A 110109-nucleotide genomic window follows, 5' to 3' on the forward strand; every position below is an offset into this window, starting at 1 on the left:
TGCAGTGGAGAGTGGGCAAAAGGAAACAGAAAAGGGGAAAGGACATCTGGAATTTTACCCTTCTCTCCAGACCAAGGGACCACTCATCTGAACTTGCCAGCTGTTCTCCCACCAGCGATACCCATGTGTGGGACAGGCTTTTACTCCTATCCCAAAGGCAGGACACAGGAGGCAGAGGAATCCTCAGTCTTCCGCAAAGAGAGGAGACCAGGCAAAAGAAAGAGCTGTATTTACAGTGAAATACATAGGCTCCTCCCCGCTCCCAGGAAGAAACAATTTAGGAAGAAAAGTCTGAGGAAAGCATCTTGCCAACCCCACTCTCTGCTCCTGCTCAGCCTGAGGGAGTCAAGCCAGGACTTCCTGGGAGGAAAAAAGAAATTGAAGCCTGCCCCTGCTGGTAGGCCCCCAAGGAGCAGGCAAGGCAAGATGCAGGCAGAATCAGGCCCAGAAGAGTCAGTGACAATCTCAGGGGACTGGAGGCAGTTCCAGTCAGATGAATGCAAGAGAGGCAGCTTGTGAAGGAATGGCTCCTCGGCAACCCCAGGAGAGGAAGAAGCAGCGAGACACTCCCTTGGGATTCAGGGGGAAGTTTAGATTGCAGGGCGGGCTTTGTTTTTCTGTGCAACTGGGTCCTGAGACTAGATGTTTTCAGATAGGAACTGGGGTTGGCGGAGAGGAGAATCAAAGAAAAGCATGTTTCCCCTTCAAAGTGGGTGCTCAGGGTTTGTTGAGTGGAGGAAAGAAAGGAAGGGAGGGAGAGAGAAAGGAGGAAGGGAGGGAAAAAGGAGGAAGAGAGGGAGGCAGGGACCCACCTCAAACCCATAGCCAGGAGCCCGGCTCCCTTGCTCATTGCCAACTTCAGCTCCACACACAGTGGTGCTCTCAACCCCTGGCCCATGACCAAGGCCTTCTCCCACCAGTCTGGCACCCCATCGATCAGACATTTTCCCTGGCTTGGCAGTGTCAAAAGAAGCAATTAAGGTACTAGAGGCTAGGATTCAGGATCCCTGACTTCTAATTCTGATTCTGCTACTAGTCGGATCAACAAATGTTTGCTGGGGCTTCCTATGTACTGGGCTCTGCGCCAAAAGTGGTAGGGGAACAGGAGGAATAAATCAGGATCCCTCCTCCAGGGAATCACAGGGCAGACGAAAACCGTGCAATCTGCAGTGAGTGCTGTGCGATTACAATTCCAGCTGGAGGAATCTGTACTGTACGGGCCTTATGAGGGAAGGGGGAAGTGGTTTCAGAGTAGGGCTCTGAAGGCAGAGATGGAGCAAGGCAGAATCACTGCAGGTAGAGAGAGGGGACAACATGAGCAAAGGCATAGAGACTGGAGGAGGGAGGTCATGTCAGGGAGAAACTGTTAGTGCAGTGGCAGTACAGCATCAGGCCAAGGCCATATGCAGATGACTGAGAAGTATGAACCCTATTCTGTATGCAAAGGGACCACACTGAAGGAATTATGGGGGCAGCTGAAATGTACTCTCCAGCATGCAGAAGTCCTGTCTTTGTACAGATCCTAGCATAAAGTAGTTATCCAATAAAGATTTGTTGAGTTAATGAAATGTGTACAATAGTTTGAAGAAACTGAGGCAGACATGAGATGTTTCAGTTATCTATTGCTGCACAACAACCATTCCAAAAACCCAATGACTTAAATCAACAATAGCATTTATTTTTCTCACAGATCTGCAGTTTGGTCATGGTTCATGGGGTCCATTGTCTCTGCTCCACTCAGGACTAGGAACTGGAAGGCTGGTTCACTCATGTTTAGTGGTTGGGCTGGTTGTCAGCTGGGACCTCAGATAGGTCTGTGTCCAGAAACACCTATATGAGTCCTTTCCAAGTGGCTGCTTGGCTTCTTCAGAGCATGGTGGCTGGGTTCCAAGGGCCAGTGTCCCAAGAGAGGACCAAGCAGAAGCTGTATCACCTTTTATAACTTAGCCTCAAAAGTCACATCAAATAACTTCTGCCATGATGATGCCCATCCAGTTTCAAGGAGAGGGAACATAGACCCCCACTCCTCAGTGGAGGAGTGTCACCGACTATTGTAAGAAAACATGTACGATGACATGCATTGGCATGACCATCTTTGAAAAATACAACTTGCCACAAGAAGCTATTCAATAGTCCAGGCGAGAGATGTTAAAGACTTGAACCACTTGAACCAGGTTAGAGGTGATGGAAAGGGGCCCATTTGTTGTGGGACTTTAAGAGTATCACCTAATCTCATTTTCGTTACCTGTAAAATGAGATCAAACAAGCTAAACTCTAAGCTCCCTTCCAGCTCCAGCAATGAGTGATTCCGGAATTCCAAGCTACCGCTCTCCCCGTCCATCAATGGTTCCTCCATTTTCCCTCAGTATCCATCTCCACCTTCACATCCACCTCCTGCCTCTGCTCTCTCAGCTTGGGTGCCCTTGGGGCTAATGGTTACTCCAACCCACATATTTATTTCGGACTAAAAATAAACGGAATAGATCTTTAAGGGTAGGTGCTAAGGCCCTCAGAATAAGAATGATCAAAGATCGTTTATTAAGCACCTGCTGTGTGCTCATCACTGTAAGGTCTAGAAGAAACAAACTATGATACAGCCTCCACCCACAGGGAGTTCATTATCTAATTGAGGAGAGGGATTAATGGGTACAAAATATCGTGAAAGCAATCTGGTATGACAATGTACCACTGACAATATGTGCAGGGGAGTTTGGAAAAGAGAGGGCTCCATGTGGACTGAAGTGGCCAGGAGGGCTTCCTGGGGAAGCTGGGCCCTCCTAGATGGTATGGGCTTTCTCAGGCACAGAGGAAAGATGTGAACATCTTCATGAAGCAAGATTTCAATAGGGGTCAAGTGTGGGGGTCCTCCCGCCAACCTATACTTACTCCCAAAAGAGAGAGAGGAGGGGCCGGTTTAAGCTTCCTCAGCCCTAGCACTTCACAGCCATCTGTCCCTTTGATTTATGGTCTGGCCTCAGCCTTCCAGACACAAGAGGGGCTCCAAGTGAGGCTCCAGAACCTAGCAAGTAGTAGAAGCTCCAGGATTTCCACATAGAAGAGGATGGTAGTGAGGGGGAATCTGATTATAGGAAGGGCTAGGACACTTGAATTTGCATGTAGTCCTTTTAAAGGGGTACTTACTAAACACTTCCTATGAAGCTGACGCTGTTCTAGGAGATAGTTAAAAACAACAATAATAAAATCCTCACAGAGTCTGCAGAATCAGAACACTGTTTTGATATAGATTGAGGGTTTATTTTAGAATGGATTTGACAGGTAGAAAAATATTAAGGAGCAGTCCACGCGTTGGTTTCATCCTCCCCACTCCCCACCCCTTAGGGAAGCTGGGCTGGCGTAGAAATCCTCTTGGCTGCTAAATGTCTCCAGCCCCGTGCAGCTCTGTATCTGTCCAAGGTGCTGAAAGTCCTTCGTGCCAGGCCGGGCAGGAAACCAGGGAGGGCAAACCAGGTGACCAAGACTGGGGCCCTCCTTGGGGCACAATGAATTAGACAGTTACTCCAAACCATGAAAATGTTTCTGGAGCTGACCAGTAGTTTGGGAGGCAGTATATGGTGAAGCAACAGTTGGCTCTGCTAAATGGTGCTGAGAAGACCCCAGTCTTACATGTGTCCATAATATGCCTTCCTCCTTCACCTCCATCCACTATCAAGGAAAATCATACGAATCCTCCTTTGAATTTTATACTTGTAACCCTTGGGCTTTCCTTTGGGAGCTTCTGCTGCCTTACGGAATATTAGAGCTGGTAGGGAACACTCTCATACTTTAGATGATAAAATGGAGTTTCCTCAAGGTTGGGCTGCAAGTAAGAAACAGAGCTGGACAAGAAGCCAGGTCTTTTGGTTCTCAGTCAAGTAGTTTTCCCAGCATACCAGATCAGGTTAGGGAATATATATCACATATAACAAGAACTAAAGGAAACAGGGAATTCAAGCCCTGTGTGTGTGGTTTTTTTTTTTATGTGGTGGGGGGTGTGCGTGTGCGTGCATGGGGGTATGTGTGTGTGCTCACACACGCACACGAGAGAGAGAGAGAGAGAGAGAAGAGGCCCAGAGAGCTCTTGATACAGAGGTAGCTTTGTCTCTCCAGAACCATGCCCTGTTCATTCTGCTAAAACTATCAGGCAAAATTCAGAAACTACCCGGATTGAACAAGGGGTAGCTATTCTACCCCACGGACCACCAGATTCTGAGCTAATCAATGCCAAGGAGCAGAGAAGGACTCAGGTCCAACTAGGTCTCCCACTCTGTCACTTCCCCCATCAACCCATAAACAAGTATCCATCACCTTCTATGTGTCCCACACCGTGTGAGGCCCCTAGGGACATATAAAGTACAGGCATTCCCCGGATTTTTATGAACAAGCTCCTTTCCTAAATCTGTCAAGTCAAATCGGTACATAAGTTGGAACAAGTAGGTATGTTTGTATCTAACGTCAATTAGTCAAATGTTTGTCATAGTATATAGTATACCTTTCTATGCATAAAAAACATTAAACATTTTCAGATACACTAAAACATCTTTAATATAATAATACAGTAATAATCATAATGTTTTGATGTGCATCACAGAGTAGCACCCGTTTGTTGTTACGAACCATTGTTTGTACCTCGAATTTTTAATAGAATAGGTTTTACTCAGGTTGGTTCGTAATTACAGGCTGTTCATAAGTTGGACATTCATAACCGGCCGACTGACTGTATACAGTTCAGCCCCTAACCTTGAAAAGTTTGCAATTAGTTGGGAAGACAAGATGCTCACACATGAATAGACATTACAGGAGCCAAATACAAGTAATGGCAGACAGCAAGAGAAGTCACAGGTCCTGAATCCCAAGTGTCAAGAAGTGGTACAGACCATGAGTGCTTTGACTTCACAGTAGAGGGCTGGAAGGGAAGGGAAGGCTTTACAAAGGAGAAGGGGCTAGGGAGAACTTGGCTGAGCCTAGAATAGTGGTCAGGGCGCACCTCTGGAGACCATCAGTGCAGCGTGGGACCTTCTTGTGGGAGGACAGAGCTGACGAGGTGTGAATGATGACAGCAGAGGACAATCAAGCTGTGGGGACCCAGAATCTCCCAGAAGGGAGGATTGGGTCTTTCCCCCCTAAATAACAAAGGGCCTAGACAGCTTTCCCTTCTGGGTGCACAAGCCGAACGCCATCTAAATCTAAGCTCCTCTAGGAACTGGGAGTCACCCAGCTCTAGATAAGCCTAGGCAGGAGTTTAGAAAACCAGAACACAGAATGGGGACCTCAGGAAAGCCTCGGATCAGGTGCAGCTGCAAATATATCAGGAGTGTCTCACCTGCTGGCCACTGGGATTTAAGAGCTTGTGATCCAGCTGGGAGGGTGGGCAAAAAGACAAATAACATGATGACTGACGGTATACCAAGGTTTGGGATCCTGCCTTCTATATCTCACAAATCAGTAGGGGAAGTGGGATCTAAAGGCTATTCTTCCCCTTCCTGGCTTGGAGAGGAGGCCTGGTCCTCCTCTTGGGGCACCTGAGAGGCTGGGGGAAGGGGGTTCTGCTCAGCCTGTCCCCAGTGATGGTTGCTAAGGAACTTCCATGGCTAGGCACACTTGATGCTCTGAGCCCCAGTTCCCAAGAAACCTAGCACCACAGCAACCACACCAGAAAACTGGGCCAGTCTGAGAGAATGAAGAAGAGGAGGAAAGGAGAGAAAAGGGAAGGGGGGTGGCCAGCATTTGGGAGACCTCAGGCTGACCCTAAAATGTCTTCATTTTCAATCTGGATCCCAGAAACAAAGAGCAATGTCAAGTCCCCACAGATGTTAAAAACATTTATATCCACCACTGATGTTCTTAGCCAAATTAGCTTTGGAGGGGCAGCGATCAGATGAGGAGGTGAGTGAATGAGTGAGTCCCCACTGTCCTCCACCATAGGCTCATTGCAGTGTGTGTATGTGTGGGTGTACGTGTGTGTGTGCACGCACACACACCCCCCACAGGCACAGAATCCATTCAGTGAGGTGGTTTGGAAGGAAAAGTCTAACTCTTAAGGGGAATCAAACCTGCACACACCCAAATTTCCCTCGGGATGTTAATCCAAACCTCCCAGGATTCCCCAAAGGCAGACAGCCACCCTCGATTCCCAGGGCAAGGTCTTGGGACTTTCAAAGGCCTCTAGCCCACTTGCCTTTCATTTCCATTAGAGAGCCAGGAGGCAGAGGAGTCTCCAGCACAGAGCCAAACAAGTCGGGCTGCTCACCAGGCTCTGCCTAGGGACTCACCAGTGGGATGGGGTTCCTTCACTCCTTCCCCATGACAGCCCCAGCTACTTTAACTGCCTCCTCTCAAAGCAGCCACAGAGCCTGATGTTCATGGCCCAGGTTGTGTGGAATGGGGTCTCCTGCACCTTCAATTTGCCACACTGCTCTGGTCCATGCAGGAAACAGGGAATGGCAGAAGGTTTGACCTCAGGAATGTCCCCCTTACTCCTCTGGGGGTGGGCTTATGCAAATGAGCATGGGCTGGTGTGGATCTGTCACCCAAGCTGAGCTCAGACGCACATGCCATTGGGTCCTTACTCATTGCCCAGGCCTCATCCGTTGTCTTTGGGTGTCTGGTCCCAGAACTTTGCTCCAATCGCTTTTCAGCTCTCTGCTGCCTCCCTGTGGCTATCTCCAGAAGGCCAGGTCTGGTGATGGCTCCCCAATGCCAACACAGGAGTTCCTTTCAGACAGGCAACACCTTCCACTGCCAGAAGCCTTAATTACCCAGACTCCAGTCCAAAGCCTCTCCCCAAACTTCCAGCCACAGCCTTGCCATCTGGAAGCTGAGCAAAGTGCTGCCCTCCCAACTTCACAACACAGCATTAGTTATATCCTGAGAAGGAGGGAGTCTCCCTGGGCAGAGGAAGGGCCTCCCTTCCCGCACCTCCTGCCTCCCTAGCCTCCCTTCCCTCCTTTCCTCTCTGCTCCCCACCCAGTCCTTGCCAGCAGGCAGGAAGGAAGTGGCTCATAGTCGGGAGGGTGGGGCACTTCCAGCTCTCACTGAACTACCCCGGGTTGGGCTATAAAGAGTCGGGGCCTTCCGCTCCCGTCACCCGCCACCTTCCGCCGCCCCCACAGACCTACTCAAGGGAGCCTAGGGCCTTCCCTTCCCAAAAGAGGAGCCCCAAAGTCAGGGCGTGCCCATGGAAAACCTGCACAGTGGCTGGGTCTGAGTGGGGAGGCAAAAGGCAGCCGGAGCAGCCAGCGAGGGTCTCACCTCCCTGACCGGGGTCAATCAGGGTGGTGATGGGGTATGGGCTGCCCTCCCAGGGGCAGAAAACGCAGTCCTTCATCAGGACTGAGAGGCTAGGCTCCCAATAAAATCTCTAATTTTAAAGTGAAATTATTTTCAGTCAGTAGAACTTCAGCCTTGTAGGTCTTGGAAAATTTTGTTTTTTTTCAGAAATTGAAGGAGCCCTAGCGGTGCAGTGGTTAAAGTGCTCGGCTGCTAACCAAAAGGCTGATGGTTGCTCTTCAAAATGCAAAAGCCACTAAGAGCAGTCAGCAACTAAGACAAATAAGCATTAAGACCTTAGCAGGCCCAGAAGAACTAGATGGTGCCTGAATACCACTAATGACCACCCCGACAGAACACAACAGAGAATCCCAGACAAAGCAGGAAAAAATGTAGAAAGGAACTCAAATTCATGTAAAAAGACTAGACTTAATGGTCTGACAGACTGGAGGAACCCCCAAAACTATGGCCCGTGGACTCACTGTTAACCCAGAACTGAAACCATTCCTGAAACCCACTCTTCAGACAAAGATAAAACAGGAAACAAAAAAAAATAATACACGTGAAAAGTGTGCTTCTTAGTTTAATCATAGATATACAAGACCAAATGGGCAGCTCCAGTCCAAAAGCAGGATGAGACGGCAGGAACTGCAAGGAACTGGTGGAGTGGACACAGGGAATTTGGGGTAGAAAGGCGGAGTGTGCTGTCACATTGTGGGGATTGCAACCAATGTCACAAAACAATGTGTGTATAAATTTTTGAATGAAAAATTAACTTGAGCTGTAAACTTTCGCCTAAAGCATGATAAAAAAAAAAAAAAAGAAGAATCAAGAAAGGGACCCATTTCAGAAGTGAGTGGTAGATACTGGGTTTTCTAGGATAGTTATAATCTCAAAGATTCTCTGCCCATTGTCAGATCATGTGTCCCAATTTGGGGTATGGAAAATTGAGTAACCATACATATTGATCAGGTTAATGTTTTAGAGCTGTCTTCTGTAACAAATTTTTTTTGCTATTTAAAAACTTTTATTGTAAATTTATTCTGAATTGTACACTTAAAAATGTATAAAATGGCAAATATTATGTTGTATCTATTTTATAATTAAAAAAAACTTAAAAAAAAAAAAGGAACTTATCAGGGTGGCCACCAAGACCAAGACAGACAGACAGCAAGGAGAGAACAAGAACCGGGCAGAGGGCAGAGCCAGAACCACGCAAAGGGCAGGGCCAGAACCACACAGAGGCAGGGCCAGAACCAGGCAGGGCCAGAGCCAGAATGGTCAGAGGGCAGGACCAGAACCAGGCAGAGGACCGATCCAGAACTGGGTAAAACAAGGGCCAGAATAAGAACCAGGCAGAGGGCAGGGCCAGAACCAGAACCAGGCAGAGAGCAGCACCAGCACCAGAACTGAGCAGAGGCAGGGCCAGAATGAGAACCGGGCAGAGGGTAGTACCAGAGCAAGACCAGGAAGAGGGGCTTAAAGGCGTGGAAACACCCCCGCACTGTAGATGGAAAAGTCAAAGACATTCAGAAATGTCACTGTTTTGATACAGATGATTTTGACGGACTTTAGGACACGTGGGGCAATGCTGGCCACAGCCCCAGCAACATTGGGAGGAGGAAAATTTCCCTGTTGTGAAAGCTTCCGTCCCCTACACTTCCTGTGTCTGCTTTGACTTTTTCCCTGCTCCTCCTAGAACCCGTGCCATGGCTCCCTCAGCCCCAGATCAAACACCAGTTCAGGCCTGCTGTTTTCACTGGGTGTCCCACAGCCCTCCGTGCTGCCGTACAGGCCGCACTCCCACTTCCCTTCCAACCAGAGAATGCTTTCTCCTGAGCCCAGTGGCCCACAGAGACCCACCTGGCATCAGATGGCTTCTTCTCAGGGGCCCCTCCCCATTGCCTCCCGTACCTAGCTTCAGGCCCCCAGGGGTGCCCACATATGCAGCTAAATGCACCAATGTTTGTGAAGCACCTATTCAGTGCAGGGTACTGTCAGGCCCCACAGAGCATCCCTAAGGGTGCAGAGCGTGATCGGGGCTTCCAGGCAGCACGCTTCGTTTGGGAGAGGAGCCACAGAGCAAGGAACCAGAGGAAAGGATACTCCAGACCTGGGGACAGGGTGACAAAGGGCTGCCTGGGGAAGGTAGGCAGGGCCATTTAGAAAGGTCTCAGAAAGGAACACGCTGTGCAGCTGGGTCCTCCAGAAAGCATACGAGGTTTGTTGGGGTTGTTGTTAGGTGCTGCTGAGGCGGTTCCAACTCATAGTGACCCCATGTACAACAGAACAGAACACTGCCCAGCCCTGCACCATCCTCACAGTTGTTGTTATGTTTGAGGCCATTGTTGCAGCCACTGTGTCAATCCATCTCATCAAGGGTCTTCCTCTTTTTCACTGACCTTCTCCTTTGCCAGGCATGATGTCCTTGTCCAAGGACTATGTTCCTCATAATAACGTCCAAAGTACTCTAGACGATGTCTCACCATCCTCGCTTCCAAGGAACACTCTGGCTGTACTTCTTCCAAGACAGACTTTTTCATTCTTCTGGCAGCCCATGGTATACTCAGTGCTCTTCACCAACACCATAATTCAAAGGCATCAATCTTTGTCTCCCTTATTCATTGTCCAGCTTTCACATGCATATGAGGAGACTGAAAATACCATGGCTTGGGTCTGGTGCACCTTAGTCCTCAAAGTGACATCTTTACTTTTTAACACTTTAAAGAGGTCTTTTGCAGCTGATTGGCTCAATGCAATACACCATTTGGTTCCTTGACTGCTGCTTCCATGGTCAGTGATTGTGGATCCAAGTAAAATGAAATCTTTGACAACTTCAATCTTCTCCCCATTTATCATGATGTTGCTTATTGGTCCACTTGCAAGGATTTTTGTTTTCTTTATGTTGAGGTATAATCCATACCAAAGGTGTAGTCTTTGACCTTCATCAGTAAGTGCTTCAAGTCCTCTTCACTTTCAGCAAGCAAGGTTGTGTTATTTGCATATCGTAGGTTGTCAGTGAGTCTCCCTTCAATCTGATGCCATGTTCTTCTTCATATAGTCCAGCTTCTTTGATTATTTTCTCAGCATATGAATAAGTATGGTGAAAGGATACAACCTGATGCATACCTTTCCTGATTTTAAACCACGCAGTATCCCCTTGTTCTGTTTGAATGGGTGCCTCTTCGTCTATGTAAAAGTTCCACATGAGCACAATTAAGTGTTCTGGAATTCCCATTCTTTGCAATGTTATCCATAATTTGTTATGATCCGCACAGTTGAATGCCTTTGCATAGTCAATAAAAAAGCAGGTAAACATCTTTCTAGTATTCCCTACTTTCAGCCAAGATCCATCTGACATCAGCAGTGATATCCCTCGATTCCCGTCCTCTTCCGAAACTGGCTTGAATTTCTGGCAGTTCCCTGTCAATGTACAGGTGCTTTTGAATTATCTTCCGCAAAATTTTACTTGCAAGTGATATTAATGATATTGTTTGACAATTTCCACATTCTGTTAGATCACCTTTCTTTGGAATGAGCACAAATAAGGATCTCTTCTTTGTTGGGGTATTGCCCGTGAAAGATAAGCAGGTGGGGAGAGCCCTCAGAGAAGGCTTCCTCTCTGACCCCTGTGGATGGAGAGAGGGAAGGAAGAAGAGCCTCAGCGTGTGGTATGGGGAGCGCCATGTAGGCACAGATGGGGAGACCCACACCTGGAGGTGTTAGTTCACTGCACTTCTGCAGCAGATCTTTCCTGGAGGGGGAGTACCAGAGAAAGAGGTGCTCCTAGTACTAGGCCTTCCTGGGAAACCATGAAGAAGCCCAGTTGTCTAGAACCAAGGGCATGGGCAGCGTACTTGGGAATCGAGAGCCAGGCAAGTGTGTTGGAGTGGCCTTAGCCTTAGGCTGAAGGTGTTAGGGTAGAGCCAAAGCATGAGGCAACTCCCCAGACAGAGGGGTACACAGGCAGAGATCACCTTGTCTGAACTGAACTGTGGAAAAAGGAGCCGTTCTTGGTCATGTGCATTTTAGGTGGTGGTGAAAGAGGGTCTTGTCTGCTTCCTGCCTCCTGCTGGCCTGGAGAAGCGAGGCAGTGGGTGGGGGCTCTGGGCTCAGGCCTGCTGTCTGCACGCTTACCCAGCCCCGCCCCATGCCAAGCACCCCCAAGGGTGCAGCAAGCACCTCGTTGTCCAGGAGCTCAGGCCCACATTTACAAGGCCCCCGTCCCTCCACCCTCCCAGAGCTGGCAGGCTTGCCTTCTTGGTGTGACCCCGGAGCTCACAGCACAGCCTGTTCCCTCAGGTTGGCCTGACTGCCCCCAGCCCCCGCCTTTATCCTCCAATGCTGTTCAGAGAAGTCCCGCCAAGACAAATCCACGTTTGTTTGTCTGCCTGTCTGCCTCTCCCATTTTCTGCCTATCCTAGTCTCTTGATTTCCGTTTCATTCTTGCAGTCTCTCTTAGTCTCTGAGGTCTCAAATCCACGAGGCTTAACACATGAGCACAATTAAGTGTTCTGGAATTCCCGCTCTCCAAATGGGCCCCAGGGCATGGCCTTTCTCCAAAACTACAAACCCCAGCATGCACTACTGCTGGAGGTGCCTAAAGAGTACTGGTGTGCAGCATCTGCATTCTGGGAATTGTAGTCCACTATCCCCCACACTCTTTCCAGGGTGCCAAGGCCTCCCTCAGTGGGCAGTTCCTGCCCAGCCCTTATTGCTGGGTCTCTCTGCTGACCTACCGCCCCCTGGGAAGCATGCGTCACTGCATGACGGGTGGGGGTGGAGGCCCTGGATGGCAGCTTCCTGCTCTTTTGTGTCCCCCATTTGAGTCAGGGAGGAAGAGGGAAGGGGGGGATGGGGTTCCAGGAAACTGGGGCTGGGAGGGGATGGGATACCCCAATGCCAGACTCAAGGACAAAGGGTCACTGCATCTAGCTGGGCTAGAATCCTCAAAAATCCAAGAGGACCCAGAGGTGGGGATCCAGGAGCACTTAGATGTAGGAAGGAGCGGTGAAAGACAGAGCCAAGGGTGGCCCTAGAGGACCCTGTGGTCACTAGGAGTCTGGATCCCTGGTTCCCTGCGCCTGACATGTGCCCAGCTTCTGTCTGGCCTTCAGGCAAAGGCTGGCGAGGGGTGAATATGAGGCCTCCCCTCCTGGCCTGCCACCACAGAAGGGCCTCTTTGACCTGGGGTAGCCCCACCTTGCTATTCCTCCCACAGGGGCTCCTCCAGACACCTGGGCACTCACTTATCAGCTGTAGTCCTCACAGCAGAACCCAGGCATCCAGTCCCCCACCCTGTGTGAGGGCGGGCATGGGGCCATGGCTGTACAGCCTCCCAACCAGGCTGGTTCCTGTCCCATTGTGTATGAGACAGGGGCGGGGCGAGGGCCAGCACCGGACAACCCACTCCCACTGCCCCCAGCCCCCTCCCTGCTTCCTAAGGAAAAGGCCAGGGCTCTGCTGAAAGCAGCAGAGCTGAAGAGCAGCTGACATGGGCAACTTGAAGAGTGTGGGCCAGGAGCCTAGGCCTCCCTGCGGGCTGGGGCTGGGGCTGGGCCTTGGGCTGTGCGGCAAGCAGGGCCCAGCCTCCCCAGCCTCTGAGCCCAGCTGGGCACCAGCACCAGTGCCCCTACCTGCGCCTGACCACAGGTGAGGGCCACAGCTGCTTGGAGCAGGTGGGGCAGAGGGCGGGAGATCAAAGCCTGGGACTGGGAAGGCTGAAGGTTGCAGCCCAGGCGGGAGGGGCAGGTCGGCAACCCAAAAGGGTATGGACACAAGGTCGGCAACCCAAAAGGGTATGGACACAACCGAACAGGACAGCCAAGGAGACAGAGGAAGGATCCAACAGAGAACAGAGTCGGAGCTGTGAGGGACAGACAAAAGTGGGTGAAATATGCCAGCTACAGCATCAGGCCAGGGTTGGAAGCTTACTCTGCCACCAAGAGCTATTTGACTTTGAGCAAGTTACTTAACCTCTCTGAGCCACAGTTTATATAAAACAGGGATATGGCAGTGCTTACTCCACAAGGTCATCGTCAGTCTTCAGCTCACAGAAAGCCTTCAACAAACAGCAGCAACTGTTACTTAAGAGGAGGAGAAAGTAGCTGGGGTGGGGTCTCACTAAGGGGGAGCGAATTGGGCCAGGAGCCTCATGCCCGAAAGGAAAAGAGAGGAGAGCCCTGAGGGCCATAGGTGGGGGCTGAGGGGAGAGCCGGGAGGCTCCTTCCTCTTCTCCAGACCCCTCCTCCAGGTGACATCTGCTCACCTGACCCTCCAGCCCCAGCCCCTGGAAGGGTCCTCCCTAGGACAGAGGTCGTGAAGAGAGAATGGGCAAGGTGGGAGACCAGGCAGGGGCTGCAGGCGGCCCCACAGCCGAGGGCCCACATAGGGAAGAGCCTAAGGGCCTCGCAAACATGCTTACCCATGCCTGAGTCCCTCCCTTCCTCCCCCGCTCTCCTGCTCCCCGCAGCTGGTAGCTCTGAGAGGAAGTGATAAGGCCTCAAGGCTTCCCTTCACACGATCCACTGCTGTCAGGAGGGCTGTGAGAGGGGAGCAGAGATCTGGGCTGAGGAATCTCTGCTGCTGCCTCCCTTGGGTTTGGCCCCCTTGAGGAAGTCCTCACCAAGACTTTGGGGGCCCTTGCACAGCGGTAGCTGGCCAGGACCCAGCCAGAGGCCAGGATCCCAGGGCCTGACTGGGCACCTGGAGACCAGGCGCAGGAGTCGGAGAGGCCCGCGTAGGAGAATGTGCTCTACCCTTCCGTGATCTCTGGCAAGACCCCTGAAATCACCTGTAAAAGCCTCCCTCACAAGGCGAGGTCGTTGTGAGGGCTGGCTGGAGGATATGGGAGGAGGCACAGGGCAGGCAGCAGTCTTGGGATTATTACTGCTGAGGGAGGGGGTCACCAGGGCACAGCTGGGGAGGCCAAAGGGAACAAGCTCCTCCCCCATGACCCCATCCCTGGCTCCCAACAGCCCCCCACTAGCCCGGCCTCCAGAGGGACCCAAGTTCCCTCGTGTGAAGAACTGGGAAGTGGGGAGCATCACCTATGATACCCTGAGTGCCCAGGCACAGCAGGTAAGGTCCGGGCCCCCTGGGTAAAGCTCCACCCCCCGCCTCCCTCCCCATCCCCCATTGCCGGACTGAGGACTACTGAGGCCCGTCTCAGCCCTGAGCCTGAGCAGGATGTTCCCTGAATCAGCCCCTGCCTCTAAAGAGAAGAGACAAAGTAAGAACCACAAGGGCTGAGGGACAGGCAGCATGATAAGCCCCCAATTACAGGCGGATTTTGTGACTCCTTGGAAACCCTATGGGGCAGTTCTATGTCCTGTTGGGTTGATATGAGTCGGAATTGACTCGACAGCAACAGGCAATGGGTTTGTGGCTCAAACCTCCAGCCCTTGCCCAAGTCCTGCCTGACCCAGCCCAGCTGCACCCCTGTTTCCAATCTCACCCCAACCCTGAGCCCACACCTCCCTGAACCCAAACCTCTGCCTCCAGGCCCCATCCCAGACCCCAGCACCCTGACCTGTGCTCCCTGCACCCCCGCCACTCCCACCCCACTCCAACTCAGGATGGACCCTGCACCCCAAGACACTGCCTGGGCTCCCTTGTATATCCGCGGAAACTGCAGAGCCGGCCCTCCCCGCACCCTGCACCCCCTGAGAGGCTTCTGAGTCAGGCCCGGGACTTCATCCACCAGTACTACAGCTCCATCAAGAGGTGAGAACCTCCTAAGAGCCTGCTGAGGCCCCAGAAACCTCGGGATCCCCTTCCCTATGCCCAGTCCTACTGTCCCCCAATCCTGACTACCCCCCACCACCCCCACACGACTTCCTTCTCCCGCAGGAGCGGCTCCCAGGCCCACGAGCAGCGTCTTCAGGAGGTAGAAGACGAGGTGGCAGCCACAGGCACCTACCAGCTTCGGGAGAGCGAGCTGGTGTTCGGGGCCAAGCAGGCCTGGCGCAATGCCCCCCGATGCGTGGGCCGCATCCAGTGGGGGAAGCTGCAGGTGTGGCTGGCTGGAGCAGACCCAGGACAGGGCCAGGGCCCAAAAGGCGAGGAAGGGTGGGGGCAGCTCCTGAGACTTCTCTGATAGGTCCAAGCAGTGGGGGAGATTCCTGCCCATTCCCTCAGAGACTGGAAGGGTCAGGGGGCCAGCCTCAGGCCCCATCTTCGATATCCCCTGGTGAGCCCTCAGTCACTAGCTAACACCTGGTTATTAAGCAGGGTGGCCACTGGGCTGGTGGGTCTGTGGCAGTGAGTAGTCTGAACTCATTCACAGGAACAGGGACCCTGTCCTGAAAAAGGGTCCAGCTTCCTCTTCCATTTGGGCCTCACCTGTGTAGCCATCCCCTCACACCCAGCACACTGCTCCACGACACAGCGCTAGCCTGGGCCACTGGAACAGCCTCTGGCCACAGCCAGCTAACCCACAGGAGAATCAATTTCATGACTTTGGCCTGCTTGTCACTGGCCACCAAAGAATCTGGAATAAAGCCATGTGCTCAGAGAATCCCAAAGGAGTCTAAATAAAATGACAATCCCATCTGACACTTGAGGAAACTTTTAAATGGTTCAAAGCTTCCTGTCACCTTTGACTCCTCAAGCCTGTGTCCCTCCCTCAGCCCCCAGCCAGCCACTGCCTCCCCACACGTTACTAGTGTAAATCTCCTCCTCCCTCAGGCAGAGTGGGGTGTCCCAGCCCCCTCTTGGGGCCTCCACTCAGATGCTTCTCGCAGCATCAGGATGTCAGGACTGGTAGAAGCCGTCGAGGCCACCTTACGCTGTCCCATCCCCTTCAGCAGCAGCTGGGTGGGGTCAGCTGCCTATGCTGAGCACCTCGGGCAATGGACACCTCCCCATTAGGGGCCAAGTCAGCAGTAACCAGGTGCCTCCTCACACCAGGTGCCAATCCAGTCCCTGCAGGGCCAGGGAAACACGTGCCTTGGGAAAGAGACAAGGAGCAGGCCAGGCTGGGGCAGGGCGGGAAGGGGCCAGTGGTCAGGGAGGCTTCCCAGAGAAGAGCCATGCTCTCTGTAAGTGAATCCCACAGCCTGTGAGGGCAACCAGGAGGCCCTCCCCCAGAACTCCACGTCTGCCTTTTCCCCTGGTTCTGGTGCTCATGACCACATGTTCCTCCCCTCCTCGGACTGGCTCAGGTATTTGATGCGCGGGACTGTAGCTCTGCGCAGGAGATGTTCACCTACATCTGCAACCACATCAAGTATGGCACCAACCGGGGTAACCTTCGGTGAGCAGCCGCCCTCCCCCCGGCCCAGCCTCCCACCCCCAGGGCGGTGGAGGAGGCCTCTGACCCACTCTCCTCTCCACAGCTCTGCCATCACCGTGTTCCCCCAACGTGCCCCTGGCCGCAGTGATTTCCGAATCTGGAACAGCCAGCTGGTGCGCTATGCAGGCTACAGACAGCAGGATGGCTCTGTGCTGGGGGACCCTGCCAACGTGGAGATCACCGAGGTGGGTGCAGAGAGCAGCTGACGAGGGAGTCCCCAGGGCGGAGAACGAGGGTCCTGGGCTGAGGCATGGAAGAGGCATGAGCAAACTAGATGGGGTGCCCTCACTGAGGCAAGGGTGAGGAGACACAGTGAGGGGATCCTCTCTGCCCTGCCCCACTCCCCACCGCAGCTCTGCATCCAGCATGGCTGGACCCCAGGAAACGGCCGATTTGACGTGCTGCCCCTGCTGCTCCAGGCCCCAGATGAGCCCCCAGAGGTCTTCCCTTTGCCCCCTGAACTGGTCCTTGAGGTGCCCCTGGAGCACCCCACGTGAGCACTGAGGGACTGGGTCTGGAGAAGGAGAGGGCTGGCAGGGGGTGGCCCAGCAGGTGGGCTCCCCCTAGGACTGACCCAAGTTCCCAATGGCCCCAGGTTGGAGTGGTTCGCAGCACTGGGCCTGCGGTGGTATGCCCTCCCAGCAGTGTCCAACATGCTGCTGGAAATCGGGGGTCTGGAGTTCACTGCAGCTCCTTTCAGCGGCTGGTACATGAGCACTGAGATTGGCACTCGGAACCTGTGTGATCCCCACCGCTACAACATTCTAGAGGTGAGGGCCAGTGGGTGTGAGGAGAGGGCAGGACCAGCATCTCTCCCCATCCCGGGGCAGGATCTGAGAGAGGGTCAGGTAACAGCTGCCTCCCGAACCAGAACTGAGGATGAGAGCCATGGAACTGGGCAAAAGTGTGTGTGTGTCTGCACATACATGCATGTGTTAGCATGTGTTGCACATTTGTGTGCGTGCATGTATTTATTTTTCTGGGAGTAGGATCTATAGCTTCCATCAGATTCTCAAAGGGGAGCTTGGCCCCAAAAAATGTTAAGACCCATTTTAAAGGTGAGAAATTAAAGCCCTGGGCTGAGAAGTGACTCGCCCAAGGCCCCTCCCTGCTCTGAACCAACAACCCCAAACTAGACAGGTCTCCCAATGGCCACCCATCCTCACCCCTTCCACCCCACAAGTCTGAGACAGGAATGCTTTCTGCCACTCCCCATTGCCTCTCTCCCTACCAATCCCATGCGCACCCCCTATCCCAGGATGTGGCTGTCTGCATGGACCTGGACACACGGACCACCTCGTCCCTGTGGAAAGATAAGGCAGCTGTGGAAATTAACTTGGCTGTGCTGCACAGTTTCCAGGTGCACAGGCTGGACAAGCCAGGAGGGCAAGCGGGCTGGGGGTGGAAGAGAGGTGGGCACTTAAAAACTGGGGAGGGCTAGAGGCTTGTAGAAGGCTCTCATTGCACCTAGGGAGCCATGGGCACACTGGCCCCGGTGGTACTGCAACATGGGGGCCTCACTCTGCCTGCCACAGCAGGCTGGGCCATGATGCTTCGCAGGGATGCTCTACCGCAGAGCACACTGGGTACTGTGTTTATGGGACCCGCTGGGTTCTGGGAGCCCCAAAACCAGGATCTAGTGCATGCTGGGCGCTGTGACTTGAGGAAACTAGTGCCTGCTGAACGCTTCCACGGAGTCTCAAGAGTTTAGGGTATTTTGGTTTGGGGACAGGGAATACAGACACTGGAGGTTGGAGGTGCTGTTGCAAACTGAACTTTGCACATGGCTGTGTATGTGGGGGTGATACTGTGTGGTTTGGCGTGACAGCCATGGTGGCGGTAGGAAGGGTGGGGTATGCGGGCTGTGTCTAAGCCTGTCTTCTCCCTCCCTCCCCACTCCAGCTAGCCAAAGTGACCATTGTGGACCACCACGCCGCCACAGCCTCCTTCATGAAGCACCTGGAAAATGAGCAGAAGGCGAGGGGAGGGTGCCCTGCTGACTGGGCATGGATCGTACCCCCCATCTCGGGCAGCCTCACACCTGTCTTCCATCAGGAGATGGTCAACTATTTCCTGTCCCCTGCCTTCCACTATCAGGTACCCACCCCAACTGGCTCCTGCCCACTGGGACCAGCTCCAACTAAGCGGTGCTCGCTCGGGGCCTCTAACTTTCTATTTATTTACCTCTGGCCCACCCGTCACTTCCTTGCAGCCAGATCCCTGGAAGGGAAGTGCAGCCAAGGGTACAGGCATCACCAGGAAGAAGACCTTTAAGGAAGTGGCTAAGTAAGTACCCTAGTAGCATTGCCCCCTACCCCAGGGCCCAGCCCCAAAGCAGGGTCTGGGGAGGCATACCCCTCCATACTCCCAAGACCTTACTGAGACCGGGTCCAGACCCCAGCCTCAGTGGCCTTGATGGTCCCCTGCCCAGGGGTGGCCCTGTCTCCATGGCCCTGGGGATTCCCTCACCCCACCCTTGCCCTCAGTGCAGTGAAGATCTCTGCCTCGCTCATGGGCACTGTGATGGCTAAGCGAGTGAAGGCGACAATCCTGTATGGCTCTGAGACTGGCCGGGCCCAGAGCTACGCACAGCAGCTTGGGAGGCTCTTCCGGAAGGCTTTCGATCCCCGGGTAGGCTGAGCCCAGAAGGGCAGGGGTCTGGGGAGACCAGGGACAGGGACCTGTCCACACCTTCTGAGAAGCCCTGGGGATAGGTTTTGGAGGAGGGGGTCGCAACTCAGGGCCCTCAAGGAGGCCTAGGGATCCAGGAGGCCTGACTCTGCCCTGCCAGGGAGGGGCGAGTAAGAAGGACCAGGGCAGCATCCCTCTCCTCACCCCCACCCCCAACCCAGGTCCTGTGCATGGATGAGTATGACGTGGTGTCCCTCGAGCACGAGACACTGGTGGTGGTGGTGACCAGCACATTTGGGAACGGTGATCCACCTGAGAATGGCGAGGTGAGGCCGGGCAGGAAAGGGGACACTGGGCAACTCAAAACTGGTGTGGCTAGGCAGGAGTACCCCACAGCGAAAAGTGAAGATGCCATGAGAGCCCCCCAGAGTGGGAACATGGAAGTTCCACTGGGACTTGGTGGCCTTCATAAGTCACAACCAGAAAGACAGAAATACTCTGTTTAATTCAGCATTTCAGCTTTTTCTTTAACAAAAGAGAAGAGCACTATTTAGATGCCAACATAGATTATAGATTAGATGACTTCAATTTCACCAGAACAAATCTTAAAAGACAAAAAAAAAAAAAACAAAACACTAGACCAGGGCCATTGCATGCCCTAGCATTATCTTCCAAGCATCTATGTCTCTGGGCTGCCCCAAGCTATACACCCTCTGGTTCTTCTTACCTGTTCCAGCTCCAGTTGTTAAATCCCTAAGTAGCTCCTCGAGCACACTAAAATTGCCTCAATTCTGATTTAAGCCTTCTCCTACTTGCTTACTATCCCCTTCAGCTCTCATTCTGATCTGCCTTTTAAAGGAAAATAAAATCATTATTAGCTTTTTTTAGTATAAAAGTAGTATCCAAGTAACCCACACCCCTATCTGAATATAGAGCATTTCCATCACCTAAAAAGTTTTCTTCTCAATTCTCCAAGTCAAACCCCTTCCCAGTCAATCCCCTCCTACCAAAAGCAACCACGGTTCAGATATCGGCCGCCATAGATCATTAGTTCACCATTCAAATGGAAGCAGACAGTAAGTCTGGCTCCTTTCACTCTGCATAATGTTGTTGAGAGTCATCCATATTGTCACAGTAGTTCGTGCCAGTCTATTGCTGAGTAGAATTCACCCTAGGAATATATCCAGGTGTTTATTCACACTCCTATGACACGTGGGCTGTTTCTAGTTTCTGGCTAGTATGAGTAAAGTTGTTATGAACATTCTTGTGCGCGGCTTTTGTGAACTTATGTTTTCATTTCTCTGGGATAAATACCTAGCAGTGGAATTTCTGGATCATTAGGGTAGATGTGCACGTTTAACTTTTTTTATAAAGCTGCTGAACAGCCAAGCTGAGCGAGCTGCGCCCTTAAGATCTGTGCATTTCAATGTATGTAAATTTTGCCTCAATTTTTTTTTAATGGACCAAAACCATATATCCCACAGAAAATGGGTATATTCACTAAAGACACAAACAAAAATATTTACAGCAGCATTGTTCATAATACCCCTAAACTGGAACAGCTCAAACAACCATCAACAGTAGACTGGATAAATGAATTGTGGTATATTTGAATACTATACAGCAATGAGGATGAACAAATCACAACCAGACACAACAACACAGATGAATCTCAAACAATGTAAAGTGAGAGCCACCAAACACAAAAGACTATGTGCTATACGACTGCTTTCGTATGAAGTTCAGAAACAGGCAGAACTAACACATGGTGTTAGAAAGCAGGAGACAGGCTGGGTACCCCTGAAGGGGGGTGTGGGGTTGTATGCTAATGACTAGTGAGGGCCCAGGGGGTCTTCCAGGGAACTGGTAATGTTTCTTGATGCTGATTACACAGGTATGTTCAGTTTTTGAAAATTCATAAAGGTGTACATTTAAGATTTTTTTTTTGTATGTATGGTACATTTCAACAAAACATTCAAAAACTAAAAGTAGTATGTAGAAGTTACGGTGAGCCTACAGAACCACCCCAAATACAACTACCATGAATATTCAGGAGCTAGTTTTTTTTTTTTTTTTTTTTTTAGTTCCTTCTAGAGTTTGTTTTCACTTTCTATGTGAAGGTCTGTTTGATATGGTTCTAAGTTGTGTCCCCGGCAGCACGTAAGACAACTGTATCTGCTTCACCAATCCCTGGATCACTCCGCATCCTCCAGCCAGAGCACAGGCGCGGCACAGCCCCTGTAAAAGCAGTCACCGCCACCAGTGACGGGGCAGCACACGAAGTGGAGAATTATTTTCCGCCTGTCAAACTGGCCGGGATGCTGAAGACGGGTAGCACCCTGTGCTGACACAGCAGGGGGAAAGCATCCCCTACCCTGTGGTGGGCACATCACCTGAAGCAGTCCTTTCACAGGACAACCTATTTCAGCAACTTTTTAAATCCTCTGACCAGCAATTCCACTTCTAAGTGCTACCCTACTGAAATATGCAAAACGGGAACCAAGGCTATATACCCCCCCACCCCCCCACCCCCCCCACCCCCAACCCGTGCTGTCTGTCAAGTCGATTCTGACTCATAGCGACCCTATAGGACGGAGTAGAACTGCCCCACAGAGTTTCCAAGGAGCGCCTGGTGGATTCAAACTGCCGACCCACTTAACCACTATGCCACCCAGGGTTTTACAGGAGTGTGTAATTCAGCTTTATTCGGAGGCTACCAGATGTCCTTCCGTCAGAGTGAAGTTTTATAAGTCATGGTACATTCAAATGATGGATACCATGAAGCCACGAAGGAGTCTGGGTGGCACCAGTAGTTTGTCCTCAGCTGCTAACTGAAAAGTTGGCAGTTCAAACCTACCCAGCAGCTCCACAGAAGAAAAGTCCTGGCAACCCGCTTCCCTAAGGTTACAGCCGAGATACCTAGAAGACCCTATGGAGCAGTTACTCTGTAACACGTGCGGTCACCATGAGTGAGGGACTAACCTGACAGCACCTAACAACAACCAAACCAAAAACCCACTGCCGTAGAGGCAATTTCGAATCATAGCTACGCTATAAGACAGGGTAGAACTGCCCCATAGAGTTTCCAAGGAGCACCTGGTAGATTTGAACTGCTGATCTTTTGGTTAGCAGCTGTAGAACTTAACCACTACACCACCAGGGTTTCCATAACAACAACAAGAAGCCATTAAAGAAAATGAGGTAAACCTTAGTGTATTGAACAGGAAGGAAGTCCACAACAGGTTATTTATAACTAGCAGGTTAAGTGTAGTGTGGTCCCATTTTTACTTTAAACAGAACAGCCCGTAAATACAAACATGTATGTAAGGACAATGAAAAAGGTCTAGAAACTTAAGTACCTGTCAATAGCATGTACGCTGACATACACTTCCTTCACACAGAGCTTTGCAGCCGCCCTGATGGAAATGACCAGCCCCTACAACAGCTCCCCTCGGCCAGAACAGCACAAGTGAGAGGGGATGGGAGTTTTGGGGGGCTAAGGAACAGTGAAATGTGTTGAGACACAAGAGGAAAGTGGGTCTGAGGTGCTCTTCCTGTGCCTCAGGCCATCTTCCCAACAGGCTGGAGGAGAGCTATGAGGACGCCTGCCAAGTCAAGGCTCAGGAGGTGCTCCTCCCTCCTCCCCTCCTTGTGAGCTGCCCATCCAGTCCCCAGGACTCTAAGAAGCAGGTGGTCCTGAGGTCTCTTTCAGAGACAAAGGGAACCAGAACAGGCCCAGAGGCTCAGAGCCCCCCTGGGATGCTGGCCCTCAACCCCAGTCCCAACCCAGCTCTGGAGAGAGCAGAGCCAGGCCAAAGGCAGTGCCTTTCCCACTCAGACACAGAGCCTGACAACCATGTCCCCAGCCCAGGCTCTTCTTTAGTTCCCTGGGACACCCATCTTTGTCCTCTCTTGCCAGGAGCTACAAAATGCGCTTCAACAGTGTCTCCTGCTCAGACCCCCTGGTCGCCTCCTGGCGGCGGAAGAGGAAGGAGTCCAGTAACACGGACAGTGCGGGGGCGCTGGGCACCCTCAGGTTTACCTCTCAGGGGAAGTGCTGGGAGGGCAGGCTCCTGGGAAAATGTGGGTTGGGGTCTGGTTGGGCCCTCGTGACAGCTCCGTGCCCTCCAGGTTCTGTGTGTTCGGGCTGGGCTCCCGGGCATATCCCCACTTCTGCGCTTTCGCGCGCGCAGTGGACACGCGGTTGGAAGAGCTGGGTGGAGAGCGGCTGCTGCAGCTGGGCCAGGGGGATGAGTTGTGCGGCCAGGAGGAAGCCTTCCGTAGCTGGGCCCAGGCCGCCTTTCAGGTGAGCCCTGGGACCTGTCTTTGACATCTGACCCCAGTTCACCCCTCCAGACCCAACTGTGACTCCAACCTGGGACACCCTCACTGCTACCTGGATCCCTGTGCCTTACTGATGGGACCTGCAATATTGAGTCTGGAGACCTTACTGCTGCCCTGATTCTGTTTGGCTATCTGGTCCCTTCCTGCTCCTTCCAAAATCCACCCTCGTTTTGCCACTGTAGTCAGCCCAGTCCAAGTGGTGGACAGCAGGGTTCTAACAATGGGAGTGCAGAGAGGGTGCAGGCAGATGGGAGCCCAGGTCAGGCAAGGCTGGGTCCCTCAGTGGGCACACAAAGGAAGGAGTGCAGGACAGGGACAGGACGAAGGGAGAGGGACACAATCAAGTGGGTCAGACAGAGGCGGGGTCTGAAACCAAGGCCAGCACAAAAGCTACAGAAAGTCATACAGGTTGCCAAGCACAGCCTGTCAACAAGCCTGCCATGCTTGGGTAGGGCCTGGACTGGAGGGGTGGTCCTGGGTCTGGGGAGGAGGGAGACAGAGTGGCTGTGACTTTTCAATCCTGGGGTTCCTCAGGGGGCAGCTATGCCTGGTCTGAGGATTGTTCTTGGAGCCCACGCTCCCCGTCCTGACACTGTCCTGGGCTGGATCAGTGCCAGCCCTCCAGGTCAGGACTGATGTCGAGGAGGAGGGCCCTTGAGGACTTGGGGATGCAGGGGCCTGCCCAGTGGAGGCAGAGGGTCTGCTGTGGAGAAGGTCAAGCTGGAGAAACAGATAGGACCAGACTGGGGGGGAAGGGGAAATTGAAATAGAGACTAAAGCATTTGGAGAAAGACGAACCACTGGAAGTTGTAGAGAGGGACAAGGAATGAGCACAACACGACGTGTTAGGAACACTGCTTTAAAGGCAGGAAGACTGCGCTAACAAGGGTGGTAGCAGTGGGAGTAGGAAGGAAGGGAGGGGGCCAAGGAAGGAAGAGATATAAGACTTCACCAAAAAAAAGGAAAATGAACCAGTTTGGTGATACGGGTAGAGAGCAGAGGGAGTGGCCCATCCTGGGGAGCTTGTGCTTGACCAGAAAAAAATGGGATATGGACCTTCCCAGGGACCCTGCTCCACGGGCCCCACACCAGTCCCTGGGCTCAGTGCAGGGGAGGACAGACCTGCCAGAGCCTCCGCCACCACCCGGAACTCTGTGTCCCATTCCAGGAGCACTTACTATTTGTGCTAAGGGCTTTATATAAAGCACCTTATTTCATCTTCACAACCAGCCAAGGAGGCTTGAGGATGGGGACACTGGGCATGCAAAATGCAAGTACAGGAATTAGAATTTGAACAGCAGATGGGAAGACACAGACCCATTCGCCAAGTGTTGTTACGGGACAAGCCCTGCGTTCCAGGGCCTGGGGCAGGGGGAGGGGGGACACAATCAACACCAACCAGATAAGTAACTTATGGGTGTGACGAGAACAGATATGCATGAAAGAATAGCTGTGGCTCTTGGGCCCTGTGGCCCGTGAAAGAGCTGAAGTGCAAGGGCCCATCCTCAGTGTGGCCTTGGCCTCAGGTTTATCTCAGCTTCCCTCCTGCCCCTGGGGCTGCTGATCCCATGGTCCTATGCACCCTTCCGGGTACCTCCACCCCTGCAGCCCCACCAGGATGGAAGGGGGACACTAGAAAGCCAACTTGAGTCCTCCTTGCTCGGGCTGCTGCCTGATGGCAGGAAGTCCTGAGCCCTCACCAACAACTCCCTGACTTCAACAACCTCAGGCCTCCTGTGAGACTTTCTGTGTGGGGGAAGATGCCAAGGCTGCTGCCCGGGACATATTCAGTCCCAAATGGAGCTGGAAGCGCCAGAGATACCGGCTGAGTGCCCAGGCCAAGGACCTCCAGCTGCTGCCAGGTGAGGCCTGACTTACCTTGACCTCTAGAGTCCCTAGAATTCTGGACCATCTCACTCAAGGTGCCAGGCTCCCTGACTCAGTCTGTCTCCTCTGCCCTCTGCCCCACCCCAGGCCTGATCCACGTACACAGGCGGAAAATGTTCCAAGCTACAGTCCTCTCAGTGGAAAATCTGCAAAGCAGCAAGTCTACGTGAGGAAGACTGCTTACCCCACCCTCCCCATCTGCCCCAGCCCCATCATCCTTCCCCCACATGCCCACCTGCCCCCTATAACGTGCCCCGCTCCTACCCCCAGCCGGGCCACCATCCTGGTGCGCCTAGACACTGCAGAGCAGCAGGGGCTGCAGTACCAGCCTGGGGACCATGTCGGTGTCTGCCCACCCAACCGGCCTGGCCTGGTGGAGGCGCTGCTGAGCCGTGTGGAGGACCCACCGCCGCCCTCTGAGCCCATTGCAGTGGAGCAGCTAGAGAAGGGCAGTCCTGGTGAGGGGCAGCCCTAGTGAGGGGCACCATACAGCCACAGCAGTGTGCATCTGGCCTATCCCAGCTGCCTCCCTCTGGTCCCAGGGCCCCCCAGGCTCCAGAGCTGGCAGAGGGCTGCACCACTTTGGTACAGAGCTGGCACTGTCTACCTCCAACCAGGCCGGCCCACTTTCCTTCTTAGAACCCCCACTTTTAGCCCACCTGTACACACACACACATCCAAAAGCCTATGTCTCACCTCTGGACTCCTCTCCAAGGTGCCCCTGGTAGCGTAGCCTGCTCTGTAGCTGGCATTTGGTCCACCCCTGCTTCACCAGGGCCTGGGGTTAAGATAAGATGAGTGGGCTAGGAGCAGAAGAGCACAGCCAACCCAATGCCCCCAAGTAAACACACCAAGGCTGCCCAGACAGGCCCACCATCTGCCACTGTTCAGAACAAGTTCTCCGACAAACGCCACACAGCCATAGTCAGTTCCATTTACTCCCCAAGACACGGTCCTCTGCCAGACAATCCAGTTCTGGCTTGGCCCCTCCCTCAGAGCTCCCCTGTGCACCCCCCAGGTGGCCCACCCCCCAGCTGGGTACGGGACCCCAGACTGCCCCCGTGCACACTGCGCCAGGCTCTGACCTACTTCCTGGACATCACATCCCCACCCAGCCCTCGACTCCTTCGACTGCTCAGCACTCTCGCTGAAGAGCCCAGCGAACAGCAGGAGCTGGAGACCCTCAGCCAGGTTTGGGGGGGGGGTCACCCCAGTGGGGGTGGGGCCAGAGAGGCAGACTAGCTGGAGGGGAGGGGGACACAGTGGGAGGAAGCAACCAGGCAAACCTCGCCCTTGACTATCTCTACCTGGCTAACTTGGGCTGACACTTCAAGACCCAGCTTGAGTATTATTAATTCCTCTTTCTCAAGGTCTTAAAGAGCCTGGCATAGAGAATGTGCTCAACAAGCATTTGTTGGCCTGAACTGAGAAGAAGCCCTATTGAGAATTAGCTGGGAGGGGTCAGGCAGGGAGGTCAATAGGAAGGGCTACAGGGTTCTAAGCCCACTTCACCCTGCCCCCGCAGGACCCCAGGCGCTATGAGGAGTGGAAGTGGTTCCGCTGCCCCACGCTACTGGAAGTGCTGGAGCAGTTTCCGTCAGTGGCATTGCCTGCTCCCCTGCTCCTCACCCAGCTGCCTCTGCTCCAGCCACGGTACTACTCAGTCAGCTCAGCACCCAGTGCCCACCCAGGAGAGATCCACCTCACAGTAGCTGTCCTGGCATACCGGACCCAGGGTGAGGCGGGGGAAGAGGGGCAGGGCCAGAGCCATGGCAGTGACTTGGGAGTGGCCCCTCACTGGCCCTCTCACCTTCCCAACCCCATAGATGGCCTGGGCCCACTGCACTATGGAGTCTGTTCCACGTGGCTGAGCCAACTCAAGGCTGGAGACTCCGTGCCCTGCTTCATCAGAGGGTAACGGGGCACTGCTGGGGCAGAGTGGGGAAGGAGAGGAGGGAAGGAGCAGCAAGAAGACAGAGTATGTCTGTCTGTCCAAGTAGGAGCTGGAGAAGAGCCCCAGGTGGCTGGGGACAAATAGAGACGTCAGTGGTGGGGCTGCACAGGGTGGGTGGTAACTTTGCTGGGAGTATTACTGGCAGCAGGGAGGACCTGCTTAACATGGCAAGGATAGGGTATCTGGCTAGTTCATTTCAGAACTCTGCCTGGGCCGCCAGGTGATCTGGGCCCTCTCACTAATTTGGACTCACTAATTTGCGTTTTTTTTTTTTTTTTTGCTCTGAAACTACACCTCCCACAGAGACAGAGCTGGGATTAACCAGCAGACCCTGCTGATTTTTGAAAACATCATTTCTGTGTCCTCAGAGTCAGCCTGATGGGAGGCACGGCACTTGGGGACTGTGGTTCCCAAGTCCCCACTTTATCCAGGGAGAAGGGATTAGGGTAGAGGCCATCTTTGGCCACTGTATCATTGAAGACTCAAAGAAAGTGAGGGATTTCAGGATGCCCTTGCCTTGTACTACTTCAGAAGTCTTGCTCCAACCAGTACCTAGGAAACTGAAATCCTGGGGGGACAAAGAAGAGTTCCCAGGATGGTGCCAACTAGACCTGGTGGTCCAAACCTCCATGAGTCTAAATTACACCTACAGTGTACCAACCTACTGAATACAAACCAAATGCCAATATAAAGCCTATTAGTTAAAATAAGCACCCTCAGTGGACCCATTATGAACGAGAACTCTGTTCTCCCCTTCTTCGTAGTTTCTAAATCTCCTAACCTAAGACATCAAAATATCCTTCCATCCAAATTTGAACTACATTTCCTTTGGCCCAATCTCTGGAAACCACAGATCCAAGGCGTTCCTGCCTGCAAGTACAGTTATTTTGACAAACACCTGCACAGTGCTTAGTATGAGCCAAGTGCTGTTCTAAGCACTTTTACAACATTAACTCATTTACCATTGGAAGCTGAGCTCTCCCTTCTTGGGTTAACCCCACGGCTACTGAGAACAGGGAAGGAGGATAACCCAAGGGGGCCTGATAGAAGGTCTCTCCAACCAGGGCTCCCTCCTTCCGACTGCCGCCTGATCCCAGCTTGCCCTGCATCCTTGTGGGACCTGGCACAGGCATTGCCCCCTTCCGGGGATTCTGGCAGGAGAGACTGAACGACATTGAAAGCAAAGGTGAGGCTGGGGGCCAAGGGAATATCACAATCTAGGGGCAAGGCAGTGGGGTTAGAATGCAGGAACCAGCTATGAAAAGGGGGGCAGCAACCCGGGGCCACAAACGTGAAGCTTATTACACCAAAGCGAGGGTGCATGCCTAGAAACATGGGCCCTGACACACAGTGGCTATTGAAATGATTAAGAACAAAGGGGAATCGAAGTCTGGAAGGTACAGGGCTGGGACTAGAAGACAAAAGAAATGGCCAGGTGGATTCTAGACTCTGCTAGAGCTTACCTAGGTGTGCCCAAGACCTAAGGAAGGTGTTAAGTTGGACTTGAGATGCCCGAGGTAGGGTGTACATCAAGAGACAGGGGTTGTCACTGAGAAAAAGGTTTAGAGCGTGGGAGCTAAAGGTGAGAGAATGCAGGGTCGAAGGTGGGAATGGGCTGGAGAGAGTTCCAGGACTCTAATGTTAAAAAAAAAAAAAAAAGGAGGGGGGAGAGGGCGTGGAATTACGAGCCAGAAGCCCCGAGTTCTAGCACAGCTCTGCCACTGGCCATTCCACCTGAGGCATGTCACCAATCTTCTTTGGGCCACGGTTTACCTTTCTGTAAATCAGGGATAAGGCAGGGTCTTTGTGAAGACATCCTGCATTCTTCTAGAGGCCAAGCAGCCTCAATGATTGTTCTGGCCTGAAAGAGGTGGGTTGGCAGCCCTGGGCGCAAGTAGCTGGTGCGGCAGGTGTAGCTGGGGCTGCACCCCCAGAAGGGAGCGCTCGCGAGCCGCAGTGCTGTTTACAGGGTTGCAGCCCGCCCCCATGACCTTGGTGTTTGGCTGCCGATGCTCCCAGCTTGACCACCTCTACCGTGAGGAGGTGCAAGACGCCCAGCAGCGCGGGGTGTTTGGCCGTGTTCTCACCGCCTTCTCCCGGGAACCCGACAGCCCCAAGGTGCGGACTCGGAGGACTCAGGGGTAACCTGAATGAAGACAGGGCGAGAGGGACAAACCAAGGACCGACATGAGCTCAGACAAGGAACCCAGCCCCTTCGCCCAGCCCCTCAGCTCCCACCCGTGAGAGCACAGACCCCGACCTCACACGGACCGCACCCTCAAGCCTAGAGCCCCCTTTGGCTCACCCACCCCGCACCCAAGACCCGCCCCGAGTTTGGCTCCACCTCTCCCGGTACTTTTCACCCCCAGCACCGTCCTGGGCTCCACCGCCCCTAACCCCGCCTCTCTCAGACTTACGTGCAGGACCTCCTCCGGACTGAGCTGGCTGCCGAGGTGCACCGCGTGCTGTGCCTCGAGCGGGGCCACATGTTCGTCTGCGGCGATGTCACCATGGCGACCAGCGTCCTGCAGACCGTGCAGCGCATCCTGGCGACTGAGGGCAACATGGAGCTGGACGAGGCCGGCGATGTCATCGGCGTGCTGCGGGTGCGAGGGGGCGGGGCCCGAGCGGGGGCAGAATCCAGGGGGACCACGCGCGGAGGCGGGGCCTGAGCAGGGGGCGGGGCCCGAGGGGCGGGGCCCGAGCGGGGGCGGGATCCAGGTGGACCACTCGCGCGGGGGCGGGGCCTGAGCAGGGGCCCCAGGCCGGCCGGAGTCCCGCTGGGATTTATGACTGGTTCCGAGCCTGGGCCCTCCTTCCCGCAGGATCAGCAACGCTATCACGAAGACATTTTCGGACTCACCCTGCGCACCCAGGAGGTGACAAGCCGCATACGCACCCAGAGCTTTTCCTTGCAAGAGCGGCAGCTCCGGGGTGCAGTGCCCTGGGCATTCGACCCTCCTGGCCCAGACACCCCCGGCCCCTGAGCGCCCTTTTGCTTTCTACTCCAGTTCCCGGGCCGTCCAGCTGTCGGTCCACCCTGTTTCCCTCCCTTCTCGGGGTGCTTGCCCACGTCTGCGAAGAAGCAGCCTTATTCCTGGGAGTGAGCGAAATGTCTCTTCATCTCTCTAGGCCCGTTTCCTTACCTGAGGTTGGACTAAATCTGGAAGGCTCCTTCCAGCAGTAATATTCTGGGATCTACCATTACCTCTTTCGTATTTTGTAGATGAATTTTAGATACCCTTTACCTTTCTCAGGAGTATCTAACCTTTAAAGCCTCATCTCTAAATCATTGAAGTATTTATTATTACAGATTTACCATAAGAGATTATGCCAGGTGTTAATGAATGATGCTAGGATGTCTAACACTGCCCCTGCCATTAAAGACTTGACAGTCAAATAAAATTATAGAATGGAAAGCTTTGTCTTTTAACTTGGAGCACCCTTGTGCAGATGTGGGCTGGCAGTTCTTTGACAGGATTCCACCCCCACTTACTGGGGTGAGAGCCTACACACCTCACATTGACCCAGTTCTCTAGTAAACACTGCTGCCAGGCAACGCTGCTCCCTTGCTCCTCCACTGAGGATTGAGAAAGCAGGAACAGCCCTCAGCGCCAGAAGACTAGTCACAAAGGTCACAAAGATGTGCACACAACCTCAACGAATCTTTACTTCCAATTTCATACAGGGTGTTGAACTTTACCCACTTCCTAAGACATCACACCCATGCTGAACTGTCATTCCACTCAGTCTCCACCACGCCTCCTCCAACTCCCCCACAAGTCCACGGGGACCTGAAGGAAAGGCAAGGCCTTGCAGGTCTCAGGCCTCATTGTTTCCCAAAATTAGTTTGGCCTCCACCTTGGCCCCTGCCTTTCCTCCCCCTTGAGGGTACTTTCACTAGTTGGGGGGCCTCCCCTCACCCCCCACCCCCGTGTGGGGACCATCTCTAACACTTGTTTCCAGATGCCTCTGGCATCTCCTCTCCTACTCTTCACTGCTCTCTGGGGTGAGTTCCTCATTGACCCCCAGAGGTCCTGCCCAACTAAGGCATCCCTGGGTGTGTAGTCTGTAGGGGAGGGGAGCCTGAAAAGGGCTCAGTGTGTCCTTCCACTCCACTCATTCCAATTTCCTGTGGCTGGAGAAGCTGGGAGCCTATGGGAGAAGAAAGCTCTTGGCAAGCTGTCCAGGGGTCTAGATTCCAGAGATTGTCATCCCCATCACCCCAAATTCCCACTACTATTCCTACCCCTTCAAGCCTGGCTCCACCCAATTACCCACTCATTCATTTCTCCCTCCTCAATATTCAATTTTCCCCCTTTCCATTCCAAATCAGCCCATACTGACCCTGAGACAGTTTCTCAATCAGTACTAGGGGCCTGACCAGGCTCCTGCTGGGTCTCCATGGTCTCCTGAATCCCTCCAGGAAACAGGTTCTGGGCCGTCTGTGTTCTCCACTGCTGTCTCGGGCTGGAGGCAGGACTGGAGCCTACTAATAAAGCCATCAGCTAGGCAGTGCCCTTGACGCCCAGTGTCCATCCAGCAACGGTTCCCTGCGTACCCCAGCTCCTCACCATCACTTGACCAGGATGGCTTCTCCTCATCAGGTGATGGAGGATGTGAGGGGCTGGACCAGGGCCTCGACAGTGAAGAGGCTGAAACCTCCCCCCACAATTCCTGCTGCTGTTGCTGATGAAGCTAGAGGGAAGGGAAGAAGAATGAGGGACTTCTCCTCCCCTTGAGTACAGTGCTAAGCCCCCAGGCTAGGTACAGATGGTCTTTAAACCTCCTCTGCCAGCCCCTGTTAGGTATTTCCTTAGACTCTAGCCCCCTCCCCGTGTTGTTCACCTGCTTTCTCCCCCACATTTTTCTGCACCCCTCTACTCACCTGGTGCAAGTAGATGGCATGGAGACTCATCTCAGCAGAAGCAAGGTCTGGGAGCTGGGTCAGCTTCTGGCCCCCAGTGCCTCCTGGGGACACACAGCTGGAGCAGAGGGAGCAGAAGGTGAAAAAGACATATCCCTCTCACCACTAAACCCCACGGGGGAGGGCCAGACTTAACCTCCCCTTCCCACAGTGGCCCAGCTCCCTCCTCCTGGAGGATCAGCCCCAGCACCAGCACTGCCTGGCATCTGAGGACACCACCCCTCACCTTGGGTCCTGGGGAATCCGAGATATGGAGGCCAGGAGGCTGGCTGTGGCTGCAGCTGGGCAGGGGGCTGTGGGACTCAGATCCCTCGGGGGCAGGAGAGGGTGCACCAAGAGGTTGGCCAGGAAGGCCTCTGGCTGAGAGCAAGAGTAGAGGGAAAGCAGTAGAGGGAGTCACAAGATAGGGCAGAAGGGGAGGGAGGAGGTCTAAAGAAGGCAGGAGAGTAGGCTGGGTTGGGCCAATGCTGCAGGTTAGTACTTCAGGTGAGGCAAGAGGGGAAGGGGGAAGCGAGGGGTTAGGAGGTGATGAGGGGAGGCCTGGGACTCACCAGAGATGAAGCAGAGTCACTAAGCAGCCCAGGGGTGGTGGGGCTGCGGACGGAGGTGGCGCCCCAAGTGGCTGCATCTTGTTGAACTCGGCCCCAAAGATGCCCAAGAAACTTAGAGCTGTGCCCTGGGGGGCGCCATTGTGGATGCGCCAGGGAGAACCTCATTAAGGAGAGCTCTGTCTTTCCATCCTCTGCACGTTGAGCCAGTGAGGCCTCTGTCTGTCCTGCTGAGAGCCACTGAGAGCAAGAACAGTCCTTCAGGGCTGTGGAAGCTGCTTTATAGCTACAGTGGGAGCTTCAAGGGGCAGGCTGGTCAGGAAACACTATACTAGAAACTGGGTCTGGATGCAGCACAGGGAGACAGCACAGGCTCCAGGAGTCGCAGGCCTGTGCACACCCAGTCCCCCAGGCTGTCTTGCTAGGGAAGCTGTCTTTACTCCAGCCCACACACTGACCAGCCATTTCTCCGCCACTCTGGTGGTTTTAGCTATGTGCCAGGAACCCTGAGGAGTGTTCCACATACATGTCTCATTTAATCCTCCCAACAGCCTGGGGTGTTGGCTACTATCAATGTCTTCGTTCTACAGATGAGGAAACGAAGGCTCGGGGAAGGGGAGCAACTTACTCATGGCCGCAGGTGGCAAGTGAGAAGCTGGGCTGAGAATTCAGGTCTGCTTTGAGTGTGGCCAGCAAACTCCTAGCTGACCATAACACTGTAAGCCAGAGAAGGGCTCTAACCTGAGGGTGGCCGTGGCGCTTCACATCCATAAGGGCAAAGGAACAGATGTCCCCAACCCCGGCCACATCCACCGTGAAGTGATGAAAAAAGTCAATAATCTCCAGGGCACGAGGGCGAAACCAGAAGTACAGAAACAGCGGGGCGAGGAGAGGGGAAAGGAGCTCCTCCAGGAGGGAGACCTGGGGAAGACACGAGAAAAGGCTGAGAAGGGGCTGCTGAGGAGGACCTACACCAATGATCAAGACCAGGAGGCCCCCACGGGCACTCGCCAGGGCAGGAAGCCTCCAACCCAGTCACCCCCAGGCCCTAGGTGGCCCTCCGCCGCCCCGCCCCACCCTCACCGCCCGATACTGCAGTAGTTGCGCCATCTGCCGGTAGGCGCCGGCCTGGCTGGCGAGGCCGGGCTCCTCGGGGAGGTAATGCATGTGGGCCAGAGCCGCCTGGAGGAGGAGCGGCGCGGAGCGACCCTGGAGCTGTTCCTCCGGAAGGAAAGACCTGGAGGCGAGGCGGGGTCAAGAAGGTGCCCGCGGTTAGGAAGGCATGCGAATGGCATACAGGGGCTGGGAGGAATGGGGCCCCTGGGCATCCCGGCCGCACCTGGCCACGGTGGCCGTGACACCGAGCACGGTCGTGGCGGCGAGCACGTGCTGCACGGAGAGCACATCCTCGTCGTAGACGGTGAGCAAGAGCAGCGCGGCGAAAAGCGCGCCGGCATAGAAGACGACCTGGCGCGCCAGCAGCTCCAGCAGGGGCGCAGGCTGCGCAGCGGCGCGCAGGAAGGCGGCGGCCGGGCGGTAGGCGCGGGCCAGGCGCGCGCGCAGCTCGTGCGGCAGCTCGTTGAAGTGGCGCAGCTGCAGGCGCGCCAGGCGCGACCAGCGGCGGGCTCCGAGCGCACCCGGCTCGCGGCGCAGCAGCTCCGCATGGCTGTAGAATGCGTGCAGCACCTGCCAGGCCAGCACCAGCGGACTCAGAGCCAGGTTGGCGACAGCCAGCAGCAGCGCGGTGCGGCCCAGGCGCGCGGCCAGGGCGCCCCTCTGCTCGCTGCGCTTGTAGGCGTCAGGCAGCTCCCAGCCTCCGCGGAAGAGCGAGAAGGGGCCTCGGAAGAGAAGCAGGTCGACGTTGAGCGCCAGGCCGCGGCTGAGGAAGGCCACGCTCCCTCCGCAGGGCAGCGGGCAGCGAGCCGGGAGTAGGCCCTTGTTGGCCAGAGCCACCTGGTAGTTGGTGTAGCGAAGGATGCGGTGGTGGACGTCCAGCTCTGTCAGCGGCCGCGGCTGCACGCACAGCCCGCCACTCCTCTGCAGTGCTAGGAGGCGAGACTGCACCTCTGCCCATGGCATGGAGCTGAGCTCCTCCTGGGGAGGGGGAAGTGGTGAGGACCAGCCACCCTCAGAATCCTCTCCCCAATGATACTCAAATTCGACACCCCCAAAAGTGCCACAAACTCACCATGACCAAAGCTACACTCCCCTTCTCCCCTCCCCACCTTTCACAGTCGCAGCCCCACTCAGATGTGAAACCTGTCACCTTTCTTCCCTCTCTTGACTCCCCCCCAACCCTGTATCCAGTCGTCACTAACATGGCACTTCCTACTTCCTTTCATCCTTTTCTGTGTTGCTGTGTTCCTCACAGTCCCTGCCACTCATGTGGCCATTAGTCATGTGCTTCCTGGTGACACCTCAATAGTTACCTCTTGGAGTGTATGACCCGGCTTCTCAATTGCATTGTAAGAGCCTTAAGAACAAGTTTTTCTGACACCCCCCCCCCCACCACCACCACCACCTCAGTCAACATACGGGAAGCACAGAATGGCTGTCAGCTAATGGGGACATCTCTCTGTCCCATTTCTCATATGCCTGCCAACTCTTGTCCAGAATCCTCACCACTTTTTGTCTCAGCCTGCTTTGAGACCCCAGTCCTGTCCTATTTCAGGTCCTCTTCCACTCCATTGCCAGATTAACCTTCCTAAGACACTGGCTGCAAACCTCCTTTTAACCCAGCTTCCCCAATCCAGGTTAGTCAGGGCCCTCCAGGCCAGCCTCTCCCGTTCATCTCAGTGTGTCCCCTTCCTCTAGAAGGAATAGTGGAGGAGGGAAAAGAAGGGAGAAGGGTAAAGAGGAGAGTCAGCAGCCTCCTAGAGGAGCAGTGGTCAAACCCCTGCTCTCCCATGCCCCTGCCTCCCTGGCCTTCCCCACTTTTCCCTCCTCTATGCCTTGGGCTCCCTGACTCAAGAAGGCCTTCTAGAACCTCTTCCCTTTGCTGCACAGAAGAGCTGTGCAGAAGACTCTGGACTTCTGAGGGGAGACAAAGGAAGTTTGCTGCAGAAGGTAACCTTTGAGCTGTACCTTTGTCATGGATGGAATTGTCCCCCCCCCAAAAAAAAAATGTGTGTATCAATTGAGCTGGCCCATGATTCCCAGTATTGTACGATTTTCCTGTGTGTTGTAAATCCTGCCTGTATGATGTTAATGAGGGAAGATGGGCAGGAGTTGCGTTAGTGAGGCTGGACTCAACCTACAAGACTGGATTGTGTCTTGAAGCAATCTCTTGAGATATAAAAGAGAAAGGCAAGTGGAGAGACTGGGGGACCTCACATCACCAAGAAAGAAGCACCAGGAGCAGAGTGTTTCCTTTAGACCCGAGGTTCCTGCGCTGAGAAGCTCCTAGGCTAGGGGAAGATTGATGAGAAAGACCTTTCTCCAAAGCCAACAGAGAGAGAAAGCCTCCTCCTGGATCTGATGCCCTGAATTTGAACTTTTAGCCAACTTTTCCGAGAAAATAAACTTCTCTTTGTTAAAGCCATCCACTCCTGTTATAGCAGCACTAGATGACTAAGACAGAACTTGGTACCAAGAGAGTGGGGTGCTACTCTAACAGATACCTAAAATGTGGACGCAGTTTTGAAACTGTGAATGGATAGAGGAGCAGCAGCAACAGAGGGCCAGCAGTAGCAGAGAAACTGCATGGGCAGAGAGGCAGCAGCAGCATCGAACCGGCAGCAGCAGAACCAGGAGACCAGCCCCAGGCAGTGCTGGAGCTGACCCACGGAGTGCCTGTGTGCAGGAGGCTTCCTGGTGGAGTGGGGTGCCTCCGAGCACTTATCGGTGGAGCTACAGAGCTTTGGAGCACTTGCCCCAGCAGGGCAGATGCGGGCCTGGGGCCTGAAGAGCCAAGAGGCCAAGAAATCATAAAGCAGAAGCTGAAGAGACAACACAAGAAGCCAAGCTGCCTCAGTTTCAAAAGGTATGCCCATGACCTCTGGGGTTTCAAAGGGTAGAGCCATGGCCTCTGGTGTTTCTAAGGGTGGAGTTGCCACTCAGACAGACTAGGAAAATGGTGTGTCTAAAGCCAAGAGAGCACTGTTGCTGCCCCAATGGGCCTGGAAAGTGGAGCTAAAGCCCAGGGCCAGGGAGCCTTCACTCAGAATCTGGAGAGTGTGGCTAATACCTAGAGTCTGGAGGGCAGGGCTATTGTGTAAATGGTCTCAAAGAACAGGATTATTTTCAAAGCCTTGAGGGCTAATGTAATGTGTTCTGCTGACTTGCTTGGTGCCTGTTAATGCCTTTTTTCCCTCCAATTTCTCCTATTGATAATGGAAATATCTAGCTTGTGCCCGTTCTGCCATTGTACCTTTGGAAGCAGATAACTTGTATTCTGGATTTCACAAATGAAGAAGAAATTTTGGATTTTGGACCTGGAGTTGATTTAAGACTTTTGCTATGATACGATAGGATGAATGTTTTGCATGTTACAAGGATGTGATTGGGGGGGGCAAAGGGTGGAATGTCATGGATTGAATTATATCCCCCCAAAAATGTGTGTATCATTTTGGCTGGGCCATGATTTCTACCATTGTGTGGTTGTCCTCCATTTTGTGATTGTAATTTTATGTTAAAAAGGATTAGGGTGGAATCATAACACCACCCGTACTGAGGTCACATCCCTGATCCAATGTAAAGGGAGTTTCCCTGGGGTGTGGCATGCACCACCTTTTATCTCTCAAGAGGTAAAAAGGAAAGGGAAGCAAGCAGAGAGTTGGGAACCTCATACCAGCAAGAAAGCAATGCCGGGAGCAGAGCGCATCCTTTGGACTCAGGGTCCCTGCACAGAGAAGCTCCTAGTCATCCTTTGGACTCAGGTCCCTGTGCAGAGAAGCTCCTAGTCTGGGGGAAGACTGCTGAGAAGACTGACAGAGAGAGAAAGTCTTCCCCTGGAGCTGACACCCTGAATTTGGACTTTTAGTCTACTGTGAGAAAATAAACTTCTCTTTGTGTAAGCCATCCACTTGTGGTATTTCTGTTATAGCAGCACTAGATGACTAAGATAGCCTTAAAGAAAGAACTTAGGGACAGCGCAAAAAGGAACATGATCGAGTTGGGAAAGGAAGAAAAGGCAAAAAGTGACCAGAGGATGGTGAAGTGGCCAACCCCATGGCTTACTGTAATGGGAGATAAGACTAGAAGGAGGTGGGGGGCAGGGTCATCTGATAAAGGGCCTTGAATGCCAGACTAAGGGTTTGAACTTGATCCTGGGGTCTCTGGGGCCCACTAAACATCCAAGTGGAGGTGTGGGGCCTGGGTCAAAGCAGTGTTAGAAAGCTGAGCAGAAGGGTGGGGATGTTCCATGCCAGAAGTACTAACAGAAAGAATGCTCAGTTGCAAGCTGGTGCATCAGTCTCCTCTCTGCTGCCCACAGATGCTCCATGATTTTCCTGTTACTGCACCAGGGTTTGGAATGACCTCCCCTCCACTCCCACCCTTCCAAGCCCATCCCAAAAGCAGGGTGATCCCCTTTCCCCTAAACACCTATTGTTTTTACCACAAACGTGTGACTCTAAATGATATCACCCATCTAAATAAAAAGCTCCACTAGAGTAAGGACCATGTTTTCTAAGTGGTACTGCTCCACCTCCTAGCATTGGTCTGAGCCCAGGGTAGGTATCCATAAAGCCCAACCGTTCTGCCCTCTTTCCAATTGGCCCCTCCATCTGTTCAGCCCTCACTGCTTCCCCTATCCTCTGCCGCCCTGTCATGGCACCCTTCCACACAGACACCCCCACCCCCAGCTCACCGGGGGGATGTGCAGGGCCTCCCTGTAAAACACCCGGATGTCCCAGTAGCTGAAAAGGTTGCAGACTGATCGAAGCAGCTGGAACAGCCAGAAGCCTGAAGCCAGGACCAGTAGGAAGACCAGCAGGGGGCTGGAGCGGATCCTGTATGGGGTTAGACAGATAGTGGCGGAGAAAGGTGGAAGCCCGATAAGAGAGGGAGGCCAGGCTTAGAGAGTAATGGAAAGCAGTCAGGGAGAGAGGGGATGCACCTCGACCAGTGGTTCTCGAAGTGTGGTCCAGGGACACCTGGGAGCCTGTGAGACCTCTACAAGGGCCTGCAAAGTCAAAACTACTTTCTGATAATGCTAAGATATTTTGTGCATTTTTCATTCTCGTTCTCTCATGAGTGTACTGTGGAGTTTTCCAGAAGCTTCATGACATTGAAGATGTCATTACACTGACAGCCAATGGAATGTGTGCTTGTAGATTCTTATGTTTTAAAAATGTTCTCAGCTTTAATATCTAATAGGGTAAGTATAAGGAGGCCTGGTAGTACAATGGTCAAGCACTCAGCTGCTAACCTAAAGGTCAGTGGTTAAAACCTACAAGCAAGGAGAAAAGCCTGGTGATCTGCTCCCATAAGGATTACAGCCTGGGAAACCCTATATGGCAGTTCTACTCTGTCATATTTTTTGGTTACTCTGTCATATAGGGTCTCTATGAGTCAGAATTGACTCAACAGCACACAACAACAAACGCAGGATAAATATAAATAGATGTTACTCTCATAAACAAAAGTTCATAGGGGTTCTCAATCAATTTTAAGTGTATAAAGGCGTCCTGAGAGGAAAAAGTTTGAGGACCACTGATCTAGACCAAGGGACAAAGGAAGAGGGGGCTGTTGTCCGTTGCTCTCCATGACATGATCCCCCCCCACAGCTGTCACTCACCGCTCAGCACACTGGGCTGAGGACAAGATGGCATCCGACAAGGTCACTTTGCTGTGGAGTGGCCCAGATGTAGTATGGTTATTTGGTTGGTTGGCGAAGAGAACGTTGTAATCCACACAACAAATGAGGAAGGTTGTGAAAGTGACAATGAAAACAAATTGTCTAGAGGATGCAAGGATGAGACAGTGATGAGGTCTGAGGGCCAGGCAAGCTACTGTCCCCAACCCCAGACAAGCCTGGGGTCATCCTCCCCACCCTGCTGGACTGCTCAGCAAAACATCAGGTGGATTAGAAGCAGGTGCTATTAAAGAAGCAAGAGGATAGGAGGGCCCTAGGGTCCAGAGGACAGAGTTTGGGGTCCAGGGTAAGCATCTCACCCCAGCTGGAAGACATCCTCCAACAGGATACAGGCAAAGCCATTCCGCTGGTGATAGTTGTAGGTGTGTCAGGCTCATCAAGGAATAAGCCAGAGGCAAAATGGGCCTTTCCTGAGGACACCACCCTCTCATTGCTCCCAGCAAATCCTCTGGATCCACACACACCCTCCAAGTCCCCCTGCCAAGAATGGTGGAATGGTGCTAGCCCCCAAGAGGCTTCATGCTAGTCCTGGACCCAAAGGATATCTTGGTAAAGAAGCTGTCCAGGTTCTGGATATGATGCCAGGAACCTGGGCACAGAGGGAAGAACACTGGAACTCCTCCGAGTGATTAGTTTTCCAATCCCCTCCACTGGTTACGAGAGGACCAGTGTGGATCAGGTAAGCCAGTGGGCCCCATGCCCCCACTCACATATGCACTTACCCCGGGGCCCTTCAGGCACATGAAGCAGGGGTTGCTGCTCCTCTCCATGGAGGGGTGAATCTTGGGACCCTTCAGGGTCACAGTCCTCCAGTCTTTCATAATCCTGCTCTGGGATCAGAGGGCCCATCCGAAGCCCAGGAGGGTCCTGGGGGCATCGGCGTGAGGGAGGGGGAGTCACCGAGGCCAGGGGTGGAATGGAGTGGGATCCCCAGGAGGGGGAGGCAGAGGTAGATGTCTTCATGGGCTGTGCCCATGTTGGGGTGGAGAGGGCACTGTGGTGAGGCTGAGAAGGCCCTAACACCTGCAGCACTGGGCAGTGGGAGCCCAAGCCCGGAGGGAGAAACGCGGAGGGGGAGCTTCTTGTGTGAGGGGCAGAGGACAGAGAGAAGATGGAGATCCTCCCTCCCCCAGGTCTCCAACACGAAGGAGGACGAGGAGGAGGTGATGGTGTGGGAAGGAGGGGCACTGATCCAGACCCCAGGTCTCCCCACCGCCCCAGCCGCCCCCTGTTTCCCCCCCAACCCATTTGGCTCACGGTCAGGCTGGTGGCTTCTCTGGAAAGGTTGGAAAGATGAGAGCTGTTGCCGTTTCCACAGAGGTCTAGGGAGCTAAGCAAGGACTTCAGACGGCAACAAAGATAATGACAACAACAACACTAGGTGACTCAGTTGGGGCAGGCCAGAGGCATTCCAGGTCCACTCATACTCCTTCCAGGGCTACCTGCTGCCAAGCTTCAGGGCCCAGGGCCTCCCCAGCTAGGTGTGCTTGGCTCTTTACCGTGAGCCTGGGTGTGACATCTTTTGAAGAGACAGAGGCTGAATGGCATGTTGAGAAAGATCCACCACCTATTGTCTCCACCTTCAGACCCTGAGTGAATTTAGAGGCAATAAGAGAATAGAGGCAGAATAACAAAGAAAAAAAGCGAAATTTTATTAAAGAATTACAGAACTATGGGGTCAAAATGTTAAATCTTACTCTACTGTGATCAACAGAGATAACAGCCAGGTTGGGGGAAACTGAGAGGAAGGAAGTGAACAAAGGAAAGGAAACTATCTTGGATTTGAGAAGTGGTTTTCGACAATGACCCTTTTTTAACCTTTGGAAACTTAAAGTAGAAAAGTGGGATTCCTTGGAAGTGCCATTGTATTTGCTTCTTTACCTTCTTGAACCCTGACACTCCCTCCCTCAAGCCCTGATAGGTTTCTGGGGGCCCCTGAGAAGCAGCAGGGCTGAACCGACACAAGAGTAGCTGGAGGTCCAGGATTTGAAAGGATAACTTGGATATCTAGGGATGAACTGAGTTGAGCTCCTTGTTGCTGCCACAACAAGGAGGAGGCAGGTCAGGAAGCTGGTCTGGTGGCTTGCCCAACGCCATTCTCGAAGCTCTGAATCATCAGGCTTCCTACTGAAGCCCATTCCTGAGGTGTTCACTCAGTTACCTGGGTGTCAGGTCCTCCAGGGCTTAGGCCCAAAGGCTGACTTAGGAACCAGTATCCGTGAAAGAGAGAGAAGAACACAGTACTTCCCAGACTGGCCACTGGAGGACTGTGGCAGAAATGGAGTTGCTCACTCACTAAACTTGAGTCCAGATGTCCCTCCTTCCTGTGAGGGGAACTGGCATAGCATCTCAAGATATGCATAGCTTTGGCACTGAGCTGGAGCAGAGCTGAGAACGAGACCCACCTCTTCCAGAGCAGGCATCCTAGTATCCAAAATGGAACCCCACATTGTACAAAAAAAAAAAAAAAAAAGAGGGGACAGGAAATTCCCATGATCTTCCAGAGTCATGTCTAGATGGGTCACTGGGGGTTTTGTCTGCTTTACTCCACCTAACTCACCTTGATATTTCTCCAAATTCACATTAGGACCCTTCCCCACACACCCTGAACTCCCTAGCCTAACCTCAAACTAATCCTGACACATTTTCCTACCCAGTTCCACCACAGATTCACAGAATGACAACCTCCCTACCACCCGTTCTCCGGCCCCCAATCAAGTCAATTTATTATAAAGGGCACTTTTCCGTGCCAGTCATTTTATAGGGGCAGATGAGGGGGGCAGCGGATGAATGAGACAGAGCCACTACCCAAAAAAAGAGGTCACAGCCCAGTGGGGGAGGCAGATATGCAAACGCGTAATTACACAGCATAAATAAATAAGGGCTAAACAGGTAAAAAAAAAAAAAAATTTTTTTTTTTTTTTTAAACAGGTGCAAGCGCTGTGTGGTAGGGGACTAAGACAAGTCAGTTCTGACCCGGTGTGGAAGGCTTCTGTGGGGAGGTAGATCGGAGGTAGCCGTGGTAGGCTACAGAACCTCCATACCAGTGGTTCTCAATTGTGGAGAATATCAGAACTACCAAAAATACGTTTTTTTGTTTTATTTTGTTTTGAGCAAAATACATGTGGCTGCCAACTGGGTAGTTTTGACAGGTCCGGGAGAGCTGGGTAAGTGGCAAGGCACGTGTACGTGTTTTGAAAACTCCCCAGCCCATTTCTCTTCATTTGTCCTGCAGCACCAGCAACAGCGCTCTACACTCCCTGGAGCACCCGGAAGTCTAGAGTCCACCTGGAGCGCCACAGGAGACTGGGCCCTGAGTCAGCGGCCGACGGTTACTATGGTTACCCCGGGGGGCGTGACCAGGCACACCATCAAAGCCTCACCCCGCAGCCGAGCGGGGCAGCTTCGCTGGCCGCGCCCGCCCTACTCCGTCCCGCCCACTAGCCAAGTAGGCGGTCCTTTCCAATCACAGCTCTGGGAGGAGTCGGGCCCAGGACGTTTTGTCCAATCACCCCTTGAGATGAGAATGACGTGCCTGTCCTCTAATCACAGCTGAGGCGCGCGGGGCCTGTCGGGAGGACGCCGGAGCCAACATTGAGCCCTCGGTGGGGCGAGTGTGAAAGCGCTGTTGCTGGCTGCTCATACGCTCCCGCCCCATCATGTTGGTGCACTTATTTCGGGTTGGGATTCGGGGTGGCCCTGCGCCAGGCAGGCCGCTGCTGCTCCGGCTGCAGACATTCACGGCCGTCAGGTAACAAGGGGCCAACCTTCTCGAGCGCCGGCCGTTGGGGCCGGCGGGCGCGGGGTCCTCTGGGAGATGGAGTCCGCGGCGCGCGAGACCTGCTGGGAGCTTCCCGCGGATAGTCCGGGTGGAATGTCACTGCCCGGGCAGCCGGCCTTTATTATTGATAGCGACGGTTCAGGCCAGCAGGAGGCTCCGCCCGCTAGTACATGTGTGTCGGGCGGACGAGGGGGACTGTCGGGGTCAGTGCACGCCATCAGTCCCTCTCCCGCCTGGAGGCGCCGTGCTGCACCGGTATTCAGTCGTCGGGGCGCCACTAGGCACCGGTCCTCGTTCTTGGAATTGGTCCAGAGCTTTGGGCATTTAGTGTCGAGAGTCATCTAATATAGTGGTACCAAGGTTCGAAAGGAACTGAACAGAAATGGATCCTGGATCTGGATACTTTAAGCAGGGATAAAGACTCAATTTAATAACTCGTACGTGTGTATTCTTGGCAAAGCACTTTCTTTACATACATTGGTTCAAAGAGAGAGAGACGTGGGAAACAAGGACCCTAAAACTACAACTCAAGTGTAAATGCTTTATGAGCAGGGGCTGGTTTCCCGAGCGGAGGGCAGGCAGATTCCCAGGGGCGGGCGGGTGTGGAGTTGCGGTGTCATTTGGAAAGCCAGTCTGATTGTTGGAGGGCAAGAGCTGGAGCGAGCTGGAAGTACTGGGGCAGGGAGGTAACCCACCAGTTCTTGGCAATGACCAAGCCCATCTCAGAACCTTTGGAGAAAATGAGAGAAGCTGGAAAGTGGCCATGATAAATTATGAAAAGGATTGAAACAGCCCTTGGGAAAAAATAAAGATGTTGATATTATTTGAACCAAAGAGAAACCCAAGAAAAGCCATAAAGTAATATTCAAGTATATGTGTGTACATAGTGCAGCGTTTTTCACACGTGTAGATCACAACGCATTAATAGATCATGAAATGAATTTCAGTGGGCCAGGACCATTTAAAAATTGAATGCGATAGAAAAGATTAGCGTATCTGTTAAAAAAATTAAGTATTTTGTGAAGTATTTCAATTTCACGTATACATACTGGGTTGCAATGTGTTGTCATGTAGTGTCGAGTCAATTTCTACCCATCGAGATCCTACAGGACAGAGTAGAACTGTTCCATAGGGTTTCCTAGGCTATAATCTTTGTGGGAGCAGATCACCAGGTCTTTTCTCCCTTGAAGCTGCTGGTGGGTTCAAGCCACCAACCTTTCTGTTAGCAGCTGAGCACTTAACCGTTGCGCCAGCAGGGCTCCTTCGGGTTGAAATGTAAAACATATTTATTACTGTGAACCACAGGAAGCCTAAAAGTTCGCAAAACACTGCGTGGTGGATCAGTCAGTCTAATGAGGGTATGCCTTCGCTCAACAAACACTTGGTGAACATCTGTTACGGATTACAGCTCTAGGGTACAGCAGTGAATAAGACCTAGTTCCTCTGCCCTTAAGGAACTTACAGTCTAATGGGGAACATTGGACAATTGCACAGGGCAAAAGAGTGAGTTTCTCTATCTGAAAATTTAGGATAGCCCTAAAGAATACAGTGGAATCCAGGCAGATGAAATGAGGGTAAAGAGGGCATTATATAGAAGTGGTAAAAAGTACAAGCCTCCCGGAAAGCGAGGGGAATGATGAGATGAATTCTGCAGTTATGATGGTCTGGGTCTATGAAACATCATCATGGTAAAGGAAAAGCCTCACAGTATTTTTTTTCAGAGCCCTGGTGTTTAAGAGCTTGGCTGCTAACCAAAAGGTCGGTAGTTCAAATCCACCAGCCGCTCTTCAGAAACCCTGTAGGGCAGTTCTACTCTGTCCTGTAGGGTCGCTCTAAGTCGGAACCGACTCGACGGCACCTAACAACAATAATTCTTTTTTCAGAAACCTCTCCCCATCAATAATCTCATTGGTTTCTTTGAGTATATACTCTTGACTGCATAACTTCTAATAAGCTTCCATGTAACCAGTCTTCTCCCTTTCTGGTCTACTCTCTCCTGTGATCTTTAAAATGCAAATCTGATTATGTTACACTATCAGCGTGAAAACCCTGAGTGCTCCTCGCCCTCTAGACAGAGTGCAAATGTTTTATAAGAACTGTAATGGCACCTCCATGCCCACAGGCCTCATCTCTCCTCTCCCTTCTTGTATGCCAGGCTTTAATGATACTGTCCCTCAAATTCTCTTCAGTTCTTTCTTACCTAGAGGTGCTCAAACATGTTTTCCCTCTGCCTCAAGCTCTCCTCGACTTTATTCCCACTGCCTTCACCCGTCTAGCTCCTGTTCACCCTCAGGTCTCATCTGGAAAGCCTTTCCTGACTCCCTCAGACAGGAGGGACAGTGCCCTGCAGTCCCCTCTTAATCACATTCAGGAAGCTACTTATGAACTGTTTAATTGTCTCCTCCCACTAAAGATTAACCACCACGAGGGAAATTACTTTGTCTTGTCTACGTCCATATTCCCTGTGCCTTGTCGCTGAATACCTGGCATATAATAGGCACTCAGCAAAAATGTTCTGAACAGTTGAGCATGCATTACCATTTTATAGATAGGGAAACCGAAGGAAAGAGATGTCAAAATAAGTTATTTGAGTTTTTGTTTTTCTCTTTCTTCATCTGGTGGAGAAGGAATGTGTCACCTTTTCCCTTCAGGCCTTATCACTTAAGGCACTCAAGGCCTAGGAGAAGCCGTAGGGTGGTGGAGCATAGTAAAGACTTAGCCCTGGGCAAGTCACACATGGCAAAGGAGAGACAGCAGGGTTCACCTCTGTCCCAGTTCTACTGCTTGTGGGCACATTATTTAAACTCTCTCAGCCCCACATGATTGCTTCATCTGCCGGAAGATAACAGCAGCATTTCCCTCCCAGAGCCACGAGGAGTAAATGCAGTGGGCTGTTAGCAGTGAGGGCAGGGGCCACATCTGCTGTGTCACTGCCCTGAGCAAGCACAGTGCCAGGAGCAGGGCAGGCCTGCTGCTCACCGCTGCTCTCTGGGCCTCACCCACTTCTGCATCCTTCTCTGGAAAACAAGTGCCTTCCAGCTTCAGCTTTTTTTTTTCCCCCCTAATTCTGAAAGCACGGGGTCGGGAGGTGATCACTGCCTCTGACAGCTGAGCAGGGCCTGCTGGCTGGGTGCTGTCTGCAGAGGCAGCTGGTGGGGAGAACATGCTTAAAACTTGGTGACATGGTGTTGTCTCATTCCTCGGAGATTTTGCTTGTGTGTATTTGTCTCAGAAACTGAAGTTGCTTAATTAAGAACAGTCTTCAGAAAGGCAGTGTGGAGGACCTGAGGGAAGAGGAAATGCTACTCTCGGAAGGCCCAGCCCAGAGCTAGTGGTTTATCGGTCAGTCGAGGACAGGTGGGACCACAAGCCATCAATGCCATTCTCTCTCTGCAGGCACTCCGATGGCCACCACAGCTCCAACCTCCTCAGGTCCGTGGCCCGACTCCGGTCCCAGCTCCAGCCCCGCCTTCCCCGGGCTCCCCCAGCTCCCAGCCGAAGCCCTCTGTCTGCCTGGCACTGGGTTGGGGGCATACTGCTAGGCCCTGTGGTGCTAAGGAAGTGCTCCCACCTCTGCCTTGTGGCCCGGTGTGAGGCAGAAGAGGCCCCTCCTGTCAGCTCCAGACCCTATGTTGAGGAGTCCCACTTTAACTGGAAGCTCTTCTGGCAGTTTCTACGCCCCCACCTGCTGGTCCTGGGAGTAGCCATTGTGGTGAGGTCTTTCCCCGCTGCTATGGGACAGGGAAAGTTCCAGGAATGGTTTTGTAGGATCCCCAAGCCAGAGCCGGGCAGGGACACCATCCTCCATACCTCACTGAATCTCTCAGGGGAGACCTCATGGGAGCAGCAGGGGATGGCCTGGCCTGGGAACCTAAGATGTGCACAGGGTGGCTGGGTTTGCAGGATGTGGGGAGTTCCCTGGGGCAGGAATCCTGGGCTTTAACTCTCAGAGAGGTTCAGACTAGTCCACAGGAGCAGCCAGAACATGGCCAGTGGCAAGGTTGAGAAGGGGGGGAGAAAAAGGTGGGGTGGGGGCTGGGAAGTGTATGACTCTCCCTCTGAAGGTCTGTCCCCTCTGCCCCCTCTCAGCTGGCATTGGGAGCAGCACTGGTGAATGTGCAGATCCCCCTGCTACTGGGCCAGTTGGTAGAGATCGTGGCCAAGTACACAAGGGAACACGCGGGGAGCTTCATGACAGAGTCCCGGAGCCTGGGCACCCGGCTGCTGCTTCTCTATGGCATCCAGGTACAGCAGGGGGCGGGCCTGAAGGCATCCAGAGGAGTCGGGAGGCGGAGCCTGAGTGTGCTGGCCTCCCCAGGGGCTGCTGACCTTCGGGTACTTGGTGCTGCTGTCCCGCATTGGCGAGCGCATGGCCGTGGACATGCGAAGGACCCTCTTCTGCTCCCTGCTCCGGTATGCCCGCTCCAGGGTAGAGGGTGGAGGTGTCTGCTGGGCCCCAGAGGGGTCTGGGCAAGTGTTGGGGCGTAGGCCTCACCCTGAAGTAACATCTCCCTTCTTTTCCCCTAACTGCTGCCCTCGTGCCCACCACCAGACAAGACATTGCTTTCTTCGATGCTAAAAAGACAGGGCAGCTGGTGAGCCGATTGACAACTGACGTGCAGGAGTTTAAGTCATCCTTCAAACTTGTCATCTCCCAGGTCAGTGGCCTCAGTGCCCGCCCCCTACACACACACCAGGCCAGCCTTGCCCCGCCCTATCCCTGGTACTGAAGCAAGAAGCCTGCCCTCTGGTGAGGATGTAGGGAGTAAATGAGGAAGCTCGTGGAAGGGAGGAGGTAAGGCAGCGTCCAAGGTCAGGATGGGCTGTTTCTGTACTGCTCTGAAATCCTACCTCCCCCGGAAAAGCTTTGCTGGCTCAGCTTGCCAAAAGCAGACACACCCTGGCCTGCCTTGCCCCAGCATGCCTATTCCGCTGACAAGTGTTGAGACGTATTGTGGCTTTTGCAGCGTTCCTGATGTCCGCTCTTTATCCGTCCCTGTCATCGTGGTGCTGTTGGATTACACCAGACACTGGCCTACAGCAGTCCCTGGGCAGGGTCCCCGTGCTGTGTTTTTTGTTTGGTTTCAAAAATAGAAAGAGACGCAAGCTGGGGTGTATACGGGGAAAAGTGCCCCCCTCTCTCCCCCATCCCCGCACACGGGCTATCAGTTTGCATGGGAATGGATTTGCAAGGATCCACAACAGGCTCACAGAGCCCCCTCATGATGGCTGATCGTACCCCAGTGGGTCAAGAAAAGGTTACACCTGTGACCAGTGGACGGCCAGTTGGCCTCCCAGGAGTCAGACCTGTGACCTTGTCCTTGTGAGTTCAGTGCTGGAGCCTGCTGACCCTTGATGAAGCCCCCCGTGACACAGCGCTGATGCCAAATCATCCTTTCTGCCTTCTTCCCCACTTCCCCAGGGGCTTCGGAGCTGTACCCAGGTGGCTGGCTGCCTGGTGTCCCTGTCCATGCTGTCCACACGCCTCACGCTGCTGCTGATGGTGGCCACACCCACCCTAATGGGAGTCGGCACCCTGATGGGCTCCGCTCTCCGAAAATTGTCTCGCCAGTCTCAGGAGCAGGTACCAGAATTCCTTGCCCATCCTCCTTGCCCCCCCCCCACCCCCTTCCCTGTTTCTCTCTGCTCTGTACTCTGTCAGCTCTCCCCATCCCCAAACTTGCTTACGTATTTCCTGGACTCCTTGCAGATTGCCAGGGCAACAGGTGTAGCAGATGAGGCACTGGGCAATGTTCGCACTGTGAGAGCCTTCGCCATGGAGCAACGGGAAGAGGAGTGAGGCTTGGGGTGGCGGGTGGGGCATGGACAGAGAGCCCCCTGGCCCACCCCGCCCCACCTTTCAAACAACCCAGCTGCCCCTGAGTGCTGGCACTTGGCCTCTCTCACCAGACGCTATGGAGCAGAGCTGGAAGCATCCTGCTGTAAGGCAGAGGAGCTGGGCAGAGGCATTGCCTTATTCCAGGGGCTTTCTAACATTGCATTCAACTGTGAGTGAGCAAGTTCCAGCCGAGGGGGAAGCCGGTGGATGGGGAGCGGGCTGTGCAGGTTTGTGGTTTGGGGTGAGCTTGGAAGCGTGAAGGATGGTCCCAACAAGACAGGCAGGGGGCATGCTCCATCTGCTTGATGCTCTTCGGGGGTCGGCTTGACATGTACCGAGTGCCAATACTGTGCAGGTGGCCAACGGTGCTGACTCAGCCAGGTGACAGGGGAGGCAAGGGGCTACATGTCATAACTGAGCTATGTGGGGACGTTGCGGGGCCTACCAGGATGAAGCCATGGAGATCTGTCCCCCACTTGGTTTTGTTTTGGTTTTATTGTGGTAAGTATATATGTAACAAAATATTTGTCATTTCAACAATCTTCACGTTATATAGTTCAGTGACAATTATGTTCGTCACAGTGCTCAGTCATGACCCCATCATTCCCAGATTTTTCCGTCAGCCTTAACAGAAGCTCAGTGTTCTCTAAGCAATGAGTCCCTCTCCCTCCTGCCTGCCCCTGTAGCCACCAATAAACTTCGGTCTATATGCACTTGCCTGTTCTAATATTGTATATGAGTGGAATCATACAATGTTATCTTTTTGTGACTGACTTGTTTTACTCAGCAGAGTGTTTTCAAGGTTCATCCACGTATCATGTATCAGGACTTCATTTCTCTTTATGGCTGAGTAATATTCCATTGTATGTGTATACCACATTTTATTTATCCATTCATCTGTCAATGGGCATTTGTGTTTTTTCCATCTTTTGGCTATTATGAATATTCAGTGAGTGTTGGTATACATAAATATTTAAGCTCTGTTTCGGGTATATACCTAGGAATGGAATCACTAGATCATGTGGTAATTCTGTGTTTAACTTTTTGAGGAACCACCAAACTGTACCATTTTATAATCCCACCAGCAATGGATGAGGGTTCCTATTTTTCCACATCCTCACCAACATTTGTTGTTTTCCATTGTTTAATCCTAGCCATCCTAGTGGGGATGAAATAATATCTCCTTGTGGTTTTGATTTGCATTTCCATCATGACTAAGGATATTGAGCATCTTTTCATGTGCTTGTTAGCCATTTGTATTTCTTCTTTGGTGAAATAGCTCTTTAAGGTCTTTGCCAATTTTTTTATTGGGTTGTTTGTCTTTTTGTTGCTTTAAGAGTTCTTATATTCTGAATATTAAACTCTCACCCGATATTTTCTCCCAATCTGTAGGTTGTCTTTTTACTTTGTTGATAAAGTCCTTTGATGAAAACAGTTTTTTATTTTGATGAGATCCCATTTGTCTATTTTGTATTTTGCTGCTTGTAATTTTGCTGACATATCTAAGAATCCACTGTTAAGAACTAGGACCTCTATGTTTTCTCCTAAGCATTTTATGGTTTCAGATCTTACATTTAGGTCTTTGACCCATTTGGAGTTAGTTGGCATGTGTGGTATGCGATCTGGGTCCAAGTTCATTCTTTGACTTGTGGAAATAAAATTGTCTCAGCACCATTTATTAAAGAGAGTATCCTGTCCTCATTGGATGGACTTAGCACCCTTGTCAAAAATCAGTGAGATTTATTTCTGGACTCTCAATTCTATTCCATTGGTCTATGTGTCTATCATTATACAAGTAACAGACTATGTTGATTGCTGTAACCTTATGTTTTGAGATGGGAAAATTTGAGTTCTCCTACTTTGTTTTGGTTTTGTTTTTTTTTTCCAAAATTGCTTTGGCTATTCAGAGCCCCTTGTAGTTCCATATAAGTATGAGAATTGGCTTTTCCGTTTCTGCAAAAAAGGCTCTTAAAATTTTGCCGGGTATTGTATTGAGTCTACATATTGTTTTAGGTAGTATCGACGTCTTAACAACGTTGAGTCTTCTGATCCGTGAGCACAGAGTGGCCTTCTATCTATGTAGTCGTCTTTAATTTTTTTCAGTGATGTTTTAGACTTTTCAGTGTACAAGGTTTTCACTTCCTTAGTTAAATTTGTCCCTAGATATTTTATTCTTTTAGATGCTATTGTAAATGGAATCGTTTTCCATAATTTTCTTTTCAGATTTCTCATTGCTGATATACAGAAACTGCCTTTTGTGTATTGACCTCGTACCCTGCCACTTTGCTGGATCCCTTTGTTGTCTCTAGTAGCTTTCTTGTGGATTCTTTGAGGTCTTCTAGATACATGATCCTATCATCTGCAAAAAGGGATAATTTTACTTTTTCCTTCCTAATCTGGTTGACTTCTATTTCTTTTTTTTGCCTAGTTGCTCCAGCTAGGACTTCTTGTATAATATTGAATAGCAGTGGTGAGAGCGGGCATCCTTGCCTTGTTCCTGATCTTAGGGGGAAAGCTCTTGGTCTGTCTCCATTGAGTATGATGTTAGCTGTGGGTTTTTCATAAATGGACTTTATCATATTGAGGATTGTCCCTTCTATTCCTGACTTGTGGGGTGTTTTTATTGTGAAAGGGTGTTGGATTTTGTCAAATGCCTTTTCTGCATTGATGGAGATGAATCCGTTCATTTTTCAAATGAGGAAACAAAGGCTTAGAAAATCAAGTTACACAGTCTGTTGGTGACACAGCAGGTACTAGAACTTGGGACTAACACCTGGTCAGGACTTTTCCTCTGCTCCCACCTGCTTCCCTTCTAACCATCCTGTCCCCTTCCTCATGCAGGCATGGTCCTGGGCACCCTTTTCATTGGGGGCTCCCTCGTGGCTGGACAGGAGTTGACAGGGGGAGACCTCATGTCCTTCCTGGTGGCCTCCCAGACAGTACAGAGGTAAGTGTGGGGCCATTCCCTTCCAAAGGAGCCCCTGCCAGAGCCCTGCTGGGCCAGAGGATGGAGTACCAGCCTGTACTCTTGGGCCTACCGCACAGCCCCAGGCTTGCCTGCTGCCCTGGTGAAGCACAGAGCTGGGAGTCAGAACCCTGTGTCTCTCACTAGAACCCTTCAGGGATCAACTCCGGACTAACTAAGTCTATACTTAGAAATGAGGCTATCATCTTCAGCCTTCCAAGCAACGCAGAAATTTCCTTGACCTGTTTTTTAAGAGCTGGCCAACCATCCTCTGCTTGGCTTTTTCCAGGGACAAGAAGCTTACCGCTTTCCCATGCACAGTCCACCCTTCAGCTGGTTGGTTTTCACTGATGTAACACCTGCTGCTCAGTGGGGCCCCTCTGCCCCCTGGAGCAACCCAGAGCTGATGGGTTAACTTTGCCACAAGACCACCTAAGGCAGGCCCCCTTTACCTCCTTTTTCTGAACGAAACATTAGCAGCTCCTTTTGCTGTTCGTTTTCACTTTGTCTTTTCCCCTAACATATCACGTATATAAAAATGTATAAAACCTTATGATAAATAATCGAAGTGTGAAGGCCTGTGTTACCACCAGCCACGTCAAGAAAACAGAACTTTGCCGTCACCCCAAAAGCCCCTACATGGCCCTCCCAGTCACCCCCGCCCGCCCCCTGTGATCATCACGTCATTGCTGTGCGTCCTTTACGGCCTGTGTATGCGTCAGCAGCGTCTCATGTAGCCCCTCCCCATCCAGCTTGTCACTGTCCCTTATGCAGTGCAGCTAACCCAGAGACAGGCACCCACCGAAGAGATTCCCACTGTTACCCCAGGCAGACAAACTCCCTTATTCAGCCCCAAACCCAATATTCCACAAGAGCGAACCCCATGCATTGCCTACGGCTGCACTGACACCATCTTAGGCCCCGTTTCTGCTTGATGTTCTCTAGTCATGGGACATACAGGCCTCCGTGGCCATGGGCAGTCTCACCCCTCCTCCAGCCCAGAAGTTCTTTGTTCCCTGGTGGCTTTGGCATGAACAGGGTTCTGATTGTCATAGAGATGGAGCTTGGAGTGTCCCTCTGCTGCATCTGTCCCCTAGTGCCCACCCAGTGGCCTCTGACAGGCCACGCTTTGGCCTTTGTGATCGTTATTTTAGTCCTGAGGACCCATAAGAAACCCACTGTTGTTGTGTGCCGTCGAGTCAGTTCCATCTCATGATAACCCTATAGGATGGAGTAGAACTGCCCCATAGGGTTTCCTAGGCTGTAATCTTTATGGGAGCAGATGGCCAAGTCTTTTCTCCTGCAGAGCTGCTGGTGGATTTGAACCACTCACCTTTTGGTTAGCAACTGAGCACTTAACCATTGCACCACCAGGGCTCCTCTAAAAAACGCACTGGCTCCCTTAATAACCCTGTAGCCCTCACCTTTGACGGTGGAGGAAACATCTCCCAGTTTGGTTGGGGTGGGGGAAGCAATTGCACTCCCTAGCCCTGGCTTGCTCCCCTCAGGTCCACCCTTCCTTAGGGACCTCAGAGTCAGCTGCCCCCACCTCTTCCCCTGTGGCTTAGCCCAGGCCTGGGGTCAGACCTTTTCCTCACTTCCCCACCATACTGCTTGGCCATGGAACAGGATTTGGTGACGGATGCCAACACAACCCAGGCAGGTAGTCTGCATCATCTCCCTGGCTGTTAAATGTGACAGCTCCCACAGCCATAGGTCCAGACCTATCCTTGTGGTGGCCCCTCTAAACTATATAGCCCTGGACCCCCTACCACCTGGAGATTCTTCAACTCTTGGAGGAGTTGGGTCTTATTTTGTTAAAGAAGCTATATTTTCTTACTGAGTCCATCAGTTAAACCAAAAAAAACTCACTGCCATCAAGTCAATTCTGACTCATAGTGAGCCTAGAGGACAGAGTAGAACTGCACCACAGGGCTTCCAAGGCTGTAAATCTTTACGGAAGCAAACTGCCACATCTTTCTCCGGTGGAGCAGCTGGTGGGTTCTAACCACCAACCTTTTGGTAAACAGCCAAGTGCTTAACCACTGCCAGTCCTGGGGTTCATCGGGGGCGGGTGGGAAAAGGAGAGGGGGTAACCTGGGGCGTGCAGAAGTGATGGTAAGAGTAAGGCAGCCCACCCCCACCTCAGTCAGCCTCCCCTTTGGACCCCGTCCTAAGAGTTCTTTTTAGGGCACCAGAAGAGCCCGCACAAAGCATGGTTACTCCAGCAGCCCAGTTAGAACGAGGTCTGGGCCCAGCCCTGAGGGTGGAGCTGCTGCCCTCCCCTGCTGGGTTCCTGTGGCCATGCCCTGGCCTGTGGCACAGGAAGGTCATGGCCACAGTAAGGTCATTGCTGCCCCCATGAGTCATGTGCGTTTTGGTTTTCAGTTGCTGCCAGGCATCTTTTCCAAGCCCCTGATGGCTGCAGAGCTCTTGTAGAGAATCCTCCCTTCTTATCCACAGATAACTCCAGATTGGCTCTACTTCCTCCATGCCTTCCATTCTCTTTGGCAAGTGCTGATTACCCAGCCTGCCAGAAACATTTCCTTGTGGGCTTGGTGACTCCTCCCACCCAACTCCACCCTGGTCTCGGAAGAAATGAGTTCTGCTGCGAGGGATTACCGCAGAGTCAGTCTTTCCTCTTAAAGATAGGCCCCTGTACACACACAGTCACATGCATGCATGCTGTCACAGGCCAGCCAGACCACTCAGGGACTGACTCATCCTTCCCCAGCCTCATGCAGCCAAACATCCTCTCCCACCCTGCAAGTCGCTGTCTAGACAGATAAACACACACACCTCATCCCTCACACTTAGACACACTCGTGAAGGGCAAGCCTTCAGGAAAAAAATGTCCAGGGAGTTGTGTTTGGGGATCCCCCAGAGTTCACCCTTGGTCCAGTGTTTTCTCTGCAAGGATTTAGCTTCAGTCTTGTATACTCAAATGTGAATGGGCTGAAGTCATAGTCCACCTCTGCGCCCTGTAAGGCAGCCTCTACCCCCTGCAGCCTGAGGCCAGGCCAGTGCTCACACAATCCCCTGAGGCCCTGTCACTTCATCCCACACCTGTCTTCTCCCCTGGAGCCTCACCCCCAGCCTGAAGTAGGATGAAAGTTGTCATCCTTGTCTGGCCGAGGATCTCTCCAAGGCCCAGAAAGGAGAATGGCCTTGCCCAGTTAGCCAGTGCTCCTGCAATCCCATATTTGGGGAGAACTCCACGTTTGGCTTCAAGCCACCTGCTTCCTTGCCTCACCCAGGGTGTCCTCCCCACCCAGATAAGAGCCAAAGTTTTCCCCCAGTGCTGGCCTTATCTCTGCTTCTTGTTTCCACCACTTCTAACCACATTGTCCTCCTCCTTGCAGGTCCATGGCCAACCTCTCTATTCTGTTTGGTCAGGTGAGTGGCAGTGGGGGTGGGGGTCCTGAGGGTGGACGCGCTCTCGGCTGGGGTTCCACACGCTGTCAAGAGTTATTTGTGTGTTGCGAGATTTGCCCGTTGGATGCTTGTGGCGAGGGGGAAGCAGGGAATACTTGAGCCATGGACTGCAGCAAATGTGGAGTCCCTAAAACTGCAGCCTCTTCCTACCTTCCAGCCTACTGGGGCCTGGGGGGCCTTCAAGAGGTGCTGCTACTGGTCACACTCACCTGTCTCCCTAGTTCAGGGGCTCCCATCCCTAGGAGCCCCCCAGGATGCTGGAGACCCTACTTCTACTTCACCGCCCATTTCGTGCTCCCCTCCCAGGTGGTACGGGGGCTCAGCGCGGGGGCCCGTGTCTTCGAGTACATGACTCTGAGCCCATGCATCCCCTTGACTGGGGGCTGCTGCATCCCCAAGGAGGATCTCCACGGGACCATCACATTTCAGAACGTTGGCTTCAGGTCAGCACCCAAGCAGCTGGGGGAGGGTGCCTCATGGGGGTCTGGTTGAATGCTTCCCCTCTAAATCAGCCCTCTTGAAAGGGCACAGTGAGACTTAACAGGGACTCAGGAGGGGCTTGGCTTGTGCTTAGCTTCTGCCTGGTTCCACAGAGTCCAGGGCAGGGCAAGCAAGGACCCCTGGAGTCTAGTCTGACTTTGGGTTTCTTGGCTTCTCCTCAGCTACCCCTGCCGCCCTGGCTTTGAGGTGCTCAAAGATTTCACCCTGACACTGCCCCCTGGCAAGACTGTGGCCCTGGTGGGCCAGTCTGGGGGAGGTAAGAGGAACCCAGCACCCACCTGCCACCACCCTTTTCTACACTCTGGCTTCCTTCTTTCCTGGGAGGAGTCAGTCCCTGCCCTCGGGAGCCACCCTGCCCTTCCTGGAAGGGCCCTCCACTGTCCATCTGTCCTGAAACAACTCCCAGAAACCCTAACAGCCCTGTCTCCCCAATCTAATCTCGGTTTCCCCAGGAAAGACCACCGTGGCCTCCCTGCTAGAGCGCTTCTACGACCCCACAGCAGGGGTGGTGCTGCTGGATGGGCGGGACCTTCGCACTCTGGATCCGTCCTGGCTCCGGGGCCAGGTCATCGGCTTCATCAGCCAGGTAGGGAGCAGAGGCACCCCACGGGGTGGGTCCTCGCCAAGTGGAGACACCAGGACGTGCGTCTATACCTTCCACCTCACCTCTGTCTCCTGTCTGCCACCAGGCTGCTTTGGGAGGCCTCTGCCCTTCACTGGTGCTCCCAGTCAACCTGTCCTGGGTCCCTACAGCTCTGTCCTCCTCCCTCACAGGGGCCAGTGTGAACAGGTGGGAAAGCATCTTTAGGGTAGGACTAGCTTGTTGGGGTCCCTGAAATTCTCTAAGAAGCCTGTGGTGTCTAGAAGGTTTGGAGAAGTCCATGTTCGTGTTCTGGGGACTGTTGGTGGCCACCCCTCACCCCACTGAGGACCTGAGGCCCTTGCCTTGAGATACTGAGGCTCCAGCTGCTTTTTCCTGTTCGCAGTGTACACTGCTGTGCGTGGTCTCCACTCTTCCCCTAGAGTGGGCCCCTGACCCACCCATGAGCAGGAGAAAGCCCAGATGCCACACCACTTTCTCCTTTTGGCTGTGCCAGGCCGGCATCCGCCCTCCCAGTCACCTTCCCTTCCTGCTCCCAGGTGACAGGCTGTGTTCCCTGGTGGGAGACATTGACCTTTTCAGAGGTCTGGACTACTCTGCGTCCATGCTTGGCCTTTGTCTTCGAGTTTCTGACTGTGCCCAACTGGCCTAGCTGACTGTCTTCTGGCTAAAGCAGACGCTCCTGATGAGCCTGGCAGCCCCTCAGTGGCTCAAGGCAGAGTCTGGATGTTTCCTGTTGACCTCCCTCTTCCCCGCCCCCAGGAGCCAGTGCTGTTCGGAACAACCATCATGGAGAACATCCGCTTTGGGAAGCTGGAAGCCTCCGATGAAGAGGTATATGCGGCTGCCCGGGAGGCCAATGCCCACGACTTCATCACCAGCTTCCCGGATGGCTATGGCACCGTTGTGGGTGAGTGCCAGGACAGGATCTGCTCTGATCCCAGGGCTGCAGAGTGATGGGGAGGGAGGTAGGATTCTGGGGCAGATGGGCAGTCTGAGACTGTGGGGCAGAGGGAAGCAGGAACCGCTGGGGAGGAAGACAGTCGCTGGACCAGACAAGACGAGCAGAGCCAAGGGCAGTGGAGCACTTCTGTGAGACCAGTGAGTCCAAGCCCATGGGCTTCTGTGGCAGAAGGACCAAGCAGCCTGCAGAGACAGGAGGGCTCTGTGAGGACTTAGAGACGGGGCCAGGAGCACAGCCACAGTGCCTGGCCCCAGACCCAGGGGGTCACGGTATTGGGACTCCTCATACAGCCTAACAGAGGGCTCCATGCCCACGAACTGAACAGGAAGAAATGGAGTACTCTCTCTTTGAGAGCCTCTCCTCCTGGCCCCGCTTCATTCATGTTCTCTTATTCTTTAGTTTAAAGGTATAACCTCTTGTTAGACACAGGGATTGATTCAGTTGAGCAGGTCTCTCTTCTGATTTACCCGGAAGAGGGCGCTGGTAGTTCCTGAACATTAAAATGCAGTGACGTCACACCATAGAACATTCATACGGCAGCTTGCAGCTTTATGTCTTTATCACAGAGGCCTTCTTGTTTTAACCTTTGGGGCCATGTTTATCATCCAGTGTTTCTTGGCTTAACTGCAGGATGGTCCAGTGCATCTCCACATGCAGGAATATAGGGAGTTCTCAACTCTATAACTTGGCTTCAGTCTAGCCGAGCCTCAGCCTTCCCAGTTGGCCAACCACCATCTTTAGCCTGTCTTCAGATTCTGTATTTCTAACCCAGTCTTTGTAACTGAGTGCTTGTGTGTGTATGGCCATATGCCACACTGTGTAAGAGCGGATGTGCTCCTTTGCACAGGGATATGGGGTGAGACAGCTGCAGACAGAGCCCTGCTTTCAGAGCTCCTGGCCTGGCTGGAGGGGCAGGACGAACAGGCACAGTGCTGGGGGCCTGAGTGGCCAGGCTCAGGACAGATACCGTGCTCTTTGCAGGGCCACCCTCCAGGGCAAACCAAGGCTCACTCCAGGCCCCTGCTCTGTCCTCTTCCTCCCCAGGCGAGCGGGGTGCTGCCCTGTCTGGTGGCCAGAAGCAGCGCCTGGCGATTGCCCGAGCCCTTATCAAGCAGCCCACGGTGCTGATCATGGATGAGGCCACCAGCGCACTGGACACAGAGTCAGAGCAGGTTGTGCAGGAGGCCCTGGACCGGGCCAGCGCGGGTCGCACCGTGCTGATTATTGCCCACCGACTCAGCACCGTGCGTGGGGCCCACCGCATCATTGTCATGGCCGACGGCCGGGTCTGGGAGGTCAGTCTGGGCTAGGGGGCTGACAAGTTCAGCCATGAGCAGGGGAACAGGTGACTTGGCTGAGCTAGGTGAGGGTCTGGCCTGGCCCTTGGGGCTAGGGTCCATATTATGGAAGGGGTACCCCATGTGGATTTGGGAGCCTCCATTTCTTCCTCTCTTCCCTGGGGATCGTACATCTGCCCCATCTGCTCCTGGGATGAAAAGGGAAAGTCCTCAGAGAAGGCCATGAGGCCAGGCTGGCAGCCCAGGGGCTGAGAAGTGGGAGGGGCGACACTGAGGACTCTCTCAGGGACCAGTTGGGCAGCCTGAGAAGCTGGTCTGCAGCAGGGCTTGGAGGCTGCATAGGGTGCAGCACTGGCCCCTGGTCCAGCCAGCCCATCAAGCCAAAGTTGAGGGGGTTTGTTTTGGGGTCCTGTGAGGTATATGGGTCTTAAAGAGACTCCAGGGCCCTGAGTTGGAGTCTCTGGGCTCTCTACAGGGAACAGAAGGAGTCAAATGCCCTTCTAAAATTCAGCAAAGCAGGGAGGGGGCAGGAACAAAGGGAGATGGGTCTTTACACCAATGTGTTGGTGCAGCCCTGCTGTGGCTCTCAATTCTGAGCTGGGGCTGGGCTGTCGGGTAGCTGGGTGAGGGTGACCAGCTGCCCTTCTTTTTTCCAGGCTGGGACCCATGAAGAGCTCCTGAAGAAGCGTGGGCTCTATGCCGAGCTTATCCGGAGACAGGCCCTGGATTCTCCGCTGACATCCACCCCACCCCTGGAGAAGCCAAAAGGTCCCAGGAACCGCCACCCAGAGGCCTGAGAATGAGCAGCAGCAGCAGCGGCCGTGATCTTGACAGCTGAGCAACAGTGCTGGGCTGGTGGGACCGGCCAGCCTAGAGCAAAGCCACACTGGAGACTGAGCATCCATTCACTCCACCTGCTCACAATAAAACCTGGTGGGCGGCTGGGCTGGGGCGGTTGGGATCGCTCCTATCCACTCCCTTCCTGCTGCCAGGCTCCTTTCCCCCACCAGAGCCCTGAGCCATCATTGTTCTGCAGAGGAGTGGAGTCAGGGTCTCCTGAGTTTCCTGGGGTCCTGGTCCAGCCCCTCCCTGTTCTTTCTTGGCGCAAACCCTCTCAGCAGCACTGCTGAGCTTCCTCCCTCTCCCTGTCAGGCTAAAGACATCAGGGCCCCACCTCCAGGGGGGTTTTAAAAGTCAGGACCTGGGAGTTAAACCTAGGGTGTTTCTGCACCACAAGTCCACCCTGGCTAGGACCTCATTGTCCCACACTAGGGACTGACTCCCTGACACCCTCCAGCCGCTCAGCATGTAACTTCCCTCTGCTCCATTAGCACAGCCTTATTTCTAGAGTTCACCCTCCGCCTACCCCCAGACCAGTGAGAACTGCTGCAGCCTCAGTCCCCCTGCCCCCCAAGCCCTATTAGACACTCTCAGTCCACCCCTGCCCGAGGCACCTCACCTCTCCTGGTGAGGTTGTAGGCGAGCCTCCCCTCTACACTGAGAGAACCCAGCTCTGAAGCAAACAGGAGGACCAGATGCACCCTGCAAACTCAGCCCTGTGGGGCATATGGTGCTCACAAGTGCAGACAAATGGAGCGATTCATGCCCACACCCTCGGTGCTGGACACAAGTAGCATCGAGAAAGAGCAGTCACTGCCAGGCTGCCTCCCCAGAATGGTCAGGGAGGGCTCTGGAGTGGGCAGGGAGACAGCCCTAGTGTCATATGCCTCTGTCCTGAGCTGTGGGTGAGGCTGTGGCTGGGCTTCAGGCTGCTTCTGAGAGGACCCAAAGGGTACAGTGGAAGGCCCGACGTGGGGCAGCTTCATGTGCCTGTGCACCAGCAGAGCACCAGCCTCCTCGTTTGCCCCAGCTGCCTTTCCTGCTTGGCTCTGGTCATGTCACCTTCCACTGGGAAGCATTGGCCAATTCAGAGCCACTTTCCATGCATGGCACAGTGATTAAGAACTCAGCTGTTAACCAAAAGGTTGGCAGTTCGAATCCACCAGCCGCTCTTTGGAAACCCTACGGGGCAGTTCCACTCTGTCCTGTAGGGTCACTGTGAGTCGAAATCGACTGGATGGCAATGGATCGGGTTTCCATGTGAATGACCATGCTATGCCCTGGCTCCCAGGGTAGTGGGAGAGGGATTGCCTGTGCCAGCCAAGGATGTTAGGTTTTGTCCTGTGGCGAAAGAAGGGCACAGCCATGTTTTGGGGAAGCTGGTCTGGCAGTGGTGTGCTGGACAGAGCAGGGACTGCTGGGGACTGGGAGGCCAGCCTGAAAGAGGTGGCAGTGGCAGCTCGGCTGTGAGTGCTACAGCTGGAGGGAGAGTCTCAGTTTCTGGGACTAGGTATGGTTTAGATGCTACTTTGGGACCAAACCACAGAGAATCTTCCGGGGCCACACCCCCAAGTCTGTTATCCTGCTTCTGGATCGATGAGAGGTTGCCCAGGGAGTAGAGCTTGGGACTGGCTTTGATTGCATTTCTACTAAACACCTCCTTGTTGGCCGCCAAGGCAGGGCCTCCAAGCTTCCTGGCCAAGTCAGCAGGCCCTGCCTGGTGGGAGGGGCCCTGGGGGGGTGTCTGCCTCTCCCCCCGCCCCCCCCCCCACCAGCTAGCTCCCACTGTGCAGGATGCCTGGCACCAGATCCCAGGTCTCTCCTTACATCTTGGGGGAGGGGGGTGGGACAAACGCTATTTCGCCACCCACCAGGGAAGTAGCAAAATTCCATGGGAAGTCTCGCACTGGAAGGGCAGCGCCAGCTCTCTGGGCTCTTGCTGTGTAACCTTAACCTCTCAATCTTGGCTCCTCCTGGCTCTTCAGTAGAGATAATCCTGGCTGTACCTAATCTTGAAAGTTTGTTTTAGGAATGTAAATAGGATAATCTACATGAGAGCACTTTAAAAAATCACGATGCTACAGCCTTGGAAGGTGGTCAGGTCTGCATGATAAACCATGCTATTCACTCATTCCTTTAAACATATTAAGCACCTGTTGTGTACCTTGGAACCTACAAGGGGGACTGAGGCACACCCTGGCCCCATGCAGCACAAGCGCTTGTGACAGAGGGATAAGGCTCTGTTATGGAACCATGCTGTTTCTTCCACTCAAGGTCAAAAGCCCATCAAAATGAGCCTGGCTGCCTCAAATGTTTTTTGGAGGAGATGGAGTAGAAATAAATTTCAGCAAATAAATAAATGGAGATGAGCCTGCATTTCTCTGGGAGCCTCTAAAAGACTCATACACAGAGCGGGTAAGTCAGCACAGAGCTTCAGGCTGACATGGCCCAGGCCCCAGCACTGTGCTGTCCTCTGGGAGGTCCTTTCTAGGTTGGCTCCCCAGACCCCGAGTTGGGCAGCAGCCCTTCCGTTCTGAAGCTGCCTGGCCCTCTTGTTGCTGCCCCAGGTCCCCTGCACCTTGGATGAACAAGACAGCCTTGTCCCACTTCAGGCCACGTGGCACTAACCTTGCAGACTCTAAGTCTGCTTTCTGGAGGTCTCTGCCCCGGCCACTGGGAGTCCTCCCTCAGCCCCAACCCATCATCTTCTCTGGGTCATGTGAGGTATCTTCAGTCAAATGATGTGTTGGCTGTACCCTTTCAAGGCCAGTTTTTTCACACTGCTAGGCACTGTGGGCCAGGCGTCTTTCTAGCAGCCTGTCACTAGCCTTCCCAAGCTTGTACAAGGACACAGCATCTCCTCCTTTAGAAAAGCCCATGCAAAACAGGCAGGCTCCTACATTACTGATAGGAATGCAAGATGGTGTCACACCTATGGAGGGGAATTTTGTGATACCTATCAAATTATCAGAGCAATGGCCTCTTGACAGCAATTCTGTTTCTAGGAGTTTATCTCACAGATACACCTGCATGTATTATCTTCCTGGGGCTGCTATAAAGCACCACAAACTGAGTGATAAAGACAGAAATTTATTGTCTCACAGTTGTGGAGGCTAGAGGTCCAAATCAGTACTGGCCTGGGTTGATTCCTTCCGAGGCTTTGAGGGAGAGTTCCTTCCGTGCTGTCCTCCTAACTTCTGGTAGCTCCCAGTGTCTTTGGCTCACAACTGAAGTGTCACGTGAAGTGCTTCCTCTGTTTCTCTGCATGTCTTCTCCTTCTTATAAGGACACCTGTCATGTAGGAATAGAACCCACCCTACTGCAGTATGACCTCATGTTAACGTAACTGATGTCATCAAAGATCCTATTTCCAAACAAGGTCATGTTCACAGATACCAGGGGTTATAACTTCAACATACCTTTTGGGGGGACACAATTCAAGCCATAACAGTACCCTCTGGCCCTCCCGAAACTTGTGTTCTTATGTGAAAAATACATTCACCCCATCCCAGCATCTCCAAAAGCCTTAACCCACTGCAGTATTAACCCTAAATCTAAAATCTAATCTAAATAATCTAAATCAGGTATGGGTGAGACTCTAGGTTTGGTCCATCCTGGGGCAAAATTCCTCTTCATCTGTGGACCTGTGAAACACAGAATACACTTTATCTGTTTCCAAAATACAGTGGTGGTACAGGTATGGGCAGATGCGCCAATTCCAAAAGGGGAACACTGGAGCAGGGGTGGAGGGGAGTGTCTATGGGTCTCAAGCAAGTCCAAAACTCAGCAGGGCAAATTTCATTAGATTGAAAATAATCCTCTGACCTCTGGCCCTACCTGGATGGAGGCCCCACCCCCCAAAGTTCTGGGCAGTGGCCCAACCTCCTGGAATCGAGGAGGTGGTTGCCCTGCTCCCCAGACCCATACAGGCAGCTCTGCTGGCCTCTGAACTGCTCTCAGGATGGAGCCTCCTTTCCTTTTCCTGGAGGACAAGAGATGTTCACAGCCAAGCAGCTCCATCAGCCTGCTTTCTGCCTGTAGAACTCCAAGAACTGGACAGCTTTCCTTCATTTTGTTACCAATCGCCAATCTGATACAAAGGGTCCTTGTCTTTTCCCGAGTAGGAATACATGCAAAAGACAAACTATCTTCAGCAAGCTTTATTTTGCTTGAATCAAGCAAAAGGAGTCAGTGGGTGACTAAGCCTCTCCAAAAGACTGGCTCGAAAAGGGAAGCAAGGCTAGGGCTTATATGGGTTCAGTGGAGACAACAGACTAATAAATATTTAGTGGGCTTCTTTCAAGGGGTGCGCACTTCTCAGAATGGCAATGCATGTTATTTAGGTTGTGGGCGCATCTGGAATCCAAGATGGAACCCGCTGATATCAAGACGGAGTCCTCTCAGCAGCCCTTGGCATCACTTATTATGGGATATAGTGCAAGCACACTGATCTTTGGCACTACATTGCCATCTTCAGAGGGCTAAGGGAGGTTAAACAGTGGTTACACTTTGTTCCGTGCATGCAGGAGCCTGTAAAGGGGGAAGGGACTAGAAAAACACTAAGAAGGAGATAGTAATTCACGGGCTGTTTCAACCTTATCTCATGTTGACAGGGTGTGGTTCCTGTTTACCCAACTTCTAGATGGTAATCTTTTAACAGCTCTTTTGTTCTGCCAGCACGGTTAACCCCATCTGTCTCAGTTTCATCCTATCTCTGTTCCCTTCAGCCTAAGCTGATAATGTTTCTGCTGAGATGATTGATTGGATCCATATATCACACACCTAATCTCATTAGCAAATTGTCCGGCTACACTATCACTTTCTCTCTAGACCACGTTTTCTCAACTTTTAAAAATACAGCTAGGCTGAGAGTTCTCCAAATTCTCAAATTCTGGTTCCTTTCTGCACAGTTCATTTCTGAACATCTCTCTTTCCACTCACATTTTACTATAAGGAGCAAGAAGAAACCAGGTTGTGCCTTCAACATTGTGCTTAGAAATCTCCCCAGCTAAATACATAAGTTCATCACTTACAAGTTCTATTGCCACAAAACTTTTAAACATAATTCACCCAAATTCTTTGCCAATTTATAGCAAGGATCACCTTTCCTCCAGTGTCCAATAACATGTTCATCATTTCCTTTTAAGGCCTCAACAGAAGCATATTGAACGCCCACATTTCCAGCAACATGAGGCTAGGAACTTTCTCTATAGCTCTCCTCACTTTTTTCTGAGCCCTCACCAGAATTACCTTTAATGTCCACAGTTCTATGAACAGTTTTTTCAAGGCAATCTAGACTTTTACAATCAAGTGCCTCAAAACTCTTCCAGCCTCTCCCCATTATCCAAGTCCAAAGTCACTTCCATATTTTTAGGTATTTGTTAAAGCAGTACCCCACTTCCCAGTACCAAGAAATTGTATTAGTTTCTTAGGGCTACCATTACAAAATACTACAAACTACATGACTTATAAGAACAGATATTTATTGTTGCATAATTCTGCAGTCTAGAAGTCCAAAGCAGGCTATCAACCATATGGGTTCCTTCTCAAGCTTTGAGGGAGAATCTGTTCCATGATTCTCATCCAGCTTTTTGCAGCTCCATGCATTACTTGGCTTGCAGCTTCAGCATCACACAGTACCCTTCTTCTGTCTCTGTTTATCTTTTCCCCTTTTATAAGGACATCACGTATAGGATTAGGACCCAACCTACTCCAGTATGACCTCATATCAACTGACAGTATCTTCAAAGACTCTATTTCCAAACAAGGTCATATTCACAAGTACCAGAGGTTAGGATTTCAACGCGTCTTTTTGGAGGACACAATTCAATCCATAACACTGCACAAGCATGTAAAGACATCTGTGCAATGGTACTGATCACAGCATTGCTTGCAGTACAAAGACTAGAAACCCTCAGTGTTTATCAATAGGAGAAGTGGTTAAATAACTATGATACATCCACATGACAGAATGGTGTCTTACGGCTCTCTAGAGAAACATAACCAGTGAGATAGACAGATAGGGATTGATTTACTTCAGGGATTGGCTCACAAAATCTTGGGGCTGGCAAGTCCAAAATCCATTGTTCAGGCAGTGGGCTGGAGACTCCTCCTGCCTTGTGTCCCAAGATCATAGGTCAGGTGATGGAAGACTGCAGAGTCAAGACAGAGAAAGAGAGAGTTCTCCAAAGTATTTATTTATAGTCTGGGGGCAGTCCACACCCTAATGAAACCCCCCTTTCAACTGATCGATTGCTTGATTACATTAGATTGAATTATGAAAGATGATTACATTGTGAAACAGGAACTAGTCTAGTGTTTGCACAAACCACTGGGAATCATAGCCTAGCCAAGTTGACATATGAAATTAACTATCACAAATAGTATGCAACTATTAAAAAAAAAAATGTTCTTCAGGTACTGATGTCACAAGGTATCCAGAATATACCATTAAGTGAAAAGAGTAAGACGTCAAATAGTGTGGCTAGGTGTACAGTGTGCCACCCTTTGGGGTAAGGAAGAGCTCCAATGTTGACAATGACTACTGGGCTATGGACTTTTCACGCTGGGCTGCCCCTTTCTTCAAGGATGCTGAAGAAAGTTGGGACAGGAGCTCTGAATGAAAGGGTCAATTAGGAGGGGCAAGCCCAGACTGTAAGGGCTGTGATGGAGAAATTGGTGGATGCTCCAAGCTAGGGTGGAATCAGGATGGTGGTGGAGTGTGGGGACAAGGCCGAGGTGGTAGATGAGGGGCTGCATCCACTGACTGACCAGGCACTGAGGGAGTCCTAAGATGCTGGAATCACAAAAGTAAGGAATTCAGCAGAGGGCCTCCCTAGGCCCAGAGGGAGCTAGCCAGACCAGGCAGGAACTGGCCCTGCCAAGGCTCAGATGGCATTCTTGGCCCATCCAAGGGGCTCAGCACACCTGAACCAGAAGGAAATCGGAGGTCCCTGGGCTCTCAGAGCTTCTCTCTTTTAAAGTTAGTTTTACTTATTTTTTTGAACCTCTAATATGTTCACATGATTCAAAAGTCAAAACAATATAAAAAGGCAAATAGAAGTCTCACACCCACCCTTGCCCTGTCTTCCCGGGTCCCCACAGAGTAACTTTCATTTCCTGTTTCCTTCCCACATGTTCTAATGCAATACAAGCAAATCTGAGTATATATTCTTATTTTTTCTGCCCTTTCTGAGCCCAAGAAGTAACACATTGTATACACTATTCCATGTCTTACTCTTTGGGCAAAGGCAGCTTCAGTTAGTAGGTGCTCACGTGACCTGGGAGAGGCAGGTCAGCTCCCCCACACCCACCATGGTAGTTAAGAACACCTCCCCGACAGGTAGGCCTGAGCAGGGGAGGTGGGGTCTGACTCCTCAGGGAGAGAGGGTCACTCAGGAAACGGGCTGTGGATACAGGAGCTGGAAGAGGCCCTGCCTCCTCAAGGCATTCTAGGACCTGGCGGGCACAGAAAGAGGAGACGCAAAGCTGGTGCTGATATCCCACCACTTTGCAGCTTGGTCAGGAGCCAGCCCCACCCTTGTGAAAGAACAAATGATCCTGGGTGAGGCGAGTGGGAAGGAGGGAGAGAAAGGAGAACAAAGGGGCTGGTCCTCAGGGGCTACCACTGGAAGCCTAGAGAGCCTGAAGGTGCCCCCAGCCCCAACTTACCTCTGGGCTCACTTCAAGCCCTCACCACTGCTGCAGTTTCCTCCTGGTGCCTCTGGTCTCTGACAGCATGGGCCCCTCCCCACTGCACTAATGGCTCAGCCTGGAGCCCCGGGGACCTTCTCCTCCAGACTGTTCTCCCAGCCCCCTGACCCCCCTCACTGCTGAAACTCAATCCTCTGCGGCAGCTCCAGCAGCACTGCCTTGGCAGAGCAGCCCCTGCTTGCCACGGTTGGCTGTGCTGCGGAGCCCTGATCCCATGCTGAGCCCCGCAAAGCCACAGCCAGCTCCTGGGGGAAGCCCAGCCAGACCGGCAAGAGCAGCCCCTGCTTGCCACGGTTGGCTGTGCTGGGAAGCCCCAATCCTGTGCTGAGTCCGGCGAAGCCACAGCCTGCTCCTGGGGAAGCCCATCCGGACCTTGTACACCATATCAGGCCAGTGCCTCCCACCTCTCGGTCTTGGCTACTCTCCTCTGACCCTCTCCTCCCCTTGCCTGACCTGCAGTGACCCCTGCCTGGCCACCTGAGTCCTGCCTGAGCCCTCTTGGCCCTGGGACAGACCCCACCTCACTTTTTCCAGTTCTCTGGGTCTTACTCCCCAGGCCACAGTCATGAAGCCCACCTCAGGGCCAGCGGTGGCCCCGTGGCCTGCCTCAGACATCCGAGTGTTCGCCAGCCGCTGCACACTGCATGGCCTGGGCCACGTCTTTGGCCCAGGGGGCCTAACCCTACGCCGGGGACTGTGGGCTGCAGCCGTGCTCCTGTCGCTGGCCACCTTCCTCTACCAGGTGGCTGAGAGGGTGCGCTACTATGGGGAGTTCCACCATGAGACGGCTCTGGATGAGCGGGAGAGCCACCAGCTCACCTTCCCTGCAGTCACCCTGTGCAACGTCAACCCACTGCGCCGCTCGCGCCTCACACCCAACGACCTGCACTGGGCCGGGCCAGCGCTGCTGGGCCTGGACCCTGCTGAGCATGCCGCCTTCCTGCGTGCCCTTGGCCAGCCCCCCGTCCCGCCTGGCTTCATGCCTAGCCCCACCTTCGACATGGCACAGCTCTACGCTCGGGCTGGTCACTCCCTGGATGAGATGCTGCTGGATTGCCGCTACCGTGGCCAGCCCTGTGGGCCAGAGAATTTCACTGTGGTGAGCTGGCAGCCCTGCTTGGGTGCTTCCTAAAATCAGAACCTAAACACGCTCTGCCCAGGGATCCCTTCCCTTCTGGCTAAGCCAAGTTCTCCCTACCCTCCCAATGCCTTTCTCTTCAGCTCTGGAAGCTGTCCTCCTTGGGACCCTTCCTATCACCCAGCAGACTGTAGGGTACAAGGCCATGTGTCCCATCATCAGGCACTGGTCCAGGCTGACTCTGGGCCCAAGCTCTGGCCTGTGAAGACCCTGCTCCTGGGGAGGGCTCTCTAGAGGACCTGTTCTGGGAAAATCCCCTCTCTGTGCCAGGGGCAGAAAGGACAACTAGGACCCACTTTCCTTTAGTCCAAACCCCAGCCAACCAACCACTTGCCCTGCAGGCTGTGCCCTGGGTTGTGTGGGAGCCTAGAGGTGGAGGAGGGGCTAGGGTGATGGGAGTCCATGAGGGTCCAACTTCATATGCCTTTATGAGGATGAGGCTAGGGGAATTGAAATGTAGGCTTCAATGTTCAAAGAGGAGACCAAAGAAAGAACAGGGACGGGAAAGGCTCCCAGTCCATGGGTTTGCATGGGTGTCACATCCCCTGGTGCAACCTGGCCAACTGTGTGCCCACCAGCAGATCTTCACCCGCATGGGTCAGTGCTACACCTTTAATTCTGGCGCCGGCGGGGCTGAGCTTCTCACCACTTTCAAGGGAGGGGCGGGCAACGGGCTGGAGGTCATGCTGGACGTGCAGCAGGATGAGTATCTGCCCGTGTGGAGGGACACGGGTAGGGGCATATGTGTGAGGGGTTGAGGGTGGGGTGACACACGGTGGGGGGGGGCTCTGGGAAGGAAATGAGGGAGAAGGTGCCCAGGAAGGGCGCCCAAAGCATGTTCCTTCCCTGTGAGCAGGAGGCAGGAGTGGTCTGCACAGTTCTGGGGAGAGGGGGTGGCTTGCCTGTTGGGGCCTTGGGCCTTATGGGTGCCCTCCCCGCAGAGGAGACCCCATTTGAGGTGGGGATACGAGTGCAGATCCACACCCAGGAAGAGCCCCCCATCATCGACCAGTTGGGCTTCGGGGCCGCCCCCGGCTACCAGACCTTTGTGTCCTGCCAGAAGCAGCAAGTATCCTCACCTGTCTCTGCAGCCCCTCCCAAGGATCCATCCCAACCCTCTATTCCCCTTCAGCTCCACACCCCAGAGGCCTCCATCCCACAGGAGACCTCTCATAGTTTTACCTGGGTGCCTCAACTTCTTCCAGGCCCTTCCTTAACCCTGTCCCTCCACAGCTGATCTATCTGCCACCACCCTGGGGTGACTGCAGCTCCCTGTCTCCAGACCCCGTCTTAGAGCTGGAGCCTTCTGGTCCCCTAGGTTCCCCCAACCCTAGCCCAGGCCCCAGCCCTCCTTATAGCCTAATGGGTTGTCGCCTGGCCTGTGAGACCCGCTACGTGGCTCGGAAGTGCGGCTGTCGAATGATGCATATGCCTGGTAAGGTCCTGAGGCAGGGTCCTTGCCCCTGGTGGGCCAGGGAGCCCTTGGGCAGCTCCTGAAGCTCTGTCTCCTCTCCTGCCCTCCTACTAAGGCAGCGCGCCAGTGTGCAGCCCCCAGCTGCACAAGGACTGTGCAGAGCCGACCCTGGGTAAGGGCACCCCTCTCCCGCCTCCCCGTCCCACCCTGCGCGGGCCTGACCTGGCACGTCTCGCCGCCAGACGCCATGCTGCGGAAAGATGCGTGCGCTTGCCCCAATCCGTGCGCCACCACGCGCTACGCCAAGGAGCTCTCCATGGTGCGGATCCCGAGCCGCGCCGCCGCCCGCTATCTGGCCCGAAAGCACAACCGCAGCGAGGCGTACATCGAGTGAGCAAGGGCGCGACAGGGGCTGGCAGGCTGAAGCGCGGTGCGCAGCCCGGGCTCTCACCGGTCTCCACACTCAGAACCGGCTTTGGGATTTTGTGCAAGATGCCCACCCTTGTGTCTTTTGAAAACTGGGGTAACGCCCCCGTCCCAGGGTCCTCAAAGGAGGCTGAGGCTCAAGAACCCGCATCTGCCTCCTCCCAGCAGCTGGCCCAGCAGGTGGTCGGTGAGCATTCCTGGCCTTCCTTTCCTCTAGGGAGAACATGCTGGTGCTGGACATATTCTTTGAGGCCCTCAATTATGAGCTGGTGGAGCAGAAAAAGGCCTATGAGGTGTCAGATCTTCTCGGTGTGTGCACATGCAGGCTGCCAGCTGGGTCTGGATAGGTGTGGGCACCAGGTGCCCTAAGAGGACCACCGCCCTGTCTCCACAGGTGACATTGGGGGCCAGATGGGGCTGTTCATCGGGGCCAGCCTGCTCACCATCCTTGAGATCTTGGACTACCTCTTCGAGGTGGGCCAGGGCCCCAGTGGGGGGCAGGGGGCACACTAGACCCCAGAGGAGTGCAATGGCCACTTCCCCTCCCGCTTGCTACCAGGTGTTCCAAGACAGGGTCCTGGGATATTTCTGGAACCGCAGGCACTCCCAGAGGCATTCCAGCACCAATCTGGTAGCAACCCCTTCCCCTCCCACTTACCCCCACCCCCATGCTGCTCCCAATGCAGGGCTCAGGCCCTCCCTTGCCCCCTTTCCTGACAGCCTAGAATCATCCCTCTCCAGCTGAGATGCTATCTTGCTGGGGTGGGGGGTTGCCATGACCTTGGCTGGTGGCTGGGAGTACGCCCTCCTGCCTCTGACTCTCTCCTCCTCCCACAGCTGCAGGAAGGGCTGGGAGGTCCTCGAACCCATGTTTCCCACCTCAGCCTGGGCCCCAGGTAACATAAAATGGCCCCTGAGGTCAAGGGAGGAGGGGCAGGCCTGGTCCAGGGGGGCAAGGGTGGGAGCAGAACAGCAGCGTGAAGGCCTGCCCCACTGGTCTGTCTCTCACCAGGCCTCCCACCCCTCCCTGTGCTGTCACCAAGACCATCTCTGACTCCCACCGCACCTGCTACCTGGTCACGCGGCTCTAGACTGGTGTGTCTGTTCTCAGGGCCCTGACACGCCCAGCTTGCACATGTGCTTGCCATCTTTACCCCAAATAAAGTGCTAATAGCCTCATCTCAGTGTTGCTCTGGCGGGACAGACTCATCAGGCCAAAGCCAGCCCTGCTCGGCCAGCCAGCCCCAGCCTGTCATGGCGTCTGGAAAGGGGCAGTGGGTCGCAGTTAAACACTGCAGATTTCTCTGGGAGAGGAAACACAGTAATAGGGTATCAGCCACTGGCCCCTCAGTGTGACTGCATTTGTCAGACTAACATCTGAAATAGAACAGAGGACAGGCATCCCTGAAGTCAAGGCACAGGTAGGAAAGACATAGGGTCAAGCAGGCTGGGCAGTCTCATCGAATAGACTGGGCGATAAGGCTATAGCTGGGAAAAGGCTCAGAAAGAAGTAGGCAGGAGGCAGGAAAGAGAGAGGGGCTGTTCCAATTCCAAGGACAGGAGCTGTCGTCCTGCCTTGGAAGATCATGACCCTTCTCACGTGGAGGACCAAGAGGCAGCAGCCATCTCTCCACAGGCAGAGCCCATGCTTCCCCAACCACCCCACTTGGGTAGAAAGGCTGCAGCTGGAGACAAGTGGGGCTGCCCGTGGGGCAGGAGTGCAGCCCAATGCCCTCCCTTCCCTCTCCTGCCAGGACACACCCGTGCCCTGCTCCTTTTCTCCATCCCAGGTGTTGGAAAACGGGCAAATAAGGGAGCAAAGGCGGGGAGGCCCTGACCTAACCACAGAGGCTGCAGGCCTGCGTATGGATGGGGACGCAGATGGGAGGGTCATGAGGGTATTTTTGGAATATGGAGATCAGAAAGAAAAGCACAGCCTCCTCCTTCCCATTCTGGTGGAAGCCCATCCTCACTCTCGGACACCGGCTGCAGGGCCCCTCAGGAAGGCTCAGGCCCTGCTGGTGGAGGGAGGAGGGTGCACGTATAAGTGCAGACACATGCGTGTGGGGCCAGCCCAGCCCCAGACACGATGGGTTCCGCCAACAGCAGTCTCCAGCCCTGTCTCAGACCACTTAGAGGAGAGGAGCCAGGAATGTGGTTGGGTTGTTTGTGAGCTGGGAGCAGAGTTGGGGAGATCCCCCCAGCTAAGCCTACTTCCCCTTCAAAGCCACTCAACCACCATATCAGCCAGACTGTGGGAAAGGAGCCAATTTATGAAATTAAATAAAGTCCATGAAGGGAGTGAAGAATCCAGGCAGGGTGCCTCCACCCCTGCTAGGCCCAGCACAGCTGGAGCCCTAGCGCATCGTGAACCCTTGTCTCCCTCCCCTCCCCGAGGGGCTTAAGTAGGCCAGGCCCCAGCCTGACACCAGGGGTCCTGGAGCCTAGGGTGGACAGAAGTCAGAGAAGTAGGGATGCTGCAGGGCCTCTTCTGCTGAGATGCGCTGGACAGGGTTACACTTGAGGAGGTTCTGAAGAGAGGGAAGGATGACAGGGTGTCAGTTCCCAGAGCCCGCCTATTCCAGCCCTCCAGTAAGTGCTCTGACCCATCCTACCCCTGGCTCCCACTTCTCACCTGCAACAGGTCCCTCCCTGTGGCGTTGAGCTTTGGCACGACGTTCACCAGGGATGTGGTGGCAGGGTACATTGGGTAGGGCTGTGGAGGGCCAGGGAGAGTCAAGCCCAGGGGCCTGCGGCCTGAAGGGGACTGGAGGCTGCCATCCCTCTCCCCAGTGCTATCACACCTTATAGTCTGGCAGCTTGGTCATGGCGGGCCACTGCTCCTCAGTGGGCGTCCCCAGCAGTGTGTCCATGTGGTCAAGGATCACACAGCTAGACAGGGCTGTCTGCCTCTTCAGGGGCAGCGGGAGTGGCCCCTCCTCCCTGGGAGGGCTCCTAACACTCTCCCTTGCTCTGCCCCTCACATTCGGCCCCCCTGCACAAAGTTTACACTGGGCCAGGCACTTCACAAATGTTGGCTGATTTACCCATATCCTGAAATTGTACCCTTCTCCTACTCCCATGAAAACCTGTTGCCCCGTTGGACCCCCGCCCTCAGGATTCAGCTCTCATCTGGAAGCATGTCCTCTTGGCTTCTTCCTGCAGGTGCCTCCCAGTCTCCTGCTGCCTGGGTATGTCTGCACTACCTGCTCCCCACCCTCACACATGGGAGAAGCCAGCACCAGCATCCTGGCCCTGCCCCTCAGCCCCTGTGCTCTGAGCCCCTGGGCTGAGTCCACTTGCAGAGGCTCAAAGAGAAGGCACCGGCAGGATATCTGAAGATCCTCTTCAGCTGGTCGTCTACATCATTGCCAGGGAAGAGGGGCCGCCCAGCATTGGCCAGCTCTGGGGAATGGGGCAGCAGGAGGACAGGTGACACATGAAGAAGCCCTCACTCTACCGGCACCCTCTGCACCTTCCTCCCCAGCCCCAAGCCTCCCATTCCCTTCCCCAGAAGGGACCCTCCAGACCTTATTTGTCAACCTAAATTGGAGAGAAAGTGCCTCTGCAGACCCCCAGCATGTCACCTGCAAAGATGCAGCCGGCTGACCACATGTCGATGGACGTGGAGTACAGCTTGGCCCCAAAGAGGACATCCGGTGGGCGGTACCACAGCGTGACCACCTGGAGAAGACCCCACCCACGGGGACCCCCCCTCCACTTAGAGGGCTGGGGAGGTAGCTTGAGGAAGAGGTGGCTCAGAGAGGAGAGAAAAGCCATTTTTGGGTCCTGGCATAGGGGCTGAGAGGTGCTCACTGGGAATCCCCTCCCTCACCCCACCCCATTGCTGCAGCTCACCTCAGCTGAGTAACAGCGAACGGGAATCCCAAAGGCTCGAGCCAAACCAAAGTCAGCCAATTTCAGCTCCCCATTCTGAGGGGAGATGGGAAGAGGACACAAAGAAGAGTTTTTGGATAGTCTCAGGACAGGCTCCCTCCCTTTAGCCCAGTACCCTGCCCCTTGGCTCCAGCCTCCCGCCTTCTCCCTTGAGAAGTACCCTATTTATGAGCAGGTTCTGGGGCTTCAGGTCCCTGTGCAGCACATTGCGGCTGTGACAGAATCCCAGGCCTTTTAGCAACTGGAAAAGGAATGACTGGGGAGGAGAGTCACATCCTGGTAGGAAACTCTGTCCAACAATGGACCACGTGCCCCTCCCCAGGACACCTCTGATTTGCCTCTAGTCTACCCTACACTTCCTTGCCACACTCACTCACCTACTCACAACATCATTCATTCATCAGTGAGGGCCTAGTTTGTACCATGCTGGACATTAGGTGCACAACAGCGAAACAAGCTGGCCTTGGTCCCCACCTTTATGTAACTTACAGCCAAGTGGACCTTCCCACTTCCCATCGCATGGACCTCTCCCCTATCTGGCTCACCCGAACACACACATTCTAACCATCAATAGCTATTGGACTCTATGATTCAGCACTTGGTTTCCCTGGAACCAGGGAGAGGGCAATTGGTCTCGGACCTAGAACAGTGCCTGGCACACAGCAAAGCATTCAATAAATACTTGTTGGCTCAATCAATGTATCTCTTTGAATCTTGGTTTTCTCAGCTCTCAAGTGTAAATAATAAAGTGCTACTGTGTGGATCCAGTAAGGCTATATGAAAATGCTGGCTGAGTCTGGAGGCTTGAAAGGGCAGGAACGGGGTTCTCCTCTTTTACACCCTAGAGAGTCCCTGCTTAGGGCCCAGAATTGGTAATCAAAGAGCACTGACACTGAATATTGACTCCAGCCCCAGTGTTAATGAGTGCCAAGGACTCCAAGCCCCTCACCTTCACAATTTCAGGGTCTAGATCACCATTGCAGCTATCGAAATACTTTTTCAGGTCCTAAAAAAAGGATGGGGTTGGAAACGGGACAGAATCTCAGCCTCAGTCTGTGCCCTTATACCCCCCCAACTCCTGTCCCCCAATCCCCACTTGACCTGGTCACAGAACTCAAAAACCAAAGTCAGCTTCTTGTCACTATGCAGGACATCATGGAGCCTGGGGAGAAGGAAGGGCTCAGCTAGGCAGATGCCCCAGGTTAGGCCTCATACCCCTGCGTCAGCCCAACCCAACTCTGAAACTCCAGCCTCTCCAATGACCGCACAGGAAAGAGAAAGACACTGGCTGTTTACACACCTGACAATGTTCTTGTGCTTCAGCTCTTTGAGCAGGCAGATTTCCCGAAGGGCAGAACTCGGCACTCCCTACACATGGGAGGGAGCCAGGACAGGAGTCAGATCCCACCCAGCCTAAGTCCCCACCCTCCCTGGTCCTGGTGCTCCAGTCCTACCTCATCATCGTCATCCAGCCTCACCCGTTTCAGAGCCACGATCTCATGAGTCTCCCGGTTTTTGGCCTTGAACACTGTTCCATAGGTACCTAGGAGAAGGAGATCAGGTGTGCGAGAACGGATGGGGCACCCTTCTCCACCCTAAGAAATCCCTCCCAGGAGGGGAGGCAGCATCTGATTGTGTTATTTCTGAAGCCCAGAGGGGTGAGGGAAGGGGCTGGGGGTTTAGGCTGAAGGCTGGGTGTGGAAGAGGTTTGTGAGTGAGGATGTGAGAAGTGGGGAGGTGCAGAAAAGGCGACTGCCAAGGCTCAAGGGTTTCTGCAGGAGGGAAAGTCTATGACTGCAATGGTAAGGCTGTTACAAAGGCAGTACTTTCCTAGGGTCTGGAAACGGTGAGGACGGGTCTGCAAGAGGAAAGAGGGTCTTCAGAAGTATTGAGGTTGGGGGATGGAGGTGTGCAGTGAGAGCTGAGTTTGGGGTTGGGGTGAGCTTCTGAAGTCGTGCTAAGGCTAGGGATGCGAAATGCAGGAAGTGCTGAGGCTGGGAGGTCGGGTCTGGGGAGTGCTCAGGTTGGGAACGGGGGTCTGCAGGAAATGCTGACTTTGAGAGGATTACTGTCTGCACGGCGTGTTGTGGTCAGGGGGCCAGGGCTGCAGCGAGCGCTGAGGTCTGTCTGGGTCGAGTCTAGGGGTATTGCTGACGGTAGAGAAGCCAGGGCTGCAGGGAATGCAGAGGGGTCTGCAGAAGAATATCTTGCAGGAACATCTCGTGGTCCCATTACCTTCCCCAATCTTCTCCAGTTTCTCGTATTTCTGCATCGCAGCGGCCGCGGGGACCCCTGCGGGCCCTCGCCTGTAAGACTCTCGCCCCGGCGTTGCAACGGAGGCGGCACCCCAGCCTCCGGGCCTGCCTCGCCCGCCTGCCTCCGCATGGGCTTCTGGGGCTTGTAGTCCTACGACGATCAGATCCCCCTGTAAAGCTCGGGCCCGAGGAACCAAGAAGACTACAGCCCCCAGCAGGCTACACAGAGGCTTTCTGCAGCGCTCGACTCCCGGGACTCGGTCGAACCGCGGGGAAAATCTCGGACTTCAAGTCCCAGAAAGCATCGCGTATCCGCTTTCCGGGCGTCCCGCCGCATCACCGCGGTCCCAGGCTGCCCCGCTGTTATTTTTTTGTGGTTACAGCCCCTTTTGGAAAGTGCCACTCTGCGGCTGCACGTTCCAGAATGCAGCGGGGATGGGGGTGGCCACCTCCGTCTCGGCTTTGGAGCTCGGCCTAGATCCGGGACCCAAGGGGCTTGGCCCTGGCCGGCTGAAGAGGCAGGTGGTATTTGGTTCCCAACAACCGCCTGGCGATCTCAGCACAGTGTCCACTCTTCCCCGGCCCCTGGTGGTCCCAGGATGATCTGCGGAGCGGCTCAGAGTGATGTCTTGCTGATGATGACTTCACAGGGACCAGCTGATTGCTGGGCTGGGAAAGAGTGCCAGGTGTGCCCACTTTAGACTGGAGTTGAGCAGAGGGAAGAACGATTTAACATTCGCCAGAGACCCCTCTCTTCTCTGGGTCTTGTTTATCTGAGCCCACCCGACTCCAGCCGCTGCATCCTGACGTCCGGGGGAGCCAGGACCCCTGGAGTTAGGCTTCGAGCGGCGGACAAGGGCCGGCTGGTTGCCGCGCGACAGACGGACAGGCAAAACAGATGCTGCGCTTGCAGAGGCCTGCCCTCACCCTTTGAGTAGTTGATTATAGATTTTCTTGAGCTACTCTCTAATTGCCTCATGATCGCATTCTTGAGGGCTGTGAACTGGGCGAAAGGGCCCCAAACAGCACCCCTCAGCGCTGGAGCCCGACTAGGTGCTAAACATTATTAACTCGTATTTCCGGCATACACATTGCTGGGCTTCACCCGGTGGCCAACTAAAGAAGGAAAACCTACTCATCCGGAAGGAAAATAAATTACACACAACCCACTGCCATCGAGTCCATTCTGACTCATAGCGACCCCATCGGATTTCCGAGGTTGTAAATGTCTACCAAAGCAGACTGCCACATCTTTCTCCCGCGGAGCCGCTGGTGATTTCCAACCGCTGACCTCTTGGTTAGCAATTCATCGCTTTAGCCACTGCGCCAGCAGGGCTCTTAAGTTACACACACCAAGAAAAGTTACAAGGCTCTCTAAATGGCAGTAATGACTATGAATAAGGTTTGAATACATGTCTAGGTAGTACAGACTGGGCGACTCCCCGGGAATCGCTCTGAGGCAGCTCGGCAATGGGGGGAGTCCCGAACAAGGTGCTCTCTCCAGGTTTAGCTCAGGATAACCGGCATCCAGCCTCCAGCCGCCACTCCCTCTCTCACCGCCCCCGCCCCTGGGCGTAGAAAGGGCTCTCTTGGAGGCAGTGGGGTTTGTTTTTTCGTTTGTTAGCTTTTGCGAGGGGTGGCAAGAGAGTCTTGATTCCGATAAATTTATCATTCCATTCTTCCGCCCCGAATTTCCTGACCATCCTGTGTCTCCGTTTTCCTGCCCGCTATCTCGACCGCAAAGGGTTTGGTTTTATTCCCAGTGCGAGGCGGGCTGCTTTCGTCCCAGAGCCGCCGTAATCTCGTGGCGAGACGGCAGACCGGCCAGGCCGGAGCGGGGCCCCGGAGCCGAGCCCTGAGCGGCGGACCGCGGCCCCGGGGAGCCGCGCAGCCGGCGCACACCTCGCCCGCGCCGCTGGCGATGCCGACGCACACCGGGCCCGCGCCGCTCGCGGTGCCGACGCACACCTCGCCCGCGCCGCTCCGGGTGCCCGGCACCGCCTGGGAGCGCGCCTCCGCGCCGGCCTCTCCCCGCCTCCACCGGCGCGGCCGCGCACGTGCCCCGGAGGGCGCGCACGCAGGGGGCTGGCCTGCCCACAGCGCGGGGGAAAGTTGAGTTGCGAGAAGTTGGGAGCGGCGGGGGCGCGCCCCAGGGTGGGCACGGGGGCGTTGTCGGGAACGCGCGAGGGCGCTGGAGAAGGGGGAAAGTCCCTGAGACCCCGCGGGAGCGAAGTCCAGAGCTAGCGGGTAAGCGGAGAGGAGGTGGCGGAGGAGGGCCAGGGCCGCGGAGGGAGGAAGGGAGGGGGAAGGAAAGGGGGAACCCGGGACTCGGGGCGGGGAGGGAGTGGAAGTGGAGGAAAGGGCGGAGACTGGGGTGCGGGGAGCCAGATCCTGGGGAAAGGATGGGGAGCTGAACAGAGTGCGGGTCCGAAGCGGGATTCCGGGGTTCGCTGCTCAGAGTTCCCTAAAACAAGGGTGCCGCTCCCGCTACCACCAGAAGGGGTTAGTCTCAGAGAGGTTCCGCCAACCTTACCGACTCAGGCGGGCTCCAGACAACACCCCTCCCTTGCGACCCTCTACGTTATCCTTCAGGTCCGTCCCGGGCACCTAGCCTGGGGGTTGCCGGAGGCCTGCGCCTGGGTCCTCCGGGTTGGGAGGCGGAGCCGGGTGGGGGGGTTGCCAGGTCAGGTCAGGACAAGGGGTTAGGCTGAAGAGGGTGTAGCCGGGTGGGGATGGGAAAGATGAGCCCGGAGAGAGTTGAATCTAACTTCTGGGGGGCCGGTTTGTCCGAGTGGGGTATCCGTGTTGGCTGTGGGGGGCGGTGCTGCCTGAAATCTAGGGTCCACTTTAGCTTTTTCCTCCCGCCAGCCCCACACTGAAGAGCTGTGGAATGTGCGAATTCACTTGCGGGGCGGGGGGTGGTTAATGCCCAAGTGGGGGTCTGGGGTGCTAATCCCTTGGGCAGGGGGAGAGATGCTAATCCTCAGGGCCGGTCAGGGCTGGTCCCGGGAATGTGCCCCCACCCCGGATTATCGGCACCGACGCTCTGGACAGAAGCTGCTTTGTGTTCTCCAAAGGCGGGGGTGGGGGGTGGGGGTGGGGGTGGAGGAGGGATAGGGGGAGTAAAAGGAGAAAGGGGTGGTGGAGGAGCACACTGAGGGCACAGCCTGCAGTGGGGGTGGGGCACCTGCAGGTGCTCCGGACACTCCACACCCTTCCCAGGCTGGTGCCCCCTTCCCCCAGTCCAGTGCACCTCTCCCCCACACCTGACGTGCTCTAGCTGAAGGCCTGCTGAAGTGGGGCGTGAGGAGAGTGGTCAGCTGAGTTGGAGACTTGCCAGGAATGTGTCGTCCAGGCTCTCCACCCTGGACTGACCCCCACCCCAGACCAATATTGTCTGACCCTATACTGACTGTGTCACCCGGATGTAGCCCTAAGTCGGCAACTCAACCCCTAACAACATAGTGTATTTCTACCTTCTGAGACCCTTAGAAGGTCCTGAGCTTACCTCACTCTGAATGGGTTCGCTGATTTGCACTAATTGGGTTCCCCAATTGCAGCTCTTCTGCCCCTCCTCCCCGCAGGCACACACACATAAGCACAAGGTGTCCTCCCAGACAACCCTACAGTCACGGTCAGGAGGGTGTCAGCTCTGCCGCTCAGATTTTCCTGCCCCAGGCGAGGGGAGGGATCCAGGCTGTCCCCTCACACGCCCTCTCCCAGGGTTTCCGTGCCCACCCCCTCCCAGCCCATCACGTGCCCCTCCCCCAGTATAAAGCTTTGCCTAGCTTGTGCCCGTTTTCTGTCCCTTTCTCCCTCCCACCGAGTGAGTTTAGTTAGGCTCCTGCCCCTCCCCCATGGGCCCTACTTCCCTCCCCTGCACAGAGCTCAGGGAGAGGGCACAGGGCTAAGGTGGTCCTGCCCCCTGAGCAGGGTGCTCCAGGCTGCCCCCTCTCTCGAGTCCCTTGGCTCTCTCCCTCTCCTTTCTGTCTGGGCGGCCTCCCTTCATTACCTCTCTGTTGCACTGAGAATGTGTGTCCACTCTCCACCACCCCCTCTCAGTCCCCGCTCCCAGTGCCCAGCCTCAGCCCTGGTTCCTCTTTCTGCCCACCATTCCCTCGGTTTCTTTCCTTGCTCCTTATCCCTCCCTGCCTGGGCTCTGTTGCTCTCTCTCCAGTGCTGGACCTTGACTTCTTGCTGCCTGAGTTTTTTGCACCCTCTCCCACCTCTGTCCCTCCTCCTCACTCTGTTTGGTTTCTGGGCACTTTGCGGGCCTCTCCCCTCAGACCTCTCCCTCTCCCATCTTTCTCTTTGTTCTTCTATTTCCTTCCTATAAACAACTCTCTTCTTTGCTCTTACCCCCTCCAAGGGCCACTCCAAGGCCCTTCATAGTCCAGAAGGTCCTGACGCAGCGACAAGACCTGTGTGGTGGCTGGTGAAGCCTCCTCCGCCTGGCCCTCGCAGGGCTGGGTGCCCTCAGGCCTGGCCCCTCTCCATGGTGACTGGTTCTCTCCTGCCCAGGTTATGCCGCCACCCTGTTGCCCTGAAAGCCGCAGCGACAGCGAAAAGGGCTAAGATTTGGCCATGAGCAGCGCCCCCCGGCGCCCCGCCTCGGGCGCAGATTCTTTCCGCACAGTGAGTATCACCTGTCCACCCTCAGGGGCTTCGCGGGACCGTAGGTGTCCCACCCTGTGGCCACAAGCCCCTCCTGCCTCAGGTCTTCAGGGACTGGGCCTAGACGAGGGCCAGAGGCCGGTGTGGTGCGCGCTTATGTGTGGGGCGAGGGGCAGGGGAGCGGAGCCGGGCATTGATGGGGGGCGAGAGGGTGCTGCCATCACACCCCGGCCCCGCATGGATGGCGGTAGGGATCTGGAGACTTCCAGTCCTGGGGGAGGAGTCGCTGCTTTTTCTGTAGGTCTGTGTTTAGCCTCAGCAGGAGAGGAACTATGGGAACCCTGGATCCCTAACCCAGAGACCCCCTCCTGGCTGGCCTCAAGGGCTGCTTTCTCTAGCCGGCCCTGAGCGCTCTTAGCTGCCAGCCCCACCCCCGCCCCACGTGCTACCTGGGCCCCGCCCCCTCCCGCCCCACGTGGCCTCCTCCCGACTTTCCCCGGGAGTCTAATGATTAACCCCGAGTGCCGCAGTCAGCCCCGTTATTGGTCACCTTGGCCTGCCGTGGCACGTGATTGGGAAGGGGCGCGGACAGGTGCCCTCCCCCTCCTGCCCAGGTTCACCCCTGCGACCATGGACTTCCTGTTGCGGCCTCAGGTGCTGAGGGGTTCACGACCCCCCTTCCGTGCCCCGGGGCTGGCTCCTGCGCTCGCTCCCACCCTCTCGCTCCCCGCGGGGTTGCTTCTGGGGAGAAAGGGCTGAGCGCTTGGAGGGGCCGGTTAGAGCTGCGGAGATGGGCCAGGCGGGAGCCCTCCCTAAAGAGGGCAGAAGCAAGCCCCTGAACTCCCCTTCTTCTTGTATCTGTCACCCCCCGGCTACTCCTAACCCCACCTTGGTGTCTCCCCAAGACCCGCCCTTCTTTCTGGTCCTCCTCCCCTTGCTCTTCCTGGCTTTAGCAGCTGGCACCGCCACGGAGGGGGCTCCATACCCCCGCCCTTGGAGATCCCGATGCCCTTCACGTCCAGAAGCTCTTGAGCAAATATTTGGCGGTGCCTGGAGCCGAGACCAGCAGGGGGTGGGTGGGGGGCTGGACCAAAGCTGCAGGGGCTAGGCAGCAGGCCGCTAGCTAGACTGAGCTTTCCCAAGCGCTCCTGCTGCCGCTGCTGTCGCCGCCGCTGCCGCCACTGCAGTCGCTGCCCAGCCGCTGCTGGCCGCTGCTCTGCTCCCGCAGGATGACTCAGGTGGGGGAGTGGGGGCGGGGGACGGGTGGGGTGAGGGAGCGGGCTGCGGGGCCAGCCTGGGCTCGGCGGCCCGGGTGTGCTGTCGTGAACCGGTGAACACCCAGCTCCCCCAGCAAGGTGAAGTGTAGACATTGCCACCACCCCAGGAAGAGCTGGGTTTCAGTTTTGACTTAGGCGAATCCAGGTCGGTTAGTTCGGTGGCCTCCCTCTAGAAGTTACTTTTTGAGCTTAGCAGCTGTTCTCCCAGCCAAAGGGAATTTCAACCCCATCCGCTGTGGTAGCCACCCAGTTCACTCACTCTCCATCCAAGTTGCAACGGGGCTGGGGCATGCAGGACTTCCACAGCAGGTCCTTCATACCTGCCTGCAGCCTCCTGGGGGTACCGAGCACAGTGGGGTTTGGGGGTGGGACTACTGGTGAGTCCCTTGTTCTGTCTCCCCCTTCTTCCTCACAGCCAGAGCCAGAGAGCCTGAGCCCTGGGACTCCCGGGTTCCCTGAGCAGGAGGAAGATGAACTTCATCGCACCCTGGGTGTGGAGCGGTTTGAGGCAATCCTACAGGAGGCCGGGTCTCGAGGCGCAGAGGAGCCAGGCCGCAGCTATGGGGAAGAAGACTTTGAGTGTAAGGGGGCTGCAGGGAGGCCTCAGGCTTGACCAGCCAGCCAGGAAGGGTCAGGGTCCTGGTGGGAAGGGCTGGGGCTACAGGCCTGGATGGCAGGGGAAGAGAGGCTTTGCCTGCCTGCAGCCAAATCCCCTTTTTCCCTGCAGATCACCGTCAGTCCTCCCACCATATCCACCACCCACTGTCTACCCACCTGCCTCCGGATGCCCGCCGCCGCAAGACACCCCAGGGCCCAGGACGGAAACCTCGCAGGCGCCCTGGAGCTTCCCCCACTGGTGAAACTCCCACCATTGAGGAAGGTGAGGAAGATGAGGATGAAGCCAGTGAGGCTGAGGGGGCCCGGGCACTTCACCAGCCATCCCCTGCCTCCACACCCTCTTCGGTGCAGGTGAGTGAGGACAAAGGTCCTTGGGGGCTGTCTGCAGGGTCCCTGGGCTGGCCTGGCCTGCTAACATTCGGTCTCTGCTCTAGTTCTTTCTCCAGGAGGATGATAGCACTGACCGGAAGGCAGAAAGAACCAGTCCCTCTCCCCCTCTGCCACCGACCCACCAGGAGGCATCTCCCCGGGCTACCAAAGGGGCCCAGACTGGGTAAGCATGCCCCTTTCAGTCAGCAAGTATCCCCAAGCAGAACCCTCCTGTGCCTGGGTCAGTGTGGGGATGTGGGAAAAAGGCCTTACAATCATCAGACTGGGGTGCAAATCCCATTGCTGCCTCACACTGGTTATCTGTCCAAGTAACTTAACTTTTCAGCGCCTTAGTTTGCTCGTCTGTAAACCAAGAACGATAGAACTTTCTCACAGGGTGGTAGTGAGGATTAAAGGGGGTGGTGTGAAGGGAGGTTCTAAGTGTTTAGCCTGGTGTGGAACAGAGGCTCCTTTTCCCCCTCCCCCTGCCGTCACCCTTCACTGGGGCTCAGAGCAGCAGGCAACATGGATCAGGGATTGGACTGGATGACCTCCAAGAGCCCTCTGGGGCCCCAAGGGTTTGAGAGAACCAGGAGACCCGCTGCTTATTTTTAGGGTGTCGCCAGTCCACTCTAGTTGGAAAGCAGATGTAGCCACGTGAAATGGCACTAGAACAGGTTATTGTGCCAGATGACCTGGTTCAAGCAGTATCAGCACCCGTGGTGATTGGTGTGTGGGGGTGTTAACCAGAGAAGGCTTCCTGGAGGAAATCACTTTGAACTAGGTCTCAAAGTCAGCCCTATCCCGTATCTGTTGTTTTCTGGGTGCCAGGCAGTGGGAAGGACTTCAGGGAAGTGAAAGACATGCCACCAGCCTCCAGGGGGTACACGGGTCTGCTGGGAGATGTGGTATGCAGTGGACTTGGGCTCATGGTGGCAGGCTCTAACTGTGGGCCAGAGCCTGGGGCTGGGGGGCTCCAGAGAAAGGCATGGCATTTAAGAAGTGGATTAGATTTATTGACTTGGCACAATGGGACAAGGGCACAGAGGGTAAATGTGCTCAGAGGAAGCCTGGCAGTGGGGGTCATGGGAGGGGGACTTGGGATGGGAGACTGGGGAGACTTTTGATGCTGGCTAAGAAGCCCTGGTGGTACAGTGGTTAAGCACTTGGTTGCTAACTGAAAGGTTGGCAGTTTGAACCCACCAACTGCTCTGTGGGAGAAAAATGTGGCAATCTGCTTCTGTAAAGATTACAGTCTTGGAAACCCTGTGGGCAGTTCAACTTTGTCCTATAGGATCATTGTGAGTCAGAAGTGAGTCTATAGAATGAGTTAGGTTTTTTTTTGTTTTCAAGATGCTGGGGAGAGAAATTTAGAAGTGACATGGTTAGAGTCTGGTATACCCAGGGGATGGCAGTGAGAAATAGAAGGCATTCTAGTTTGGGAAAAAGGAATAGAAGATATCATTTGTAGGGAACAGGGAATTAACAACATTCTTAACTGCCACGAGGGAAGCTGTCTACAGTTAGAGAGGCCCAATTCAGCACCCTGTATTCCACTTAATTAGAGATGTGGGACCCTGCGAACTTCCCAGTCCTTGCAGTTAGGGTGTGTCTGGGCAGGAAGGAGCAGGGACGAGCCAAGGGGACTAATGCTTAGGGACACCTGTGATGAGCTGGGCTCTGCACTGGGTACTTTCCAGAAGCTCACCTCTCCCAGCACCATATGAGGCTAGGCTTTGTGCCGTTTTTCTGTGACCAGTTTATGTTCAGAGATGCCTTGAGTGATTGCTCGGGGTTGCGCAGCCAGTTAAGAGTGGAGTCAGGATTTAAATCCCGGCAGTCTGTTTCCACATGCACAGCACCCGAGAGGAGAGTGGCAACCAGGAGGGAATGGAGTCTGAGTGGTCCTATTCCCAGTTCCCCTGCATGGGTCCTGGTTGTGGGGAGGAGGGTGGCTTTCCCTGGCTTATGGCTGCTCTGTCTGTTCAGAGCCCAGGTGGAAGAGGTGGTGTCAGTGGCCAGCGGCACAGCAGGGGGTGACGACGGGGGTGCCTCGGGACGCCCCCTGACCAAAGCCCAGCCTGGGCATCGCAGCTACAACCTGCAGGAGAGGAGGCGTATTGGGAGCATGACCGGGGCTGAGCAGGCACTACTGCCCCGTGTCCCCACAGATGAGAGCGAGGCCCAGACCCTGGCCACGGCTGACCTAGACCTCATGAAGAGTGAGTGCTGGCGCCTGGGCCAAGCCCAGTGCTGGTGGGGAAAGGAGTAAGAGAAAAGGGGAGACCCCAACCCGGACCCTCTTCCCTCCCCTCAGGTCATCGGTTCGAGGATGTTCCTGGCGTGAGGCGGCACTTGGTGCGGAAGAATGCCAAAGGGGCTGTGCCAGGTAGCAGGGAAGGGCGAGAGCCTGGCCCTATACCTCGGGCCCGGCCCCGAACCCCCCACAAGCCCCACGAGGTACGGTTCTCTGCTTCGAGCACTTCCACTATCTCGTTAGCCATCTTTTCTGGTGAGCCCCAATGAGCCCCGTCCGCCTACCTCAGACAAGCGGTGATCTCGGTGATCTCTTGCACAGGGTCTCGCACAGGGTTGCCACTTACGGCTGTGTGCTGCACAAGAGCACTGCATCTGAGAGGGCGCTGCCCACAGCGCTGGTGGTGGTATTTGTGCATCTTGGCCCTTTTCTGGCAGAGGGCAGCGAAGCGTTTGAGGAAGAGGAGGAGCCTTTTGCTGATTTGAACAGAGGCCTCTATGGGCTTGTGGTGGCTCCGTGTGGCACTGCATTTCATTTTCACAGTCTAGTCACCTCCCTGCTCTTATTTGATCCTTCCAACAGCCTGTGATAATGGCAGCACAGGTGGCATCTACCATAAACTGTGTGCAGTGCCTTGTCCAAGGTTACTTAGTTACTCAGTGACATACCTATGTTTGACTCCAGGCCTCTGGTCCTGAGCCCTGGCCCCTTCATTGTACTTTCTTAACCTTTTTGTTGAGGTGTAACAGACGGAATGAAGTGCATTCATGCTAAATGTACAGCTTAGTGAGGTTTTAAACCTGCCAACACTTGGATGACTACTACCTAGATGAAGACATAGAACATTTCCCACACTCGGAAAGTTCCTTCATGCCTCTTTCTAGTCAGTGTCTCTAGGAGGTAACTGCTGTGCTCTTATTCTCAGTTCATTTTTCCAGTTCTTAAATGCCTGTAGATGGAATCAGACAAAATCCCAAAACGCATATGTAAATGTCTGTATGTGTTTATATACTTCTGGACTTGATGGGACTGGGTTTGGTTTTGGGTTTGGCACTTACATAAGAGCTCTGGTGGGACAGTGGTTAAGAGCTATAAACCAAAAGGTCAGCAGTTTGAATTCACCAGATGCTCCTTGGGAACCCTACGGGGCAGTTTTGCTCTGTCCTATAGGATTGCTATGAGTCAACGTTGACTCAGTGGCAGTGGGTTTGGGTTTTTTTGTTTGTTTTCTATTTATATAAGGAACCTTGGCGGTACAATGGTTAAGTGCTTGGCTGCTAACCAGAAGCTCAGTGGTTCAAACCCACCAGCTGCTCTAGGGGAAAAAAGACCTGGCAGTCTGCCCCGGTAAAGATTAGAGCCTAGAAAAACCTATGGGGCAGTTCTGTTCTGTCACATGGGGTCTCTGTGAGTGGGAATTGATTCAGCGGCACCCAACAACAACATAATGATATGGATACACTGACCACGTTTCTTGCGCTCACTAGGAGCTGTGCAGCATGCTAAGTGTTTATATACTTTTCCCTTTGATCCTCGTAACAGTCCTTTGAGGTGGGTATTATTATCCCCATTTTACAGATGAGGGAAACTAAGTCTCAGGTTGATTAGTGACTTGCCCAAGGTCCCCTGGTCTCTTAGCCTCCCAAGCCTGTGCGCTATCCACGGTGCTATTCAGGGTCATACCCGGTTCCTGCTGCCCTCTCAGGGACCAGTCCATGGGGACTCCTCTGGCTCTATGTCCTGACACGCTGTCTTATCTCACCCAAAGGTATTTGTGGAGCTGAATGAATTGCTGTTGGACAAAAACCAAGAGCCTCAGTGGCGGGAGACAGCTCGCTGGATCAAATTTGAGGAAGATGTGGAGGAGGAGACGGAGCGCTGGGGGAAGCCCCATGTGGCTTCCCTGTCCTTCCGAAGTCTCCTGGAGCTCCGCCGAACCCTGGCCCATGGTAACTGCCCCGCATCCTGCCCAGGATGTTCCTTCTCCTAGGCCCCGATGGCCAAACAGCCCCCACATTTGTATTGTGAAACATGGCATGTAATGTCACCAGCGGCCAGGAAGCAGCGTCTCATCTCCATGAGGTACTCAGCCTGCCTGTCAGGGTCCCTTGTTCAATGATTTCAGAGCAGGATTCACACAAATATCTCTTATTGAGCACTTTGAGCAGCTTCTTAGGGGTATTTTCAGATAACTGAAGCTGATGTGTTTTGGGTGCTGACATTTTTAAACAGTTTTGATGGAGAGCATTTTGAAAGGCTTGGCAGGTCTCATGGCCATCTTCTTAGAGAGACCCTGGAGAATGTGATCTACCCTGTAGGGCTGTTTAAACTTCACTAAATGACCACAGACTGCAGGGATTTTGAGCTGTTGGTCTGATGTTTCTGCTGTTCTCCTGTTTCCTCTTTCCCATTGGGTTCTCACTCACTCCCTGCAGCTGTCAGAAGGCCGGTTTCTAAGCAGATGAGGGGTGGGAAACCTCCTGTTAGAGTTGTTTCCAAACTAAGAATAAATAGGCTCTGAGTGAGGCCTGAGGGCTTGTCTGGAGGTTAAGTGCCAACGCTTCATCACTAGGCTTTGTGAGCTTCTCTCTGTTCTGGGGCTGTTGGTTTTGTGTTCTTTGGTTCTGTGTTCCTGCAAGTTGACCTTGTCAGTAGATGCCTTGGTAACTTTTTTTTTCTATCATGATAAAATACAATTCACAAAAAAATTGCTGTTTTATCCACTCTTAAATGCACAATTCAGTGACATTAATCCCATTCACCATGCTGTGCGAGTCATCACTATTTCTAAAAGTTTTCTATCACCCCAAACAGGAACCCAGTACCCCTTAAGCAATGACTCCCCATTTTCTCCTCCCTCCCAGCCCCGGTAACTGCTAATAAACTTTGTTCTCCATACACTTGCCTATTCCAGACACGTCATATGAGTGCGCTCGTACGATACCTGTCAGTTTGTGACTGACTGATTTCAGTCAGCGCGATGGTTTTACGATTCACTCATGTCATAGCATGTGTCAGGACCTCGTTTCTCCTCATGGCTGAGTAATATTTCATTGCATGTCTGTCCCCCGTTTTGTTGATCCATTTATCTGTTGGTGGACACTTTAGGTTGTTTCTACCTTTTGGCTGTTGGAAAAGTGCTGCAGTGAACACTGGTGTACATCTCTCTGTTGGAGCTCTTGCTTTAAAACCTTTTGGTTATGTACATAGGAGTGGAATTGCTGGGTCCTGTGTTAATTCTGTGTGTAACTCTTTGGGAAACTGCCATACTGTTTTCGACAATGGCAGCACCAATCTACATTCCCACCAGCAATGCATGGGGGTCCAGCTTCTCCACATCCTCACCAACGCTTGTTAGTTTTCTTTTTTCTGTGAATAGCTATCCTAGTGGAAGTGGAGTAGTATCTCACTGTGGTTTTGATTTGCATTTCCCAAATGATTAAGTGCTCAACTACTGGCCAAAAGGTTGACAGCTCAAACCCACCCAGACAAGCTTGGAAGACAGGTCTGGTGATATGCTTCCAAAAGGTCACATCCTAGGGAGCAGTCTGTGCTGCACACATGGGGTCACCCTGAGTCAAACTGACTTGACAGCAACTAACAACAACAAGCAGTAGCTAATAACGTTGAGCATCTTTTCATGTGCTTATTGGACATTTGTGTATCTTCTCAGAGAAATGTCTGCTCAAGTCCCTTGCCCATTTTTTAATTCGGTTGTTTGTCTTTTTGATGTTGAGTTTTTTAAGCTCTTTATAAATTCCGGGTATTAAACTCTTATCAGATATATGGTTACCAACCATTTTTTCCTATCCTATAGGCTCTCACTTCACTTTCTCAGTGAAGTCCTGTGATGCACAACAGTTCTTAATTTTGATGAAGTCCATTTTTTCTATTTTGTCTTCTGTTGCTTGTGCTTTTGGTGTTGCGCAAACCAGTACAGGGAGACTAAGATCACCCACTTCTGACACCAGATTGTGTGGTGGATAACAAGTCCCACCACACACTTCACCTGTGTCATATGGAAATCTCAGTTTCTCTTCTCTGTTCAGTTCAGACCCCAACTGCCCAGGCAGCCCTTCTCTCTCTCATCCCTATCCACCCAGGGCTACGTCAGCAAGTACTGGCCACAAGCCAGTACCACATGACGCCCTCCACTCCAGACCAGCTGGCCCCAAATTTGGGGATTTCCTCTACCCGCTCAGGGTACCAGCTGCGAGCCTGGGAGTCCGCATGGCTCCCTCCACTTCAGACCAGCCGACTCCCCCTGCTCCTTTGGGTCCCATAATTTGCTAGAATGACTCACAGAGCTCACAGGTGATACTATCTATACTTGCAACAACAGCTTTACTGTAACAAAAAAGGATACAAATGAAGAGACAGATAGGGTAAGGTCTGGGAGGGGTCACAGCGTGGAGCTTCCATGTCCCAAAGAGCGACACGCTACCCTCTCCTGTGCGTGGTCACCAATCAGGAAGCCCCATCTGAGAACCCATGTTCAGGGGTCTTACCAGCCTCCCAACATGGCCACGATAGAAGCTTAGTCAGCCTCAGGCTCCCAGGTGGACCCTCTTGGTTTGGTCAGCCCCTGCTCATTAGCCTCAGGTGTTGGTGCAGCTAAAAAGGACTGAGAACAAAGGCCAAATAGTGATTCCACACCTTGGAGGTGTCATATCTAAGAATCCATTGTTGAAAACTAGGTCCCAAAACATTACTCCTATGTTTTCTTCAAAGAGTTTCATGGTTTTAGTTTTTACATTTAGGTCCTTGATCTATTTTGAGTTAATTTTTGTATATCGTGTGAGGTCTGGATCCAAGTTCATCTTTTGCATTTGGCTATCCACTTGTCCCAGCACCACTTATTGAAGAGATTATTCTTTCCCCATTGAATGGACTTAGCACCTTTGTTGAAAATCAGTTGACCATAAGTGTATGGGTTTATTTCTGAACTCTCACTTCTATTCCATTGATCTCTGTGTCTGTCTCTGTACCAGTACCAGACTGTTGATTACTGCAGCGTTATAGTACATTTTGAAATTGGGAAGTGTGAGTTCTCGAACTTTTCTTTTTCAAGATTGTTTTGGCTGTTTGGGGCCCCTTATAATTCCACCAGGAAACCCTGGTGGCATAGTGGTTAAGACCTACGGCTGCTAACCAAAAGGTTGACAGTTCAAATCCCTCAGGCACTCCTTGGAAACCCTATGAGGCAGTTCAGCTCTGTCTTACAGGGTCGTTATGAGTTGAAATTGACTTGACGGCAGTGAGTTTTTTTTTTTTTTTTTCCATAATTCCATATGAATTTGAGGATTGACTATCTTAGTAACTTTTGAAGGGACTTTCATTTCTCTGTGAAATGGCAGCTGTAGAGCAGTGACCAGGCGGAAAGAGTCTAGACACTATCCAGTGAATAGTTGTTGAGCTTGGGGAACTGAAGGGGTATTCGAGAAGCCTGCGGTAGGGAGGGGATCTCTTCATATGGCTCAATAGCCACCATTTGGACAAGGCCACAGACGAGCCGTGTCTTGTTCCAGAGGACAGAGCCAGACCCCAGAGTGGACAGTGGTCTGAGAGAGGCGTTGTGTGGTGGACTCAGAGGAAGACCTTTAACATGAGGAGCAGTTCAGCCGGGGTGGGCTCCCTGGGGAGTCCCTGTTGAAGGGATCGCTGGAGGAAGTTGGCCTCGTGACCTCTCTGATAATTGAGCTTATAGTATTCCTGTGGAGTGGATGGGCATAGGGAGAAACTGAAGCCAGAGAGCAATGTGACTTGGACTTTGGCAGCAGAACAGGATTACAGCCCGCTGGACCACACTTACCTGGCCACTCCCTGTCCTGACCTTGTTTTGGATCTAGGGACCATGGCCCCTCCATTCTGTCTTTATTTCAGGGGCTGTGCTCTTGGACCTGGACCAGCAGACACTGCCTGGCATAGCCCACCAGGTGGTGGAGCAGATGGTCATTTCTGATCAGATCAAGGCCGAGGATAGAGCCAACGTGTTGCGGGCCCTGCTCCTGAAACACAGGTGAGGCCCTGCCCAGAGAGCATCCTTTTCATCCTCTCCCTAACCCTGTCCCCAGCCTCCAGCCCTTTGCCCTTCTTAACCTCACTGCCCTCTGCCCCACCAGCCACCCAAGTGATGAGAAGGACTTCTCCTTCCCCCGCAACATCTCAGCTGGCTCCCTGGGCTCCCTGCTGGGTCATCACCATGGCCAGGGGGTGGAGAGTGACCCCCATGTCACTGAGCCTCTCATTGGAGGTGTTCCTGAGACCCGGTTGGAGGTGGAGCGAGAGGTGAGGGGAAGACACAGCCCAGCCTGGCCTGGTCCTGGCTGCCACAGGCTAGCTGCAGGACTGCGAGCTGGCCCGGGAGGTGCACAAAAGGATGGGTTCTGGCTGGGTTGAGCTCTGCTTTCCTCTTCCCTCAGCGAGAGCTGCTCCCTCCAGCCCCACCTGCCGGCATCACTCGTTCCAAGTCCAAGCATGAGCTGAAGCTGCTGGAGAAGATTCCTGAGAATGCAGAAGCAACCGTGGTACTTGTGGGTATGTGGGGCAAGTCTTAGGGGTAGGGGCGGGCTTGGCGCTGGGCCTTCAGGCCTGGGCTTTGCGGAACCCCCAGCCTACTGCCTTGCTGCCCTGCTCTTGCCCATGAGGCCCACCTCCCTAGGGTGCGTGGAGTTCCTGTCCCGCCCCACCATGGCCTTTGTGCGGCTGCGGGAGGCGGTGGAGCTGGACGCAGTGCTCGAGGTGCCCGTGCCCGTGCGCTTCCTCTTCTTGCTGCTGGGCCCAAGCAGTGCCAACATGGACTACCACGAGATCGGCCGCTCAATTTCCACCCTCATGTCTGACAAGGTCAGCTTGCCCTCCTCCCCAGGCACCACATGCCCCTCCACGCCTTGCCCAGCCTCAGGGTCCCAAGCCCCTTGCCCTGCTGTCTCTGCCCCACTGACGCTTGCCGTGCTTTGGCAGCAATTCCACGAGGCTGCCTACCTGGCAGATGAGCGGGAAGACCTGCTGAGCGCCATCAATGCTTTCCTGGACTGCAGCGTGGTGCTGCCTCCATCTGAGGTGCAGGGCGAGGAACTGCTGCGCTCTGTGGCTCACTTCCAGCGCCAGATGCTCAAAAAGCGGGAGGAGCAGTGCCGGCTGTTGCCCCCTGGGGCTGGCCTGGAGCCCAAGTCTGCCCAAGACAAGGGTACGGGCCGGGGCAGGGCCTGGGTCTGGCCGAGCTGCCGTGGGGGTGGGGCGGGGGCCCTGCCTCAGGGCTGCCATGGGGAGGACTCCGCCAGGGCCCTGATGGAGGCCTGGGTTGCAGCGCTCCTGCAGATGGTAGAGGCAGTAGGCACAGCTGAAGACGATCCCCTTCAGCGGACAGGCCGGCCCTTTGGGGGCCTGATCCGTGATGTGCAGCGCCGTTACCCCCACTATCTGAGTGACTTCCGAGACGCACTCGACCCCCAGTGCCTGGCTGCTGTCATCTTCATCTACTTTGCTGCCCTGTCTCCTGCCATCACCTTTGGTGGACTACTTGGTAGGGAGAGGCTTTGAGTGGGTGGGAGGGTGGGCCACACAGGGCTTAGGCTGACCGACCCTGGGCTGGTTCTGCCCCCAGGAGAGAAGACCCAAGACCTGATTGGGGTATCAGAGCTGATCATGTCCACAGCACTCCAGGGCGTGATCTTCTGCCTGCTAGGGGCTCAGCCGCTGCTAGTGATCGGCTTCTCGGGGCCACTGCTGGTCTTTGAGGAGGCTTTCTTTTCTGTAAGAATCCAGCAGGGTGTCCAGAGCCTGCTCTGGGGCTTCCCCTCCCTTTCCCTAGACCCTGTACCCTAAGTATTTCCCTCCCTTCTCCCGCCAACCCCAGTCTATAGCTCTTGGCCTGACCAGAGCCCCCGCCACAGTTATCCCATCCTCCACCCAAAACCTTGGGCCTGACTGGACTGCCCCCCTAGTTACCCACATCCCCCCAAACTCTGCGCCTGACTGGACTCCCCCCCAGTAATCCACCCCCAATACGCTGGGTCTGACTGGACCCCCCCCCCCATTATCTTCTCCTCCATACTCTGAGCCTGACTGGATCCCCCATCCTAGTTATCTTATTCCCTCACCCTATACTATAGGCCTGACTGGACCCCGCAGCCCCTTCCCACCCCATAGCTCTGGGCCTGACTGGACCCCCTTGTACCCCAGTTCTGTAGCAGCAACAACCTGGAGTACCTGGTAGGCCGCGTGTGGATTGGCTTCTGGCTGGTGCTTCTGGCCCTGCTCATGGTGGCCCTGGAGGGCAGCTTCCTGGTGCGCTTTGTCTCCCGTTTCACTCAGGAGATCTTTGCCTTCCTCATCTCTCTCATCTTCATCTACGAGACGTTCTACAAGCTGATTAAGGTGGGCAGGCCCCGCCGAGAACTGGACGGGGGTTCAGGATGAGAGGGTGCCAGGTGGAATCCTGTGCCTTCTGTCCGTCCTTGCCTCCAGATTCAAGGCCAGGCTGGTGCAGAACTCCCCTGGGACTGCAGTCTCATGGCTCGCACAAAGTCAGGGCCTCTTCTTCCTCCTGCCCCCGCCACCTCCCTGTCTCTAGCACACACACTGGGGCTTCAGGTCAATCTTTTAAAAATGAACTGCTGTAGTAACCTGGGTAACACATGCTTTTGTTAAGCTCCAAGCAGTACAGAAGTGCCCAGAGGCGGTACCCATGGTCACAGTTGGGCATATTACCCACATCTGTCTGATTGGCTTATGAGGACACCTTCTCCCCCAGGTCCCCTGTGCCGGGTGTCCTCCTTTCTTCAGGGTCCAGCTAGAGCCACACTGCCCTGCTGCCTTCCTGAAGCAGGCCCTCCCCAGTTCCCCCCTACCCCCAGCCCTCTTAAGCCCACATTGCCCTGTGCCACATTGGCTCTGTGGCCTGCCTGCCCCTGCCGTGCCCTGCCCTCACTCCTGGCGCACAGCTGAGCCATGCTGTGGTCTCTCACTGATGGAGTCTTTTGTGGCCCTCCTCCCCCCAGATCTTCCAGGAGCACCCACTCCACGGCTGCTCAGTCTCCAACAGCTCAGAGTCCGACAGTGGCGAGAATAAGACATGGGCTGGGGCAGGAGCAACGCTGGGGCCGGGCAACGGGAGCTCAGCTGGGCAGTCTGGGCAGGGGAGGCCCCGGGGCCAGCCCAACACGGCTCTGCTGTCGCTGGTGCTCATGGCCGGCACCTTCTTCATCGCCTTTTTCCTTCGCAAATTCAAGAACAGCCGGTTTTTCCCTGGCCGGGTGTGTGGGGTTGAAGGCTGGAGGGAGGGGAAGTGAGGGTAGGAGGGGTGAGCAAAGAAAGGGGTGGGCTACAGTAGGGGAGGAGGCCTCTGAGCAGTTCCTGCCCTCAGATCCGGCGGGTGATCGGGGACTTTGGGGTGCCCATTGCAATCCTCGTCATGGTGCTTGTGGATTACAGTATTCGGGACACCTACACACAGGTAAGGTGTAATTGCGTAGCCGGAAGGATGCACTGCCTGGCACTCAGCTGCTCCCACGCATCCCCCAAGCCCAGAGCCTCTCGTGAAGCTAGGTGGGCACAGCCTTTCCACTGTGCCCTCCCCCATCTTGTTCTCTGCCCTGCAGAAGCTGAGCGTGCCCAGTGGGTTCTCGGTGACAGCGCCAGAAAAACGGGGCTGGGTCATCAACCCCCTGGGAGAGACGAGCCCCTTCCCTGTGTGGATGATGGTTGCAAGCCTGCTGCCTGCCATCCTGGTCTTCATCCTCATCTTCATGGAGACTCAGATCACCACGTGAGTTGCCCTCCTGGAGGGGGGAGGGGGCTGCACAGACAGGACAGGAATGACTGGGCGTGCAAGTGGACAGGGCCCCTGGGCGGGCTGTAGGACCCAGTGTGGGAGCCTACGGACCTTAGAGGGCCTGGGTGCAGGCTGGCTGCTGGAGTTGGTTTTGTAGACAGTGTATAGCATTCCCTAGCACGTGTGAGCATGACAGCGAGTGTTGTGAGGGGACAGAGTAGAGGCCAGGAGGCCAGCCTAGCAGTGCCTGGTGGGGCTCTGTGGTCAGGGGGTGATTACGCTGGCCCAGGGCAGTGGGCATGAACAGGGACCACCAGGTCCCCAAACAGGCAGGAGGTGACTGGCTGGAGCTCTGGGAAGAATAGGTGGTCAGCCGAGCCAGCGCCGCAGCTGGTCACCGTGCAGGCGCCCTCTTGCCCCCAGGCTGATCATCTCCAAGAAGGAGCGCATGCTGCAGAAGGGCTCCGGCTTCCACCTGGACCTGCTCCTCATCGTGGCCATGGGTGGCATTTGCGCCCTCTTTGGCCTGCCCTGGTTGGCTGCTGCCACCGTCCGCTCCGTCACACATGCCAATGCACTCACTGTCATGAGCAAGGCAGTGGCGCCTGGGGACAAGCCCAAAATTCAGGAGGTCAAGGAGCAGCGGGTGACAGGGCTGCTGGTTGCCTTGCTCGTGGGTATGTTTGCCTCTTGCCCACCCTTCTTAGTGGAGGCCCTGGCAGGAGGGGAACCCTGGACCCACTGCTTCTCCTCCCCTAGGCCTCTCCATGGTTATCGGAGATCTGCTTCGGCAGATACCGCTGGCCGTGCTCTTTGGAATTTTCCTGTACATGGGAGTTACCTCTCTTAACGGGATCCAGTTCTATGAACGGCTGCATCTGCTGCTTATGCCGCCCAAACACCACCCAGATGTCCCCTATGTCAAGAAGGTGAGACCCCTCTAGGAAGGGACCCCCAGGCCTCCGCCTATCCTGGTCTACCCACCCTCCAGCCCCATCTCCCTACGTCAGTCCACCATCATCTGCTGTCTGTGCTGTGCAGCCTGGGCTCTGGTAAGCACCCAGAAGGTGCCTCCTTCCCCACCTCCGCCTGAGTCCTCCGCTTTGTCACAGCCTGGACATCATCTCCAGGGATTGTGGCCAGAGGCTCCTGGAGAAGCCCGAACTCATCAGTCTCCATTCCACCCTCCTGCCACCAGGTTCGGACCCTCCGTATGCACCTGTTCACAGCCCTGCAGCTGCTGTGCCTGGCCCTGCTCTGGGCTGTCATGTCCACAGCTGCCTCCCTGGCCTTCCCCTTCATCCTCATCCTCACAGTGCCGCTCCGCATGGTGGTGCTTACCCGCATCTTCACCGAGCGAGAGATGAAATGTGTAAGGACATCTTCCCTTTCTCCCTCCCATTCACGTGTCCCCTCCCTCCTGTGGTCCTGAGCAATGTCCTGACCAGGGACAGCTTCCTGAAACCCACCCTCCTTCCCTACAGCTGGATGCAAACGAGGCGGAGCCGGTGTTTGACGAGCGGGAGGGTGTGGATGAGTACAACGAGATGCCCATGCCTGTGTAGCTGCTGGCTGCAGGGACCAGTCTGAGGGACCAGTCCGAGGGATTGATGGACAGAGGGACCAGGGGCTGGGGGGATGGGTCTTGCCACCCCCTCCCTCCTCATTTTTATTTAAGTGAATAATTTAAAGTCCCCACCCCCGCAGTAAAGTACTTCGGGCCCCCACCTATCCCTGGCCTTTTGTCTCTGTATGAGGGGGGCATGAATGGAAAAGAGGTGGGGAACCCAGTCCCCTCTCTGTCCCAGAAACCAGACAAGCTATGGGGAAGGAAAGGGACTTTTAATGAGAACCAAAACAGGGGAGCCAAAGTGCAAATTGTCTGCCCCCCATGGGGGGGCCATCCGAACCCACTGTGCTTCCCCTCAACCCCCTTCAGGCCCCCATCGGAGACCCAAGGCTTGGAGCTTCTGCCTCAGGTAGCTCTTCAGCTGGGGCAGGCCTCTCTGTGACTCCAGTTCCTCAAAGGGCAGCTGTGGAGACAGGCAGGGTTACCAGCGAGGCCTGAGGGGCCAGAGTCACAAAGGGCAGGGCAGGGGTGACTCACCGGCAGGAGCTGGTAGCCAATCAGGCCAAGGTGCCGCTCCCTTAGGGCCCGAGAGCCCAGCAGCACCCTGCTGTCGCGGCAGAAATGCCAGCGCTCCCGCAGTATCAGCAGCACCCTGGAGGGAAGCAGGCAAGAGTCAGGGGCAGCAAGTCCATGAGGGCAGGTGGCCCTCCCACCCTGCTTCCCTTACCTTTGGGTAGAGTCTTGGGTAGTGGGGTTCCAGGCAGCCTGGCTTTGAAGGCAGGACCTTGGTGGGTATGGTAAGAAGGGGTCCTGGGTCCTCACAGGAAGCACAGCACCATTACTGCTTACACACAGCAGGAAGTCTGCAGAGAGTGAGAGGGGCCACCAACCCTAAGCCAGGGTCCCATCTGCTCCCCAGGCCTGCTGCCCACCCACTTGTGCTCACCTGTGCAATAGCCTGGAGGCACAGTCAGGTCCTGGCGATACTTCTCCTCCCCCAGCAGCTGGCGCAGCCCCTCGGCTACTATGTCCTTGTGACTGAGGGGAAGAAACATGGATCGCGGGAAGGCCCTGGGCTCTCCCCCGAGCTGCCTTGGTCTAGCTCTGTGAACTGAGCAAATCCCTTTGGTGACTCAGGCCCACTGTCTTTTTGTGACTGCCTTTTGTTAGGCAGCTAGGACGGTTCACGGTCCCTTTGCTTTTGCTACTCTTGGCTTCAGGGCTGGTTCCCTTCCCTTGCCCCCAGTTGCCCCATCCACCTGTACTTGGAGCGGGCACGGTCGGTGATGAGCGGCTGGGGGAAGATGGGCACTTGCTGCCTCCGGGGAAGGCGGGGACCTCGGTATCCTGGGAGCTCCAGCTCCACAGCCGTGTCGAGCAGGGAGAGGTAGCGACGCACAATCAGAGCGTAAGGTGTGTCTAGGGGAAAGCAGGGGCTGGGCACACTGGGCTGCCGCTCCCTCTCCCTGCTCTCCTCACCACTGCCCTTGGGCCAGCCAGCCACCCTATCTGCATACCACTGACATGGTCGATGAAACCTGGTGAGAAGACAAAGTGCAGGGCTCTGAAGGGTAGGCACCGCAGCTGACACAGTGACATCAAGATGTTGACAGTGGCCAGGGGTGCCATCCCTGCTTCCCGAGCCAGGATCCTCTCAAGACAGGGCATAAACTGTTGTTCCAGAGGCAAGTAGTTCAGCCGCCCAAAGGGCAGGACCAACTTCTGTACCACCTGTTGAGGAAAAGCAGTGCTTTACACAGCCGCAGTTACCCAGTGTCTTTTATGAACTGAAATTTAGGGAGCCTTGGTCCTCAAGCTTATAACGTAGTTGTGGAGGCAGACCCCATGCCTCTGCTCCCAACATAACACACCAGAAGTTAAGAGTATAAATTAAGAGTATAAGCAGTTTCTTAAGTCCCATATGATTAATCACCAGAGAGAAAAATCACTGTGGGGTCTGACCCTGATGACTTCAAAGGAGCGGGATCAATGAAGTCAAGATGGTGTTGAGTGCTTTGAAAAACTGCGAAGCACTGAGCACTCTGGTGCTTACGCTAAGTCAGACAGGCCAAGGAAAGGGTGTGAGCCAAGGTGGAAGCTCCAGGGCATTGAGCAGAGCAGCCTAGTGGGGGTAAACTGGCTGTAGGAAAAAAGGGCAATAAATCTGGACGGGGCTGGGCAGAGCTGGCCTGACAGTGGCTGAGGATGACCACAGTGAGAGGAGCAGGAAAGGGTGGGAGGCAATCCCACCTTGCTGTTGAGCTGGGCTTCCTGGACCACCAGGAAGTGGGCAATGGCTTCCAGAAGCTGGGGCTCCCGCAACCGGTGCCGAGCCAGGTGCTGGGCCAGGAGCACCATTACGTGAGGAGTTAGTTCCTCTGGCCTTGCCTCTGTGAAGAACAGCCTATCACGCTGGACTCTCAGGCCAGACCTCCAATCAGCTATGTTCCTACTCAGCCCAGACAACGCCATCACTGTCTCCGCCTCCTCAGCCCTTACCCCCCCACCCCCGCCACCTCCCCATCCCACCTGCCTTTAACTCCCCCGTCCAGCACCTGCCAGGCTGTGGATCAGATGCTGCTGTGGATGCCGCAGGAAATGGGGGCAGCTCAGAGCAGCTTCCAACCTCTGCCCACCACGAAGGACAGGCTGCAGAGGGGGAGGTGGCTTTGGGGGGAGACGGAACTTTCGCTCCTGCTCCAGGGCAGTCACCAAGGGCCCATCTGACGGAAAGCCTGAGGGAGAGGTTCAGAGGAGGCAGTCGTGGAATAGGGTTCTGCTCTGTCCTAATCCTGGGGTTAAGTTAGTGGATTCCCCTTTCTCATCTCCATTTCCTGATCTGGATGGTTGCTATAGTTTAAGCGGAAACACTAAACCAGAAAAACCAAACCCATTGCCGTCAAGTCGATTCTGACTCATAGTGACCCTACAGGATAGAGCAGAACTGCCCCATAGGGTTTCCGAAGAGCATCTGGTGGATTCTAACAGCCAACCTTTTGGTTAGCAGCCTGAACTCTTAATCACTGCACCACCAGGGCTCCTGGAGGGATGTAAAACACCATGGAAACATGTTAGTACAGCCTGTGCGGGAAGCTCTTATACAAAAAGGGCAAACAAGTTCTCATCTCATGCAATTATGACAAATTTTAGTGGCTTACTAGAGCACTACATTAAAGGGAATCTAGGTGGTGCCCCCCAAGCTGGAAAGAATGCTGTTTGACTCCTGACATCCATGTGGATAGAGAAGGGAAAGCTGCAGCCAGTGTGCCAGGGTATTTGCCATTCCTGGGCAAAAAGCCTAGAAGGTTAATTCTGTCTTAATCTTGGGTCCTCTACTTTTCCGTTAACTCCCCCTCACCCACCCACCAGAGACATCCTCCTCAAGCCTCTCCTCACCAAGTAAGACTGCAAGGTGCAGACACACATGGATGGTGTGAATGTCAAAGGAGGGACAGTTTCGGATGATGAGCTGACTCAAGTCCTGCAGTGTGACCTGCTCCACAGGAGGGGGTCCTGGCCGAGGCCCCAAGAGCTGGCCCAAACGACGGAGCGCCACAGGGTAGTGGTGGGCGCGCACCTTGGTGGGGTTCTGGCCCAGCCAGCGTAGTAGCTCCCCAGGGCTCCTCGCCTGTTCCAGAAGCCGCTGCAGCCCCTGCACGGGACCCGCATGGGGGCCTCCTCCAGATGGCCGGTCCCCCCACTTGCTGGGCCCCAGACAGCAGGGCTGTAATGGTGGGAGAAGCAGCAGACCAGAGAGCCGAGCAGAGGAGGCCTGGGCAGAAAGCAGGACTCGAAGCATGGAGTTGGGTGATGGAGACCCTGAGGGGCGGCCCAAAAAAGGGGGTGAGGTTTTCTCCGAAGGGGAGAAAGATCTGCTATCTACTCCTTACCTCACTCCCCATCCAGAGGGACCTGGCGCAGAGTGGCCCAGACCCAGACTCCTGGCCACCCTTCAGTGTTGACTGCTCTAAGTCTTCCCCACCCCGCCCCTCTTACTCCTGCGAAACCGGGTAGTGCTCTCAAAGCAGTGCCATTTACAAAGCACTTTCACATGCGTCATCTCCTCTGATCCTCCTTACAAGCCTACGAGCTAAGCAGGGCTGCCACTATCTTCGCGATTTCACAGATGAAGAGACCACGGCCGAGAGAGACAACAGGCTTACCCCCGAGGTCATATATCGGGTTGGTGGTCGCGCCCAGTCTGGAGCCCTGGTCAGCCCGTCCACACGTCCCCCCGACGGAGGCGACGGCGGCACAGAGGGTGGAACGCGCGGGCTTTGCAGTCGGATGGTCCTGGGTTCCATGCTAGGCGCTCCCGCTTACCAGCTATGTGACCTTGGGCAAATGGCTTCGTCTCTCTACCTAAGTCTCCTTACCTGTGAAATGAGAATGCAGCGCCCACCTGGCGGGGCGCCTGTGGAGCCCGAGTGCCCAGCTTTGCAGTGGCGCCGAGTTGGAAACGTCAGGGCCCGCACGCCCACCCAGGCCTCGGGAGACCACCGTCACGGCTGCAAACACGAATCCCGCCCCGCTCCCTCGGCCCACCCTAACAGGCGCCACCCCTACATGGCTCCCCAGGCCCCGCGCAGATCGCTCCCTCAGTCGGTCTCGGGGCCCGGGAGCCGGGCTCCCCCCGCGGCCTCCTCATCCGCGGGCTGCCGAGTCCGCCATCTTCCCAGCAGCCCCAGCACCGCCGCCCCGGTCGCCAATCCCAGCTAGGTCCTCAGGCCGCAAGGACGTGGCTCCCGTCAGGCCCTGCGCGCCCGGGCGCCTCGAGCCCCGCCCCCGGCTCCCGGAAGCTGCGCGCGCGGCGCGGGGGCGGGGCCCGGCGAGGGGCGGGGCCAGGACGGCACGCGCAAAAGGGGCAGAGAAGGGCAGGGCAGAGGAGAGACACCTGTCGGCTTGAAGAAGTGGAGCTGTGCCGGGGCCCACTGCATGTCCTTCACTCCCTTTCCTCCCAGTAGGCCAGGGGTCCCTGACCCACAGCCCCACAGCCCCACAGCCATGGGCCCCACACACCCAGGCACAGCAAGAGTGAAAACTTCAGCTTTTTAATCTGCACGTGTTCCAGAAAACCACCATCTGCTGCTCCCGCTCCCCTCCACAAGCGTCGCAGTCCCTGAGTCCCCAGGTCAGACGAAGGAGTATCAGGGACTGGAGGTGACTAGGTCCTCCTCTTCCAGAGCAGAGCACTAAGATGGGCCCAGTGGGGTTGCCCGACTCTGTCCAGGGCCTAGGCAGCGACAGCAGCTGCCTGACCCCGAGGAGTCCACTGTCAGTGGGAGCTGAGGGCCAGCAGCTCCAGGAGGGGGCTCGGTGCCATGGAGGTCACAGGGAAGGGCCTCTGCTGGCCCCCGGAGTCCTCGGCGGCGAGGGTCTGTGCTCCAGGACAGAGGGAAGAGGCAGGCCGGAGAAGCAGGCCTGGGCAGACAGCAGCTCCCACTCCGTCGTGGGAAGCAAGGTCCAGAGGGGTTGGCAGTGCTGCCCACTGCCCGTGGAGGGACTATGGGCGATACATGGCAAAGGCCAGGAGACTGAGAAGCAGAGTGAAGCCGGCTAGGCCCAGTGTGGCGGTCAGCGGAAAGAAGGGCCGGTACTGGATCTGGCAGTACCAGAGCAGTAGCAGCAGCAGAAGCAGCAGGGGCAGCAGCAGGCTGCCTATTTCCAGCCCGGAGGGGCCTGGCTCTGATCCTGGTGGGCAGGGGGGATGTGGGGGACCGGCCCGTGTGGACACGTGGCAGTGGAGAACACAGCTGGGAGGGAGGTGAAGGCTGCCCAGGGTCTGGGAATCGTCTCCTAGAAGTTGCCCTTGGTAAATGAGTCGAACCTGCTGTTCCCGGCCAGGAAAGTGGGTCCTGAGGAGAGAGGGCCCTGGGTAAGAGAGCAGGCCTCAGCCAATCCTGGTCCCTGACCTAGAACAAAACCCTGCCCCCCTCTCTGCCCCACACCCCACCACCAGATCTAGCCTCAGTGGGGGCGGTCTGCTACCAGGGGACAAGGACTGGACCAGCATGTAACTTATGGACCTTGGTTCCTTCATTTTAAGGTAAGGGGGATGTCTCTGGTGGCCCACCCGGGTCTGTGACCACTCCCACCACATTCTTTAGCATTTTGCTCAGATCATCACCCCGCTGTGGCCCAGCTTACCTTTTCAAGGAGCCGATGGTGTCCTGGGGCCATGCCCTGGCCACCTGCTCTGAATCATTGAGGAATTTCAGCCGAAGCACAAGGGGCTCCTGTGGGGAGTCTGGTGGTGGCGGTGTTCCTGGGATGCCTGTGCCCGGCTCTGGCTGTGCAGCTGGACCTCTGTGTCTCAGGCTGGGCGCCTCAGCTCCGGGGGCCGCCCCCCTGATGCTATCGGTAGCTACCACGGCTTTGCTCGGCTGTGCTGAAGTTGGGGTCCCTGACGGCTGGGGCAGTGGGTCGGCCCTCTCGGCAGTGTGTGTTGAGACCCAGGCAAGGGCCAGCACCAGGAGGCAGGCAAGCACCGCAAAAAGGATGGTCACCTCGTCACCCACCCCTTCAATCAGGGCCATGGCACCCACCTTGCCCGCTGCGCTACCGAGCTGGAGAGGCACAAAGAATCCATGAGAGGCTGGCTCTCTGGCCAAGAGCCCTCTGAACGCACTCCAGCTCTCCCATAGCCCTTACTCCTCTGCCCCCTGTACCCAAGCCACATCCCGCGGAACAGACTGTTTGGACTCCCGGTCGCCACAAACTCCCCAAGGTGTTTTTCAAGGTGTCCCGCTCCACCACCAAATCGAAAGTCCTAACTTCAGGTAACCTGAGTTCTAAATCTCTTTAGCCAGGTCCCTAATTCACTCAAACCCCATCCCAAGGTAAGGACCCCGGTCTTCTAAGGAACTCCTCCCCTAAAGTCAAGGCCCACCAAGCTTCACCCCACAGCTTATCTACTCCACCCTCTACTTCACCCCACAGCTTATCTACTCCTCCGTCGCTAAAGTTTCTTCAAGGGGGCGGAAAGGCCTCTATGCGCCCCCCGTTGCCATTCAGCCAAACCCCAACAGCTTCCTAAACTCCCCCACATCAAACGTCAAGCTCCGCCCCCAAGCAAGCGGCAGCCTCCGGGGTTTGCCACCCGCCACCCTCCTCGGCCCCCCCGACCCACGCCCACCCCAGCCCGCGGCGGGCCGACTCCGCGCGTCCCCGGGAGCCTCTCCGAGCCTACGCCGCGGCCGACCCCAGACCCGGCCCGGGGAAGGCGACACCTCACCCTCCCACCCCCGGCTCCTCCATCCACCTCCCATCTTCCCGCCCCCGAGCCGCTGAGGGCACAGCGATCCCGGGCGGGGCGGGGCGGGAGCGGGCCCGCGCGGTACTCACCGCCCAGCCCCGCCAGCTCCATGTCGGCCCGCGGGCACTTCCGGGCGCAGGCGCCGAGGCCGCAGGCACCTGCAGGCGCCCTCCTTCCCGGGCGGCCGGCGCATTGTGGGAGTTGTAGTCCGCGGACGGGCGCGGCCCCGCCCCCTCCTCGCGCCCCACGGAGGGCTTGGCCGGCTGCCCAGGAAGGAGGGTGGCTAAGGGGCCCGAGCGGGGCTGGCTTGGGGGTTGCGCTGGTCCCCAGAGGTTTGGGCGGTGGCTGGATCGACCCCTCCCCTACCAGCAACCGGGCATTTGTCTCTTCAGAAAAAAGTCAGCTGGAGCACCTCAGAGCGCCCTGTTCGAGATGCAGTAATGAAGGCTCTGGGGAGGTTGGACCCTATAGCTTTGCTGGCTCCTACCGCGGCCTACTCCATTGTTGGAGTGGACGCCAGAAGGCACCCCGGAACCCAGTACCCATGGACTGCCCCACCAGGCTGACTGAGGATACCACTCCCCAAGGCTGGTCCTTGTCCGTTACCTTGCACTTGTAGTACTGTAGAAGAAACATGGACTTCAGAACCGCCAGAAACGCAGAATCCTTATCGTGCGTGTCAGCTATATGACCTTGGGAGAGTTATCTAATGTCCTTGAACTTAAGCTTCTTCATTCCTAAAACATACCTCATCAGGCAGCTGTAAATGAGAAATGAGATGTTTTACTAAATAAATATGAAAACCAAGTATCTGGACACAGTAGGTAGTTGCTCACCTGGTATCGGTGCACTCCGTCCACTCAAGCCAGGGCTCAGAAATTAGAGCGTTACTCTGAAGAGGTTGTGACCCCCAGCCTGGCCTGGACCAGCTAATTTCTGTGGGTTTTCCCTCCTTTCTTTAGGCTCCTCTAGCCACAGAGACCTCACTTCTTGGATGGTCAGTCTTGATTAAAAATAACCTACCCTAAGTTTCTCATCCACCACTCATTTTGTCAGTTTGTTGTACTGTGGTGGCTTGCCTGTTGCTGTGATGCTGGAAGCTATGCCATCAGTAGTTCAAATACCAGCAGGGTCACCCACGATGCAGAAATTTCGGCAGAACTTCCAGACTAAGGCAGACTAGGAGGAAGGACATGGCAATCGACTTCTAAAAAATTGATCCGTGAAAACCTTATGAATCGCAGCAGAACACTGATATAGTGCCAAAAGATGAACCCCTCAGGTCGGAAGGCACTCGAAATACCGCCAGAGAAGAGCTACCTCCTCCAAGTAGAGTTGACCTTAATGACGTGGATGGAGTCAAGCTTTTGAGACCTTCATTTGCTGATGTGGCACAACTCAAAATGAGAAGAAAGAGCTGAAACAACCATTAATAACCTGAACATGGAATATATAAAGTACGAATCTAGAAAAATTGGAAGTTGTCAAAAATGAAATGAAATGCTTGAAGATAGATATCCTAGGCATCAGTGAGCTGAAATGGACCGGTATTGGCCATTCAAATCAGAAATCATATGGTCTAAAAATATACTGGTAATGACAAACTGGAGAGGAATGGCATCACATTCATTGTCAAAAAGAACATTTCAAGATCTATCATGGAGTACAACACAGTCAGTGATAGGATAACCTCCATATGCCTATAAGGAAGACCTGTTAATATGACTATTATTCACATTTATGCACCAACCACTAATGCCAAAGATGAAGTAAATGAAGATTTTTACCAACTTCTGCAATCTAAAATTGATCAAATATGCAATCAAGATGCATTGATAATTACTGGAAACAAAATTGGAAACAAAGAAGGATTGGTAGTTGGAAAACATGGCCTTCATGATAGAAATGATGCCAGAGATTGCATGACAGAACTGTGCAAGACCAATTACCTATTCATTGGAAATAGATTTTTTTCAACAATATAAATGGTGACTATACGCATGAACCTTCCCAGAGGGAATACACAAGAATCAAATTGACTACATCTGTGGAAAGAGACAATAGAGAAGCTCAGTATCAGTCAGAGCAAGGCCAGGAGCTAACTGCAGAACAGACCATCAATTGCTCATATACAAGTTCAACTAAAAGTCAAAGAAAATTAAAACAAGTCCATGATAGCCAAAGTACAATCTTGAATATATCCCACTTGAATTTAAAGACCATCTCAAGAAAAGATTTAACCCTTGGACACCTTTTTAACTCAGCACTGAAGTCACTCCTGAGGTTCACCCTTCAGCCAAAGATTAGACAGGCCCATAAAACAAACGATAATACATGTAGCTCAACCATGTATACAAGACTAAATGTGCATACCAGCCCAGGCGCAAGTACAAGAAGGCAGGAGGGGACAGGAAAGCTGGATGAACGGAAATGGGGAGCCCAAGGTTGAGAAGGGGAGAGTATTAACATGTCATGGGGTTGGCAACCAATGTTACAAAACAATATGTGTATTAATTGTTTAATATGAAACAATTTGCTCATAAACCTTCATCTAAAGCACAGAAAAGAATAATAATAGATTTGATGCACTGAACACTAATAATTGAAGACCAGATGAGTTGTGGGATATCGTTAAGGACATCATACATAAAGAAAGCAAAACCAAACCCATTGCCATCGAGTCGATTCCCACTCATAGCAACACTATTGGACAGAGTAGAACTGCCTCATTTGTTTTTCAAGGAGTGGCTGGTGGATTTGAACTGCCAACCTTTTGATTAGCAGCCATTAACATTTAACCGCTGTGCCGCCAGAACTCCTGAAGAAAGCAAAAGTTCGTTAAAAAGACAGAAAAGAAGGAACAAAATGAATGTCAGAAGAGACTGAAACTTGATCTTGAATGTAGAGTAGCTAAAGTGAATGGAAGAAACCATGAAGTAAAAGAGCTGAACAGAAGATTTCAAAGGGTGGCTCAAGAGGATAAAATAAAGTATTATAAAGAGACGTGCAAAGATCTGGAGTTAAAAAATCAAAAGGGAAGAACACACTTGACATTTCTCAAGCTAAAGGAACTGAAGAAAAATTCAAGCCTCAAGTTGCAATATTGAAGGAGTCTATGGGCAAAATATTGAACAGCAAGGAAGCGTCAAAAGATGGAAGAATACACAGAGTCACTGTACCAAAAAGAACTGGTCTACGATCAACCATTTCAGGAGGCAGTATATGATCAAGAACCAACGGTACTGAAGGAAGAAGTCCAAGCTGCACTGAAGGCATTGGCTAAAAAAAAAAAAAACAACAAGGCTCCAGGAATTGATAGAATACCAATTAAGATGTGTCATGGATTGAATTATGTCCACGCAAAAATGTCTGTATCAGTTGGGCTGGGCCGTGATGCTCGGTATTGTGTGATTTTCCTAAATGTTACGAATCCTGTCTCTTAATGAGGGAGGATGGGTGGCAGTTGCGTTAGTGAGGCAGGACTCAACCTACAGGATTGAATTGTGTCTTGAGGCAATCTCCTGAGATATAAAGATAGAAGCAAGCAGAGAGATGAGGGACCTCATACCACCAAGAAAGGAGCACTGGGAGCAGAGTGCATCCTTTAGACCCAAGGTTCTTGTACGGAGAAGCTCCCAGTCCAGAGGAAGATTGACAAGAAAGACCTTCCTCCAGAGCCGACAGAGAGAGAAAGCCTTCCCCTGGAGCTGACACCCTGAATTTGGACTTTTAGGCTCCTTTACTGTGAGAAAATAAACTTCTCTTTGTTAAAGCCATCCACTTGTGGCATCTCTGTTATAGCAGCGCTAGATGACTAAGACAAGATGTTTCAACATGGATGCAATGCTGGAGCGCTCACTTGTCTATGCCAAGAAATTTGAAAGACAGCTACCTGGCCAACTGACTGGAAGAAATCCGTATTTGTGTCCATTCCAGAGAAAGGTGGTCTAACAGAACAAAGAAATTATTGAACAATATTATTAATGTCACACACAAGTAAAATTTTGCTGAAGATCATTCAAAAACGGTTGCGGCAGCATGTCAACAGGGAACTGCCAGAATTTGAGCCGGATTCAGAAGAGAAGCAGAATAAGGGATATAATTGCTGATGTTAGGTGGATCTTGGCTGAAGGCAGAAAATACCAGAAGGATGTTTACCCGTGTTTTATTGACTATGAAAAGACAACCAGCTATGTGGATCATAACAAATTATGGATAACATTGCAAAGAGTGGGAATTCCAGAACACTTAATTGTGCTCATGCAGAACCTGTACGTAAACCAAGAGGCAGTGGTTCAGACAGAATGAGGGAATACTGAATGATTTAAAATCAGGAAAGATGCGCATCGCGGTTGTATCCTCTCACCATACTTATTCAATCTGTATACTGAACAAATAATCCGAGAAGCTGGACTATGTGAAGAAGAAGGTGGCATCAGAATTGGAGGAACACTCATTAAAAACCTCCGATATGCAGATGACACAACCTGCTCGCTGAAAGCAAACAAGACTTGAAGCACTTACTGATGAAGGTCAAAGACTACAGCCTTCAGTATAGATTACACCTCAACATAAAGAAAGCAAAAATCTTCACAATGGGACCAATAAGCAACATCATGACAAACGGAGAAAATATTCAAAAGTTGTCAAGGATTTCATTTTACTTGGATCAATGCCCATGGAAGCAGCTGCAGTTAAGAAATCAAATGACGTATTGCATTGGACAAATACGCAGCAAAAGACCTCTTTAAAGCATTAAAAAGCAAAGATGTCACTTTGAGAACTAAAGTGTGCCTGACCCAAGCCATGGTTTTTTCAATTGCCTCATATGCATGTGAAAGCAGGACAATAAATAAGGAAGACTGGAGAATTGATGCATTAGTTTTGGTGTGTTGGTGAAGAATATTGAATACACCATGGACTGCCAGGAGAATGAACAAATCTGTCCTGGAAGAAGTATAGCCAGAATGCTCCTTGGAAGCAAGGATAGCAAGACTTCGTCTCACATACTTTGAACAGGCTATTAGGAGGGACCAGTCCCTTGGTAACGTACACAAAACGTACACAGTCGGTAAAAAAGAGGAAGATCCTCAACAAGATGGTTTGACACAGTGGCTGCAACAATGGGCTCAAACACAGCAATAATTGTGAGGATGACGCAGGACTGTTTCACTGTATTGTACACGGGGTTGTTATGAATCAGAACCAACTCGACAGCACCTAACAACAACAACAGGGTTCTCATGGAGTCCCTTGGTGGTGCAAATGGTTAATGCATTCAGCTGCTAACTGAAAGGTTGGAGGTTCAAGTCCACTCAGAGGCATGTTGGAAGAAAGGCCTGGTGATTTACTTCCAAAAGCACGCTTCTACCCTGACACACATGGGGTCACCATGAATTCAGTCAGCTTGATGGCAACTGGTTTAGGACTCATGTAACACATGCCTACTTTTGGAAACAAGTACCCCAAATGTTGCTTTGGGAATGTCAATTTAGATTTATAATTTACAGAACTAACATTTCTAGTTCCTTCCCTCCCATTTATTGTACAGACATTTATTAACTGTATACTATATGACAGGCATTATGCAAGGTGCCCTGGTGGCTCAGTGGTTAAGAGTTCAGCTGCTAACCAAAGG

General features: G+C 54.0%; 8 protein-coding genes across 15 annotated transcripts; 4 read left to right on the forward strand and 4 right to left on the reverse strand.

Moving 5' to 3' along the window:
• The first annotated feature begins 12760 nt into the window (after positions 1 to 12760).
• Positions 12761 to 30738, forward strand: NOS3 (nitric oxide synthase 3). 2 transcript variants are annotated; one of them, XM_064275036.1, is made up of 26 exons: positions 12761 to 12918; positions 14244 to 14346; positions 14843 to 14991; positions 15118 to 15280; positions 16431 to 16522; positions 16605 to 16746; positions 16915 to 17054; positions 17157 to 17331; positions 17820 to 17921; positions 18464 to 18658; positions 18774 to 18847; positions 19048 to 19192; positions 19414 to 19518; positions 22594 to 22661; positions 23112 to 23228; positions 23324 to 23498; positions 25266 to 25398; positions 25511 to 25589; positions 25694 to 25881; positions 26442 to 26614; positions 26949 to 27159; positions 27250 to 27337; positions 28442 to 28563; positions 29347 to 29495; positions 29789 to 29983; positions 30182 to 30738. In XM_064275036.1, exons 1-26 carry the CDS (start codon positions 12761 to 12763, stop codon positions 30362 to 30364), a joined length of 3624 nt encoding a protein of 1207 aa, XP_064131106.1. In that variant the 3' UTR covers positions 30365 to 30738. The 2 variants fall into 2 exon arrangements, with proteins under 2 accessions (XP_064131106.1, XP_064131107.1); XM_064275037.1 differs by having other exon boundaries at positions 30203 to 30738.
• Positions 30739 to 30842: 104 nt separating this feature from the next.
• Positions 30843 to 43330, reverse strand: ATG9B (autophagy related 9B). The gene is made up of 14 exons (XM_064274259.1): positions 43263 to 43330; positions 40392 to 40945; positions 40213 to 40258; positions 39969 to 40031; positions 39592 to 39753; positions 38662 to 38803; positions 34192 to 34946; positions 33936 to 34089; positions 33594 to 33773; positions 32856 to 33092; positions 32531 to 32664; positions 32266 to 32362; positions 31952 to 32075; positions 30843 to 31866 (listed from the first exon to the last, which is right to left on the reverse strand). Exons 1-14 carry the CDS (start codon positions 43328 to 43330, stop codon positions 31739 to 31741), a joined length of 2844 nt encoding a protein of 947 aa, XP_064130329.1. The 3' UTR covers positions 30843 to 31738.
• ABCB8 (ATP binding cassette subfamily B member 8) lies at positions 43212 to 62257 on the forward strand. Of its 2 annotated transcripts, XM_003410012.4 has the most exons (16): positions 43212 to 43420; positions 46847 to 47162; positions 47540 to 47695; positions 47769 to 47863; positions 48003 to 48108; positions 48873 to 49034; positions 49161 to 49246; positions 49361 to 49458; positions 52131 to 52236; positions 55617 to 55650; positions 55996 to 56132; positions 56352 to 56446; positions 56643 to 56776; positions 57554 to 57701; positions 58800 to 59050; positions 59710 to 62257. In XM_003410012.4, exons 1-16 carry the CDS (start codon positions 43329 to 43331, stop codon positions 59848 to 59850), a joined length of 2157 nt encoding a protein of 718 aa, XP_003410060.2. In that variant the 5' UTR covers positions 43212 to 43328; the 3' UTR covers positions 59851 to 62257. The 2 variants fall into 2 exon arrangements, with proteins under 2 accessions (XP_003410060.2, XP_064131108.1); XM_064275038.1 differs by lacking the exon at positions 58800 to 59050 and having other exon boundaries at positions 59710 to 59845.
• Positions 62258 to 68127: 5870 nt separating this feature from the next.
• Positions 68128 to 71747, forward strand: ASIC3 (acid sensing ion channel subunit 3). 2 transcript variants are annotated; one of them, XM_023548044.2, is made up of 11 exons: positions 68128 to 68705; positions 69326 to 69476; positions 69686 to 69813; positions 69978 to 70179; positions 70274 to 70330; positions 70401 to 70548; positions 70802 to 70893; positions 70979 to 71058; positions 71144 to 71215; positions 71422 to 71480; positions 71568 to 71747. In XM_023548044.2, the coding sequence occupies exons 1-11, from the start codon at positions 68172 to 68174 to the stop codon at positions 71701 to 71703; spliced, it is 1659 nt and encodes a 552-aa protein (XP_023403812.1). In that variant the 5' UTR covers positions 68128 to 68171; the 3' UTR covers positions 71704 to 71747. The 2 variants fall into 2 exon arrangements, with proteins under 2 accessions (XP_023403812.1, XP_003409848.1); XM_003409800.3 differs by having other exon boundaries at positions 71597 to 71747.
• Positions 71748 to 72837: 1090 nt separating this feature from the next.
• Positions 72838 to 76858, reverse strand: CDK5 (cyclin dependent kinase 5). Of its 3 annotated transcripts, none has more exons than XM_064275040.1 (12): positions 76717 to 76858; positions 75936 to 76024; positions 75782 to 75849; positions 75583 to 75643; positions 75431 to 75487; positions 74642 to 74722; positions 74443 to 74517; positions 74172 to 74268; positions 73919 to 73989; positions 73389 to 73448; positions 73220 to 73300; positions 72838 to 73115 (listed from the first exon to the last, which is right to left on the reverse strand). In XM_064275040.1, exons 1-12 carry the CDS (start codon positions 76751 to 76753, stop codon positions 73029 to 73031), a joined length of 864 nt encoding a protein of 287 aa, XP_064131110.1. In that variant the 5' UTR covers positions 76754 to 76858; the 3' UTR covers positions 72838 to 73028. The 3 variants fall into 3 exon arrangements, with proteins under 3 accessions (XP_064131110.1, XP_064131109.1, XP_064131111.1); XM_064275039.1 differs by having other exon boundaries at positions 74642 to 74737; XM_064275041.1 differs by lacking the exon at positions 74642 to 74722.
• A 1993-nt stretch (positions 76859 to 78851) lies between these two features.
• Positions 78852 to 97377, forward strand: SLC4A2 (solute carrier family 4 member 2). 3 transcript variants are annotated; one of them, XM_064275042.1, is made up of 23 exons: positions 78853 to 78983; positions 81258 to 81371; positions 83043 to 83208; positions 83355 to 83596; positions 83680 to 83798; positions 85604 to 85836; positions 85932 to 86074; positions 87640 to 87820; positions 91755 to 91890; positions 91994 to 92159; positions 92294 to 92408; positions 92533 to 92717; positions 92835 to 93060; positions 93181 to 93396; positions 93478 to 93626; positions 94056 to 94250; positions 94874 to 95128; positions 95239 to 95328; positions 95474 to 95640; positions 96070 to 96323; positions 96406 to 96575; positions 96845 to 97018; positions 97131 to 97377. In XM_064275042.1, the coding sequence occupies exons 2-23, from the start codon at positions 81321 to 81323 to the stop codon at positions 97209 to 97211; spliced, it is 3714 nt and encodes a 1237-aa protein (XP_064131112.1). In that variant the 5' UTR covers positions 78853 to 78983; positions 81258 to 81320; the 3' UTR covers positions 97212 to 97377. The 3 variants fall into 3 exon arrangements, 2 of the variants coding, with proteins under 2 accessions (XP_064131112.1, XP_064131113.1); XR_010319070.1 differs by lacking the exon at positions 97131 to 97377 and having other exon boundaries at positions 78852 to 78983; positions 96441 to 96575; positions 96845 to 96957; XM_064275043.1 differs by lacking the exons at positions 94874 to 95128; positions 95239 to 95328.
• FASTK (Fas activated serine/threonine kinase) lies at positions 97366 to 101928 on the reverse strand. Its single transcript, XM_003409804.3, has 10 exons — positions 101783 to 101928; positions 100613 to 101035; positions 99772 to 99951; positions 99467 to 99606; positions 98734 to 98947; positions 98476 to 98635; positions 98163 to 98254; positions 97944 to 98079; positions 97754 to 97868; positions 97366 to 97679 (listed from the first exon to the last, which is right to left on the reverse strand). The coding sequence occupies exons 1-10, from the start codon at positions 101862 to 101864 to the stop codon at positions 97572 to 97574; spliced, it is 1650 nt and encodes a 549-aa protein (XP_003409852.1). The 5' UTR covers positions 101865 to 101928; the 3' UTR covers positions 97366 to 97571.
• A 322-nt stretch (positions 101929 to 102250) lies between these two features.
• On the reverse strand, positions 102251 to 104645 carry TMUB1 (transmembrane and ubiquitin like domain containing 1). Its single transcript, XM_064275044.1, has 3 exons — positions 104561 to 104645; positions 103364 to 103782; positions 102251 to 103071 (listed from the first exon to the last, which is right to left on the reverse strand). Exons 2-3 carry the CDS (start codon positions 103750 to 103752, stop codon positions 102720 to 102722), a joined length of 741 nt encoding a protein of 246 aa, XP_064131114.1. The 5' UTR covers positions 103753 to 103782; positions 104561 to 104645; the 3' UTR covers positions 102251 to 102719.
• Positions 104646 to 110109: the final 5464 nt, after the last annotated feature.

The sequence above is a fragment of the Loxodonta africana genome, chromosome 22, assembly GCF_030014295.1.
Source record: "Loxodonta africana isolate mLoxAfr1 chromosome 22, mLoxAfr1.hap2, whole genome shotgun sequence".
In the NCBI taxonomy this organism is placed as follows: domain Eukaryota; kingdom Metazoa; phylum Chordata; class Mammalia; order Proboscidea; family Elephantidae; genus Loxodonta; species Loxodonta africana.

Coding starts and splice junctions, on each gene's coding strand:
- NOS3 (XM_064275036.1), top strand. CDS start 12,761: ATGGGCAACTTGAAGAGTGTGGGCCAGGAGCCTAGGCCTCCCTGCGGG. Junction 17,332..17,819: donor ACCGCTACAACATTCTAGAG/GTGAGGGCCAGT, acceptor CCCCTATCCCAG/GATGTGGCTGTCTGCATGGA. Junction 19,193..19,413: donor GGAAGGCTTTCGATCCCCGG/GTAGGCTGAGCC, acceptor CCCCCAACCCAG/GTCCTGTGCATGGATGAGTA.
- ABCB8 (XM_003410012.4), top strand. CDS start 43,329: ATGTTGGTGCACTTATTTCGGGTTGGGATTCGGGGTGGCCCTGCGCCA. Junction 43,421..46,846: donor CAGACATTCACGGCCGTCAG/GTAACAAGGGGC, acceptor CTCTCTCTGCAG/GCACTCCGATGGCCACCACA. Junction 57,702..58,799: donor TGGCTATGGCACCGTTGTGG/GTGAGTGCCAGG, acceptor CTTCCTCCCCAG/GCGAGCGGGGTGCTGCCCTG.
- ATG9B (XM_064274259.1), bottom strand. CDS start 43,330: ATGATGGGGCGGGAGCGTATGAGCAGCCAGCAACAGCGCTTTCACACT. Junction 40,259..40,391: donor TGTGCCTGAAGGGCCCCGGG/GTAAGTGCATAT, acceptor CTCTGTGCCCAG/GTTCCTGGCATCATATCCAG. Junction 39,754..39,968: donor GAGGATGTCTTCCAGCTGGG/GTGAGATGCTTA, acceptor TGCATCCTCTAG/ACAATTTGTTTTCATTGTCA.
- ASIC3 (XM_023548044.2), top strand. CDS start 68,172: ATGAAGCCCACCTCAGGGCCAGCGGTGGCCCCGTGGCCTGCCTCAGAC. Junction 70,894..70,978: donor TGAGGTGTCAGATCTTCTCG/GTGTGTGCACAT, acceptor CTGTCTCCACAG/GTGACATTGGGGGCCAGATG. Junction 71,059..71,143: donor TCTTGGACTACCTCTTCGAG/GTGGGCCAGGGC, acceptor GCTTGCTACCAG/GTGTTCCAAGACAGGGTCCT.
- CDK5 (XM_064275039.1), bottom strand. CDS start 76,753: ATGCAGAAATACGAGAAACTGGAGAAGATTGGGGAAG. Junction 75,850..75,935: donor GGCTGGATGACGATGATGAG/GTAGGACTGGAG, acceptor TCCCATGTGTAG/GGAGTGCCGAGTTCTGCCCT. Junction 74,269..74,442: donor TTCGCTGTTACTCAGCTGAG/GTGAGCTGCAGC, acceptor GGTCTTCTCCAG/GTGGTCACGCTGTGGTACCG.
- SLC4A2 (XM_064275042.1), top strand. CDS start 81,321: ATGAGCAGCGCCCCCCGGCGCCCCGCCTCGGGCGCAGATTCTTTCCGC. Junction 81,372..83,042: donor GCGCAGATTCTTTCCGCACA/GTGAGTATCACC, acceptor TCTTCCTCACAG/CCAGAGCCAGAGAGCCTGAG. Junction 95,129..95,238: donor GCCGGTTTTTCCCTGGCCGG/GTGTGTGGGGTT, acceptor TCCTGCCCTCAG/ATCCGGCGGGTGATCGGGGA.
- FASTK (XM_003409804.3), bottom strand. CDS start 101,864: ATGAGGAGGCCGCGGGGGGAGCCCGGCTCCCGGGCCCCGAGACCGACT. Junction 98,255..98,475: donor CGTGCCCGCTCCAAGTACAG/GTGGATGGGGCA, acceptor TCTTCCCCTCAG/TCACAAGGACATAGTAGCCG. Junction 98,080..98,162: donor GCCTCCAGGCTATTGCACAG/GTGAGCACAAGT, acceptor CACTCTCTGCAG/ACTTCCTGCTGTGTGTAAGC.
- TMUB1 (XM_064275044.1), bottom strand. CDS start 103,752: ATGGCCCTGATTGAAGGGGTGGGTGACGAGGTGACCATCCTTTTTGCG. Junction 103,072..103,363: donor ACCATCGGCTCCTTGAAAAG/GTAAGCTGGGCC, acceptor CTCTCTCCTCAG/GACCCACTTTCCTGGCCGGG.